Raw genomic sequence first — 144179 nt, forward strand, 5'->3', positions numbered from 1 at the left:
AGCAGGATGTGGTTCCACAGCGATTATCAATATATGTTGGGAAACTGCCATCATTCAACAAGCAAATGGGAAGGGTCTCAATTGCTGCCTCCAAAGAGCGACCAGTCATATTAGATCTGCCACGGCTGTCCCACAAGGGAGAATGAGCGTTATTTCACATTATTTCATCACTCCGCACTCTCTGGGTTGAATATTTTCTGAGATATAAGCGTTGAAGTAGTTAAACCGTACAAGGTCGTTTTGCGCTAAGCACTATTGGCGAGTGCTAAATGTTGTGGTCGAGTGCGGAGTGATTATTTACTGTGAATAAGTAATTGATTCACGTTATTTCATCACGCCGCACTTTCTGGGTTGAATATTTTCTGAGATATAAGCGTTGAAGTAGTTAAACCGTAAGAGGTTGTTTTGCGCTAAGCACTATTGGCGAGTGCTAAATGTTGTGGTCGAGTGCGGAGTGATTATTTATATTGAATAAGTAATTGATTCACCTTATTTCATCACTCCAAACTCTTTAGGTTGAAAAATCTCTGAGATATCAGCGTTGAACCTGTGAAACCTGAAGTGATCGTCAGGTTTCACTTGAAATGAAAGGTGATTAATCGTTTAACATGTTTAAACAGAGAACGGGTATATCTGCCTCAAACGCTATGGTTCAAGATTTTCGTTTCTTTTGACACCAGTGTTATACATATTATTGGTGATATGCTATTGCATTATCTGCCTCTAAAATTACAGAATCGCCCGATTCTCCGCCGCATTCCATCGATCCATTATTCGCCACATGTTCCGCACTTCAGCGTCTTCAGCTACTTCAGCGCCTTCAGCTTTCAAGTGTGACCCTGTGATGTACATGTTGCATTGAGTGATGATATCATAATTCATAAGTACAGCAGAGTAATATCAGTCTCTTCACTCTCTTGTAATGTTACATCATTTTGTTATCAAGTCAGTACATTTTAGAGCAAAAACCCTCCTACTCCTAGTGCGTAGTGACCTAGTTCAGCTTTTCAACTGGGAAAATCTGAATATGTGTCATAAAATGATAAATCAATTTCCGTATCTATTCAGCATTTCAGCTTTTGATTGATAGATCAGTCTAATTTATGGAAGTGATCTCATGGCCATATAATATCATATTGCCCAAATTGAGTCAGTGGGGAAACTCTTCAAGTGTTTATTTTAAGTACAGGTGCCTAATGTATGAAATTTCAACTTTCAAGTGAAACCTTACTTTCAGACATTCTTGATTCATTTTTAGCTAAATATATATTATATTCCATGAATTGCTGTAAGTACAAGCCAGGGGCCGCATTATCAAAACTTCGTAACTTTTTGTACTTCCGACAAAAAAGTTACGTGTTACGTAAGTATACCCTAATTTTGGCATTATCAAAACATTCGTACGTAAGACTTAGCTAAAAGCGTACTATCAAAACCATCTGGCCAACTGACCAATCAGAGGCTTTGGATTTGTTTACATTCTGTGAACTTCGATGGCGGGAATCGATGCCTTCTATGGTATCGACTATCGAATGCTGTCTGTCGGTATTGCTCCTTGTTGGCTCAGAAAAAGCCGTTCTAAAATAGTTGTGAACTCTTTTTAATTAACAGCGTGAGTTGAAGAAGAAGAAATCTGTGCACGGAGCTAAAAATTATGGTTGGCAAAGATATAAAGTACCGACTAGAAGGAATGAATGAATTGAATTTTTGAAAATGAATGAAAACATTTTTGAAAAAATGAATTGAAATTTTTCCCATTAGCACTGCTTAGCACGATCTCATATTTTGATCGTGCAAATGTTGCACAATCAAGTAGTGGAGCCATCACAAGTAGAGCCATCATTCTATGCGTGTATAATCCGCGCTGTCTGATTATTGACAAAATTCTATCACAAATCACGGTGTTGCTACTTGCTAGTAAATCAATAGTTTCCTATCGCTTCAGCAGACACTCTAAACTTGTGTGGAACTCCACTTACGACATCTCCGAGCAGGCGTACAGTTACGTTACGTAGGTTCACGCGCCAATGTTTTGATAATACCACCTCTAGAGTTACGTCATCAAGTCAGCACTTACACCTCTCGTAAGTCGATTTTGCGTTCTTACGAACTTTTGATAATACGGCCGGGGCCCGGCACCTGGCACCTGGGGCCGTAACGGCCCCAGGTGCTAGTATGGAATATATCTACTTGGCGAGCCGCAACTGAATTTTTCGAGCCGCGGTTTTATGGATTTGCCAGCCGTGATTCCATTTCTACACGCCGTGATTCTATTTCACCGAGCCGTGAATTCCATATCTCGGCCATGAAAAGCCATTTACGAGGTGCGAATGCGAATTTATTTACAAAGTTTATGCACGTGTTACCCCAAATCTCTAATTTTACCCTTAAACAGTCAAACGGCAACAATAAAATTTGTCTCTACTGTAAGTTCAGCACGTGTTAGTATACAGTCTGACCGCTTTGACATGACCGCAACTATGCGCGATCTTCAACAAATGTTTTGTTGATTTGTTTACATTACGATGTTTATGTTTTTTCTGCAAGATATTTTTGGCGGAAACGGTAAAGCAATGCGGATTGCGGAAGTTAAAAATTTTATGAAATGACATGTTTGCGAAGTGCAAACCGCGATTTTTTAATCAAAAAAAAATTTATGACATTCGAGCCACGAGATTTCATACCTACTGAAATTATATGATATTAGAGCCACAATATTTCAGACAAAAATAGGACTTTTCCAGACTAGCCCAGGTGAGGATTGTCATATGAATTTACTAGTTTCTTTTTACCACATATTGCAACTTCATTTGCAAGAAAAATTCATCTCTGTTCATATCAAGATATGTTTATTGCATGCATCATGCATGGCCATGATGCAGTAGGATGTAGTGCACAAAAATAGTTTCAATTTTCCCACTATGAATTATCTTAGGTACCTACTTCTGTAGTAGCTACTTCATCCCTAGAAGGGCGTAGGCTAGTACCTACCATTGTATTTTTTCAAGTTTGGCCAAAACTGCAAAAATACCTTATACCTAGCCTAAGATGACTGAAGCCTGAAGGTATTACACTGTACTTGATTCAGTTATGTCATTGTCATCATAATGTCATGTAACAGCCATTTAATGATTTATGCCATTATATGATTATAATGAAGTCTTCAAGTTTGAGGGAAGGTTTTACTGTTTTCAACCTTTCATGACATGAAGATTCATGGTTCCACAAAACCACGTCAAGTAAATTTATGTTTTACATGTATTTAAACACCATTGATTTATAATTGAAGCCAGAATCAATTCTGATGCCTACTGCCTTATTCAATAATAAGATCCAGATACCTTCCACTTCCAGCTATACGCGTACGCGGCATGACTGGACTCTGGAGTCGTCATAAACGCCAAGCAACTTTGATGTCCCCATCACAATCTCCCTGGGAGAACCACGCGCAGTCTGTCGCAGCAAAGACCACACGACGAACGCACTGAAGCACGAAGAGATGCTATCCGCCGTCCAAGGCTACCAACAGAAGCTCTTGGTCCCACACGCAAGGACGTATGAAATACCGCCACTGTTTCTTCCCGTCCGGGATCTGACTGTGGAACACTCTGGCTCAAGATGTCGACAGTCGAGCGTGGTCGCCTCCATCCTCATTGCCCTCGAAACATCAGTGAAGCTGCAAATGCAATAATATAGACGGTTTTGTGCTTCTAACAAGCCGAAACATATGATGTTCTTAAATCGTTTACTTTACACCATCCCAGAGCATGCACGCGTATTCTAGAAAGTTCACACGGAAGATTTTCCAGCAAGTCATCGGAGTTTCCACATCACCATGAAGAAGCTATTGCAAACAGTTTTTTGAGCAGTTTGGTCCTTCATGTCAGTGTTGCCAGGTGTTTTCTTGGCGAGAATACCAGATTGCCTAGCTCAAAATACCAGAAATTCTTTTGTTCAAAAGCAGACTAATACCTCCAAATTTAATGGAACTATTCGTCAGAAACGTTGGTTAGAAAAAGAAAAAAACTTACATATGTACTGTGTCTACTCTATGTCTATCTGGCTTAACGATAATTTGCCAAATTGAACGCGTTATATTTTTTCTCTCAGTTTGAAACATTTTGACACTTTTATTTCCCTGTGTTTGATTACATTGACACTTTTTCCTTTTTTTATCACAGTGTGGCACTTCCTCCCCTTCGCTCAACATGAGCAAGTCACTGAAACAGGTCATCTTCGTTTTGCTTATTTTGTACATGCTTGCATATTACATTAATCTAACATTTCGGGTTTGATCACTTGTTGCGGTTGAGCAGATAGCTTTTGGTCCGAATAAGGGACTCCAGTACCTCAGTTGAAATATTATTTCGTTGCTTTTTTCACATAGGTGACTTGTGAAAACACATTCTCCACAAATGCATTGGAGACAGGTCAAAGTAGAAGGGTGATGCAGTAGACAGCCAGTTCCATGAATGGATGATGATTTTCAAGATCAGTGAAATATTAAAATGGCACCCCAGAATTCAAATGGAACTCCAATAATTGGCTCTCTAGAATTCAAAACCACAAAACAAATGGTGGAGCTTGCGTCGCAGACTGCAGAGATCGGTTCGACAACCTTACTCGTCCTAGGCCATATCATCAATGATCAGTAATCAATCAAGGATCATCACTCTCGTGCTTATATTGCACTAAGCGCTATAGTTAAATGTTAACAATTCGATTTGGGTTATTTCATCAAGCGGTAATCTTGGGGTTCCAAAAATGGCGGGAAACCTTCTAGTCGCGCCGCTCTGAAGGTAATCTATATTAATCCACGCCTACGCTGGAGTAAGTTTGAACTTCAGAGATGGACCTTATTGCAGTAAATTTGCAGTAAGTCAGAAAATACTAGAAAAATACCAGATTCAGGCAAATATGCCAGATCTGGAATATTCACTACAGGCACCTTCTGAAAATACAAGATTTGCGAAATCTGGTATAGAAATATACCATCTGGCAACGCTGCTTCATGTGCACAACATATATACATGAAAACGAAACCTCTTCTTTTATGCGACTAACACGTTATTTATTGTGATTCAATGCAATTTAGTTAAAAGATGTTCATGTTACACAAGTTGTGTAGTAACATACCCTTTGGACCGTTATCTCCAAATTGGCATGACATAAAACTTACCAATAATTAAACCGACCAATTGTTGTAGTTCGCTTCAATACATTATGTGGTATGTTTTGTCGTCATAAAACGTTTTCATGCTACAGTGCGACAAATGTCTCAAGGTGGTTCATAATAAAAAGTACCAAGTTTAAGACTTTTTTTTCATAGAAGTATTTGTATTTCGTGAAAAATTAAAACTTATTCCAGCAGTTGCGTCAAAAAGCTGGGAAACACAACATAGGTAAAATACGAGTCAATTTGTCTTTACCAGTGGATGAAAAACCCTAACTTTAGGAAGTTGGCAAGATTTAAAACTATTCATTAAAACGTATCGATAATAAAACTATATAGCAACATGTACACTTGTACAGTGAATAGTAAATTTGAAAAACCAGAAGTTTCCTTACGCCCCCTACATTTTAATATCAATACCAATAGTATAATTCTATCGTCGCACATCCCACGATGTCTACAATAATGTGCTAGTTAACAAATACGGCCGTTCGCAGATACGTGTTAAGGTCTAAAAGTAATAAATCGGCTTACTGTATTTCTGAGGAAGTTTGGACTTGGGGCGACCCGTTCCAACCGCACTGACCAGCACATTGTGAACCTCCCACCGCACAGTATCTGAGAAGAGGGTAAACTGAAGAATCCTTTCAACTTTTCTCTAAAGTTATACTTCTGGATACGCTTATAAAATGATTTAGGCCAGAGTTTGCTTCAGAGCAATGTCGATATTATTAATTGGAAAACATTTTGGTGCGGAAAATTTTCTAAACAATTAGTATAGAGGCTAATGTAACTGGAATTGCAGCAAGTTCATTAACTGGCAGATTCGGCAGGTACTCACTGGAAACATGACAGGAAAAGGTCGAACAACAATTCCCTTTTTTTCTCTTCATTTCGGAAGATGTAGTTTGTCAGGACATCTATGTACCTGGATAGATGGATACTGCTTTTAGGATATTGAAAAATGATTCAATAAAAATGATCTGATTAAAGCTGACTTCAATTATCAGCTCCAAAAAAAAAAAAAAAAGATTTCAAAAAGAAAATTTTAATGTACAACAACTGGAGCATCATGACCAATAGAGCTTTTTCAAACAAGACCCAAAACTTGTTGCTCTGTGCCAGGTTTGAGGGAAACTCATGATTAATGTTTTTCAGTCCGATGAATTATCTCATATTCAGAGCTGGACTCACAGTTATTCAGATAAGCGAGTCAACTTTACTTATAGGAATGATTTAACAAGTGCCAAGCTCTATATGGGAAGCAGGACGAGGCAACATGGGAATTGATCACTAACCACAAATATGATCGATCTGTTTACACTTACTTCATCTTACAATTCCAGTCCTTAATTCCACCATTGTAAAAAATTCTGTTAAAGAATCTGGGTAGGTCGAGTTCTAATATAACAAAATTATTCAACAGGTAATATGAGCTTTCATGGTCCTGTTTATATATTGAAGTCTCGTACAGAAGATTTCCTGTGACAAACTCTCTGAAACAGAATCAAGAGAAAAAAATGAAGAACAAATTATTTATTAATGCAATGAAAGAATATGTTTAATTACATTGTGTTACACATACATATAACCTATTTTTCAACATATGATACACAGATTTGATTGCAAGCTGATGTGCTAAGCATTTAATTAGATGCAGCTGAACTCACGGTCCCAACTCGTGCACTGCCAACACCATCTTCTTCACTTGTGTTTTGGTAAATTCTCCTCCTCCAATCCAATCACTGATCTCCTCGTAGGAACAGCCACCTTTTAGAAGTCTTGCAAGTATTTCAACATTGTCCTGTAAATTAAAAGTAAAAGTCGCTCAGGCTCAAAATTCGTCAATTTAAAAACTGTTTCGGTAAATAAAAATAAAATGGCAAAATTTTCTCGTTGAACATGTTGCAGCATCACACGAATGTTATTGAGACAAATGTAAGATTAAGTGATCAGGAAAAGTTACATACAATGGATATTGTATGCATCATACAATATTCTATATATAGAATATTGTATGCATCTAGAGTAACATAGGGGTCAATTAACAAGAAATTTGCAAAGATAAGGATATAATGAATTAAAATACACTGGAGGCTCCAGTAAATGAGCCAGGTCATTGCTGTTCACACTTCCAAATTGTCTGCAAAGTAAAGGAACCAGCAGGAGTTGTGCACAATAGTATAAATGAATATTTCAAGGAAAAAGAAGCTTGAACCTTAGCAAAGAATGTAGCTGATCTGTTGTTGTGCTCTGCATCTGTTGCCTTAGCGTCTGCACCTGCATCCAGCAGCAGCTCAGCGCCCCGCCACCAACGCCTCTCCAACGCTGGAAAAAATGCATCAGTGAGGTACAAACTGCTTCTTCCTCTGCATCCTTTGCAAGCATACAAGTACTTTATTCACACATTCTTATCAAAATAATTCAAGCAGGACCTATTTATCAAATTTGTTACAACTTCCATATTGCTGCAGAAGCATATAGACTCTTGCAAATTATTTCATATTTTATAAACTTAATAAAAATTAACATTTCATTCCAAGAGGTTTAGTTGAAGTATCAAAAATAGACTTCTTTAAATTGTCCCAGAAAATATTTTATGAAAATCATAAACCACTCCAAAAATCTATGTAACCATTAGAAAAAGTCCACACCAAAACGCACCAGCAAATAGAGGTAAGGAAACTGGATCAGGTTGAGGCAGATTAGGATTTGCACCAGCAGCTAGGAGGCACACCAGAATTTCTTCCTAGAAAAATGTTAACAAGTAAAAGAATAAAGAAAAAGAAATTCATAATGATAGGATAAGCCAAAGCTTAGCTTAGCACTTAAAAATAATAAGCCAAAGCCTAGCTCTTAAAAAAAACTGCAAATTATCAGCATAAATAATAACATTTCTTCAACCAAAATATCATTAGATATTATTATTTTTATAAAACACAACCAGGGTCATTGTGTCTGCAAATAATTTGAATTATTTTACAACAAAAATATGATGCTGGATTGTAAAACAAAACAAAGTGGAAACAAACAGCTATATACCTATGCAATTTCAGCATATAAATGAAGTTTTTGTTCCTCTAGCATGTAGGTGTTAAGTTCTAACAAGGGACAGTTTAATGTAAAATAACAAAGGTATAATATTAAATGCACTAGATAGAAACCTCAGTTTGCAAGTCAGTCTGCGACTCAGGAGTGAATCTTTTACAGAGCAGAAGGAGCGCAGTGGACCGATCATGGCTCTCCATGTTGACGCACCTTTCATCTGCCATGAACATTGATGGAAAGTTACATATTGGCAGACTACGGTATATATCTTCATAACTAATTATTGAAGCAATGGATTGGTTTAATATCACTTCAATTCTCTGCTGCTAACAAATACCGTAGTACTAAAACTGAACCAAATAAATTAAATGTAAATGATAAACAGGAGCAGTACCGTAGCTCTCATCTGATTTCATGTTGAGCCTGCATCAGAAGCTGCCATGTAACAATTACCTACCAGAATCATTCATCATTATTGTGGAGAGTCTTGATAGCTGATAGTCCCATTTTCAAACCCGTATTTCAATCAGCTCCATCAATTGGCAAAATTTTTTTTAATGAGGTATGAGCAAGAGCAACAGACAAGACAATAACTAAACACGATGTTGCTTGCAAAGTTTGGCAATGGAAATTGCAGGACATTTTTTCTTGAGACCTGCTCTGTGCTGAGAAAATCTCTGTGCCGGTTGGAATGTTATTCACAAGGAAAAATGAACCTTGTGCAATTTCTGAGCAGCAACAGCAGCAGAGGCTTTGTGACAGTAGAAACAGTAGTATTGGCTAAAATTAAATGTTACGGTATTCACCTTCAAGGTATGGCCAGAATTTTTCTTAGTACATTAAAATTATCACAGTAAAACTTAAAAAAATCGTGATCTGGCTCATGATTTTTTCAATAAGTAGATGAAATTGGTTCATACAATTTTCACTTTAATTTTGTTATGATTAGGTCTACAGCCATTTTCATGGGGTTGTGTAGTAGTTGCTTTTGCCTGTCCTGAGAGAATTTCCTGCCCATGCAACCTAATATAGTCAAATGGGGTAAGACAGGATTGCAGCCTTCATGGGGTAAGAAAGGGCCAGCCCATGGCATGCATTCTAATTGCACTGAATTCAATTTGACAAAAGAATATGTTAGAACAATCATTGCCTGTCATTTCAGTGTTTGTGGCAACCCTCTTCTGCAAATAATGAATTTCTGGCTAATTTTTAAAGAAAACCTTTCTAAAGAAGGGTCACAAAATCGTTAACCCTGTTTAGGAAATAAGCTCTGTGAGCTAATGACAAAAAATTTTTTGGCAAGGTTTGTGGATGTAGGCAGGTAACCTCAGGTAATAGGCAACTTTTTAGGCATACTAGGCATTCTTACCTGCTACCATCTTTGCCTGACATGTATTCTAAAATGGGGTAAAAAAGGACCAGACATGGGGTAAGATGGGACCACTAAATGATCCTGTTTCACCCTGCAAGTGGTCCTATCTTACCCCACAAATGGTCCTGTCTTACCCCACAAATGGTCCTCTATTACTGTACAGTTCATCAAAAATAGTTTTTAAATGAATACCTATATTATTGTGTAGTACATGGAGTATTTTGGTCAAAATTTTTATCTTTTGCTCAAACTTCCTTATAACTTGTTAGCTTTTATAATTAGAAAAATTTAGTGCAGTATTTTAAATTGCATCAAAGGGATATAGAAAATAAGGATGTCTATTCCCATTAGTGAGCTGCAGAACTATGTGCAAGATTGGCTGGGAGAAAAATCACTGTGTGAAACATGAAAAATAATTATGATCACAACTCTGTGAGAGGGCATGAGCAATGTTTGAAGAAGTGCACCACAAATGCAGTTAGCAAGCAAACACATGACGTCTGACACAAGGTATTATCCATTGGTTTTATTACCAATTTGATAAATTTTTCAGACAATGGCACTAATGGAATATACATGAAGCATTTAGCAGTGCTCTACAATGAACCAAAGCCGACCCACTATTACTTGCTTAACAAAGTTTACTCTTGACAAAAACTTCAATGTGACTGATATTAGAGTTAACTTCCCGAAACACAAAGCAGTAACAAGTGGTTGTTTAATCAAATAATGTGTTTCTAGATGGATAATATTGAATATCAAATTTGTACTTTTATTAAAAACCTTGTAACATAAGAATTACCAGTTGGTCCTTTCTTACCCCAGCCTGGTCCCATCTCACCCCAATGGGGTAAGATGGGACCAGCTCACTTTTTTTAATTTGTACAGAAAACTATGTTAGATGCAAAATGTCTGAGTTGTAGCTTAGAATCCCATTACATCTACACCTTGTGATAGGTTTAGGGTTTTTTAGTTATTCATGGTATAGATGCTACAGGCTTGTTAGTGGTTTCGGTCCTGTCTTACCCCATCTGACTATATACCTAATTATGACATTGCTCTATTTCAGCTCTAAAATTGCTGTGAATAATTAAAAAATTATCATAAGCTATGGTATGGGAAGTATTTAAATGAAGAAGACGAGTAACTTGCTAGAAATGATCAAGGTTTAGTGAAGTGCTGTCATGCTGCAGGTGTAAGAACTCATTACTTGAAACATTTTGAAGAAGGTAGTAGTGACTAGATAAATAATTTCATTGAAAATTCTGTCAAGTTCATCTTATAGAGATGTCATAACTAACAACACTGGCATAAGCACAACCCAAAACAGTTCCACATAACTTTTCTTTAAAAATTAAAAGATTACTCTTTATAACATTGAAAACACATTTAAAACATTACTTTTAAATTACCTGCATATGTCAGAAGTTTCTTCAAAGTTGCAAGATCACTTGCCATTACTGCATGATGAAGAGCAGTGTAGCCTTGCTCATCAGTTGTCAATAGGCTTTGTTCAATATAATCATCACAAGCTTGAGAAGCCATTGCTTCTTGGAGCAGAATATTATGATTTTTTATATTTATTAGAAATGCTTTTCCACTGGTACCTAGCAAATAGAAAAATAATAGTGAAATGAAAAATGCTAGGGGGAAAAACAGGTAGAGATAAATTAGCAAGGATTCTGCATTTTTTTCACAGCATTGACAAGTAACTTCAAATTTATTAGCATAGCAAGGTCAGCCCAGATGTTGATTAAGTCAGTCAGGGCAACCCAACAGATAATCTTACTCACTCCAGCCATTACCAGGTACCTGCCACTGACACTCTGATCACACTCTTGGATTGAACCACCATGACTACTGCATCATATGATTGCCTCCTGATCTACACCAAGACGCAAGTCATCTACTGAGCTAACTGCAGCTCTGAAAATGCTATCATGAACTTTGCCAAAGCAAACTGGAATAATAACAGTGCCAAAACTAAAGCTACCTTCAATAACACTACCATAAAACGGGGTAGTGTTGTTTCCTTTGACATTTTGTACAAATGTAATAGCTAAACTAAGTAAAATATTGCAACACTAAAAATAGAGGGGAAAAGTTCAATATTTTTCCTATCTATCTAGCATAAAGCAAGTTTAGAAATCATACATTTACCATCTATACAAAATCCCTGAAAATAAGAGGGAGAAATGAGATTTTGGAAAAGTGCCTCTGCTCAAGTCTGAAGCAGAAAAAAATTTGTTGTACTGTATATAACAGCCAAATAAGTTCACTCCAAATGCTAAATACAGATACTCCAATGGCTAATGAGTAATGAGACAATGAGGACTACTTTCAGGAATATGCAAGTTTTTTGGGGGGGATTTTGCTGTTCAAAATGAGCTTTCCTAAGCCAATGACCTGCTGAGTTTATACAGGAATTCAGGAATTGCCCCATCTTTATGTAATCAATCTGTGCAGTCAGCTGTGTACAGCAGCAGTGTGGAATTCTAGAGGGATAATAAATTAACCAGTACACATAGCATATTGGAAAGCAGGACCTGAAAGCTTGGAAAGGCCAGGAACTTTACACTTTCAGTCCATTATTTACATATCCTATCCCTTTCCAGAATTCCATTTGTTATTGGTTTGTTATTTTAGCCACTTTCAGCTTTCCAGCTTTGATTGGATAATGGAATTGTACTATTATCTGCTTTCTAGCTGTGATTGGTTGATGGAAATGCTTTCAAGCAGTGATTGGCTGATGGGGATGCCTTGGCAGGCTGGCAGAGCACTGTAATCTGTATCCGAGGAAAGCTTTTTACCTTGGGTGGAAAGCTTTTTTATAAGTGAACTTCCATTCTTAGAATTCCAGCCTGTACAGCAGGCAGTGACATCTGCATGGCTGCAAGGTACAAGGATGCAATTGCATCATTGCACAGCCACAGACAATTAAGGTATGTCTGGTCACTAATAAACATAGTTAATAAATGCATTGTGAGAAGAAACAATCACATCTTCACACAGCTGTAGCTGCCACTTCCTTTGATAGCAACAGGCAAAGAAGATGCATATGGTCACTAATACATAGGTTATATTAATATGGGCTGTCATAATTTATTTCTTTATGCAGGTTTCATTCAAAACAGAAAATTGGTTCTATCAAAAATTTACTCATTAGTTTTTTCATTATATCCAACAATATTTTTTGTTTGCACTGGTGAATCCAAAAGAAGGGTATTGAAGGATGTTTTTATTGTGTTAACCCTTTCACGGGTAAGTTAGAGTTACCATATATGATCACTTGAAATCGCATCACAAAAAGCCTCACCACGGCTTCCTGTTTGTTTTTGAGGCATCCTTATAATGCCTCAGTCAATCACTAATTATCTGACCATCGATCTATCTATAGTATCACCAACTGCAAAGTCCACAAATTGAAATATGAGCATTTAAATGAAGGTTTTGACTCGGACAATGGAACTGACGCTCTTTCCGCATTTTCTTCAAAAGGTGGAAGTATCAATATATATATTTATTTATTTTGGCAACTTGATTAAATTTAATTAAATTAAATTTTATGTTTCTAATTTTTCATTTGCATAAACTGAATTTGAATTATAAATAAAAATTTTGTGTACTGATTGCATTTATTGAATTCTTCATGTGCGATTTAAACATTCAAAAGGCAAAATTCGCAAAAATTCATAGAAATAAATATATTGTATAATACTTCTTACTTTCTTGTAATGGTTTCTGAAATTTCAATTTCTGGATATTTCAATGCTTGCCCGCTAAAGGGTAATCACATTTTGAATGTATCCATCATTCATTAACAAGTTACTAGATGCATGCAGCACAGAAAAACACTTTTTTTCTTCATTTATTTGCAAATTCCATGACTTTCCATAAACTGAAATGACTTTATAATTGATTTTAAGACTTCGGGTATGAATATATCACACCTCCCAGCCTGAGCACAACTTTTTGTTGAAAACTTGTATTATCTTGCCACTTTTCTTTCAATTTGGGTTTCTGTCACTCACCAACCGATGATTATTGTGTAGAAGAGACAAGAGAATTAGGCACTGAGTGTTTTCAAAGGGTGTTCAAAGGGTGTTCACCATGCTGCATCTCAGCAGGTATTGTCCAAGATGACGTATTACAGCAGTTCTTCTTCGTTGTGGGATATCTCCCCCACCAAGAGCCGAGATGAGGGTCCAAGGTAATGATAAAGCTTCCAAACTTGAGCGAAACTCCCTCCTCTGGTCAGTGTAAAGCGCAAAGCTCAAGATGAAATGTCTGATTGTGCCTTCTGTGTTGCACTCGGGGCAGATGCTAGAATTAGCCATGTTGAAACGGGCCAGGTGGGCCTTCACCCCAGCATGTCCCAGTCGCAGCCGAGCTACTGCACGCTCAACTGAGCGAGGTAGCGATCCATAGTCCACGTAGTTTACCACCGCTCCCAGATCATGCCGAAAGGTTCCCTTCCCTGAGGACTGCACTTCTTCTGCCCACCAGAGTGCCCAGTGTTTCAAGAATTGGGACTTCAACAGTTCAACAAACACAGCCATTCCTCAAAACACAAAAGGGATCTTGCAGAACGATTGTTTGAGTGTGCAAGATTTGCCACCCTGTCAGCCACTTCATTTCCGTGGATGTTGCTATGGCCACAAACCCAGCACGTCACCACTCTATCAAGCCCCTTAGTTTGCATTAACTGATGAATTTTGACAACAATTGAGAGATATGAGCCACCAGACGCAGAAGATAAAAGCTGCAGTGCTGCTCTTGAATCTGGCAAGATCAACACCGGCTCACCTTGCAAAGATATGTCGGTGGTGGCAAGCTGCATTGCCTTGTATATTGCAAACAATTCGGCCTCCAATACAGTGTGCACCGGATTCAGCAACCACCCAGTGGCCAAGTGGTTGGATGGCACATATAGACCAGCAGACACCGATCCAGTGGCAGAACGAGATCCATCAGTGTAGATTTGCAGATGTTGAGGATAGCACAGTTTCCAGAAGTCTTGGAAGCACTTTTGTGCATGTTCAGGAGGCATTGAATTTACTGCAGAGCTCAGCAAGTCCACACATATACTGGAGGAAAGTTCAACATGAGGTGGAAATGTTGACATCAATGGCGTGGGAACTCGATGCAGGGGAGGAAGGTTCCACTTTTGGAAACTTTGACGAGCTTGCACAATGAAAGGCATGTCCAAGAGGATCTCTTGATCTAGGAACCCTAATGTAGATGCCACTTGATCTCCCACAGGCAAGTACATATACCTGAGAGCCCACTTTATGAATAAAAATTGGAATCTAAGTTGCAATGGAGGAATAAAGCTTTCAACTTGTAAAGATAGTACAGGTGTAGTGCGTCGAGCACCCAGTATGTATCTGAGTGCTGAGTTCTGAACAGTTTCAAGCTGGTTCAACAAAGACTTCGATATGTTCCCCAAAATTGTGGAGCCATACTCCATCTTGCTTCGTATGAATGCCACGTATATTCTACGCAACAACTTCTGTGATGCTCCCCACTTCACAGAACTCAGTGCTTGGAGCACTTGTAGCCTTTTGAGACAAGCTATGCGAGTTTGTCTCACATGTTCCTTAAAGGTTAGATGAGGAGAATCAAAATAAAATCTCAAAACTTCTGGTGAGCCACATATCGAATATTCTTGTTGCTAACTCAAAGTGACACAGCCGGAGCAATACGCTGAGATGTGAAGACCTGGTATGAACACTTAGCTGGGTTGAGCTTGAACTGCCAGCGAGTGCACCACTCACCAATCACATCAAGGTACTGCTGCATGTAGCCTTGTGCCTCAATGATGGACCGCCCATTCACAACAAGTGTGATGTCATCAGCATAACCAACCAGCTTCACATGAGGGGAAAGTGGGAGATCATGCAGCATCACGTTAAAAAGCGTTGGTGAGAGTACTGAACCTTGTGGGACTCCAACTTTCACAGGCTTTGGTGCAGACTTACTGACTCCCACCTGCACCTGAACAGTTCTATTTTGGAATTAGCTATACAACCAGGCCAACATCTGATCACCTACACCAATGCCATGTAGTTTGAAAAGTAGTCCATCGTGCCAAATGCTATCAAATGCACCCTCAATGTCCAGGTAAACCATCAGACAGCACTCACAAGCAAGACGTGCTGTACTGATAGCGTTCTTCACCAGATGCAGAGCATCAATTGTGCTCTTTCCCTTTCTAAAACCAAGCTGAAGTGAGGGAAACACATGGCGACTTTCTAGGGAATACTGCAGGCGGCGCAGAACCATGCGTTCCATAAGTTTTCCCATGCAAGGAAGGAGAGTGATGGGTTGGTACCCTGACACTTGCTCTGGAGGCTTTCCTGGTTTTAGAATAGGCGCAATAATTCAGTGCTTCCATGCATCTGGAACATATCCAGAAGCCCAGCTTGTGTTCAGAAGGGAAAACACCTCTTGCCTGCATTGTGGTGATGCCTTTGCAAAGAAAATATTCATAATTGAGTCATGGCCAGGTGCTGCGTTTTTCAGTGCCTTAAGTGCCAGAGAGAACTTATCAGCTGTAAAGGGAACGCCTTCATAGTATTTGAGCCTGGAGATCTCTTTCACTACTTCCTTGATGTCTGCTGCAGGGGGAGTGGTAGGTATAGCTGGTAAAAAGTAATCAGAAAATATTGAGGCTTTTCCATAGTCATCATCATGAGCAGCATCAAGCAAGGGATAAGAGGAATAGCTTACTGGCTTACCCTGTATGCTGCGAATCTTCTCCCAAGTCCCTCTGGTGGTAGTAGAAGAGGATATTGTGCCCACATACTGAATCCAGCTTTGTCGCTGCTTCTTGAGTTTGAGGTTTCGTGCTACTGCCTCACAACGCTTGTATTCTATTAAATTAGCTGGAGTGGGAGAGCGCCACAATCTTCCTTTAGCTCTACGTCTCAAAGCCACCGCTCTGGAGCATTCTCCGTCCCACCATGGCGTGGCAAACCTGCAGTGTCTTTTCCCTGAGCTTTGAGAGACTGATATTGAGGCAGCTTTCAGGATGGCATTAGACAGATAAGAACAACCACTATCAGCATCCCTTGGGCCACTCTCAGGAGAGATCAGAGCATCATCCAAGGCCTGTTGGTAGAGATTCCAGTTGGCTTTTTAGAGTTTCCATCGCACTGGGACATTTTCAGAAGACCGCACAAGGCTAGTTCCAACTTTGCAACAGATTGGGAAATGATCACTACCCAGATCTGGTCCCTGGGTTAAAGAAGCTCTAGTGAATAAATTAGGAGTAAGAATTACAAGATCCAAGCAGGATGTGGTTCCACAGCGATTATCAATATATGTTGGGACTGAGCTTTGAGAGACCGATATTGAGGCAGCTTTCAGGATGGCATTAGACAGATAAGAACAACCACTATCAGCATCCCTTGGGCCACTCTCAGGAGAGATCAGAGCATCATCCAAGGCCTGTTGGTAGAGATTCCAGTTTGCTTTATAGAATTTCCATCGCACTGGGACATTTTCAGAAGACCGCACAAGGCTAGTTCCAACTTTGCAACAGATTGGGAAATGATCACTACCCAGATCTGGTCCCTGGGTTAAAGTAGCTCTAGTGAATAAATTAGGAGTAAGAATTACAAGATCCAAGCAGGATGTGGTTCCACAGCGATTATCAATATATGTTGGGAAACTGCCATCATTCAACAAGCAAATGGGAAGGGTCTCAATTGCTGCCTCCAAAGAGCGACCAGTCATATTAGATCTGCCACGGCTGTCCCACAAGGGAGAATGAGCGTTAAAGTCCCCAACTGCCACAAATCTGTCTCCAAGCTGAGTCATATAATGAGTCACCTCATCACGTCCTACATTCCTGCCTGGGTTATAAAAATTGGCTATTGCAATCCATCCAAGAGCAATATTGATTTTAGTTGCTTGAAATTCTAAATTTGCAGCCCCAGGAAAGTGTGGAATATCAAATGGCTGTTTCTGAATGTCTCTGCGAATCAAAATTGCCATGCCACCCCTTAATGCATTTCTTCTATGAGACCATAAAACAGAATACCCAACAAAGGAAGGCTCATGAGATCTGACCCAAGTCTTGCAAAGGCACACCACATCTGGTGTGACCACTCTGTTGGAAAGGCCCGCCTCAGAGGAGCTGGTATCTGATATGACATCAACTGATGCTTGAGGGTGGGAAGCTCTATTCACTGCCTGATTAGGGATTTTCCACCGAGTGTTTGAGTTCACTTCCTTGACAGCTTGTGCATATGAGCGTCCCGTGGCCCGCAGTTTTTCCACAGCAGTTGCCTTGGAGATAAAGGGGCACATTATAGAATTTGCAGCGTGGGGTCCACTGCAATTTGCACAATGTTTTTCAGTTGAGGTGCACACAGTATGTTCATGCGGCCCAGCGCACAGTAAGCAACGTCTGGGAGCATTACAGCCTTCAGCAAGGTGGTTTAATCTTTGGCATCTGTAGCACCTCAGTGCGAGTGGTACAAATGGTCTCACTTGATAGGAAACATATCCAATTTTTACTCTTTTGGGCAGAGTTTGACCTTGAAAGGTAACCTTTAGTGTGGCTGATGGCTCACGATTTCCATTGTGAAACCTAGTCAGACGAATGATATCAGAGATGACAATATCTCCTGCACAGGCCAGTTCCATCACTTCTTCCACACTGACATTAGGTTCAATTGGTCCAAAAACACCATGCACACGTATATCAGAACCTGGCTGATAGCAGCAAACAGCCCACTTCCCAATTGCTGAAATAGTTAAATAATTAGCAATGTTTTGTCCACTGAATGAGGGAGACTCAAGTGCAACCAGCTGGTGACATGGGTTAGGACGCACAATCAAATCCTTTACTGTACAAAAAGGGGAGTTTTTTATTCCTTTGGCCAGGCCAATTGGATCTTTTAGAAAAGTCATGGCATTAGGACCTTGTGGTTTAACAAGGATGGTTCGCCCACTCCCTGCACTTTGCAGAGTGGCATTGACTGGTAGTTTCACATTTGCTAGATTGGTCTCAATGGCCTGACTGGAAGCACTATTAAACAAATTTTGCTGTCTGTGCACAGCTGGAGCTGGGCGCTTAGCCCTCCCACCACCAAGACTCTCAGTTGATCTGCTCCTTTCCCGATTTCTGCGTTTTTGACCAAAACTACAAGCCTCCATAGCCAAGGGCATTGGGTTCGGGGTTGCTGCAATCAGGCTTTCACAGTCAGATTCCTCCACAAAAATGGCATCACTGATTTGATCATCACCATCCACTTGCAAATTCACTTTCTCATGACCAGTACCATTGCCAGATTTACCATCTTTCAATTCTCCAGCTCCGGGCGTGATGGGCGGGCCAAAGCTTGAGCCAGTAAGGCAGCTGGACTCTTCCATGTCAGACAGTCAGACCAAGGACGGACAAGGTCGGCTTGTCAAAAGTTAACAAGTCAACAAGACAACAACCAACTACCAAGTACCAACAAATAAATTCAGAAAGAGAAAAAAAAAACAAAGAAATAAGTGCAAAAAGAAAAGAAACAAAAATTAAGAGAAGAAAAAAAAAATAAAAAAAAGGACTGACAAACCTCTGAGGGAGAAAACCAGTTGTGTTTTTCCAGGAGCAGACTAAATTCACTGAAAATTATATTTATTAGGTGTGGATATGATAAGTATTGAGTTTGGCTCACAATGAATCACCGGTTACTTTAGAGAACGCAATTTAACACACGTGCTTTCGCCGTGAACGCAACTGACTTTCCTTCGGTGTAATGTTGTCAACCTCAGCCTGTTACTAGTGTCAACATGTTAGTTGTTACTTGTTAAGTTGTTACCAGTTACCACTTACAGGTTTTTTCATCTTTCAGTTTGCTTCCAGTTATTTTTACACAGTTATTTTTATGTTTCACCTTCCCTACACGGATGTCTACTTTAATCTACCAATCTCAAAAATAATCCACATATATATACAAAAAAGACTGATTTTTATATGTACCGGTATATGTGGATAATTTCTTAGATTGGTTGATTAAAGTTCACATCCATGTAGGGAAGGTAAAACATAAAAATAACTGTAACTTTTATTTACTGTATCTAACCCTGGGGTAACCCATACTAGTTCAAAAAAAGGACTGACAAACCTCTGAGGGAGAAAGCCAGTTGAGTTTTTCCAGGAGCAGACTGAATTCACTGAAAATTATATTTATTAGGTGTCGATATGATAAGTATTAAGTTTGGCTCACAATGAATCACCGGTTACTTTAGAGAACGCAATTTAACACACGTGCTTTCGCCGTGAACGCAACTGACTTTCTCCATTACAGGGCAATGAGGGCAGGCCAAAAATTTCGCCCAATTGACAGCGATCGTGAATGCCTTTTGCTGCAGTCAATCCGCACTGTCGGACAGGCGCAAAAATCTGCTTAAAAACCACTCGCTCATGATTCAATGATTGTGCCTATGATAAGATAATAGCGGTTTCAGTGTTCATTAGACCGTATGCCTGTAGCTGATTCTTAACATCGCAGAACATCGAAAGCTAAATACAGCCTGGAACACTCTACTCGCTTTTCAAATTCTGCTGCATTAATTAACCGCCCATCCTCCTTGCCAATTCTGACCAAAAACTGGCGTACAGAGCTGGGATGGAAACCGCACCTCCCTGCTACAATCTTCTTACTCTAACTAAACTGTAACAACTGGGCCAAAATGATATGTATAAAAACAGAATGTATATTGTTATGTTCTTTTTGTCAAGTCGCTGGAGAGTCTGGCTAAGACGGCAGAAGGGCAGAAACGAGACGAATGACTTTCGAACTGTATTCAGTGGAATCTGGTACACGACTGAAATGCAAAGGCTTGTCAGGTTTTAAGGTTCTTATACATCGGGCCAGTATTCGCTCTGAATATTCGGTACGAATACTCGCACTTTCAAAATTGTGATTATTTATTCTTCGGATGCGAGTCGCTGATGCATTGGCGCCCATAGCAGTTCAAGTTGTTATGCGCGGTCTAGCCGGGCTGCGGCAGTCGCAGTGAGTGTATGTTTGCCGCTCTGTATCCTGCTTGGGCCGCTCTGTGCGCTCTAATGTTATGAACTGTGTCTTGTCCCAACGGAGACGGTTCTAAGAACGTCAAGAGGTTTTCAGCTGATATTGAACTTTTCGAATACATATTTCAAAAGTACGATCTACTGTGTCACGTCCAAAAGTACGTACATCACGATGAATGTTACTACACAAACTAATAACCAAAGAAATGTTGCTAATAGTTGTGCGACTTATAGTTACCACACAGCAAGAGTGGTAACTGCTTCCTCAAACTCGTCATCATCGTAGCGTTCCCTATTCCACCGTACGAAGACCTCACTCAACAGCTCACAACGACGCACTGACGCCTGCGGACTGTTAGCCAAATACAATCCACGTGTATAGGCTCTCAGCCGGCAAAACTGCACTTGCCGCGAATAATCGGAGCTAATAATAGCCCCGTGTACTAGCACCTTTACGCACGGACTCATGCCAACATGAGTACATAGTGCAAAACAACTGCTGTAACTGTAAGTAACACAACTGTAGCGCGCTGTGTGCAACTAATGTACGTTATGGCTAAATTTATGTGTTGAAAATGTTAAAGTCAAATTAAAAATACCTAGGTCGCCTAGTGGTTACATTTCAGAGTACCAGGATTGGTGGAGCAGAGAAGTGCGGGTACGATCCCAGCTCTGTGCGCCAGTTTCTGTTCGGAATTGGCAAGGAGGTCGGGCGGTTAAGCAAAACAGAATGGGAGCAGCGAGTTGAGAGTTCGAGATCGCAACAAACAGTGAATGTTCAGCTACGTTAGGAATTGGCGGAAGGCCTACGGCCTAATAAACCCTGATACCGCTATATATACCGGCATCAGTCTTTATATTTATTTAATATGCTTTCTCTGTATTATAGAGGAAACGGATTTTTCAAACGCTGACGTGTCAAGATAAACAATGAAGAAAAAGTGGGGGTAAAGATCCATTTACTAATTAAGACCATTCAAGTAGTCTTGTTTTGAATTCGGATGATTCAGCCAACCGTCGACCGATGTATCGTCAGACGATTTATTTAACCGTCGTTTCAACAAGTTATATAATTTAATTGAGAGATAATATATCATCAATTTGCCTTAATTAAAAACTGTTAATTTCAGCAAAGAATTTGTTAGACGTTTCTACAAACAAAATTAGTTGATGCTTGAATACCTCACGCTTAAAAATATGACAGTTCAAAATATGATAGTTACTAATTATAAATAATTCTACGTATTCCCTCAATTACACAAGAAATATTTGCGTTTGTTTTAGCCATAACAACCGTCATATTCTCTTAATCATATTTAATGTATTAAAGCAGACGTATTCGATTGTTTGGGGTTTTATGATATCAACGGATGGCTCAATTGCCCGTTATTTTATTTATATTCTCAATTTATTGCATTGTACAATTATAATGATTGTATCTTCCTTCAATGAAATCTATTCTCTTCCATTGTTATGACTAACTATCCAAATTCAACGCGTAGTTTAGAACAATAATTGTCTTCGCCCGTTAAAGTCAGATCATGGAGCACGTATCCCTAACTTTTAGCACAGCTAATGGCTAAGTGCCTGTCATGACCATAGGAAGACGTTCAACTGGGCGGGACAGCTCCCTTGGCATTGGCTGGGTTCCAACTGTAGGTTAAATACTTAAACACGTAAGCCTTTTAACTTACATTACTGATGTAGGGTAATGACTAAATTACACTGAACCCACTGCTGAGGTGCGTAACATCTTCACAGCTTTGACATAAGGTCGATTATTTTCATAATCTTTATATATTAGCAATGATCCTCAATCATGATCTCCAAGAGGTCATTGGTTAACTATTAATACAATTGTTTTTTAATTTATACATTTAGGTTCTCTTTTGCCAGGTAAGAACTAACTGAATCAACTGCCTCTCAGCGCTGCCTGCATGGCAAGCGTCAGTTCGATGAAGCTTATACCAAAATGGCCACCTGAGTTTAAGTAGCTCTAGAAGCTAAATTTTACTTATGGAAGTCAAATTCACGGTTAGTTGAATTATAATGTTAATTATTCCAGAATTTACTGACAACCACACCGTACTATAAATGAACAAAACACCGGTGCCCATAGTTGTCTCCATGACTCCCGCAGATTTAAATAGAATATCCGCCATATTTGTGGCTAATCCTTCATCATAATCCACCATATCCACCATATTTGTGGCTAATGTTTTCAAAGCCTTGTAGAGGCTACGAATGGCCGAATATTTCGTCAGGTATTTGCATGTCTATAAAATAATTCATCAATATTCGTAACTAATGCTTCGAAACGGACACTCCAAAGCTCATGACTCATGAGCGTGTATATAAAGTTCAGCCACAGCAGTAAAGATTTTATTGGTAATTCGCCTAGCATAAAATATTGAATGGCAATTTTAGTTTGAATAAAAGTTAAGAATGGAAAACGATTAGCGCCCGAGATACTGAAATATATGTTTTAAATTCCGTAGAATTGCATGAAAATGATCATTATGTCACAGGATCATTTCTATTACATGTCATTTTTTTTAAGAATTCAGCTCCATGCGGGTATAAATGTTGAATTTGTAATGCAAAGTATTTAAAAAAGATTTACAACTAACAGAATTTTGAAATTCCTAATGTTGACCAGGAAGGACTTTCTGATTTCATGTCATAGGAATTTTTAAATCTCGGGTACCGTCTAAAAAAATTGAGTGTTGTCATAAATGAAGGTCGGAGCAGCTGAAAATATTTCGATCATCAGTATAAACCAGCGTAATATCATGCATTAATAAACTTTATTCATTATATTCTCAGCGCGTCACCAAAATGTGTTCGTTGATTGCGAAAAGCCGCTAAGCATTGCGATAAAAATAATAATTACATTGTTTATGCCAGCAATTCTTAGATATCTCTTTCATTATGAACTGAATTATCGCAAAACCTGACCATCAATAAACTGAAACTAATCTCCGTCGCTTTATCCATCCTAAAAAGAAATAATGTAAATGGCCAAAATTCAAGATCTGAGCAGACGGCAAAGGCTCAAATGGAAGTAAAATCCTTGGCATAAATTGTTCTTATAGCGTGCAATTACAAACTTTTAAATCCTATATAATAGCTTCTTATGCTTTCATCCTGAAAGCAATGAACAATTTATCACATGTTGCGTTTAATTAAGCATCATAGGTTACGAAAATGCCCAATAATTATCGATCATAAATTGAGGTTTTAGAACAACATAAAATTCTGAAAACTTTTAAGCGGTCACATTATTTAGGTTATAAAAGACGGCGTCGTCCTCCCCAGACCACTTCAGTACTCAGGATGGCTTCTCACAATGGCCATCAGCGAGCGGGGCCGCTGTTGCTGTTAACGATAGTTACGCTGCTTGGAACGGCCGCAGACGCCGCGGTGTTTCAGACGATCATGATGAACGTGACCGTACTTCGTCCAGACCTAAACTTTACGGCATCAGCGGCGTGTGAGTCTATATAATACGAGATAATAATTATTACAATTGTAAAATCTAAGTTTATAACACCTATTTATATGATTTTCAATTGTAAATATGGAGCGGCAAAGTAATTTGAGTAATGAAGTCTAGAATAATGGCAATATTCAAGATATACGATGACCAGCATTCATACATGCGGGCAAAATTTTTTGTATTCCGCATTTTAGCAGGTAAATAATTTTTTGCCCGCTAATGAATATTTGTCAGCAATTAAATCGTAATGTAATGAGGATTTAAGTAGATAGCATACCGAGCTTATGGTGCCACTTTGCATAAACAGCTTAAATCATATGTTACCACAATCTTACCCCGAATCTCATCCAACAAAATTAACTAATTACCCCTGAATAAAACCTCCTACAATATTATTACAGCCAATTACCCCCGAATTTGCATAAAGAGCTCAATAGGGTACCGATCATTTACCCTGAATCTTGCCCAATAAAATTAAGCAATTACTTCCGAATGATGAGTTAACGACCATTTACCCCAATTGAGCACACTTTTTAACCGAGAATAACCTAGAGCCGTGGAGCGGCTGCCTGAAAAATATTTCTGTGGAATATACGTATAATAGATTTAAATTTTTGAAATACTTTCCAAAACCGGGGCGCTCATCTTTATTAATCAACACAAAACTATAAGGTACTTTATACGTTTCATTACACAGTTCTTGAAACTATGCAGAGGGCATATCACAAGCAATGTAATCACTATGAATATTTTTCATATCGTTTAAATGTAACTCAAATATAATTAATAAATTTGAATTCGTTCTAATGGTTTGTCTTGGTGATATGTGATAGTTTTGAGATAAGTAAATTGAAATACAGTTATTATGTCTTCCACGGGTGTAAAAAAAATAAATCAGCAGGATTTTTATTCTTTTCTGTAGCAATATCATCAAAAATGAACAAATTCTTCTTCATTGGATCTATATGACAGGGATCAGGCACAGAAACAGTATTCTCAAAATATTCGACTGCACATTTTTTTGACGTTTTTAGGTAGGTTTTCGAGATATTCATCAATATTGCCACAACCGTCAGAAAATAAATTGATAATTTCAGATTTATTATATCCCTTCTCGAAAGCGTCCTTCAACAACTTATATTCAGGCTGATGAGTTGACTTGCTATACAGGAAAAGATTCTTGAAATCAATAAAGTTCTCCAATAGCAACTTCAATAGCAATGACGTTTTTCCGCAGTTCGAACTTCCGATTATGAGACACCTCAAACTTGGAGAAGGAAATACAAAGTAGTTCTTCTGTTTATTTTTATTATCGTCTCTCAACGTGTAGAGCATTTCTTAGTGTTTTTTTTCTAAAATACTTCCCAATGTTTGTTCTAATATGTTCACTTGAATTATTATCTGATTTATTTCAGTGGAGAGATGCTGAATATCATAGCGCATATTATCAACATCAATCTGCAGCTGATTAATATTTCCTGAATTCAACATAACCTCTCTTTGAACATCTGTTATTACGTCTTCCATTTGTTTAAGAACTTTCATCAAGCTTTCTTCTTCTTACAGGCTGCCTTGAATGACAATAGCGTGTAAATGAACTTCCATCTACTAAGTTTAATTTAGTTCCATCATAAATCACTCTATGTTTTCGAATATTTTTAATCTGTTCATCAATCTTTCGTTTATCAATTATTTCACATGGTACATTAGCTCTCATTTTTATTAACCAAGTTTATAAAATCCATTTGACGATTTAATAAACTTAGAATGTTTCTCATTTAGCTGGAAATCAGTTTGAAGGTCTGCTACTCATTGAGGTTCAATTTTTCTTAGTCGTTCAAATAATTGATCTTGAATTCTTATTACTTCTGCTAGTTCGTTCTTATTTGAGGCTATATTTTCAACAGTACCATCAATATACGCATCAATATTTCAACAGTACCATCAAGTACCTTTTCTATCAAAAGTTTCCACTATTGATTTTACTGCAGGCAATTCTTCTGACCTGGGTCATATTAGCGTTTGTGACACAAGTAATTTATAATTAAAATTATACAATTTGAGCAAGTATTTGCGTTTTCAACGTAACTTATTTAGCTGTGCATATCACCCGATAAGCGCATCGTTCTTTGATACATCGTTTGTTGCAGGTCCAGATGATCTCATCAATTTCGTAACAATTAACGTGATTATTTCACAATCAACCTGACAATTGATTTATGGAGCCTGCAAGCTACAGATACACTAAATAAAGCTCAGTATTTTTGTGCTCAGTTTTTGTTATTCCTGACCTAAATTTACTTTCTCGATTTATCAATAGCTTTTAATGGCTGCACCACGTAAATAAATAAATAAATATGTAATAAATCTTCAAGCAGCTAATGAATGACAGCGACTGTTTTTATTTCGCTCTGTCCCGGGGCGAGCGGCCCGCCGAAGTGTTCCGTTCATCCATTCATAACATGGCATGGAGCTAAAAGAAAATCATATATTATATTTATTAACGAATACACACAATTAATTAAAGTTTGAAATTGTATTTAGATATTTAATGCGTGTAGCTGAAATTGCCGTGTAAGTTTTATCTTATTTTAACACATGTTCAATCTCTTTCTCGCTCTTCCATTTCATCTCTTTTTACAATGAATAAACTGCCCATAAATAATTAATTCATAAGGTTTTCTAATTATTTAAAGTTAGAAGAGTTACGAACCATCGCGTCACTGAAAATGGAATATTAGCCATGAAATCAGAACGAAGATAAACAGTTAGAAGCTAACTTTAAGAAAAGAATAGAAAGCCTTGTCATAGGTAAATATTAATTATTTTTATTAGGGATAGCTTTCTTCTATAAATTCATCTCCCACAGTATCATAATTTTGTACTTTCGACATCGGCAATCTACACTTTCATCAAAAAATTAATCGTAATGTAAGCATTTTAACCAAACGCATCAACCGCAGTCACGTCTTTCCTCGGCACTAAAAAATATGGAATATATACGTAATAATGTCACTCGTTTCTTGAATAGTTTGAAGAACGTTCTGAATATTTGATGATAGTAATATATACGTTCTGAATATTTGATGGCAGGAATACATCCGTTCCGAATATTTGATGACAGGAATATATCCTTTCTGAATATTTAATGATAGGAATATATCCGTTCTGATTATTTGATGATAGGAATATGTTCGTTCTGGATATTTGATGACAGGAATATATCCGTTCTGAATATTTGATGATCCAGGCTGTCTACCGTAACTCCCTTACTTGTGTTAGCAGTTAGTGCGTCATTTCCGTGACGTCACTATAGTACGCCTATATAAGCTCCCCGAGCAGACCTTCAGTCAGTCTTAGGCAGCCACAGGCGAGACGTAGTAAGCCATCATCATGTAGTCCGCAGGACCACGCCAGACTCCGGCGTCGAGTAGCCTCCATCTTTAGAGTAACCATCTAAAACCTACCTTGTGTACTAACCACCAAGCTTCCTTGTATTCCTATCTAGTTCGTAAATATATAACTAAGAAACTCGCCTCTCAATCAACCTGCCGCTTATTCGGACCCTAGATAAAATCCCTTGGACCCTCAACTCAAAACCTAAGAAGGGTGACCCAGTGGTTACAGTTCAGAGTACCAAGATTGGCGCAGAGAGGCGCGGGTTCGATCCCAGCTCTGTGCGCCAATTTCTGGTCAGAATCAGCGAGGAGGCCGGGCGGTTAACACAGCAGAATTGTACCAGTGAGTTGCGTGTTCGAGACCGCAAAATGCTGTGAATGTTCTGCGATGATAAGAATCGGCGACAAGCCTACGGCCTAATTAACGCTGAAACCGCTATTATTATTATTATTAACTGCCCGCGTTGGCTTACTTTATTCTCAATAACAATTTAGTTTCATTGAAAACCAGCCATCATATGCGGACACATGACACAAATTGTATATTTTGCTGACATAAAACACATTTCTATGCAAATCATTTATGACCTCGTGTTGTTGGATATAGATGTGCAAATTCGTGTCTAGTCAAAATATTTCACCAACCATTGCATGATAGATCTTCCAAATTGGAAATTTCTTCACTCCGCCAAAGTTTTCTACTGGCTTTTGTTTGTATTCGGGACAATTTTAATGGGTTTTCATTAAATAGGAATTAGCAGCTTCACATGCGTAATAAATAATGAAAGCGAACTGAATAAGGTGTTACCAAATAATGCAATTGTAGAAAAAACTCCAACATATCAATGTCCCAGAAGTCGACATCTTGGTCGAGATCATCCCTTTTTTAGAGAAAATCGATTTAGTCAAAATAACATTTGCATGTTCACTTCTAACTTTACAAAGATGAACAAACTTTGTGTCTCTTAAGGTCACTTTTACAGCAACACTGCGATTTTTGCTGGTAATTATGAAGACATATATTCATCAGCCGATTATTGTTATATATTTTCAGATAAATCTAAAAATACTCGAACTTTCAGTGATGCGGACCGAGAAATGACTGTTAGAAAATATGGCTCTAGTTGACAATAGGTTGAAAGAAAAAATTTATTTCACGATATATGTTCTTATATCAAATCAATAAACCGTAAGAAAAATTTAAGCTGTCTTTTATAAAAGATTTATAACTGTTAAACCACGTCTAATCGAATCGATTTATCGTTTAGAATCAATGTTACAAATTAGAATGGAACAATAATGAGAGTGCCTTTATTCAATAAGTTGCAGTTGCACTAAATGCGCGACATTTAAAAACAATGCAAACACAAAGAAAAATGCCGATAAAAAGAAATTCACGCGATCTTAGACGCCTATGATCTAAGGTGACACCAAAGATCTTCATCATAAATAAATTATGAAATTAGCGTTCGTGATATCAAAAAATGAGGCGAAACTGCAATTGAGGATTAATTAGAAGAACATCGCGTAACATATAAGCTTGCCAGCTGAACTTTTAGTGAAAATATTAGCGCGGATCTGCCAGGTCCTCCTGGTTGAAGAACCTGGTGACGATGGTGATGAGTGTGTTGAGCTGTGACAGGTGTGGATGAGCTGCAGAGTCCTGTGTAAGGGAAGGGAGTGAGATACTATAAAGACACTTTCTATACTTTACAGCTCTATGATGATTGACTCTCACAAGTGATATCTATAATTTGATGTGGGTTTCGTTTTTTGAATATTGATATTTTTAGGTGTGTCCCACTCCAGGGCAGAGAGTAATTAAGACGCCGCACGCATGTCTCGATGGGATACTATTATCAATACGTAAACGTGATGTAGAATAGTTCTCTAACCCAAGATACAGGGGTAATACTTTCAAAAGTCGCTAAGTGAACGTAAGTACTTACGCTCTATTTTCTTGTCTATGATTGGTGGATTTTGCTTGAAAGGCCGTCAATGATTCGCTGATGAACTTACGATCTCCTAACTTTTTTGAAAGTATAGGCCCATGAGTTCATTGGCAAGAAGTAAAACCGTTTATATTTGATACAGACATACGCCAAGGAGTAAATAGACATTAAAGAATATAATGCAAGTCACAGCTAATCTGCAGCAACCAACTAAATAATATCATCCAACCTACTACAGAATTTCGAGCAATCTTTGGGGTATTTTCTGAAGAATCTCGAGCAAACTTCTAGTGAATATTAAAGATTCTACTACAGAATCCGAGTATCTTTCTGAAGAATTCCAAGCAAACTTCTAATGAATATTGAAAAGTCTATAATAGAATCTGGGTATCTTTCTGAAGAATCTCAAGCAAACTTCTAGTGAATATTGAAGATTCTACTACAGAATTTCCGTATCTTTCTGAATAATCTCAAGCAAACTTCTAGTGAATATTGAAACAAGTTTCAACTTCATAACGTTCTTAGTTTTTTATTTATTAACAAATTAAAAGGGTTACTTAATTCTGGTTCACCCTGTACATATTGATGGGGGTTTCGTTTTTGGAATATTGATATTTTTAGAAGAGTCCCACTCCAGGGCAGGGAGTAATTAAGACGCCGCACGCATGTCTCGATGGGATACTATTATCAATACGTAAACGTGATGATACACCCAAGATACAGGGGCCATACTTTCAAAAGTCGCTAAGTGAACGTAAGTACTTACGCTCTATTTTCTTTTCTATGATTGGTGGATTTTGCTTGAAAGGCCGTCAATGATTGCCTGATGAACTTCAATCTCTTAACTTTTTTTGAAAGTATAGGCCCATGAGTTCATTTACAAGAAGTAAAACCGTTTATATTTGATACAGACATACGCCAAGGAGTAAATAGACATTAAAGAATCTAGTGCAACTCACAGCTAATCTGCAGCAACCAACTAAATAATATCATCCAACCTACTACAGAATTTCGAGCAATCTTTGGGGTATCTTTCTGAAGAATCTCGAGCAAACTTCTAATGGATATTGAAGAATCTACTACAGAATCTCGGTATCTTTCTGAAGAACATCAAGCAAACTTCAAATGGATATTGAAGAATCTACTACAGAATCTGGAGCAAATAGAATAATTTTTAAGCCAAGACAGATTGCCGCAGAGTTTAGACCCACGAGAGCAGCTCTGGCGGCGGCGCAGAGGAAGACCAGCTTCCTGAGGTTGTCCCCAAGCTCTGGGGTGAGGGGCGTCTCAAGGCAGCACACCAGCGAGTACAACCACCGCCCCTGGGGCTCGCTGAACCCACCCACCTCCACCCACCCCACGTGCCACTCCATCAGGCGCTGCAGGGTTGCCTGGGGTGCAAGTTGGGGTTCATAGTATAAACAATATAACTCAGTACTCACTGCAGTGAGTGACAGAGAGCGCATTTTCTCAGAATCGACGAAAACGTGAAGTCACGGACAGACGGACGGACGGACATGACGAGCACAATAGGGCATTTTTTCCATAAATGAGAAAATGCGCTAAAAACAAATTGTTTTCAATCACAACAAACTTTAAATGAGATTCATGGCAGGGTAAAGGATGGAGGGAGATCATAGAGAAGTAAGATAGGTATCTTAGTAACATGAATGGTTGCCATAATCTGAGGAATTTTGATAAATTATTCACCGATTTGTTATCAAGAACAAAGTATCCATACGCACCTGTCTAACGTTCAACAGTACAGACAGGAGAACACACGCACCTGTCTAACGTTCAACAGTACAGACAGGAGAACACACGCACCTGTCTAACGTTCAACAGTACAGACAGGAGAACACACGCACCTGTCTAACGTTCAACAGTACAGACAGGAGAACACACGCACCTGTCTACGTTCAACAGTACAGACAGGAGAGTAGACGCACCTGTCTAACGTTCAACAGTACAGACAGGAGAGGATCATGCCCGTCTGCGGGCTCAGGGACGGGGACGGCATCGCTCATTGCTGTCGTTGACGCTGAAGCTTGCCTGTCTTCTGATGCCTGCAATAATAATAAGTATTATATCATCATTATTATGCTTAATTATATAATAATTCATTGGAACAACATGGATTGTCAATACGTATTACCAAGGACAATGTATTATAAGGGTGATAAATGTTGTTATTTACGTACTTTTTAATAACTGGGTACAAAATCATTATAAAATAACAACTTTTTTGCCAATAACTATATAATTTTATAAATAACAAGGACAATAATAACTTTTTACAAGGAAGTATTCATATCAAACGATTATAGGAAGCATAAATTAAAAAAAAATCTTAATCGACCCCCAGCTGCACGAGAAAGAAAAGCAGATTTGTACTTATTTTTTTTTTCACACCTAAATATTTTCCAGCAGTAAAAATACGCAATTAAATTAGAAACGCTACCTACGTGTACTTAGGACGTTACATGCACTTAGGTCGTTACATGTACTTGGGCCGCTACGTGTACTTGGGCCGCTACGTGTACTTGGGCCGCTACGTGTACTTGGGCCACTGCGTGTACTTGGGATTGAAGCTTAAATTTGTCAGCGGTGAGAGCTGCATATCAACTTCTCTCGATTATCAGCTATCAACCCAGACAACCCTAATTCTTATTAACTAATATCAATGATTGATACAAATCTCTAGTGGGGATTTCAGGTCCGCTCATCACGTGCAATTTGATTAGTTGACACTTTATATGGATTTTAGTTTTGATAAAAATACGACACAGTGAAATATTGAAAATCGTCATTTAATTAGCATGAATTAATGGAACAAATTTGCCAAAATCCCATAAACAGGCAAGAATTTGAAGGCAGGAGCTTGAAGTCTCCTAAATACATTCGAAAAGTTTGAAGATTAAGACTTTAAATCCTTTAACTACATTAGAATGTATTACGAATATAACTACAAATCCAATAAATTAATATGAAATGTTTGATAACTAAAACTTTGAATCTCATAATAAAAAAATTTCTGTAGACTAGAAACGGCAATTCTGCAGTTTACGGCAACATTTGTAGTTTCGCAGAGGCCTGTTCAGTGCTGCGTACCTCTGCGTGAGTGTTGCGGCAGTTTGCTACTCGCAAAGTTTCTCTTCATAAACTGAATTTCAGGCCAGTCAATAGTCAGCTAGAGTGGGGCACTTTAGTAGAGTTTATTAACTAATCATGGATGAATCTGACTCACTCGACATGAAAGACTCAGACCTCTTGTCCCTTCGGGACGTGAAACTGGATTTCCTTCTTCGGAAAGATGAGGGATTTACTTCTTCGGCTAGACAAGATCAAGGAATTCGAATGAAAGATCAAGGAAGTCGAATGAAAGATCAAGGAAGTCGAATGAAAGATCAAGGAAGTCGAATGCAAGATCAAGGAAGTCGAATGAAAAGTGTAGGGAATGGATATGACGAAGGCGCTGTGGTAAAAGCGTGTCAATCTTATGCTTTTCCTAACCAGCTTGAAGACATTGAGGACGAGTCAGCGTTGCCTGGGGTTGTTCTCGAAGAAGGAAATCCCGAATATATTCCAGTGATGCATGAACGTGGCAGTAAGTACCTGTCAGTGATGCATGAACGTGGCAGTAACCAGTAAGTACCTGTCATTGGTGCATGAACGTGGCAGTAAATATCTATATAATGTGTACCTTGAATTACGTACGTTTCCCTGTGGCGCGTGAATTGTCCAGTAAAACCTCCTTGTTAGGCGCGTGATTGTCACAAAGAACCTTCTATTGCGCATGAATTTCGACGAGCCCCTCGTTTAATACCCAATGCCCAATATTTAATACCCGATGCCCAATATTTATTATCCAATGCCCAATAATACCCAATGCTTTCCAAGACTTGTTTCATGTACAGTATGAGTAACTATGTTCAGTTGGTCATGAATGTGGTGCGGAGAAATGGTTAATATAGTGTATTGACGTAGGTAGGCCTAGTTGATAGCACCTTTTCGAGTTGCAAGGACGTGTAGCCTACTCTGGCCGCTGCGTGTACTTGGGCCGCTACGGGTACTTGGGCCGCTACGGGTACTTGGGCCGCTACCGGCGCAGGGCGGCGCTACGTGTACTTGGGCCGCTACGTGTACTTGGGTCGCTACGTGTACTTGGGTCGCTACGTGTACTTGGGTCGCTACGTGTACTTGGGCCGCTACGTGTACTTGGGTCGCTACGTGTACTTGGGTCGCTACGTGTACTTGGGTCGCTACGTGTACTTGGGTCGCTACGTGTACTTGGGCCGCTGCGTATACTTGGGCCGCTGCGTGCACTTGGACGAGATTTAATAGTACGGAACCAGAAGCCGTCAAATCTCACGTGCGTCACTCGGAGTTGACCGAGCTAAGCTCGCCTGATGCGTTAGGCCGCATTTTAGGCCTGGGCAACTTATCTTTCCGTAAGGCTTAGTTTGCTGCATATTCCTCGTTACCGGAGAAACGCACGAAAAATTTGTGGGATAGGCTTATTTTAAGGCGGAATTTTATTTTTCTTTGTCAACTGACAGCGTTTAGAAATTAGAATGGACATGGTCTTCTCGAAGTTTCGAACTTAATGAGGTTAGGTAGAGGCAGGCAGCGGTTTAGTCCACATTCGAAATCGAACGCTGCATGAGCGCGCTGACATGCGTGCATTTTAGAATTTCGCAATTTCGAAAAAGTTCGTTGTCTAACTTGATCGAAATACCACCTTACAATTTTAATGTGACGAGTATTTCGGGGAATGCAACGCTTAAAAGAACATTTGTCTGAGGCATCTTCAATTGAAATTTTAGATATAAACAAACGCAACTTGTTCTTTCGCTGCCACTGATTCGACTTTTATAAAATAATGAATTTGCATCTTGTGTTATTTCTTGAGCAACTGCGTAACTGGCCTCCCACACTCACCATTCCAACAAAAAAAAAAGGAATTGATTTTATTAATTAAAAACAGGGAATGGTTTCATGTCAATGATCAGAGCCCCGAATGGCACGCCGCAAAAGAATAACGAGCACACTCAGTAGAAAGACGTGTCAATAATAAAATCGCCGCGTCAGCAAAAACGAGACGAGAGAATGGGAGCAACGCACGTGCAAGGCAACAGAGCAAACAACAAGCAATCGAGGAGCTCTTAGGCACCACACAACCTGCTCTCGTGGATGCTCAGTTAACACTGCGTAACTTGAAGGCTCCTCTGAATATTATTAAACAATTGTGAAACATAGTTAACCTAAATGTCTGTAATTTAAATAATGGTGCTAATTTAGCGGTATCTTCTTTACCAACAGCCAAGATGACCGACATGACCTCGGAAGCAGCCCCTACCGCCGCCCGTGACGCTAAGCCGCCACCGCCGCTGTTGCGGTGGTTCGGAGAAGCTGTCGACTGCCAGGAGACCTGCGACAAGCTCGGGGCCAACGTAGCGGCGGTCAGACGGCAACCCTGCTACTACATCCAGCTGTGAGTAGCCTGCTACTACATCCAGCTGTGAGTAGCCCTGCTACTACATCCAGCTGTGAGTAGCCCTGCTACTACATCCAGCTGTGAGTAGCCCTGCTACTACATCCAGCTGTGAGTAGCCCTGCTTACTACATCCAGCTGAGAGTAGCCTGCTACTACATCCAGCTGTGAGTAACCCTGCTACTACATCCAGCTGTGAGTAGCCCTGCTACTACATCCAGCTGTGAGTAACCCTGCTACTACATCCAGCTGTGAGTAGCCCTGCTACATCCAGCTGTGAGTAGCCCTGCTGCTAAATCCAGCTATGAGATGTAGTATATACAGTCGTATTCTAATAAATCTGCTCATGTTTGAACGGAAGTTTATCCTTTAACTTCCTGTTTATATTTCATTTGGTGGACCGCTTTAGGAGGAGAGAATACACGATACGTTTCTTTTAACAATGAATTCAGTATAAAATTCCTGTTAGCTGTAAAACGACTGAACGCGTAGCTCTTCGAAGCGCGGCGATCGTCCGTGTATAATCGAGGCCTGCCGAGACAAAAATGTTCGCCTAGGCTTTCTCTGTGAATTTATATCAATAGTTTGATGGGTCATTGCTTGAATGGTTCATTATATTGTTTCGAATTTTCCCAATTTTTTCGTAGTTCATCATGTCTGACATATTTCGCTTTATCCGTAAACTCAACTTACTTCAACTATAACCATGTCTCGTCACGTACTTAATTAAGAGTATTGTTGGCAGACTGATGGGTTTTTATGGTGCAATTTCAGTTTTCATATTTCGTTGCCTGTACAGTAAGTGGAAGGACCGCTTCCATCGGATGCCCCTGGTGTACCGTCAGCAGCAGGGCAAGACCTTCCTCAAGCAGCTGCTCGGCGAGGGCGCCGTAGGTTGCGAGGACTCCGTGGAGGCCACGGAGGACCTCCAAGTGGACCATCTCCTGCTGGAGCCTCTGTGCCCGAGGACGCAGTTCATCGTCGAGATCGGACCGAAGTAAGACCGTTTTGTCATATCGATCTGTAGTTGTATATTCCACTCTATCCAGATATAAATACCACTCTATCCAGTTGTAGATACCACCCTATAACCCATGACATATAGTGTAGTAATATTCGCCTGGATATTTCACTCCGTATATCGCGTTGAGTGCGACACGACTCACCGGTGCGCCGCATGCAGGGTTGCCAGATATATTTTTCCGGACAATAATCCACGATTTGGTTTTTCAAATGCGTCGGCAGGCAAAAATTTATATTATCGTTACTTCTTTATTTAATTTTAAAAAGTATAAAAAATTCAATTTTAGTACCAGAAACTATAAATTTACTGGTATATTTTGAATTCTGCGCTTTTTTTTTTTACCTGCGGACTTGGCCATTTTTAGGCCATCTGGCAACCCTGGTGGGTTTTATCGCACTCGACGTTTTATTATAACTTATTAAATCTTCAAATTCCAGGTCTTGTTTCTTATAAAAAAAATGCCTGTGTATTTTCAACTTAGTAATGAAACTGAAGGTTGCTTACGAATTGCTGGACCGAAACTTCATTGGCACTTCTTTAGAAGCCGAAAGCTTAGCCGTTCCTATATGAATTTCCCTTTATTTGTAACCGCTTTTATTGCTCATAAAGCCAAATATACTAACTTCACTGCAGAAATTAAATTGATTAATTATTTATTCGGTATAACTTGAAACCCCTAAATTCTGTCGAAGACGCTCTATATGTACTCGCAAAACAAATGTTTCATTCGACAGTGTCATTTATAATTAGAAGAAAATTTGTTAAAGATTTATTGTTTTTAATTCATTCGAGTGTCATTAATAATTAAAATAAAATTTGTTAGATTTATTGTTTTTAATTCATTCGAGTGTCATTTATAATTGAAATAAAATTTGTTAAAGATTTATTATTTTTAATTCGTTCGAGTGTCATTTATAATTAAAAGAAAATGTCTTAAAAATTTATTGTTTTTGATGGTCAGACTGCGGCACCGGACGCCGTGGTGCGTACAGGTGCTCAGTATCTGCGCTGCCGCGCGGGTGCCGGTGCAGCGCATCGAGCGCACTGTCCGCTACCTCGTCACCGCCGCGCATCCCGCGCCTGACATCGCCGCCCTCAGGCAGAAGGTGGGTCACTCAAGCAGAAGGTGGGTCACGTGGGGCGTTCGAGCAGAAGGTGGGTCACTCAAGCAGAAAATGGGTCACGTGGGGCGCTCAGCAGAAGGTGGGTCACGTGAGCGCTCGAGCTGAAGGTGGAGCACTCAAGCAGGTGGGTCACATAAGGCTCCTGTTGGGTTGCCTGCCTCTTGAGGTTGGGGGTATCAGCCAGCTAGGGGGGGGGCAGCCTGCTTGAAAACCGAATTACTACGCTATCAGTAGGAATCTAAAATATTACAAAAAGTAAAGCAAGTTCTGACGTAATTTAACGTTGTTGATATACTAACTTCAATTTTTGGGTAAAGAATAGAAATAGTCCCTAAGTCATATACCGTAATATTGCACGCAGTTTGTTTCCAAGAGTAGTATGTGCCTGTTAGCTCAGTGGTAGAGCGCTCGATTCGTATTCACGAGTGGTCGCAGGTTCGATCCCTGTACGGGCTAAACAATTACATTTTTTCTTTCATATACGTGGCAGTAAATTTGGCTGTAAGTAGAAAACGTGATCTATTTTCCACGCTTAATTTCGTACTCGATTTAATAGAATTGAAGCATAAACACTGTCTCTGCGTAACTTTACTGTATGAAACTTGACTTATACACTGATAAATGTGACGTTGAGAAAGATACATCAGAGTGCGTGTCTAGAAGCCGGTATGCTTAATCGAGCGGAATTCAGCGTTTCGCTTGAGCAAAAGGTTTAGGCCCGTATTCCCACCATATGATATGACTAACAAATGAATGCGAAATTCAAAAAATTTTCACGAGCTAAACACCATCGTTAGGTCCTAATGAATACGAATACCAAGTTTCATCGAGCTGCGTTCCTTAGTTTGGGAGATATTCCTTGATCATCTAACTTGGAACACCGGCCTCGAGTTTGGCCGTAATATTGTCAGAGACGTGTTCCTCCTGCCCGGCAGCCGGCACTAGTCTCGCCAGTTCAACCACACAAAACAGCAGTTTCAGGAACTTAGATTTAAACAAGATTCCACGCGTGACGTCTCCTTCTTTCATGTATCCTTGTAAGTTCATTGTGCTGTCAATACTTGTACTTCCAGAAATAACGCTTCATGATCTTATTATCTAAGCCTATTCTAAAACATTGCAATAAGTCCCAAAACTCCGTACATCAACTTGCGAGTGGAATGCAGTTTTTAAAGGGTGCCTTCATACCATCGTCGGTGCTGCGCCATATCATAACCAAGTAATCGAGTAAGATGACAAGTTTTTTTTTTAAATGCGTTCATCCCTTGAGTGCCGCATGCCTGTATACTTACGATTGACCGCATGCAACTGCTTTGAATTTGACGCGCGTGCGCAGTAGCGCAAACGTGGGAGACTAGCCGGGCCCGGGAACGTTCGTGACCACGCCGCGAGCTTCTAGTTGCCACAGGTGCGATGAGTTATCTCGTGCTTTGCTTCATTGATTTTACTTAAGCTTATAGCATGTTCATTTAAAAATTATGTATACTCAAAGAATTGGGTAAATTTTTAATAAGATATTTAGAAAAATAAATTTTTTGATATAATAGTTTGAATCGCGATCGGTTCATTTGGCTAAATAATTGACATAAAGAAAGAATCATTCATTTATTGCGCTATCAGTAGAAGCCTAAGAAATTTCAAAAATGAAATTAGTTCTGACGTAATTTCATGTCCTTGATATACTAATTTAATTTTTCTGTAAAGAAAGAAAGTGTTCCCAGAGTCATATACTGTAATATTGCACGCAGTTTATAAGTTACCGTGAGCATGTGCCTGTTAGCTCAGTGGTAGAGCGCTCGATTCGTATTCACGAGTGGTCGCAGGTTCGATCCCTGTACGGGCTAAACAATCCTTTTTTTGCCATTCATATATTTGTCGGCAGTAAATTTGGCTGTATTCATAGAACTCGAACTATTTTTACGCTGAATTTCGTAATTGATTACACAGAATTGATGATTTAGACTTGAAATCTCGAATAATTATTTGACTTTTTTGAGCAGCTAACTGCATAAATGATAAATCAAACTTAGTAGAAATGACATGTTCGCTATGTAGCCCGAAAGTGAACGATAAAAGCTTTGTCTCTGCGTAACTTTACTATGCAAAACCTTACTTGTACACTGATATACGTGACGTGTAGAAAGATATATCACAGTGCGTGCCTCGAATCAAGTATACGGCGACACGCGTCGTCGATCAATGCTCGTGACGGTCCTGCATTGTGCTGTGTGGGTGACTCGGCCGTAAGCACTACCGTCAATGTCACATAAGTCGCCAGTCAGGAATTACTGCACTTAACTCGCCGCTTGTCACCATAAACTGTATAATACAGGTTGAAAATGGTAGTAGAATACTAATTATAATACCGGTTGAAAATAATAAATATAGAATACCATTTATATGTCGGTTTTGATTGAACTAAACGCCGTTTCGATCTCTCTGAAAAGTTGTGGTAAAGTTTTGTTTACACAACAGATATTAATCTCCTAGAAAAGCGCGGAAACGATGTAAAATTATGAAAATTTTATATTATATTTTATATTATTTTGACCAATTTTTTGTAATTAATTTCTTCAAATAGAATATTTTCCCCCCAAGGTGACCGATCTGTTGCACGACCCCGTGCTGGAGGACGTCTACGAGGCGCCCCTGGAGAGCTTCTTCGACGAGAGCCCCTCGTGCGAGTACCTGTGGGAGGAGGTGCCTCTGCTGAGCGTCGGACGGACGCTGCTGAAGCAGATCAGCGACGAGCATGGTTGGTTGTTCCCAATGTAGTGGAAACAATCGCATTTTATACGTTTTTGTGACGAGATTATTATTTATTTATAGTTATTATTATAATAAATAATACGATGAGATTATTATTATTCCACGTACTATTATTTCGACAATACGTGGAGTTTGTACGTGGATTTGATACGCCTATACGAGTGGATTCGGTATTTTGAGAAAAAAAAACTTAAATTTTTGTCGAGTTCCGCGTGGCTTTTTCTTTTGTTTCGGCGTTGCCGACATGTCGGGTCAATGAGGCGACGCCTGGCTATTGTTGCCATGTGTGTACGCTCAAGGAAATAAGTGCTATCTGTCCAAATAGAGATGTAGTTTTCTCTTTGTGCGTCATTCTTACTCATTTTGGCTCGGCGAAAGTGGCGAATCTGTGGCACGTGCAGAAAGTCACTATTTGAACAACATGACCCATTCACGTTCCTGAGAGTGTCTTCTTATATTCATCTTCCGAATTGATTTTCTCTAGCACTTGGTTTTGATGAAGCTGACATCGACTTCTACTACAACTTGTACGAAAATGAACTTGGCCGCAACCCAACCATGCCAGAACTCTGCGACTTGGCTCAGTCGAACTCGGAGCACTCGAGACACTGGTTCTTCAAAGGCCGCTACCTGCTGGAGGATGGGAACCTCGAAGACTACTCGCTCATGGAGATGGTTATGGTCACCAACGGACCTACTACCACTAACCAGAATAACGTCATTAAATTCAACGATAACTCGAGGTAATAATTTAATGTCGTTTTGAACATCCAAATTCTGAAATGGGTAATCGAGTAAGACAGTAGAAATAAAAAAAATCATGCAAATCATAATTTGATACATGATAATGAACTGAACTTGCGAGATATTATGCTAGTTTTGGTATTACGGCAGAGATTAATCGCCGAGATGAATTGAAAATTTACGTTAATAAATTTTTATAATATATAAACATTTGCATGGTACATGTTCGTTCATAAGTATATTATTGAAATATTATTAAAAATTTTCCGTTATCCTCTCCCAACCAAAGATATTTTGTTTCGATCGTTGCCAAAAAAGATAATTCAGATAATTCAGTCAAAGCAATTTCCAAAATTTATTATTACTCGTGAACAAAATTATTGAATCGATTTAAATTAAATTCAATAATAAATAGATATATTGGAAAATATTTCACGCAAGCTCTTTTCCACAATAACAATCATTTTCAAATCGCATTTTTCTAAATATTCAGTAAATAATTATTAGGTATATTGTTTGTTTTTGATCTAACTCTGTAGCGTTATTCATTTGAACCGCACAATATTTATTTTGACCGCACTCGGCGCAGTGCCATCGCAGGATTCAGAGTGACGAGCGTGGCACCTCAAGACCCCCGGAAAATGTCGGCGTTCGAGTGCCACGACGCCGTCCGCCACTTGCTGCTTACGGCCGAAACCCACAACTTCCCGACCGGTGTCGCCCCCTTCAGGTACTGGGTCTTGGGTGTCGCCCCCTTCAGGTACTGGGTCTTGGGTGTGGCCCCCTTCAGGTACTGGGTCTTGGGTGTCGCCCCCTTCTGGTACTGGTCATGGACGTCATCACTTTTGAATATTTAGTTCTATATCGAAGTGAATGATGCATTTAGTGAGACGTTTTATAGTTTCAGCGTTCATCGGCATGTAGACAGACTAAATAGGTTCTCTCGAAAAGTATATTTGTTGTGAACTGATTTATTATTCTGTATGTTCTTCATCGGCAGTGGGTCGGCGACTGGAGCTGGTGGGCGTATCCGGGACGTGATGGCGGCTGGACGAGGCGGCTACGTTCTAGCCGCCACAGCCGGCTACTGCGTGGGTCAACTCAACCTACCTGGTAGGTCTGGTTGTGTGTGGGTCAACTCAACCTACATTTTGGGTCTGGTAGTGCGTGGGTCAACTCAACCTACCTGGTGAGTGCGGGGCCGGAAAAGCCCCGCGATCATGTATAATGACGGCTTGGGAGTTCGTAACATGCACAAGAATTTCCACACACCATTAATTAATTATTGCACAAAAGAAGACACGCCTTAGTTAATCTTTTTGTTAAAACTGAAAAACCTTCTCTCTCAATAGATTTATTTTTAAATTATGTGAAGTAAATACACTTTTTATTCAATATTTTCTGTGAACAATACATAATAAAGTTGAACTCCAGATAACAAGCTGCCATGGGAGGCGAACAAGGATCACGTAGGCTACTTCGAGCCCGCCCTCAAGATCATCATCGAGGCCTCGAATGGCGCCTCGGACTACGGCAACAAGTTCGGCGAGCCCGTGACCAGCGGCTTCTTCCGTGCCTTCGGTGAGTCCCTCAACGGCTGCTGGCCGGAATCTGGGTTGTGATAAGTAACCTGACCTGAATAGTTAACCAAAAATTTACAGGCGCGGCAGATTTGGATTAGCAGAAGCTGGGGCGACTCTACATTTTGTTATGGTATGAGGTGAGTATCTTTTCAACTTTGTACGCATGCTGCCAGCCGGCGCTGCACTCGTCGTGCGATTGAGTATTCGTTCTCTCTATGGACACTGCTAGTGGGAAGAATCTTCCCAGCATCTCGTCTGCTCAAGCTTCATTCTCCATCAATGATAAGTTAGATGGTTTTCAGATAATTAAAAAAAACAAAGTTATTTTTCTACCTTGCCACCAGAAAATAGAGACCGTGACCAACTGAGCTTGTGACCGTGCTTATTAAGAGGATGCATTTAAGCGCCCGGAGAAATCTTTGCAGAATATCTAAATTCCACACTTGAAAAGCCAAATTGAATTACATACGATCGATGAAAATTCGATTGCAGAGTGTGAATATTAACAAAAGGTTGCTTGCTAAATCATATCTTTAATTGTAGTTGAGAAACAACTTAAATATTTTCATCTCTAATTTCCTCTTGGTGATACTTTCCTCTTGCTGATAATTTCTTCTGAACGGCAGGAGGCGCGCTGGGCAATGAGTGGCGTGAGTGGTTGAAGCCCATCATGTTCTCCGCCGGTGTTGGGCTGCTGGATGAGCGGCATGTTCACAAATACAAGCCTTCTAACGATGGTGAGTTTTTTGTGATGCTTCCAGTATACAGAGACCTCTTGTATTTGCTAGTATTTGGAAATCCTATCACTAGTTCTTATTTACTAGAAATTTGAAAGCGTATAAAACTCCAAAGAAATGCAACATACCTACCTATATTGAAACGTTTCGGAGTCCAGCTCCATCGTCAGTTCTATAAATCTAGAACACAAATACACAAATAGTTCTTATCTACCATAGAATATGACAATATATTTTTGTATTTTTCTTGCTGCCATTTATAGACATGTTCACTGAGTAAATTTATTATTTATTCATTTTGAATGGAGCTTAATTTTCTCGTTTATTTTCTGATCTGTTGAAATTTCTTTTTGCCTCATGAATTCTCAACCATCGTGTAATTTTTATGTTGATGAAGGAGCGTCTGCTAATGTTGACCCACAATATAATCAACGCTTCTTTCTAAAGTTTCATTTATTTAGAAATGAAACTCATGAATGAAACTTTTAAACGAATGAAACTTTGCAGATGAATGCTGCATGGTGTAGATGTGTAATATCTTGACATAGTTCCTTCACTTTCACATAATCTGTTGAAGACAGCTTTCATAGCAGCTGACTGGCAAAGGCCATCTTTCCTTCTCTGTCGCGCAAATATTAATAATTGAAGAAATAAAATGTAATAATAATTGAATAACTATATAATCACGAGGACCATTTTCAAATTCCCGAAGTAAATCCTTTTTTCGCTAAATTTTTTAGGATATACAGCGAGTATTCGGATTTTTAAATGTATTCCATAACGCGTAAAATGCGTTATATGTGGTGATGCAGAGCAGTGCCTCACATCACCACAGTTAGGCGATCTCCGTAGTCTTTAAAGCTGAAGATTTTTGCTCCGAAGAGTAAAGTTCCAATTTTATCCCGTTTCATATAATATAGTTTAATTTTACCGTATTAATAACTTTTCGGATGCTTAAAATCAACGGCCTCCGCGTATCAGAGGATTAAGCCACAATGAAATCTAATGAAGGCCGAAATACTTCTTACATAGTAATAGGCTTGCTAAATCTAAACGATAAGATGAAGCTCGGTGTAGATTTGCTAGAAGTTACTGATTTCACTTATTGAAGTTTTTCACTTTTAGACTCGTCTTCGCACTCTCGCTATTCGCAGAACTGTCGTAGCGGATGCTAGCCGAGGTTTGGATAAAGATGAAGTTCAAAGCAGTTCAATTTCGGTAGTTGTGCATCCGCGCTGTATCAAAGCTGCTTTTAATTTGAGCCTCAACCACATTCTTAACCGTGCTTACGATATGTAAGCCCGTGTTCTATGGACATGATAGTCATATGCAGCTTGGGCAATATCCATAAATCAAAATGACGCACTGCTGCTGCATAGCTTTTTTGTCTCGTACTGCAATGTACGTAAAAAGTTCACTTCCTTCAAGATTCACTACAAACCTTGTGTTAAGAGATATTTTCCGCAGCTATTTCTGAAGATGCAAAATCAGGAACGAAAATAACGCGGTAAAGTTGAACTAATACAACGTGCGCCGTGCCAGCAAAAGTGGTGGCCAATCACTTATCATACTGCAAAAGTACGAGTTGAATAGCAACCATTATTATTTATTAATGATGACAATATGAAATCCCAACTCTCCTACAACATTGCACTGGATCCGATCTCAATGCATGTTTTTTCTTAAAGATATGCGATTTATCGAGTCCGTTGGAAATGAACCCATAAACAAGGAGGTATCGCTGTTACTTGCACACATCCTATCTGTGCTGGAGCACTCAAGCAACAACATAAAGCAAATTAACATTTAAATTATCACTTAATGTTAAATTATTACTATTTATAAATATAACTTGGAAGTATAATTTCTGAATTCTAACATAGGTTTTCTTACAATCATCAGATGATGATCCACCGCACATCGCTAAGATCGGGGGACCAGCATACAGGATCGGCATCGGCGGCGGGGCTGCGTCATCCGTGGAGGTGAGTTTCAACTCGTATATTTTGTGTCGTTTGTTTCATCATTTACTTGCTTTTCTTATAAATTATGTATTACAATTATTGGATTATTGAACTGAATCTATTATTTTATTCATTACTGTCCTCGTCTAGACAGTAATCCATTTAATTACTCGACTGTAATTCTATGAACTTGATCTAATATTTGTTTTTGATGTTCATTATGTTTTGTATTATCATAATGTATAGAATAAATTCAATGCCTGACTTTATAACATTAATCGATACACAATTTTAGCGAACTGAAGTCATCTTCCTGATGTGTAGTGCTGCCAGCCATGTCCAGATACCGCACTTGGCTGCCCCTCCAGGTCCATATATACATGGTTGTCCACCAGGTCCAGGGAGCGTCGGGCAACCGCACCAAGAACGCGGTGCAGCGCGGTGACCCTGAGATGGGCAACAAGCTGAACCGCTTCGTGCGCGCCTGCATCGAAATGGGCGACGACAACCCAATCCTGTCCATCCACGACCAGGGCGCCGGCGGCAATGGTGAGAAGTATTGTCCATCCACGACCAGGGCGCCGGCGGCAATGGTGAGAAGTATTGTCCATAAGTATTGGCCATCCACGACCAGGGCGCCGGCGGCAATGGTGAGAAGTATTGGCCATCCATGACCAGGGCGTGGGCGGCAATGGTGAGAAGTATTGGCCATCCACGACCAGGGCGCCGGCGGCAATGGTGAGAAGTATTGTCCATCCACGACCAGGCCGTGATGTGTGGAGGTTAATGTATTGAAAGTGTGCAATTAACCCTCGAACATTTTAGGCGAGATAACATTTAAGTCAAAGAACATTCCGACAACCTCAAATGTAAGTAATGTCACGACAGTCCATGCCTTATTGTCAGCGAGTCTAAACAGAATATTTTTCCAATTGCTAATCGAGGAACTGACTAATATTTCGACGCCCTCCAGCTAACGTCCTAAAGGAGATCGTCGAGGGGCAAGGAGCCGATATCCACGCCCCCGCCTTCAGCGTTGGAGACTCGACGCTGACGCTGGAGGAGCTTTGGTGCGCAGAGTACCAGGAGAGCAACGCTATTCTCTTCAGGACCTCCAGCCAGGGCGACCTCGGTGCTATCGCCATGCGTGAGAGGTGCAAGATAGACGACGTCGGCACCCTGCGCAATGATGGAAGGGTATGTTATCTGCATGATTTATTATTATATTTTGTATATTTCAAAAGAAATCTTTTGTTGGTAACTGAATGTTATCAATTTATTAATAGTGAGCTATTTATTTCTGTTTGAAATTGATTTCGAATTCACGAGGTGGACGAACTTTAAACAAGTGCAAGCTTTAATCGTAAGCGTTCTCTTAACTGACAGACAGATAAGGAAGATAAGATAGCGACTCAATAAATTAGACAAATTGCACGTATGAATATATTTTTCTACCTTAGTAAATAAAGAGCTCCAAGAAATAATTATTTTACCGATGTTTCTCTATAAAACGTAAGGAAGTTGAGATTATACTTAGTGTCTGGGTAAAAAAATGTACAATTGAAGCTCTTCAATTAAAGGAAGCATTATATTAGAAAGCTAAAAATTTCAATTTTTCAGGAGAGCTATATAAGAAACTGTATTTGGTTCAGAAAGAATGGAATGGTTAAAAAAAATTTTTGGTGCTCCCGGCTTCTAAAGTGCCAATTACTCGTGATTTGGGGAACATTAATCATTTGCATCCAGTTTTGCGTGAATAAAATATAATAACACGGTATTTTTCAAGGTATACATGTGCTGATTGTTAGAAAATGTACCTTTTTAAAATTTAGAAACGGCCTTACGTCCAAACCAATGCACGTAAGTACATAAAATTTACTCTATTTGAAGCGCTTTAGTCACTGTTACAAAATGATTTTTAAAAATGTCATTTTTTTTAATTTTAAATCAGACGTCACTTCATGTAATAAAATGTCAAAGTATTACCTTATTTTGAATCTCCTGTTCTCAGTTCCGACTGCTGCACACACAAAGCTACGAGATGCCAACCGGGGAGTCGCTCCCCGTAGACTTCCCGCTCCAGACCGTCATGCAAGGCCTGCCTCGCAAGGTATAATTAATGTTTGCCTATTAGAAAATAGCCCGCTTTACGTACAAAAAAATTTTACCATCGAAAATGATCATGTTCATGTAGAAAATTCTCATATAAAAAATCTTACCATCGAAAATGATCCTCTTCATATACAAAATTCACATACAAAATTCTTATAAATAAAAATGATTCAATTCATGTACAAAATTCACATACAAAAAATCTTATCGAAAATGATCCTCTTCATGTACAAAATTCACATACAAAAAAATTTTACCATCGAAATTGATCCTCTTCATATTCAAAAATTATTAGCGTTCAGGTCCGTAACAGTTTGTGAATAGTGAATCTTATTGTACACGACGCTCTGTAATTCCTTGGTTTGTATCTAGAGAAATTATACGTCTAACGTAGTCTAATCTTACCTTGGTATTAATTCATTATTTCGATTTTATGCAGTATTTTCAACACTACTTCGAAAGTTTGCTATGTACTGATACATTCAGCAACTTCTTTGACGACTTGATATGATTAAATTGTCTTTTAAGACTCGTACGCTCTAAAAGAAGGCATCCAGCATTAGAAACTGCCGATGATTATCATATAGATTAAATTTTAACATATAACCTGTGTTATAGTGTCGAGCAAAATTCTTACCTAGTACTGACATTGATTCTTTGAAAATGTTTGGAAAAAAATTTCGTTGTAATATAGGGATTTAAAGTTTCCAACATTTATTCAAAGTTCAAGACGGGGAACAAAGACTGCTCTCCATCGTGAATTTTAATATTGTTCGCCAAGAAAGGGGTGTTCTTGGTGTTCGTAAGAACTGTTCTTCATACTGCAATGTTGATTGTCTTAAAGGCGCGTCCGTTCTGGAAGTTTGCAAAGGACGAGTCTCCATTTAACAGACTTACATGCCTGCGGCCATACTTTCAAAACTCGCTAAGTGAACGTAAGTACTTACGCTCTAATTTCTTGTCTAGGATTGGTGGATTTTGCTTGACAGGCCATCAATGATTGGCTGATGAACTTACGATCTCTTAACTTTTTTTAAAAGAATAGGCCCTGTTTTTTTTCAGACGTACAAGTGGTCGGCGGAGCGGCAGGAGGCGGCGCCCCTAGAGCTGCCTGACGACCTCAGGGCCGAAGACGCAGTCGAGCGCGTCCTGAAGCTGCCCTCCGTCGCCAGCAAGAGGTTCCTCACCAGCAAGGTGGGTTAAATTCAGATTTTGAATATAATATTCAAATATGAATGGTGCTCATGTCATACTCGATTTTAATTGTTGACTACGGAATTCTAACCATATTGGCAAAATAATTTTCGAGAACACAACGGCTCCTATCCAGGTAGTTTGTTCTTCATGTATCCTCCAATTATCGTACTGCGCTAAACCTGCCGACGCAAACCCTGTATCATGCAGTGCTGCATGCAGCTCAATATATGGACTGTATATGATTAAACTAATACAATTCTATCGCGGCATTTTAAATGTTAGATTAGCAACTGATTCACATGTTGGATTACTTGTACACTTTTGTACATTTTAACTCTTATCTTGCCGTGGGCACATCTTTAATGTCACTGAAATCGCCTGCAGTATTTCCGACCCATCACAGCGCATCATAACTAGTAACATGTGCGTGCAGGTGGACCGCTCCGTGACGGGACAGGTGGCTCAGCAGCAGTGCGTGGGGCAGCACCAACTGCCGCTCGCTGACGTCGCTGTCACCGCCTGCTCTTTCTTCCAACACGTGCGTAACATTTAACAGTTTAGTTTAGTTTAAGATAGTTTAACACGTGCGTATTTCAGACTTACTATCTCCTATATCTATTTATATGTAGCATGAATGTATTATTACATATAAATTCTACATCATTATCTATTAACTTTAATTATATATTATTGTCTCGAGCCGGTAATGTCAGTATCGGGAAATATTTCATGTTAAAAAATGTATGAAATTATTTTCATCATGGGTTAAGTCCCTGGATGTGGAAGTTAATTGATTCAAGTTTTCGTAGGCTGCCAGCATATAATTTTATCAACGATACTGTGGCGAATTCGTTACTAATTCGCTTATAAATATAATAAGTGAACTATCAATTAGTCTCTTCACTTCGCTTCGAAATGGAACCTTACGGCAAGAAGTTTGATTTAAAAGTATTTAGAATTTTAAAATAAAAATGAAATGAAATAATGTTTTGAATAACTTGTTAATATATCTAATTTATTTTATTAAATAATCAATAAATTGAATATTAGAGTAAAAGAAATATGTTCTAAATAACTTGTTAATAGACCGTATTTATTTTTTATTCAATATAATAAATTGAATAGTTATTTCATTATCGAACCATACAATGAGCCTTGTTCCCCACACTCCGCCCCAACAGGAGGGCGTGGCGACTAGCACGGGGGAGCAGCCCGTCGTGACGACCGTGAACCCCGCTGCGGGGGCACGGCTCAGCCTCATGGAGGCCCTCGCCGGGCTCTGCATGGCGCCCATCACCACCTTCAAGGTGGGGGGGATTTCCTGATTATTTTATATATTTATTTCATTTATATCAGCTACGGAACGAACATAGCAGTAGTGACTGCTTCTTGATTCCCGGAAGGTTAAGCAGGCTGTTTTTATTAACAAATTATATGAAAAAATATGTATCAATATGGTCTGTATATCACATGGTCATCTTATGAATATTCTTACGTACTTGGTTAGAGAAAAGCATCTTCGCCTTGCCTACTTGGTTTTGTAGCACTTGGCTAGGTATCACTAAGCCTGAGTTCTCTGGCCCTGGCAGGACATAAAGTGCTCGGTGAACTGGATGTGGCCAGCTAAGCTGAAGGGTGAAGGCTACGCGATGTATGTGGCCTGCTCGTCGCTCTGCAGCCTCATGGTGCACCTCGGCGTGGCCGTGGACGGCGGCAAGGACTCGCTGGGCATGGCCGCCCAGACCTTGGACGACCACGGGCAAGCTAAGGAGGTGGTCAAGGCGCCCGGTACTGTCGTGGTCACGGCTTACGCGCCCTGCGTCGACATCACCAAGGTGAGTCACGAGGTGGACATTGAGGTGAGTCACGAGGTGGACATGAAGGTGAGTCACGAGGTGGACATAAAGGTGAGTCACGAGGTGGACATAAAGGTGAGTCACGAGGTGGACATAAAGGTGAGTCACGAGGTGGACATAAAGGTGAGTCACGAGGTGGACATAAAGGTGAGTCACGAGGTGGACATAAAGGTGAGTCACGAGGTGGACATAAAGGTGAGTCACGAGGTGGACATAAAGGTGAGTCACGAGGTGGACATAAAGGTGAGTCACGAGGTGGACATAAAGGTGAGTCACGAGGTGGACATAAAGGTGAGTCACGAGGTGGACATAAAGGTGAGTCACGAGGTGGACATAAAGGTGAGTCACGAGGTGGACATAAAGGTGAGTCACGAGGTGGACATAAAGGTGAGTCACGAGGTGGACATAAAGGTGAGTCACGAGGTGGACATAAAGGTGAGTCACGAGGTGGACATAAAGGTGAGTCACGAGGTGGACATAAAGGTGAGTCACGAGGTGGACANACTCGAAACACACGCCCTTCACTCGAAACACACGCCCTTCACTCGAAACACACGCCCTTCACTCGAAACACACGCCCTTCACCCGCCCTTCACGTCCCCAGGTGGTCACGCCGGACCTGAAGGGCTCCAAGCGGCGAGAAGAGACGCGCCTGTTGTGGGTGCGACCGACGCGGACGCTGCGGGCGCGGGTGGGCGGGTCTGCCCTGGCGCAGGTCTACGGAGGACTGGGCTGCGAGACCCCGGACTTCACTATTGAGGATGCGGCGGTCTTCGTGAAGGCTTTTGGTATCATCCAGGCCTTGATTGCAGGTGAGGAAATGCCTTCGAAACGATCAAGACTTCATTTAAATATGGAAGTTGTGGAATTTATAACAGCCTGTTAATCACAAGGATTGTAACGAAATCCGGAATTAACTGTGAGATGCAAAACAAAATAACATACGGAAGAAATATCTCGTGAGCTAAGAGTCAATTTGTCTTTAAAGGAAAAATTCCACATAACGACTGATTACGAGGCGAACATTCATAAGAATTCCCGTAAAGGACATAACTGTAATAATTGTCGAAGCAGTATTGTGTAAATTTGCTTAATTCGGAATAGAAAATTAAAATGTTCGTTTGCAGAGGGCTTGATTTTGTCGGGTCACGACGTGAGCGAGGGCGGCCTGGTGACCTGCCTGGCGGAGATGATGTTCGCCAGCACCTGTGGACTGGACATCCTCCTCCCGCCCACCCCCGAGCAGGACGCCTTCTGCTACAAGTCTCGTGACCACGTCCACCCAAACCTGGCTGCCCTCTTCGCCGAGGAGATCGGGTGACATATTAATTTTTGCTGGACGATTCCTTATTTGTCTTTGAATAGGCCATGGGTCTATTTCTTCAATGCCGACACTTTTATTCTATTCTATTTATCTTGCTGGAGACATCCTTATTTTACTGAACTCACCCTTATATTGCTGGACGCATCCTTATCTTGCTGGACGCATCCTTATCTTGCTGGACGCCTCCTTATCTTGCTGGACGCATCCTTATCTTGCTGGACGCATCCTTATCTTGCAAGACATGCCGTGTATCAAAGTCATGTACACGCTTTCTAATCTTTTCTCAATTATCCCAGAAATATCCTAATATTTTTCTAATCTTAACAATTGATCTTCACTGCTGCGCTATTCAATTTCATTCGCATACTAGGTTCATCGAATTCATCACATCCAAGTCATAACATTGCGGTGTTTTCACAGAGATTGTTTTAGGCATTTTATGTGAGTAAACTCTTATTAATTAGTTTTTTCTATCAGTCATTAGTTATTTATGAATAAAAAACTATTTGAATATTTATTTCCTTAGGTGGGTGCTGGAGGTTCACTACAACACGAGGTTAGAAGTCATCAAGAGGTTCGAAGACGTGCCTTGCTTCGAGATCGGAGGGCCCACGATAGCCCCCGGTGACCGCGACAGGGTGAGGTCGTTTTTTTTAAATTTATTATTGATGCTCCAATTAAACAATTCTTTGACCACATTTCTAGTTCACTGCGGCAAGAAAATGTAATTTTACCGCACGTATACTGGTACTCTCACAGCAATAGTCCATGTTTAAAGTTCCTTCCTGATGTTTAAAGTATATCGATTTTAAGAATGTTGTGAAATTTGTGACTTTGTTGGTAAGTCACAAAGGGTTTACCGCTGTGAACATTTGCCATTTCTCCCTCATCTGAATTTTTCCTTCATCTGAATTTTCCCTTCATCTGAATTTTTCCTTCATCTGAATTTTTCCTTCATCTGAATTTTTCCTTCATCTGAATTTTTCCTTCATCTGAATTTCTCCTTCATCTGAATTTCTCCTCTGAATTTCACCGTCAGTTTGTGATCCGTGGAGGCGCTGACAAGCGCGTGCTGCTGCTGACGGAGGTGTCCGTGCTGCGTGATGCGTGGGAGAGCACAAGTCTGGAGCTGGAGCTGTACCAGACCAACGCGGCCTGCGCCCGGCAGGAGTATGACGCCCTCAGCAACGAGCGCACCTTCGAACCTTATAAAATAAACTTCAACTACCGACCTCGCCTCAGTGGTGGGTAACTGTCTTGACTAATTACAAGTGATGGGTGACTGCCTTGGCCAGATTGTTGGGTGGGATTAAACTAATTTATGGGAAAGTTGTTCAATGGAAAATGTGGTGAGCTTGTCAGTGGCTTGTGTGTGTGTATGTGGGGGGGGGGGGGATGGCCAGTGGACCGTGCCGAGGGCAGTCACAAAATCACGTCATATTGAAAGATTTGTAACCAACGAATTCTCCATTCAATTTGTGCTAGAAAAGAGCGAAATCTGAAGAATGAGGATATAATTTTGTAAGACTCCAACTACAAGATATTCCTAAAATGCATCCACCAATAGTCCTTTTTTCATGTTTTTTCCTTTATAAACCCGTCGGTTTTAATTTCTCTTGAATGTTTCTAGCTTCATTCTCAAGTAGAAAATTAATGCCTGTCACGTGCACTGAACTCACGTGCACTGAACTCACGTGCACTGAACTCACGTGCACTGAACTCACGTGCACTGAACTCACGTGCACTGAACTCGCGTGCACTGAACTCACGTGCACTGAACTCACGTGCACTGAACTCGCCACTGACATCCCCCTTGCCCCAGTGGAGGCGATGCGGCGGGCGGCGGCGCTGGACGCGCGGACGCCGAAGGTGGCGGTAGTGAGGGAGGAAGGCTGCAACGGCGACCGCGAGATGGCGGCCGCCTTCATGATGGCGGGATTCCTCGTATTCGACGTCACCATGACCGACATCACCGCCTGCAACTTCGACTTGATGCAGTTCAGAGGCATAGCTTTCCCCGGCGGCTTCAGTTTCGGAGGTAATAGACCCATATTTTTTAAACGAAAAGGCTAAGAAATCGGCCACGATATTTTGAAATTTGTTAAAGCGTTTTTCAATGTTACAGTAACCGTTGTCAATGTTATTCGTACCTGAGAATATTGTGGTAATTCCTCTTATTTTAGATATTTACGCTAGGAATTGGTGCTCTCGAATTGTAGGGAGGCGAGTTGGTGGGGAAAAAGGAACCAAGGTTCAGATAGAACGTTCAGCCAGCATTAGGCTTGCAAAGCAAGTTAATATGTCAAGATTATTTTCAGAAACTTGATTTGTTATTTTTTTGATCACTTGATTTGATGGAGAGATCATTTCATTTATATCTTGAAGCTGTGCAATTCAGGAAAAAAAACTACAAAAATTGTACAAAAACTTTCTGGAGTACTCGTGTAGGGTTGCAATTGGCTTGGCAATTTGCCAAACTCGCCTGCCAATTTGGTTTCTTGAAAATATTTATTTCGTCCATGTGCTACGTTCTGTTTCGCGTTGCTGCGTAAAAAATAAGATTTCTAAAAAGCGTTTCCAGAACTCGTATAATTTTGAACTCTGGGTCGTATTTTAGTTCGTGGTCGACGCATTACCTGCTGGGCGTCAAGTACAAGCGTGTCAAATTCGCTAGCTTCGTTTAAAACTGGACTAGGTATAATTTCTTCCATTTCCAGACAACCTTTTGTGTGCCGCACGTCACTTGAAATAATTGTCACTTCAACCACTTCAAAATAGCTATAAATGTAAATATATAAATAAAAATGCTTCCTCACTTTTGAACACACTAATAAAAGTTCCCACACTTTTGAAACAATATCGTTCCTCTCGGTGCAGACGTGCTGGGCGCCGGGGTGCCAGCACGTCCAAACTCTTTATTTCACTCCTGCGTTACTAAAATGAAGTAACGCAGGTACTTCATTTTAGTTATTTATAAACAAACAATATCGTTACTCTCCGTACAGACGTGCTGGGTGCCGGGGTGGGGTGGGCGGCGTGTATCAAAGGTAACGAGGAGACGTGGGAGATGTTCCAGCACTGGCGTCATCATCCCAGGAACTTCTCGCTGGCAGTCTGCAACGGCTGCCAGCTCACTGCCCAGCTCGGCTGGCAGAACTCTAATGCAGGACACTCTCTAGTCGGTAATTTAAGAAGCGATCTCATTATATAAATTCTAAATGGTCGTTTCTGCAAACGCTGCATCGTCTTTTCGTTTCATCTTTGAGTCCACATGATTCTCGTATAACATTTAGTTTATCGAACCTTGGAGGAAGGGTTAGTTCACTAATATAACAAAATTGGATTTGAAATTGAGTCGGATGTTATATCTGATCGGATGTTATTTCTGACACTCGTTAAGCTAGATATTCTTGTTAATTGATGTAACCGTCCCTATTTACTAGTAATGCCTTGGATGGGAATTCTACCCGATTGAAGAAGTCTACTCTTTACTTTCATATATTCATCTAAATCTTATTTATTTACCTGAAAAAAAAAAATTGACATAATCAACATATTCCTCGTTAAGTCCAAGTCCTAAATACCTCAGCAGTGGGCGGTGCCGCTCGACCAGACCATCTCTTCAGGACGAATCTCTCCGGGCGCTTCGAGTCGCGTTGGTCGCGCGTCAGAATCGAGAAAACGAAAAACATCTTCCTGAAGGAAATGGAGGACTCGATCCTGGGAGTTTGGGTGGCCCATAAGGAGGGTGAGGCCACTATGGGGTGTAAAATTATTTTTTTTTAATTTAATGGGGAGTATCTTCGCGAGCAATGGAATAAAAGGTCCGTAATGACCGTTTGAAGGTCCAACACCTGATTTGAAAATAGAATGTTTCATCGTGTTGAGAGTCTTATTTGTTACCATGTAAGAAATTACAGTTTTCATTGGAATACACTAGGTGAGATACAAGACTATAAACTCTATTAATTAGGTTAATTATGTACAAGTTGAAATGATGAAAATATATGTTTTTTTTTTCAGGCCGCTTCGAGGCCCGTGGCGACGTCAAAGTAGAGGATTATTTCACCAAGAACCTCGTAGCCATAAGATACGTCGGCGACGACGACGAACCCACCGAGACCTACCCCATGAACCCCAATGGTTCTCCCAGTAAGTCGAGACTCGCTCCATAAACCTCAATGGTTCTCCCAGTAAGTCGAGACTCGCTCCATAGACCTCAATGGTTCACCCAGTAAGTCGAGGCTTGCCAAATGAGCCGCTCCATTGGTTCACTGGTTACGTGACCTCGACCGAAAGAATGCTGTATAGTATCACTCTAACTCGACATATTATTCAGTTCACAATTATCTTTCCTCTTCCTCTTCTTTTAATGCGATCTACAATAACAACACTTCAAACACTATTCATGAGCTCCATAGTAACTTATGAATATTTCACATGGAATATTTTCGAATTAATAACTCAAGAGCTGCCCAGTGGAAAGCCAATGAGGACTGTCACTACTTTACCTACCCCCTTACATTTTCCAGACAATTTCTAAGCTCCCTAAATGTGTAACGTGCCCTCGCAGTTCTCTTGTACCAGACGTCTCGATAATCTCTGTCGATTAATATTTCCACATGTATAGTCAAGGTAGTTTGCTAATCCCAATCGTTCCTCAGTGGGTATTGCTGGCATTAGCTCCCCGTGTGGGCGACATCTCGCCCTCATGCCCCACCCGGAGCGCTGCGTCCTGCCCTGGCAGTGGCCGTACAGAGGCCACTTCCCTGAGAAGACCATGACCAGCCAGCCTGAGGGGCCTGAACTCACCGACACCGCGCCTTGGGCCAAGATCTTCCAGAACGCCTTCGACTGGTGCACCAACGATCCCTCTTCCTACGACACCGACAGCAGTTAAACGTCCGTGTCGTCCTAAGATGGCTGTTAGTCATACACCACTGGTTACTAACGTCTATTGTTTGGCAAAAGATGACGGTGATGAGACATACCCCCCCACTGCTGTGTAACGTTTATTGTTTGGCTACTCCTTCGCGCTTGATGTGTTCAGTAGGCACGGCAATATTTGTGTTATTAACTAGGTTCTGCTTTGAACTCCAAGCCGGGTTTTTGAATTTGCGTCTCAAATTTAGCCTGCTTTTGAATTTAAAGTGAAACGTATTTTAAACATAGAATTCTATGCATGCTTTTTGTGGTTGAAAACGTTTTAGTTGTGTTATAAGATTTCCGAAAAATAAAATATCAAACTATTTATTTCTGTATACGCCTCCTGTTTTTTGATCCCATATTACGTCGGGAGAGCTCAGAGCTCCAGATAAGAGATTATTTTTTCGTTCATTGTGGCGGATCAATCGTGCCGAAAACGCAGAGAGCAAGGGAACGAAATAGCATCTGATGGAATACCTTACATTTGTAGAATGCTTACAGCAACGCTTGCATTCACATCAGTAAAATAACTTCTAGATACGTTCGTGCATTCGCTTAGCTCGCGACAACGCGTTAGTTATGTCAACGAGAACCATCTGGGCTGAAGACTTGACGCAATAATCACTAACAGACTAAGCAGTAACTTGGCCAAGTAAAAACAATCTCGCGTTTCTTCTAAAATTGCTCAATGGATAGGGTATTAACAGAGAAGCAGAATTGCAATTTATTCATCAATAAAACTTGTGTTACACAATACGCTTTGGTCGGGGAATGTTGTGGGGAAACATCGTACATGCTTAAATTCTACGCAGAGTAAGTCAGCACGGAATATGTACATCGTAACGAAGCAATAATTGCTAGGCCGCCAATCAGCGATTGGGATCTGGAATGCCAAATCATGGCCAACAAAACTTATAACCTTTATAAGTAGATGGTGGCAAAATCTTTAATTCTATAATCTGTAGCGAAGGCGCAGGCATTAAGCCAAAGAATTAAACAATGAATTGATAATATTCGTAGCTCAAAAATGCAACGCTCTTCCCTCAACTCTGAGATAACAGCGACGAAACATTTACAATGAAATATCAACAGATAAAGAAGTTAAGTAATCTCTGTATTTACAGAACTTTTACAATTTCTGGTAAACTTCCTTACGTGATGCCATGACGAAATAACCGTAATAAATGCTTTATCGTAAGCTATATATAAAAAATAACCAAAATATCGAGTTCAGTGTTTGTTTATCATGGTTCTGTGTAAAGAAATTTACATAATGTACAGACTTAAATGTAAAAACAGTCCTTGCAGTTGCGCTCGCACGTCCCAGACGAGTGCCTGAGACGACGCTCCTGCTCAGCGGAGTCTTCGCTGTTGCCTTCCTGTTCATCAGGAGGTCGTTGATTATTGGGGGCAGGAGGAGGCGGGACTGGCGGGGGAGCGCCCGAAAGTTCATCTTCTTTATTCTGCTCATTTGAGCTTTTCCGGGCAAGGTTCTGTTCAGGGTTCACTTGTGCGTCAGGTGTGCTAATAACGGACGACGGAGAAGGTGAAATTCGCCGCTGCAGGTTCCGTTTCGCCAAAATCTTTTCGGTTAAATTCTCTCGGACGAGCTTCTGTGTGGCGTACATCTTGGAGTGTTCGGTATTGTTAGGAATTAATGGAGTGGAGAGCGTTACTTTTCTTAGTGATGGAGACGATGGTGCGGACGAAGACCTCTGTTGGGTCTTGGGATATTTGATGCATGGTTTGATAACCCTAACCTGCTCTGGAGTTGACGGTGAGGGTGAGGTACCTGGAGTTGGCGGTGGGTCCACGCATACCTCATCGTTGAGGGTAACTCTTTTATGAGACCTCATCGGAGGTGTTAAAGGTGGAGGAGGAACGCTGGGTGGTGGTGGAGGAGATGAGGATTCTGAGGAAATGTCAGATTCTGGTGGAGGAGGAATCGCCGGAGGGCAGATTTTCGATAAATTTTTCTCGCCCTCCGTGGTGGGTGAGGGCACTTCGTATTGAAGTTCATCGGCAAAATTGACATGTTTCCTCCTCGATGGTCTCTCCCGAGGAGGCGTCAGGTCACGTATTGATTTGGAATAAATATCTTCCCGTTCAATAGGCTTAGAGGTACATGATAGGATAGTCTGGCAGCCCGTAGTGGTCCAGGTTTTTTCAATCCACGTAATTGTTTTCGGTGACCGCGATTGTCGTTCACTCTGTGAAGAAGGCAGGTCATATAAATCTATACTTGGTGCCACCGTGAGTCGAGGATCCAAAGGAAGTCTGCTGGCACTCAAGGATCGTCTCGGTCTCGATGCGGCACTTCCGATTTGCTTCATTACGGGCGTGGCGAACGTACAGTCGATGACCGTAGCGTCATTGTTAGGTAAATTTACCGCATCTGGGGGACGACCGAAATGGACATCATGTACATTGTAATTAATAGTGTTGCGAGTCATAATGCTTCTATGAAACTGAGTCGAAGATTCTCCCACAGCGTTTCTTTGCGAGTTGTAATAATGAGAAGTTGATCTCATTAGAGCGTCGTTCGTTACTACTTGTGCCGTGGAAAGTCCCACAGTTTCTTGGTGTAAGGCAGAATACTCCCCCGGTGCCCCATCCAAAAGGCTGCTATCCAGTAAACTCTGCTGGAAGTGACTGATGTTTTTCCTGCTCCTTGGAGGTGGGATTGGTACGCTCTGAAGTCGGGGCCGCTGCCGCCCCAGACTCTGACTCCGCCGCGGAGCATCGGGCTTGGGGGCTGAGGCACCTTGATGCGATGCATGTAGGGGCTCGACTGGGGCGCTCGTAATGTCGGACAACTGAAGGATAAATGCGTTGCTATGAAAATGCGCGAGCAGTGACACGCTCATTTTTATTCATTTGAAAAATCTGACCAAAATTTAAATCTCTCGGTGCATTTCTTGTAGATTGAGCCTAGAGGCTTTAGAAGCTGAATTAAAATAGAAACGAAAAATAATGCAAATCAGGCTTGCGTTTTGTTATTTCATTCAACGAAACTTGGATAGTCTTCAAAGATTGCAGAACTGCGGGATTAAAAATACAAACTGAAACGAAACGCTTCATGTTGTATTTCATCGTTTATGACCAATTGGCGTTAGTCACTCGCATTTCTGAGCAACAACACGTCACTCACGTTCACTCACCTTCGTAAGACACTACACGTCACTCATGTTCACTCACCTTCCTAAGCAACAACACGTCACTCATGTTCACTCACCTTCCTAAGCAACAACACGTCACTCATGTTCCCTCACCTTCCTAAGCGACAACACGTCACTCATGTTCCCTCACCTTCCTAAGCGACAACACGTCACTCATGTTCACTCACCTTCCTAAGCAACAACACGTCACTCATGTTCCTCACCTTCCTAAGCGACAATACGTCACTCATGTTCCCTCACCTTCCTAAGCGACAACACGTCACTCATGTTCCCTCACCTTCCTAAGCGACAACACGTCACTCATGTTACGTCGCAGGACGAAGACGTAGTCGTCGCGGCGGTCGAGCGGCCACGTCGCCTTCACCTCCAGCGGCCGCTCGTCGGGGCTCAGACGCACGTCGCTGTAGGAGGGCGACCGGCACACCTGTAGGGGGTGAAGGTATTAGGCATATATATTATAATATAATATGCATATATATATGCATATATGCATATATTATAATATAATATATGCATATATTATAATATATGTAGGTATATATTATAATATAATATATGCATAATTGTAATGATCTTTCGTGCCGAGGTTCAATAAAGATCTCACAATTAACACAATTACTTTAATTAAACGAAGAATGTTCAGCTCATAGCTGAATACTAAGCTAAGATCTCTACAATAATAATAGTATATTATTATAATATATAATACATTGGCTCTGACAAGACAGACAGATAAATATAAATCGGATACGAAGATTTGAATTCAATTGCGCCCGGTAAATTGAATTCAATTGCGCACACCACGCGTGTGGTGTGTGTAGAGCGGGTGTGGTGTGTGTAAAGCGCGTATAGGGTGTGTGTAGAGCGCGTAGGGTGTGTGTAGAGCGCGTAGGGTGTGTGTAGAGCGCGTAGGGTGTGTGTAGAGCGGGTGTGGTGTGTGTAAAGCGGGTGTGGTGTGTGTAAAGCGGGTGTGGTGTGTGTAGAGCTCGTATAGGGTGTGTGTAGAGTGAGTGGGGTCTGCAGAGCGCGTGGGGGTTGTGTAGTGCGTGTGCAGAGAGCCTGTAGAGTATGCGTAGAGCCTGTGCAGAACGTGTACAAAGGATGTGTAGAGCGTGTATAGAGCGTGTACAAAGGATGTGTAGAGCCTGTGCAGAAGGTGTACAAAGGATGTGTAGAGCCTGTGCAGAACGTGTACAAAGGATGTGTAGAGCGTGTGTAGAGCGTGTATAGAGCGTGTGTAGAGAGTGTGCAGAACGTGTACAAAGGATGTGTAGAGCGTGTGTAGAGAGTGTGCAGAACGTGTACAAAGGATGTGTAGAGTATGTGTAGAGCCTGTGCAGAACGTGTACAAAGGATGTGTAGAGCGTGTGTAGAGTATGTGTAGAGCCTGTGCAGAATGTGTACACAGGATGCGTAGAGCGTGCGTAGAGCAGGCCGCACCTGGTGCAGAGCGTAGAAGCAGCGAGCGTCGCTGCGGCCGCAGCAGTTGAGCATGAGCTGTACGACCTCCTCCGCCCGCGTGCGGTATGACACCAGCAGGCTCTTATACTGCGACTGTAATGGTCAGATGTACAGTTAATAAGTTTACGTCACTTTGTACTGCGACTGTAGCGCCAAAAATACGCCAAACCCCGGTACCGTGTCGTGTCAGTAACCAACCCCCGGNGGGACGATGTCAGTCAAGAGAGGGTGGTGACAAGGGACGATGTCAGTCAAGAGAGGGTGGTGACAAGGGACGATGTCAGTCAAGAGAGGGTGGTGACAAGGGACGATGTCAGTCAAGAGAGGGTGGTGACAAGGGACGATGTCAGTCTAGGGAGGGTGGTGACGAGGGACGATGTCAGTCTAGGGAGGGTGGTGACAAGGGACGACGTCAGTTAAGATAGGGTGGTGATACGGGAAGATGTCATTTAAGGGAGGGTGGTGACAAGGGACGATGTTGTCAAGCATACCATAGCCACACAAATGAAATGTATACAAAAGAATGGACATTTACATAAAAATGTGACCGTACATCCTATATTTACAACGGATTACGCGAAATTCGTTTAGTTTACAAGAGAGTGGATGAAGCGAGCGGCTCACGCGTGTCTCTCGCTCACCTCTTGACCGTTATTGTCATTAATAAGTACCTCACCTCTTGACCGTTACCCTCATTAATAAGTACCTCACCTCTTGACGGTGACCCTCATTAATAAGTACCTCACCTCTTAACCGCAACCCTCATTAATAAGTACCTCACCTCTTGACCATGACCCTCGATATTTATAAGTACCTCACCTCTTGACCGTGACCTCCATGGTGAGGTAGAAGAGGTTAGGGTCGCGATGCTTCATCCTGTACTTGGACAGCAGCGAGGCGACGAGCTCGCCACACGTGGTGCGGGGGCCCACGCTCACCGTCTTGTACTCGATGTCTGAACGCAGGCACTTGGCGAACACGCGGATGGTCGTCTGTAACATGGACACGTTTACTCAATTAGTCTGCAACCATGACACATATTACTCATTTAGTCTGTAAGAAGTTACACTAGCTGGTTACTCCATTAGTCTGTAACCAGGACACTTATTACTCATTAATTCTGTAACCAGGACACTTATTTCTCATTTAACCTGCGGCCAGGACACTTGTTACTCATTTGATCTGTAACCAGGACCCCTATTACTCATTTATTCTATAACCAAAACACTTATTACTCATTTATTCTGTAAACAGGAGACTTATTACTCATTTATTCTGTAACCAGTTACACTGGTTACTCATTTAGTTTGTAACCAGGTGCACTACTTACACCATATATATGGTCGTCTGCCACCAGCTATACTGGTCACTTCTTGGTGGTCTGCGACTAGTTACACCAGTAAAACCTCGATTGAACAAGTGTATCAATAAACAATTGCATGCGCCCACAATACCAGGAGTGAACGCTTCACTTGCCCTTGGCTCGTTTATAAATCCAAAGACCGCTTAGAGTTATAGCTTTTGATTGTGCTAAGTTTCTAATGTGTTTTACAACAATTTCCAAATTCATTGTTACAAATTTGATTCGATGTTGAAACCCGTGATTGTAATAATTTGAATCAGTATCAATTTGACTGTAACTCAGTTTTCTCCAGTAATGACTAGTGGTTTTCAATTCATTCAAATTTTGAATCAGTAGCATTTGGTATTTTGGTAATGTTTGTTTTCAGTGACATGTTTTCATCGGTCGTGCACGACTGACTATGTTAGGGCTAATTTGTAAGTGTTTAGCTTGGTGACTGTTAATAATTCTCAAGTTCTTATTTAACATTATTAGTAACCACCTTTGTCGCCTGGGATTAGTTTAGATGGTCATTCTTTAGGAACCGTTTCGTCATTTTTTATCACGTTCTTTATTATTTTATATGATTGTGTACCCCAAAGCGAATAATGACTACATAGGACGGCAAGCGATATTTTATATATTAGAAGTTCCTTGTGTAAATATTCAGTCAACATCTGAAGGAATTATTCATCAAACATATCCGAATCTTGATTAGGTATTTGGTCCTGATTTATTTGTATATACTTCCTCGACCTTTACCTAAAACAGGAATAAGTGGAACAATATGTGTAAATCTTAACTTTACGAAGGAATTATTCATCAAAAGTATCCGAATATTGATAAGTATTTGGTCCTAGCTTATTAGAAAGTACGTACTTCCTCGACCTGTACCTAAACCGGGAACAAATAGAACAAAATGTGTTAATCCTAACTTTATATTCTTCTTATTGGTTAGAATATAATCAAAACGAGCTTCATTAATGATGTAATATGTGGAAATCTTAACTTTATATTCTTCTTATTAGTTAGAATATAATCAAAACGAGCTTCATTAATGATTTTAATCCTCCTCGAGTTGTAATGCGCCCCGCAGTAGGAGGAGTAACCATCCGGTTTCCTGTTGGGGTTTTTGTGTCAGGCGCAGGAAGCGTAGACGATCGATGGCTTTCACGCTCGCGGCAACAAACCAACAAAGCTAAACACGGTAGCGAATATCTCGCAATAATTTGCATGATAATTGACACCATTTCTATAGCTGATGATCATTTATTTGTAGAGATACAATAATGATCAAATGGTTCTAAACCAACTAGGTATCAAACGTTGAAATAACGTTGATTTAATGTTGTTTCAACGAAATCAACTCGTGATCAACGTTTCTTTGACGTTAATTGTCTGGAGTGAAATAAAAATTGAGCTTTTTAAATAAATTTAACCGTATAGATGAACTATCTATTTGGAATGCAACCTTTCGAAATACTTGTAGTGCCCAACAAATGGTTTTTAAAAAGAATATAATAAAATTTCAGCAATAATTATGGACTGATGAATATAGTGATAATAAAATGGTAGCATAAAACATTAAGAAGTGTTGAGGAACTTAATGGAACGAAAACTTTGTACATTTCGGAATTTGCGTAGAGTAAACTTGATAAAGTTAAAATTCAGTCATGCACTGGATGAGTGTTACAAATAAATTTCAATTTTAACAGTTGTCAGACCAGCAAGCAGCTCGATAAAGCTGAAAACTTAATCTTAACAACGAAGTTTGCTGAGGTTGCAGTTACACCGTCCAAAAAATTGTTGAATTGAGAGAATACTCTAATTTTTTCTCAACTTGCACTTAATTGGATGACGGTGAGCAATACAGAAGCGAAGATCGCTTGCACTGCAGCGTTGAAGTCTCCGTAACTGAGTAGGCGTACTTTTTGAAATTTCGACCGCTGTCCAAATTTAGACAGCGGTTTTTTTGATAGATCAACAAGACAACTTATGATTATCACTGATACAAAAAAAAAAAATGCTTCCACGAGCTTTGCGGTGTAGAGAGGACGACCAGATTATGAAAGCCGGAACCAGATAGTAATCCAAATGACAAACAGTTAATTTAATAGATATTCAAGGACCATGTCTTATTTCGAGTTGATATTGACATGTAGATGATGGAATTCATTCATTCACGCTTGAAAAATTAATTGAAGAAAATTCTTAGATAATTCTTTCAATAGCGCCTCATCTGCTAAGCATCAAACAAAAAAGTTTCCAATGCTGGAAACGGCAACTCATTTTCACAACAAAAGAAAATACAGTCGAGGGCATGAAGAGAAAACCCTCTCCACGAGCCCTCGAGAACAGCAAAGTCACACCGGCAATCCGCAATCCTGCGGCAACTGGGAGGATTGACCCCAAACTTTCAGTTGTCGGCCGACAATGGGAAAATTTTGGCCGCCGTATCAATGGCTACTAAATACCGGACGATATAGAGTAGTTACATTCAAGGTAGCAGTATTATTACGGGAGACATCAATAATATCGCCTCATCGATACAAACGAACCCAAATCGAGTAGAGATGAGGAAGCATGAATTTACAATTTGCAACAGACATAACCAATAACCAAGTTATGTCTGGAATTTCCATAAAGATTATTATAAATTATTATGGAAAAGTGAGTTACGTTGGCAATAATTAGATAAGTATGCCAAGGAGACGCCACAACAATAGCCAGAATGTTCTTTTATTATTAAATGGCAGAAGCAACGAAACGCAAGCAATGAGCTGCATCCATAGGTGCACCGACGCCAGTTTTACACATACAGCACATCAAAAGCAAATGCAATAACGTCGGCGAGCAGAAAAAAGTTACGGCAGCAACAAATAATGAAGCAAAACGAGAATAATGAAGCCAGAAACAGCAACATATGGAAATAAATTGCCACAAAAATTATATGCTACTGACATCAAGTATATGTTATTGATATTTTTTTTTGAGCGCCAACACCAACAGCGCCAATATCACCTCCAAACACAGCAACAATCACAAAAATAAACAATAGCAGCAGAAAAAGCTTGGACAGCAACAGGATCAACAACATCAGCTACATCAGCAGCAAGAGCGACATGAGCATCAGCAGTAACAGTAGCAGCAGCATCAGTAACAGAAGCGACGTGGACAGCAGCAGCACCAGCGGCGGTAGCATCCACAACAGCGGCAACCTCTGCCACAGCAGCAGCAAGAACAGCAGATGCCTCTGCCACAGTAGCAGCAAAAACAACAGCAGATGCCTCTGCCACAGCAGCAACAACAGCAGCAGCAGCAACAGCAGCAGCAGCAGCCACTGAGCATCAGGTTATCCAGGCCTCGACTTCCGCCGCTGCGCTTGGCTGCTGTGTGCGGCCTTTGACCCTTTGCTCCTCGCTGAATTTCACATTCCAGGTAGGAATAACATTGCAAACAAGAGGAAATGTTAACTATCATTGTAGATTAATACTTAAATTCTGCTATTAACAACACTGCGAGCTAGACTAGTAATTCATCCGCATGGGTAGTTCAGGCTTAACCTATGCTACAGGTAGGATCGAGAAGCGAAACCGTAAACAGGGCTCACGTAGTAGAAGCGTGAACACCTACCTGCACTGCATCTATTCTAAATCACTACTAATGCAATTGTATGAACACATAGATATATTCCATCAAATCATACCAAATACAATAGTAATGACTTTTGCATATATTCCCTCAATACACAGCAAACGCAATAGTAATGACACCTGCATCTATTCCATCAAAATGCGACCACTCCTAATGCGAGACGGTTTTCAGCAGTGCCTGACCTCTGCATTGTAAACTCGTCAAGAAAATATGCAACGTGAATAGCGTGTGCAGGTCAATATAGTCAAAGATTTAGAGCTTCTTGTCTTTAGTAGAAAAACTGGAAAACTAACGAGTTACGTTACCCGCGGTGGTAAGATAACTCCGCCGGACGCTTAATTTAAGGGGCCAAACGGAACAAACCAAAGCGCGCTTTAAAAATCAAAAGGCGTGTTGGAACATCAAAAGGCATCTTGGAACATCAAAAGGCATCTTGAAGCATCGAAAGGCGTCTTGTAACATCAAATGCCAAACACCAAAGGGCGCCATAAGACACCACTGACACCACTAGACACCATGAAACCCCAAAGGGCGCCATAAGACACCACTAGACACCATGAAACAGCAAAGGGCGCCCTGGTACATGGAGGGCGGCGTGGGGCGTCACCTCACCGCCCTGAGGTCACGGAGGTCGACTGTTACACCAATTCGTTCGCTTTATTCGTGATTTTTGAAAATAGCAGACCTGCACTTGAGGGATGTAGCGTGACCTTTAACAGAGAGGTCAGCTTCAAGGTTAGCTGGCGTCGTTGTATATTGCACAACATCACATTAAGGAGATTAAAAGTACCGATTTAGACACTGAATTTGACACTTTATCTTCACACTTTAGTCTTCCCTGTACAAAAGTTTGTCTTCCAAAATCTACGCTTTTTAAGTATATTCTTATGAATAGGATTTTTTCAACGAGATCCAGTCCATTACGGCAATTATACTCAAGTCTCACTTAAATTAAACAAATTTGAGTTCAAGTCAATTGAGCAACTATAGATTATTCTCTACGAAAACTATTTTCTTTATATCAGCATCCTCGTCCTGGAATGTACATCACACCCATCCTCTCGCAGGGCTAGTCTGGCTGCCACAGACGCAAACATTCGCTCAGTTAAGGAGCTTCCTTATTAAGGCGACGGAACCCTTAAGGAGCAACCTTATTAAGACGGCGGAACCCTTACGGTGCAACCTTATTAAGGCGACGACAAACAAGTAAGCAGCGACGTAATTGGGGGCCAAAATATTGATCACATAATAATGCGTGCATTGAACCCCTTACTCGTAGCCGATAATGATTTATGTTCGTTCTTAAGACGATCGAATGATAATGCGTGCATTGAACCTCTTACTCGTAGCCAATAATGATTTTTATTCGTTCTTAAGACGATCGAATGATAATGCGTGCATTGAACCTCTTACTCGTAGCCGATAATGATTTACGTTTGTTCTTCACATAATTGAGCAATAATGCGTGCATTGAACCCCAAGTACTCGTCCCAGTACTCGACAAATTTTTATACATTTATGCAGTTCTCAAAAGATTGTCCTGGCATGGAAGCAGTTCGCCATAATAATATTTCCGGGGTTTTGCTTCCAGTTTCTTATGAAACATTCCGCGCGCTTGTACAATGCCGACATTGATGCAGCAGCGTACGCAACTGCAGGCAGCAGCAACAGGTGCTCCTGATAAGAACGATAAAAAGCGGCATCGAAAGATGAGAAAAAACAATAAACTTAAATAAAGCAAGCGGGCTGAACGAAGGAGCCTGGATTGGAGGGTGACTCCCCCATCCTTCACTCCCGCTGGGGGACAGAGGCGTTGTACAACGCATAGGTGGTGTATCGGTGGCGCATAGGTGGCCGACTGTAAGTAATTGTTATCAGCTCAAACAACCGAAGATGAGAAGCGTTGAAAAATTCACTGTGACACTGAACTCATACTTCCTTTCTTACAACTTTCCTTCCACTTTCGTCCGTGCAATAATTTAACTCACAGCCAAATCACACACAGTAGCGGGTAGCCAAATCTTTTAATATTGACAAAATAATTTAAATTTGAAAATAATCTCATGTGTCAATCAAATCACGGTTGATTACCTAAACTTTTTGAAACCATTAAAACGAAAAGACCTCATTTCCATCATGAGGTTTGTTTGCCAATCTCCAAATAACACAAGAAACAATAAATATCAGAACAGGTGTGCATGACCAACGATATTGGGGGTCGGGTTACCCCACCCCCAGCGCAGGGTGGGGACCAGCAAGGTGCATAGTACCGCCTCAAGGCGAGTACTAAAAAAACTTACGGGTTTGTCGACCAGTTGTTTTGTGCGTTTGAATTTACATGACTTGTGCTGCAAGCACTCGGGGAAAAAAGACGCTTGGCAGCAATGCAATTTCGGCGGCTGGGTTAGATGAACTGGTTTGTCGGCTACCGGTTCGCGCTACTTGTAACTCCAAATTCAAATCTCCAAGAGAACTCAGTAAATTAAATGATCGACTCTTTTTTAGAGTATATAAACAATATTTATATCATCGAGACAGATACTATTAAATTGATTTTGACGGTGCAAATTGTGATTAAATGATTTAAACGAGACATGGAAATACGATGAGACTGTTTGAAGACTATAATTGTTCTCGTAATCAATAAAAACTGAGTTCCATTAATAGAAAATCAGTTGTGCTGGTCGTCTTAAGTTATAAAAAGTGTTTGTCCGTCTTCGTTATAACTTATTTAGCAGCGATTCTGAGGGTAATGCAGCCAAAATAACGAGGACAATCGTAATTTTCTAGATTTTCCGTCATTTGATTTCCGGCTTCGATGGAAATGCGATCACCACAGGAGCTGTTATTTTTTTAATCGCGCTTCTTGTTGGACAGCACACAATACCTTACTAAAATGCTTAATTTTTATTTTCAGATTCAGCGATTTGGACTTTCGGTCGGACTTGGAAGTCCAAAGATAAGGTCATTAAGAGAAATTTTATTTCAGTAGCACACAATTCAAATATGTAAACTATTCTACATTTTAATTGAAACGCTGCAAGAATAGGCCACGGCATGGCGATGCTGGTGCAGGCTTGGGGCACCGCATGATGATGCTGGTGCAGGCTTGGAGCACCGCATGACGATGCTGGTGCAGGCTTGGGGCACCGCATTATGATGCTGGTGCAGGCTTGGAGCACCGCATTATGATGCTGGTGCAGGCTTGGAGCACCGCATGACGATGCTGGTGCAGGCTTGGGGCACCGCATTATGATGCTGGTGCAGGCTTGGGGCACCGCATGACGATGCTGGTGCAGGCTTGGGGCACCGCATGACGATGCTGGTGCAGGCTTGGGGCACCGCATGACGATATGACGAAGTCTACATCAGTCTCTACAGCAGAAATAAAATTATTAACGACATGTGAAGCTGTTTTTTTTCTATGTATCATTTTTCACGGCATCGTTTCTCAATTTTCTTGCATTTTTTGTAGATCAGGAGATTGATTCTGTCGTCTTCAGTTGCGCTTCTTATTTCATTGCACGATTTTAATGCACGACCTTACGTTAAATTATTTTACGTACATTCATCGAATATCTTGAAAATTTGAGGCCTGGCAATAGGCTCGGTTATGAATACCATTTGTTCGAAGCGTCGCATAAATCCAATAGAATGTCACAGGAAAATCAGAAGTTTAATCTTATAAATGAAAATAAAATTATCATACGCCACATTTAAAAAAAACGCAACAAGAAATTGCTAATCAGTCATTCTGAGCTTGTAACCAAATATACTCAAAACAGAGTAAAAACTTGAGAGTGCCAACACATGTTGCACCAAGAATAAGTTATAACCGTAAAAATCGAGTTGGTAGCATACTACCAGCATAGCGTGTATTGTACCGTCACACCATCATGAATATCGAGCAGGTTACAGGTATGAATACAAATAGCGGTTCTTAAGTTGAGCACCAGTTTTTCCAAAGCGTGGATTGAGGTCGGTCAGTTCGCTTGTTTTGAGTAGGGCAGATAACCGAAATTTCGTTAAAAAATTGGCCTAGTATGGCGAGCCGATCGCAGCGGTCATTCTATGGCCACGTGATAATGTCTCGTAATTTACAATTAGGTCTTCTGAAAAAATAAGCTTCTGACAGCATGCATAGCTAGTCGCTGCCATGAGCGTTATTCCCTTATACAACAAAACATTCAAATAACTTGACTTTTTAGTATGTAATTTCAGGAAAATTTAAGGACAACAGCCTTGATTTACGAATTTTAAATTTTATGACCAGGTTTTTGGTGGCCATTGAATACGACGAAGAGATGGTCGTTGAGATTTCAAACATAATACCAAAAATATAAAATTTTCACAAATAAATTGATGCAATTCTTAATTAAACGTCGGTTTATACTTACAGATACGGTATCTAACGAAATTTCTAAACCCTGCACGGAATCTTTCAAATTTAATTAATTTAAATCTAATTCTTATTTTCATCAACTATTAGTGATTAAAAGCAAAATATCGAAAACAAATATATATAAAACAAGATTAAACAGGCCTAAACTTCCACATGTGACTGCACAGACCAGGTAGTGTGAAGGCAGCATTGAATGAAGCGAGCTTTCTGCTTCATTTCTTGACAGGAATTTAAGGTTTGAAGCAACAATGCTGCTCCGTGACAGACTCCAGGTAGCAAAACTTGCTCCAGTTTAAGATCGTCTCGGTGCTTTCAATGCAGCAACACAAGACGAAGCCAAAATTAAACATAAACTTGCCGTGTTAAATTCTATTAATTCTGTTAATTATTTATTTATTAATTCTATTAAACAAATAATGTAATGATTACACATTAGCTGTGGAGCGATGCCACCCCTCCACCCCTCACTCCTGCACACCCGAGGGGGGTGCTATCGCCCCCCTCCTGGTCTGGCGGCGCCCCGCCGCCAGACCAGCGTGGCGGGTCTATAACAGCGACGCTGGGCTACCGGTCTGCATAATCGAGGCCCCCAGACACCTCCTCTAGACATAGCCTTCATTATTTAACCTATTTTTTCGTAACTGATGATATTCAAGTATATATATATACATATTTAAATATATCAAACACGGGTGGTTAATGGTTTTTTAAATATTTAAATTTAATGGTTTTCGATTTATATATAAATATTTCAAAATTATGAAATTTCTTCATTCTATTATTGCATAGAATGCAACGACAATTCTACACGTCTATCTACACGTCTTTCCAGAACCTGGAAAAGTTTTACAATCTTTCGCCAGCATTTTTTTTTTATTTACTATGGAACGGTTTCTTCGTTGCAAGTGTTTCGTCGACGCCTACAGACGGAACTATTTCGTAGAGCCTACTAATCACGTGCTTCATCATTTTTATCCGTTCTCATCCATTCTCGTGTCTATTTATTTTTCGCTTGCTATTAAACTTATGTGTGACGTGCCCTCGAAGTTCGTTTGTACCTGACGCCACGATAACAGCATCGTAGAAAGATAATAATTTTAATTATAATAATTTATAAGATCGTTTGAACGCAGGCAGGTTAGCCATGAGGCAGGATGGCTGACAGGAGGCAGGATGGCTGACAGGAGGCAGGATGGCTGGCAGGAGGCAGGATGGCTGACAGGAGGCAGGATGGCTGACAGAACAGGAGGAAGGATGGCTGACAGGTGGCAGGATGGCTGACAGGAGGCAGGATGGCTGACAGGAGGCAGGATGGCTGACAGGAGGCAGGATGGCTGCTAGGTTGTCCAGTTTAGTGTCCATTTTTTCGCTAAGGTTCGAGTTGCTGTCGCAGAGCTGAGGGATCGGTTCAAACTAGAGCGGTAGTCACATTTTTGGATATTGAGGCTGAGATCTTGTCAAGTTTTTCTAGTACAGTTCCACTAACCGAGAGCTTCTCACGGTAAATTCAAGTCCAGTTACCTCAACGATCAATAAAAACTTGATGGTCAGGACACTTAAATAAATCGCATTATCAGACGTCAAAAAGCTATGCAAGTTGATGATTTAAAGAGAAAACAAATTTTAGAATACGATGTATTTTTTTACGGACAGACTGTAAAACTTGGCATTAAAATTGATGTCAACTCTTAATCTAAACCTGCCAACGTAAATAGCCTAAGAATTTGGTTTATATTGAGGTTAGAAATTCCTGAGCCTCCCATTATAAGCGGAATGATCGTAACTTGATGGTTTAAAAATTAGTCTGCATTGGAAGCTATTTTAAAATAATCAGGGATCATGAACCAAAGTTATTAATCCCATAGTAAGAAACATATACATATATAATGTTTTTCAAATAACTTAGAAACTGTAGGAGTGTATGTGCATTAGCATCAAATTAGGACCCTGTTGCAAGTTTGCAATCGTGACTCGGTTTTCAGTTGAGGCAAGATAAATAAAGAATCATGAACAGGTTTGAAAAGCTCAAAAGAACTATATGAATAAAGTGCTTTGCTTTGCTCCTATACAAATATACCATATAGTATGCTTGAATTAAAAACAGACAGCGAGCTAACAAACACGATTGAAAATAAAAAGAGGAAGAACGAACACCAAGACTCTTACCGGGTGTCGAACACCCGCATCTTATCACGCTTGAGTTTTGATGCCGAATTTGCAGATCAATTTTCCTCTGTGAGTCATCAATAACTTACTTAAATATTTCCGACTTCATGCATTCAACAAATATTCATAGTCGCGTCTCACTTCTTATAATTTCCATAATTTTCTTCTATTTGTGGACTTTATTTCACACAACATAATTTTATAACAAATCAAAATATTTAATAATTCAATTCCTGATATTTTAGGATTCAATTAAACTTATCCCAGGAATTAATTTTTCACGATCCATTTTTCAGAATGAAGTATGGTTTATTTTAGTTTATTTTTCCCACACATTACAAAGGAAATTTGTTCAAGTTTTGAAGAAACGCTCAGCCCTCCAAAATTATTGATAGATTCAAACCTCCCAGCACGGTTTCATTTAATTGAAATTACCCCACAAAAGACACGATGCGAAGGAAGCACGGAAAATCGGTGGCCAGCCGTCTACGAGTAGGCGGCCTGCGATACGTCGGCCATTTAATTGCTAAAGACTTCTTCGACTTGACTGAAAAGTCCGAAATATTTCGACAAAAAATGCAACACAAAATATTGTTCCATTAATAACACATTGATGTCTTGGAAAATAAACTTCTTCGGACGTTAAAATAAATTGTTCCATACCATAGGAAGTTTCCATTTCATTCCGTCTCCATTGAATTACATGCCCGAAAATGAACTCTTCACAGTCGAAAGCATGGGAGTGTTTCGCGTGGCCGTGCAAGGGTGGCAGGTTGTGGGCAAACACTTTGTCGATAATTTTGTGTACCCAAATACAAAACCCACGACGTGTCGTGGACTGCCTTCTCCGGCATTAGGTTGGCCACCGAAGATCCTGCCATGACTTGTAATGAGCCAAACACTTGCGGTAGCCCGCTAGCTCTCACCGCAGCCCCCCACCAATTTGGGTTCCCAAGCTATCAACTGCATCAAGACTCCCAGGCGTGGCAAGTTGATCAACGCGTCTTGATTTTTCTCAACTAAAATAACAGGTGAAAGAGATCAACAGATCACCATAGTTTCTTAAGATAAATACTGCGATGATAAGTGTTTTTGCTGTTGAAAACAATAAGCGGATCTTTGGGGACCAACATGCACCGTTACAAGGCGTGACAAGTTGATCAACGCGTCCTGATTTTTCTCAGCTGAAATAACAGGTGAAACATCAACAGCTCACCATAGTTTCTTTGATGTTATCAACGCATCTTGATTTTTCTAAACTGAAATAACAGTTGAAACATCCAGAGCCCACAATAGTTTCTCAAGATAAATACTTCGATGATAAGTGTTTTTGTTGTTGAAAACCATAAGCGAATCTTTTTGGGTACCGACATACGACATTACAGTTACAAATTTCATTTTCCAACACCTGTCTGCCTGCCTATTAAAACATATACGAGCGCGTTCAGTGCGCTATGAAATAATGTTAATGAAATAAACTTATGCAAGGAAAACTCTATGGACGTCAAGTATATACAATAGAGCCGTACCGCATCACAGTGTCGCTGTGAGAACTACACTGCGCGCAACAAAGATGACATAAATCTTTATATTTATGTAACTGAGACGAACCGCAAGCCGCTTTTCTTCGCTGAAATCTTTTATGCTATAGTAAGAGAATACGAATGAATAGCTTTTGTTGATCGTGGCTACCTGAGTCTCTGAGACTGGCGAGACACAGAGACTGCGAGGCTGGCGAGACATTGGGACTGTGAGGCTGGCGAGACACTGGGACTGTGAGACTGGCGAGACACTAGGACTGTGAGACTGGCGAGACACTAGGACTGTGAGACTGGCGAGACACTAGGACTGTGAGACTGGCGAGACACTGCGGACTGCGAGGCTGGCGAGACACTGGGACTGGAATGCACTTCGAGACAGGGATACACTGATAGTAAAATGCGCACCGACACCAAGACTCACAATGAGAGTGAAATTATGATATTTACGATGATATATATTTATTACGATGATATATTTTTATTACGACGATATATATTTATTACGATGATATGTATTTATTACGACTATATATATTTATTACTATGATATTTACTGTGACGGAAATTAATGCACACTGAGAAAGAGACGTACAAGTTGACGTACATAGAGAGACGTACTTAGAAATGCTGAGACGACCAACGCTGAAAACAAGGTAAACTATGAGAAGAAGAAAAAAGTATAAAAATATGGTCACTAAAATACTTTTGGACTAGAAAATTACGCGACTAAGTCCAAACATGCAGAAATATGAACATGAACAGACGTTTCGACATTTTGGCTTTTAAAATTTGATTTATTTCATTCTTTGATCTTTTTATTACCTTACACAACTCCTACCCTACTGATAATCAGAATTTTTCAAGAAAAACTCATTAATTATATCGACAAATGACAGTCGAGGTTTCAATGATAAAAATCGTTCCAGCTCCCAGGGAGCTCGCCTCCCGAACTCCGTCTCTAAAACGTCAACCCGACCGCAACTGAAACGCGCGGGATGCTCAACCGCAGCACCGTTCAGCTGCAGCGTGCAGCTGCAGCACCTGCAGACGTACTGCTGCACTTGCAGCATGCAGCTGCAATACATGCTGCAGAGCTGCTGCGGTGCATGCTGCAGAGATACAGCAGCGGTGCATGCTGCAGAGATACAGCAGCGGTGCATGCTGCAGAGATACAGCAGCGGTGCATGCTGCAGAGATGCTGCTGCGGTGCATGCTGCAGAGATACAGCAGCGGTGCATGCTGCAGAGATACAGCAGCGGTGCATGCTGCAGAGCTGCAGCGGTGCATGCTGCAGAGACGCTACATGCTAGTTATGTTAGCAATAAGTATCGTGCAGACAGCCATTACAATCAGTCAACTGTAACTGTTCGATGTCAGAGTGAGATTATATAACGTAGAGCGGCCTAAACGTTACGTCTGACGTAACGGCTCTGCGCGCACGCAACGCTCATCACGGAGCGTTTAACGGCACCACGAATTCGTCTTCGTAAACGTCGAAACTACGTCACCAGATGAGACAAAGCTTAATATTTCCCTAACGCTTTAATTTGACGAGTAAAATAGTGTCTGTTCGTAGGCAAGAGGGCCTATACGAACGGCCTACAAAATTAAATTGAACTTAAAAAGCAGTACATTGTACGTTGGCAGTACATCAAATTGTAAAAGCACTACAGAACACTCCTTTGGAACGGACGAAAATTTAATAAAATATATACTGTTAATTGCTTAGTTATAGGGCGTATGATTAATTGATGCGTCTATAATATAACGAGCGTTTTTTTTTAATTCCAGTAGCAAAAGCTTAGCCGCGTTTAGGCTTCATGAAGATGTATTATGCCGAATTGTTCAGACTTTTGGGCACCAAGTAACACAAATTCAGCAGGAATACGTCAGTATACAAGTCACATCTTTGATTTATTGGTATACATCTCCTCCAACGAACCAACTTCACTGTAATACAATTTATTTCAAGTATTTGAACGTTTGCATTTTTCACGACGTTTTAAATGAACGTAATGATTTAAAATGAACAAATTTTTGCTAATTTAGATTGATTAGATTAATTTAAATAAATATTTCTGTTCTTTTCTACTGCTATCGATGCAACATTTGTAACAAATGCAGCAATTTGACGTATCAACGGAGCGAATTGGTGGCAACAGACTGGCTCGACCTCCCAAAAATTATTCTAGTAAAAGATTTGAACGCTCTTTTACAAAACGTTCGATATCAAATCTGTAACAATCTCAAAAGATTTCATATGGCTCAAAACTGCACAAAATTCTAAACGTAAACTATTGTTAGAATAATACTTTTAACTCGCGATGAAGTAAATCAGGGCCTCGATGATGGCGAGGGATCATTGGGTGTGATGATCATGATGATGATGATGATGATCATTGGGTGTGATGATACGAAGCACATCACAAGCAGGATGATATAGGACCGTTCCCCCATCCCGTGCCTCGGCAACCCCCCACCCCTATGAGATGGGCAGCCAAGAGGGGTGTGGTGGGTGGCGTGATGGATGGTGTGATACATGATAGGCCATGCAATGATTAGCGTGGTGTAACGCTATCCGCGTCACTCCATAACACCAATTGAACATAACGCCTGCCGTTATACGGGTTACGGCAGTTAACCGTGATTGCTGTGATGCAGCTCCAGAGCAACGATTACGACATGCAGCTGTTGCAGGCAACCACACCTGCTGGTTACATCTGCTGCTCGAGACAGTTGCTGCTATACGTATATCTGCTCTTTCAATTCAGATTTGGATGCAACTCTTTGTCGAAAAACATTACCGGTCGTAATTATAATTATAGATCAAAATAAAAATATTTAATGTCCTGCTCTTCAAAAGCTTTATCTATGGTTAATATTTTTAACTAATAAAATTTCCATGCGTGTGCTTTTTCACATAACATAATCAATATTCGTTCCGTACAAGTACGATTTTCACCAAGGCTGCTCGAAATGTTGTTGACAAACGAAACAAACTTGGCAAATTTCTAACGAACGAACGACGGAAAATTCGTTACACGCTTCAAGGACATTTGTTGGTATTTCTTTGTAGTTTTCATCAATCCAATCTAAGGGAACCCATAATATTGTTCCTTGGTCGATTTTACAGCCCAGGAAAGTCAGAAAGATCAAGGTCTAACGGTAGAATTCGACAGCACACCGAATATTCTTTCAATTTTTTTGGACGCCAAATTCCAAATAAATGTTGACCGATATTTTCAGATCACCTCAACATTTGTCATCATATAAAAGGCATTATTTTATAAAGAAAATTTGGAACAGATTTTCGGAATCATAAAAGGATTAATTCAGTTTCTTATTTACACCTTATTAATATTATGATATTATACTCTATCGAACTATAACTTCAATGATTCCAATCATGAAGGCTGTCAGTGGCATAATAAAAATATAAAAGGTTATTTCTTAAATAAACTTCACGCGTCTTTCATGTCATGATGCCCACCATAATGAAGCTTCAGGAGATAACGAGCTCTTTATTATAAGATAATAGAGTCAAAAGTTCACCTGGGCAATCGTGTGTGTAATTAACGTGAGTGTAGCCGTGAGTTGAGGGGCGAAATGTCGAACACCGTCTTGATATTTGCGAGGACTAAATGCCCACGACGCCATGCCCAGCACCGCTGCAGTGCCCAGCACCACTGCAGTGCCCAGCACCGCTGCAGTGCCCAGCACCACTGCAGTGCCCAGCACCGCTGCAGTGCCCAGCACCGCTGCAGTGCCCAGCACCGCTGCAGTGCCCAGCACCGCTGCAGTGCCCAGCACCGCTGCAGTGCCCAACACCGCTGCCCAGCAACACTACAATAACCTTCCAGCATTTTCATGGCTCAGTCAATAGTAAAAGCAGGTTATAGGCATCCACCTAAGGACAGATCAAGATTAGCTGATCATTTCGAATAAATTGAAACGAAAGGACCAAAAATCGTACGGTTCATAACGTTTGGTCAATGGCTTTGAATTTTAACTGCATCTTTTTGATACCTGGAATAATAAGTAATATCATAAATAGAGTTTTTAGCATCTAGATTGATTTAACCTCGACGTCTAAAACCCCTTAACCGCAAAAACTGCATGCGATTCCCGACCAATTCTCATAAGCTCAATGTAGAAAATTTCTCAATGTTGAAAAAAATTACCTTGAGTATTCTGCTTTTATTTTATGGCACAAAAATAAACATATCATAATACGTGTGCACCAACGGCATCTGCAGCTCCAAACCTCGCGCAGCAGAGCTCACTTGCATTTTAATTGGAATATTCGAACCCTCGTCGTCGTTATCTGTGTGCTTGCTCGTGTCTCGCGGAGCGTCAGATCTTCAAGGTCTCGCATAGATTTAAGATTTAAAGGGAGACTGTGTAAGGTGCATTCCTCAAGGTGTCGTAGAGATTTAAGATTTAAAGGGAGACTGTACGTGTAAGATACATTCCTCAAGGTCTCAGAGATTTAAGATTTAAAAGGACTGTAAGATACATTCCTCAAGGTCTCGCAGAGATTTAAGATTTAAAAGGAGACTGTGTAAGATGCATTCCTCAAGTTCTCGCAGAAATGTAAGATTTAAAAGCACTGTAAGATGCATTCCTCGAGTTCTCGCAGAGATTTAAGATTTAAAGGAAGACCGTAAGATATATTCCTCAAGGTCTCGCAGAGGTTTAAGATTTAAAGGGACTGTAAGATACATTCCTCGAGTTCTCGCAGAGATTTAAGATTTAAAGGGGGACTGTAAGATACCTTCCTCAAGTTCTCGCAGGGATTTAAGATTTAAAAGGACTGTAAGATACATTCCTCAAGGTCTCGCCGAGATTTAAGATTAAATGGGGGACTGTGAGACGCATTCCTCAAGTTTTGGCAGAGATTTATGATTTAAAGGGTGGACTGTGTAAGATACATTCCTTCTAAGTCTCGCCGAGATTAATGTTTAAGGGGGACTGTAAGATGCACTCCTCAAGGTCTCGCCGAGATTGAAGGTTTAAAGAGGGACTGTAGGATCCATCTCAAGGCCGGAGAGTCTAGTTTTAGGATCACGTCTTGATAAATCATGACTCCCCTTCTCTGCGAGCCATAGCCTTCCAACCTTTGATCGGGCGACTCCACGATATAATATTTATATGCTTCTATGTTAACACAATATGGCTGATATTTCCAATTATCTTTCAAGGATACAAAAGGAATGAATTAAGTTGCTATACAATTCTTTGTACGAGGAGAGAAACACTTCATTAAATGTAAAATAATAATCGTAATGTAAAATAATAATAAATAATAATAATATAAAGCATTTTAAGACATGCAGGAATTTTTTTACTGTTTCGAAGTTGCACCTTCTCCATGAGCAGGTAAATTTGGATTACGGATTTAGGTCACATCAACACGAATAAAAACATAATAATCAATTTTATAAATTAATCACATTTTCTGTAACGTATAAATGCTTTATTATGTTTTAATACTTTAATACGTCAGCATTCTTACGGGCATCACTCCAACATAAAATATATATATACCGTTTTTTGACACGGTCGCAATATCTGTGTTTTTACCTGGGATGAAATGTATCATATGATATCCTAGCTGCAATTAATGATTCTGCTCCGAGTTACAGGAGCAATTCCAAACGAAATAACCCTGCTCTTGCCAATCACTAACATGGTCTCCTGCAATGTTTTTACTCCAAGATACTGAAGCAATCCTAAACGAAATCGCCTCGCTCTTGACAATTATTAACATAGTCTCCTGCAACGCTTTTACTCCAAGATACTGCAGCAATCCCAAACGAAATCGTCCCAACCACGAAACTTTTTTTCTAACCACCGGCCGCGTCCGCAGTTTTGCGATGTCACGTCGGCGATTTTCATGCAGCAGCGCTTCCGGCCGTCGATTGAGCGCCGGGTTAAGAAGGACCTCCATTAAATATACGAGCGAAGATCCGTGCAAAACCGTCTTTAGAAATTTCAAACTCTAGCCAACAAAACTTTCTCCTAAAGGCAATCAAAACGCAAGAATATTATGTCCACAAGTTCTGACAGGTACTCCGAACCAGGTTAAATGTGATAACTTTCATCAGTTAAAAAAAACTCCAGAGAGTTAGAGATTATTATGAGCATTTGCCATGAAACTGATAGGTTGCTACATGGAAATCTTTTAATGTAGAACTCTTTCCATTTAAATTTTTGTCAACTCAAAGAGCACCGATGATGGACTACCGGTTTCGTATTCGTTGGCTGGTAGGATTGGTAGGATGAGGCTGCATAAATCCCGCATAGTCAAATCATCCCGCATAGTCAAAGCATCGAGCAATGCGTGTTATAGGTGTCAAACAAATATCTCGCATCCATTAACACGCATGAAAACCATCATCTCAACGACGAACAAGTCTGACAACAAAAACGTGCGCCACTATCCTCCCGTTGAACCGGAGAAAGAATACTAAACTATCATAGAAAAATAATATTCATCAATTGAATAACGTAGTCAAACTAAAATGAACTAGAAGTATCAAGACTGTGTTGAAGAACGCGTTGTATATAGGGCCAGCTATCGCACAGAGCGCCCCATTACGTGGATTATTAAACCCATGAGCAGACTCTCATTGTCGGGGTCGTGACCTAGGGACTGGAGTGGAGGGAGAAGAAGGTGTCACCTTTGATAAAGAATGAGAAACGCCTGGGTGGATGATAAGTTTAAAATATGAACTATTCGATGGTTACACTGACAAAATTACGAAAAATCTCAAGGAAATTGAAGTGGCTGCGGAGAATAATATCGTCGTATATATAATTATTCGTTATGAAAAACGCACGAAAATCTTTCCAGAACCGAGCAAATCAAAACGCTTTCTGTAGAAATATTTAGAATAAATGACAAGTGGTCAATATGCAATTCGGAATTTAATTTCAACGCTTCAATAAACCAAAAAACATAATGAAATATAAACCATATTTCATTAGTTGGTCGTACGTTTTCACACTTTGTTTAGTTTATGGAAAATTTTTCCTTCTCGTTAGGAGAAAAAAATTACCTCGCAACTAAGAGCGTGATATTAATTTATTAATTAATACAAATAATTATAGAATGAAATATCGTAAAATATCGGACTGTTATCGAATTTGAGAGTGGAGTAACAAAGCGTTTTAAATAAGTCATCTGAAGGCTCAATAATACATTCAAGGTGAGCGGGGTTGCAACCAACCTGCCTCAGCCCGAGCGGCCAAATTCGTGTTGGGATCTAAGGGATTCTTTTTATTCCTAATCCGCCGAATGAATTGATATAAAAAGTATGAAGCGATCTCATGCAAAAACTGAATAAGCGAATGCGGCGAACTGAATAAGCGAATGTGTCCATTAAGAGCATAAAATTGTCGTATTCCTAGTCATGGAATTTAATTGGCAAAGGAAATGAGTAGGAGTTCTTCCAGCCAAACCGAGAGTGGTCGGCAATCATTGCACCGGGACCGGGAACGTGCGGCCATCGTTCCGTCGGAACCAACGGCCCACCATGAACACCGGACGCAGTGGACCGGAAGCGCCCGGAGCCCGGGGCGACGGTGGACTCGATCGCGCGGCGATGAAACGGACGTGACACGCCTGCGTCCGGCGGCTGGGGAGGAGGTGAATCATGGGCGTATTATGGACGGCCAACGGCGTCTGGAAGGCGCGTGAATCATGCGAGTATTATGGGAAATCAATGGCAGTTGGGTGGCGCGTGAATCATGGGCGTATTATGGGAGATCAATGGTCGTTGGGTGGCGCGTGAATCATGCGTGTATTATGGGAGATCAATGGTCGTTGGGTGGCGCGTGAATCATGCGTGTATTATGGGAGATCAATGGCAGTTGGGTGGTGCGTGAATCATGGGCGTATTATGGGAGATTAACGGCAGTTGGGTGGCGTTTGAATCATAGGCGTATTGTGGACGGCCAACGGCGTCTGGGTGTCGTGTGAATCATGCGCGTATTATGGACGGCTAACGGCGGCTGTTGGCTCGTAAATCAGCGAGGTTTAGAACAGTCGAAGAAGAGCAGCAAAATCGGAGAAGCAATCCCGCGAGACCTATAGATACACGAGATATCATCCTTAAGAAAAGCAGTGTTTACATTTCAGCTGTGTAATCCAACATGAATACATTCGTAAATGCCCAATTTAACACGCCCTGCGATGTAATAAAATTCGCCAAATGGTAATCGGAGATCGCCGACGGGGAGTCGATTTCTATTTCGTCTTCAACAAGTTGAGTGCGATACGACCCAACGGTGGGTAGCAGGGTATTTTTTAGCAGAAATTCTGCGATTTCGTTTTTTTTTCAATTTAGTTGGTAGGCAAAAATTTATGATAGCGGCACTTTCTTATCAAGTTTTAAAAAGTATGACAATTAAATTTTGGCATAGGAACCTAAAAATTTATGAGTAGATATTGAATTATATATAGGCCTTTTTAGCCCGCGGACTTGGCCATTTATAGGCCATCTGGCACCAGTGGAGCGTCGTATCGCAATCAACGTGTTAAATTTCGGGCCATTAAGTCGGACGTGAATTTACCGGACTCCAGGCCGGCACGTACGCTAAGTTTAAAGATGACCCCAACTTCCGTGATTTTCGTCAACTCAAATTTCCCAAAATAGAAAATCAGTATTCAGAAAAATTTAACTCGGATTATAATATTAACGCTTATCACATTAGTCTCAATTCTATGCCTCTGAGGCTAGACTGTTCAACATTTAAGATGTCATATAGCGACACAATCCAATTAACATCTAATTTTAAAAACAGATCTTGTATTGGAAGCTTGAAATCATCGTAGAGCTTACGACCAACCCTTCCCTCTGCCATAATGAGAGTTCTTATGGAAGTTGCGGCTGCGGCGTCGTAGAGTTTACGACCAACCCTTCCCTCTGCCATAATGAGAGTTCTTATGGAAGTTATGGCTGCGGCGTCGTAGAGCTTACGACCAACCCTTCCCTCAGCCATAACAAGAGTTTTTATGGAAGTTGTGGCTGCGTCGAGGCAAAGTTGAATGTTCCGGGAAGTCGGGACATCTCAGGCGCACTTCGTGGAGATTGCGGCACGCGAGGCTCAAGCAAAAACGCTGCGATACGCACAGCGGCATCCTCCGCAGACGTGACTCGCGCGCTGCTCGTATTGCTGCTATCGCTGTCGGTGCTAATATTGCTGCTGCTGATTTCGCTATTGGTGCTAATATTGCTGCTGCTGCTGTTTTGATATCGCTGTTGGTGCTAATATTGCCGCTGCTGCTGTTTTTATATCGCTGTTGGTGCTAATATTGCTGCTGCTGTTGCTGATATCGCTGTTGGTGCTAATATTGCTGCTGCTGTTGCTGATATCGCTGTTGGTGCTAATATTGCTGCAGCTGCTGCTGCAGATCCTGTTGTCGATGCTGATTTGCTGCTACTGTTGATCTTGTTGTTGATACTAATATTACTGCAGCTTATATTTGCTGTTGGTGCTAATATTGCTGCTGCTGCTGATCGCGCTGCTGGCGCAAATATTGCTCCTGCTGCTGATCCTGTTGTTGTCGATCGGTGCTGATTTGCATATGATCTTGTGGTTGGTGCAAATATTGCTGCAGCTGATATTGCTGCTGATACTGCGGATATTGCTGCAGCTCATATTGCTGGTGGTGCAAACAATCTTGCTGCTAATTTTGATGCTGCTGTTATCGCTGAGTTTACTACTAAAATTGCAGCTTCTGCTGCTGGTGCTGCTGCTCCTGTTGATGATATTGACGTCTTTCCAGCAATTACTGCTGCTTATGGAACTGTTGCAGGTCTTGCAGTATATGTCTTTTAGCCACTTGTACGTGTCTTTTTTAGCCACTTGTAACGTGCCCTCGAAGTTCGATCTAAACGAGACGCCACGACAATCTCTTCGTGGAATAATAATAATAATATATGCTGTGCTGTTGGTGATTTGTAGAGATATTTTCGATGGTGGATGAGTGGTTGCTAGATTCTGGTTGTTGGCGTAGGGTGAGTGGTGATTGTAGCGAATGGGTGGTAAACGAGTGTAGGTGTTGGGTGGGTTGGGAGTGGCCAGAAGTGTTGCTGGATGTGTTACGCGAGTTGGGAGTGGATAGAAGTATTGTTATCGGTATACAATGTGTTTTTATGGGTGTGTTTTCGTCTTGTTCTTGTGATGACAGTCCAATATGACTTGAACGAGCCGCGCTCGTATAGTGCAGCGGCTGTTAAGGCAGCAGTAGCAGGTGGACGGCGGTGGCCGCATGGCGGGTGGCGCGGGCGTGAGAACAGCGCGCCAGCTGGCATAACTTACGCATCACTCAACTTTAATTTATTTAAACAATAAAACAAGAAACAAGAACAGAATGAACGGCAATGCCGGGATATATGTCTTTTTTTCAAAATTATTTCCCATCTTAATTGCTTTTAAAACTATCCAACTTAATTCAAGTTGGATAGTTTTAAAGAACCGTGTTCTGTAGGACGAGTTTTACTTCCGTCGACCTCGTAGAGCAACGAAGCTGCCACCTCAGTTTGCACACTTTATGCTCGCTGTACATAGCTTGAAATACATTTATTTCCCCGACAGTTGAAAAACATCTGGTAGAAGAAACATATTCTGAAATCTATTGTAATTCCACACAGGAGAAACAAAGAAGACGTCATTAAAATTCAACAAATTTCAAAACCAGATTTGCACAGAACGGTTCCTAATTTTGTGAGTCATTATAATCTTTCATGTCGAATATACACATTTCTATGCACTACATTAACGATTATTTTTAGTAGGTTACGGATCATATTCTGCACAATTAAGCAACACTTGCAAAAGCACACAAATTTAATGCAATAATTTTACTTGTGGTTCAAGCTGACGAAGTTCGAGTAGAAAGTCACCCAGAACAATGCTGGGTAAAACTTCAGCAAAACAATGTGACTTGCACTGGCGGCTCAATGCCAATCTCAGCAATTACGGTGCAGCTTCCACTCACTGCAATATGCCAATCATTGGCTACTCAACGCCACTCATGAGTCACAGTGCTGCCAGTCAATGCAATATGCCACTCATTTGCTACTTAACGCCACTCATGACAGTCAGGGTGCTGACAGTTACTGCAATATGCCACTTATTGGCTACTAAGCGTTACTCATGACAGTCAGGGTGCTGCCAGTCACTGCAATATGTCCTTTATTGGCTACTTAACGCCACTCATGACAGTCAAGGTGTTGCCAGTCACTCCAATATACCACTTATATTGGCTACTTAACGCCACTCCCGATCATAGATTCTCGGTTACTCTTGTCGTTTCGTTCTCAATCTTCCTATCGAAATGGGGATATTTTTTGGAAAACTACAGCAAATAATCTCAGGTAAACTAAAAAATTACTTAGTCAGCAATAAAATTCATAATAAACACGCAAACACATTACACTCACTGCAACACTCCACTCACTACACCCACTGCAACACTCCACTCAGGTACACACGATTGGGCTGGCAAAGGCCCTGTATTTCGCTATGGTTCTTTGGAAGCGCAATTTGGCGTGAGTGCGTCACTCGAAGAAATAAGCGTCGAAAGTCGTCAGCTTTCTCCCATTGTTAGGCGCACTGTTCGGCGCGCAGGTCGCATGCGCACTGCGCTTCTTCCACGCGCGGGTCGCAGTTGCGCGTAAATGTTCACTGCAGTGAGTGTCTACAATGGAAGGAATATACCTCGATTTATTCAACACCAATTGACTCATTGATTACTGAGTTCAGCTTTTCGGGTCTTGTAACTCACACGTTAGTGTGAATTATGAAGTGCGAATGCCACAGCTAGGCAAATTGTTTTCACTATGTACTTACTATCAATTCTAGAACAATACACCTCGATTTCCGTAATTTAGATCGTTTCGAAATAAATGCATGAAATATAGAGGTTGGTTTATATTGTTTTGTAGTGCATTAGTGGGGGCTGAGCCGACGCACCTCTCACATGTCGCCCCCGCCCGTCACTGTCGTCCATTTGTATCTTCAAATTTGTTCGCTTGTTTATCACCCGCCGCCCATGCAGTCGTGCTCTTAAGTACAGCGCGACTTATGAGTCGCCCACCGCCCACTCGTCACCCACCGACCACTCGTCACCCACCGCCCACTCGTCACCCACCGCCCACTCGTCACCCACCACCCACTCGTCGCCCACAGACACACAACAGTTTGGGCGTCGCCCCCAGTAACCGCGTAGCAACGAGCGTTGTAAATGAGGAGCGCAAAACACCGCGGAACAATCCCCGGAAGCCGGAACATCCGCGCCAAAACATGCGGAACAAAAAACTAAACATGAGGTAAAAATAGTGATAGTCGCGCTGAGTGTCATGGTGTGAACATTGCACGCTGTACTATACTTGCTGATATTGTACGCTCGGGGTCAGACGATTGTCGTGGTCTGAACAAATGGTCCAAAGTTCGTAATCATTGAAGTTTACGTCATCGTAAGATCTCAAACCATCGCAGTTGGTCCCAATTAATGAGCTCACCGAGTCGCAACGCTTAACCCAGACTGCTGACAGCGAAAGACGTTCTAATGCTTGTTAAATATACAATAATCAAAATTTTATTACAAATTCGCTGCAATCAAATAAATGAAAATTTTAAAAAAATCATTGCTTAAACTAATGTAAGGCAAGTTCTATTTAAGAAGCAACATAATAACTTTGTTGTGCGAAGTTCGGCCGCACTATTTGCGTTGCTAAACTGAACACATCTTACCACGAACTCTTGAGCTGTGCTAGGGAGCTAACAACACTCCTGTGCAGCTGTGCTAGGGAGCCAACAACACTCCTGTAAGGGAGCTAACAACACTCCTGTGCAGCTGTGCTAGGGAGCTAACAACACTGCTGTGCAGCTGTGCTAGGGAGCTAACAACACTGCTGTGCAGCTGTGCACAGGACGCAGCCTAGTCACGCTCACTAAGCTCAGTAGAGCAGCACAGCCGCGCATGGACCGACATGTCAGTAGTCGATCAGGTCAAGGCTGTGCAACAAATTACGTACATCAGCGACCATTTACAGTAATTCGCTTTCAAATTAAATGCATGAATCCAATCACTGGCTGCATGGCTGATCACTGGATAATTATGCGGTCACCCAACTACAGCAATAATGTTACCAGTTCATTTGTTAAAACACACATAAATAAAAAACGCACACTTCACTTCAATTTGAATACCGATTTCGTTGCTGAAAATCATTGGTGAGAAGTCAATTTGGCAAAAGTCCAATTGAATTCCGTGCCGAGTAAGAAACAACCTTTACGAAATTACTGTGAATAGAATTTGACTGAAATTGAATTTAAAACTCGACGCGAAATTTCTCTGGATTCGTTGCCGCTTGATTGAGAGAAAGCGTGAGTACTGCATCACGAAACTGCCTCCCTCATCACTCCCAGCCTGCGTCACGAAACTGCCTCCCTCATCACTCCCAGCCTGCGTCACGAAACTGGCTCCCTCATCACTCCCAGCCTGCGTCACGAAACTGCCTCTCTCATCACTCCCAGCCTGCGTCACGAAACTAAAAACTCACTCCCTCATCACTCAAACTAAATATCCCGCGGTTGTCGCATGAAAGCTTTTCGACATCGTAGCCTTCTTCTCTTCCAAGAAAACTGACGTACAAAAATTTCAACAGCTTAAAAAATGATCCTCAAAGTCACACTGTTAAAATAGCGCCATTGAAACAATTATTCAACATTTCTGAATAATTGTTTCAATAATGTAACATTACAACACAATAACATTTCAACATTCAACAAATTTCGACGGCTGCTCATGCAGCCGAGTCTCTAGAGGTGCTGCGTAGATCGACTCTTACTCTTTCTCGATTCCTGTCTCTACATCGAGATGCAGGGTCTCACAAGTCTCTGTACCGAGATATGAACGTCTCTGGTACTGCCAGAGGGTACACGTCTCTGTACCAGGAGGTACACGTCTCTTTATCAGGAGGTACACGTCTCTGTACCAGGAGGTACATGTCGCTGTACCAGGAGGTACATGCCTCTGTACCAGTAGATACACGTCTCTATACCAGAGGGAACATGTCTCTGTACCAGGAGGTACACGTCTCTGTACCAGGAGGTACATGTCTCTGTACCAGGAGGTACACGTCTCTGTACCAGGAGGTACATGTCTCTGAACCAGGAGGTACATGTCTCTGTACCAGGAGGTACACGTCTCTGTACCAGGAGGTGCACGTCTCTGTACCTGGAGGTACACGTCTCTGTACGAGGAGGTACACGTCTCTGTACCAGGAGTAAACGTCTCTGTACCAGGAGGTGCACGTCTCTGTACTAGGAGGTGCACGTCTCTGGACCAAGAGGTACACGTCTCTGTACCAGAGGTACACGTCTCTGTAACATGAGGTGCACGTCTCTGTACCAAGAGGTACACGTCTCTGTACCAAGAGCTGGAAGTCCCAGAGCGTGTGACGTCACAAGAAGGAAGTGACGCAGCGTCATGCGTCGTGGCGTTTAAGCTCAACTCAACTCACGTTACACGAAATAAAAACCTTCAACCTAAACTTAAAACAGAAATATAAACAAGACTAATAATTTCGGAAATGTGTTTAATCGTGTTAAATGATTACATTCATTGCACATGCATTCACTAATTTAACTATTTTATCAGAGCTTGGCTGCGCTCGTACAGGCAGAGGCGAGGGATTCGGTTCAGTCGTCCTGGTCATACACGAGTGCGTCGGGTAGGTGAGTCATGCTGGTGCTGCTGCGTCGCGTAGGTGAGTCATGCTGGTGCTGCTGCGTCGCGTAGGTGAGTCATGCTGGTGCCGCTGTGGCTAGTTATCTCACTATAGGTAATGATGCTGTACTCACCATTGTTATCTTATAGGTGCTATTACATCATTTAAAATTGCGGTCTATCAATTTAGCTGCTCTTCATTTTATTACATTAATAATAACTTAACTTGAACCATACATGTTTGTTACGTATGTGGTTGCAAATGTTTTATCGTAATAAATCTGCGGCTTCTCAATGTATAGAAAAAAAGTTCAATACATCACCGTTGCTCTTCCTATATTTAATTAATGCCGATGAATAGCTATTTAATAGATTTAATAGATTTGTTATTATCATAGTAGCGGAGATGCTGCAGCTGTTATATTGTATAACTATATTGTTGCTATAGCTATCTATTATTACCTAAGGCATGCTTCGCTGGCTCGAATGATGGCTAAATCCGCTATTACTTTCATTCATTCACGTATTTCACTATTGCTGCACATCGATTCAGCAAGCACTATTGCTGCAACAGACATGGTGGCTGCAATGGCTTCAAATCTAGCAGTTCCCCTTGCTGTCATCGCTGCTGGTTTGTATGGTGGTGAAAAAACTGCGATCGTGGCTATCGGAGTATTTTGCTATCGGAGTATTTTGGTCGTGGAAAGAAACGAAATCTTTATCGTTAAAAGTGAAGGAAGTGCTATTAAAAACAATACCAAATCTCGATCTAATTAAAAGAAGCTTCACATCAAACCAAAGCACCTAATTTCAGACATTCACGCATTTTGGCACGGTTCGCCGTTAGTTTAAGGACTGATGTATCGGTAGGAATTCGACGTTTATAGAAATTTCAAAGGAAACTATATTAAAAAAAAGAGGGAAAAGTTTCCTTGATTATATCTAGGCGGGCTCAAATAAAAGTTTAGATAGCAACTTAATTAAATGTTCATGTTTAACAAGTCATGAAAGACGAGATCGACCGATGTTTGAATTGTTAGCAAAATAAAGTCATAATTTGAGAATTAATTTTAACTTCATAGCAAATTAAGATTATCGTCAGTTGTAGAAGTTGAATTCACCCACACATACGTCACTTGGTCATTTTATATAATAAATTGGAGAAACGGAGCCGAGAAAATTACGTTAATAACTTAATATGCCTACGACTTATTGAAATAGGATATACAAATTTAGGGAACATGTAAAATAATGTATAAAAAGCATCTCTGGTGAAACATGTTGTAAAGCAAAATATATATCTACCTGTATCTCTACATTTGGAATAATTCATTATAATGCCAATTAAGGAAATAATAATATTAACATATAAATAATAAATATAATGATCATATTCTGTCATTGAACGAAGATCACTGAACGCAATATGGCTGAATATTAATGAAGAAATATTCAAATGCAAGATTGACTTAAATACGACGTCTGACCTGCAGATAAATAATAAGAAGATAGATAATACATAGATAATACGAAGTGAAGGCACGCTATTATGAGGAGCGTTCACGAACGAAGAGCTTTGCACACAGCGTGGTGACTACACAGGTCATCACACAGCTGACATCACACAGCAAGGTGACTACACAGGTCATCACACAGCTGACGTCACACAGCGGGATGACCACACAGATAATCACCTCAGTTGTGTAAGCGCTCAGGACGTCTCACTCATGTGTAACTACGACGCACGTCACGCTGCAGAAAATTCAAAGCTTCACACAGGAAGGGCGACGGCGCCAAGTATACAATGAGTTGTTCTGTGTATTGTGTATAGTTTTGTGTGCGCTTCATTAGCGAGGTGGGCGGCGTTCCCTGGACTTCATTGTAAGCCTTTCTGGCCACACAATCGCCTTAGCAAACCGCCTTCCTCCCACCCATGACAGAATTTGCAAACGGTTTCGCATTTTTGATGGAAGTGCTAAGCATAAAAATAAGGGTGGATAATTTCAATATTCACTGTAGCATTTCAACACGAAATGCATGACTTATGACAGATCAGTTCTGCATATTCTAGAAATCAGTTTTTCGACTAAAAATTTAAAATTTTGATACAATTAAGACGCGCTGTGGCCACTAGACTTTAATCCGAATCACCCTGGTCACGATTAAATAAGACCGACCTACTAGCTGGCCAAGAATATCTTCGAGTTCCAGATAAAACTTTTAGGCATATGGTGAAAAAAATATTGATATTGCATGAAATTTGCAGGCTCAATGAAGGCATTTTCTAGTTTTTAGGAAATGCTGCCGTTTATATGAGGCAAGAAAAGCAAAGTAAATGAAATTGTGAAGGTACTTGCATGGAAATTATACTCACAGAAGTGATTTCTGAGCCGCTGTTGCTGGAGGAGTTGGACGACGTGGAGGCTGCAGCTGACGAGCCCCAAGACCGCGACGATGTGCGACCGCTGCTCGACGTGGCGAGGCTGTCGGCCGACGTGAGGCTCATCGTGTCGGGATTTAAGATCGTCGGCGACGATGTCACGGCGGTGTCGGGAAGCCGAACTTCGGCGTGAATGCCAGGAAGCTGAAGCAGCGATCTGAGAGGGTCAGACGAGTCCATGGTCCTCCTGAGTTCGTGGAAGCCGTACTGTGAGTCCGCATGGTTCGGTAAAACTGAAGTCTCTGACGCAAGTTTTGGAGCCATATTCAAATTGGTTTCAGATGGATAACTATGTTTGGCAGGAATTTCCTTCTTCTCTTTCGAGGACAAAAGTTGTGTGAAAGGTTTTAACTCTTTCGGATTCGCTTTCTTGAGTTCACTTGGCAAAATTGGTTCGGTTATCATGTTTTTTGAAGAAGACGGAACTTGTCCTTCGCTTTTGACGGACCTGATGGAATTAACGTCAGGTTCTCTCCTGAGTGTAAACGACAAGCCACGTCGCACGATGGCCCGTCCGTGGGTGATGACGGGGCCGATGCCCCAGCCTGTGCAGGTCGGTGGGGCCTCCATCGATTGGCCCAACAAAGCCCTTTTCGGAGAAGGAGTCAGTCCCTCGCAGTCCACTCCGCGCTCATTAAACTTATCGCTTGTTGAAACCTGAGTGGATTGTGGACTCATACTCACCGTACCTAACTGTTCTTCCCGTTGATTGTTATTATCGGAATTTTTACGGTTCAGGACCGAATCTACGGAAATTTTCGATACAGATATACGGTTTTTTGACGCTCCAGAGGGATTTGTATCAGTGTCGCTAGCAATCGACAATGATGTGAGATCTGTGACCGAGTGATTCCAGATCTTTAAATGCGTATCGGAAATTTTAGAAATTCTACTTTGGAGACGCAATTTATCTTCCAAAATCGTCAATTTTTCGGCTCCAGGAGAAAGGCCGTCAATTGAACAGCAGGAGAGATCGACTTGACTGTTGAAGCAGCCGAAGCGCGGAGACGAGGCGTGCGAGGAGCGTGTGGATGAGCTGCGAGTTGAAGGAAACCTTAGCGGACTGGCGTGCTTCAGCATGTTTGCCTGTGGTCAAAAGAATTGCATTTAAAATATCAGGAAGGAAATATTGCATCCAATAGCTCTTATAACATAAAGTATTATTCTGATATCAGCAACACGAATAAAATGAGTAACTGAGTTTTCCTGTGTTGAAACTAATAGCACTTAAAACGTCAAGAAATACTTAAATATTCCAAAAGTATAGAATATCCATCAAAAAAATTACATTTAATCTTATTTAAGAAGCTTAAAACCATCAAGAATACATTAAAAATAGTGAATTATATCAAAAATATAAACAGAGGCTATGATTCAACGGTCAGTTTTTAATAACAAGAGTCAAGGGTGTGACGCTACAACGCAACATCCGGCAGAGCGGATCACTCCTGATGACGCGTTGCAGTCTCTCATTAGGTGCTGGCATTCCGAGTTACGAAATTTGAAGAAGCTATATAGTAAAGCGCTTCTTAGGCGGAATTTTCTTATAGTAAAGCGTATCTTCTTATAGTAGAGCGCTTTCCATGTATCAGTCTTAGCGGAATATTTGGATAGTGGAGATTTGGAAGGAAGGTTTTTGAAGGAAAATATGTATAGCTGAAGAATTGGCAGTTGGCTGAGCAAGCTCATTCAGTAAGGCTGCTAGATGAGAAACTAAGTTTCGCTGCTGTTTTCAGTTCAAAGCAAAAGGTTCGTTCAAGACGAGTTGCAATTTACTCTTTTCGATTGTCGGACAAAATTAATATACTATCTCAAACTTTACTTGCCGCAGATATCCTATAATACCGTATATCTTTTTATTCCAGCGTTGCCTTGGTTCTCACATTAGGTTCACCAACGAAGCTACTTCTGACGCTCGTTGAGTTACTCTCGATCAAGTAACTAATGCTAACTTATATTATTATATTTGTTGTACATTGAATATTTATTCCTCTCGCAATATACGTGTCGCAATCAATATATACGTAACGGTCATCTACAAAATTTTTCATTTCTTTTACATCTTCCGACACTTCGTAAATGAACTTTTGGCGAACAATCTTTTAAAAATATCTTATTACTATTTTTAATATGAACATTTTTCGCATGCTGATTCCAAGAATATTTCATTGTATAATATGTTTGTGGGAAAATTACCCTAACAATAGTTTTTATGAGATTACTGAACATGAATTGAATATATTTTTCAATTGAATATATTTTTTTTTGCTGAGCTCGTTAATTATCCCACATAGCGTTAAACCGGTTGTGTTAAAACAATCCATTAAAAGCTTGTCAGCTCGTCGTAAGAATTTGAATTTTATTAATATGAATATTTAAAGATTAAATACTCGTAATTATCCAATGTAATTATACACACTCGTAATTATCCAAACATACTCGTAATTATTCTAAGTTATAATGCTCGTGTTAGCCACAATTTTTATTTTTCACAAAGCTGTGTTATTCAATTGTCCAAGTTTCTCAGGTATACTGCCCACCCTGTCATGCTTGGTCTCGACTGCTGCCCACCCAGTCATGCTTGGTCTCGACTGCTGCCCACCCAGTCATGCTTATTCTGCCCACCCAGTCATGCTTGGTCTCGACTGCTGCCCATCCAGTCATGATTGGTCTCGACTGCTGCCCACCCAGTCATGCTCTTCACTCGCCAGAAGTACAAAACAAAGGCGCAAACTCGTCACGCCTCTTCCACAAACTCAAAATGCTTCCGAAAGACAAAAAAATTTCGAAGAACCAGAGAAGAAAGAGGCTGAAAGAGGAAAGAATGCGGCAGGTAAGAGGCTTGGGTTGACGGCTAAATAGGGCTTAGGGTCGGAACTTGCCTTCTCCATCAGTCGAATAATTACTCAGCGAGAAATGAGGAACGAGAGTCCTGAGTAATTAAACGAAAGTTGCTGAGGAAATAAGGAATTTGGAAATAGGGATCAGGAATTAAGTGGAATGTGAGTTCGAGTTGAAGTTAACGTCTAATTTTAGAAGAGGCGACGAATGTTTGCAATTGTATATTGAATGTAATTATTGATCTTTTCAGAAATCCAGCAAGTTAAAGCCAGAAGTTGAGTTCTCTGAACACTCACCATAAAAACATTAGACATAAAAAGACCAATAATATCGGGTAATGGCTACCCGACAACTTCACGATAACGTACGTTGGTAAGGATTTTGAAATTATTTAACCGCGTGAATACCGCGTAGTTCGCGAAATACAATCGTCGTATATACACTGCCCACCAACTCAAAAAACTTCACTTGTGATCGTACAGTTTATGACGGGAATAACTATGAATTTTCTCACTAAAAACTAACCTACTAGTCACTATAGCGTCATGCTCGTTAGAACTAACATGGGTACTAGCGTCTTGCTGGTAAGAATTAACCGGGCTACTAGCGTCTTGCTAGTAAGAATTAACCGGGCTACTAGCGTCTTGCTGGTTAGAATTAACCTAACCACTAGCGTTGTTAGTAAAAACCTAACCTCCTGGATAAGTCATTTTAGTACACGAAACGCTTAGATTTTTCACCTCAAAAATATAAAAAAAAGAAAGAAACTTTGCTACACATGATCAACAAATATAAACGCATAATAGGTGATAACAAGTTAAATTATTAATCAGAAACAACTGTCATTGCGGCAGGGTAGAATTTAGGAGGGGTAAACGGGGTAATATATAAGCAACTATCAAGTGCATGGATCAACTTGGATTGAAGGACCCGAAACTTTCAATTTTATTATGCAGCTAATAATTTGAAGCTTGTTAAGTTACCTGATTAGGTTGTTCTTGAATATGTGAACCACTGTTCCTAGCATTCCGCCCTGTCATTGGGTTAGTATCTATATACGTAACACAGTCATGTTATGTACTGTAATATGTATTGATATATTTATATTATTCATATGTACAAAGTACATGAGTTGACGTACCCAGGGCGGCGCTGAGCCTGAGCTGTGGGCGCTCCGATTCGGCGAGACATTCAGGGTTCCGCCTCCCTACCACATTTCAAGCAACTTTACAATAAAGAATTATGCTATCAACTGAGATATGTGAATGTAACGTGTCACATTCGTAATTTTTTTTCAAAAGAACTATGTTATTCTACGAACACTCTACATCTATTAAGAGTAGAATTGAAGTGACACTAACACGCTAAAAAAATTAAAGTAAGTAAGACAGTAAAAGTTCAGATGATGGATCTTCTTGTCGAAGCGTGGAATAAATATTTAATTCAATTTAATTTAAATAATTAATTTAATTTAATTTAGTCATAGATCATTCATGGTTTCCTTTCATTCACTAGGTAGTATTTTCCATCTAAATAGTTTGGTGGAGACTGGAGAGATCACTATTATTAGCATGAGTAGTACAGTTTAGTACTTGATTATTAGTTTATACTTTATTAAACACTTCGCAGGAGTAGAGAAAGAACTATCGTAGCTAGGTTAGTAGACACTTCATTACCAAAGAACTAGCTAAATGGTGAGTAGTTTTCCTTCTTCGTGATAATTAAAGCAATAACAACGAGCTATTATCACCATTATTGATTTATTCACATTGTAACTTCGTAATGCACGGCGATTGGTAAACAGTTTCCACTTCGCGGTGATGTCAGTTTAACATCAATTCTGTCTTTTCGACACTGATGGTTCAAATAATTTAGGTTATGTTCGACTTTTTAAAAGATGAGAGTCGATTAACACAAACTCTGACAAAAATCTCTTCACTGGTCGTCTCAAGATCTTTAAAACCACAACTCGCAATTTTCGCGGTACCTTTAATCAGGTTTGCATCACTACAAGCTCACAGAAAACGCGTAGCATTAGGCGCCCCGCCCACGACATAACCTCTCACTCGTGACACCAGCGCGCGACTAACGCAGTCGCAGTCGCAGATACGCAGTACGCACTTCGCACGACTTGCCCGAATGCAGCGAGACGAGACACAATCTCTACACGTAGTAATATTCCTACCTAACATAAAAATCCATCGATGGCGTCGACGATATGAAAATGCATGGTAAGAATTAATAAGTCAGAAATTTCGTTAGAATATTCAAGGCAAGATAAACGCTGTACAGGAAACGTAAATCTAACTTTCAAACCGTACACACTATGGGCAACAGACGACAAGACGATGGGCTACTGAGCGGATGTGCGGATTGCCTCGAGCGTTTCGGCGCCGGAAAAGCCAAGTGCGGACGAAGGGTTCGACTCTGCCACCCTCCCAATTACAGGCTTTTGTTTTTGGCATGCAAAGTTGCCTTTGTGAGCTACCAAGTAACCTCGTTACTACCGAAGTCGTCGTGAGTTTAGGGACTATTCTTTGAATGGAATATCACGTTTTGTAAGGTTCGCGGTGGGAACTTATTTGTTCTGACGTTCGAAAATAATGCGCAGTGGGGTACCTACATTAAATCGTTCGTATCAACTTCTTTATCAACGATGTGAGTCCAGAATTCAACTTCAGATAGCCGATTGAGAAGTGAATAAAGCTATTATCTACGTTTAGCATATATTGTAGTATGAATGTCAGTCCAAAGCAGCTATCTATTTCCATTCATTTTACTTATTCGATTATTTAATATACCGGATGATTTCAGACGCATTTAAACTTTCTTCCTGTTTCTTGAGTAGAAAAATGTAGAGTAACATTTTCATTTGTCATATTCGTCATCATGGAAAATTAAATTAATAATGTCACTATTTTACGATAGTAAATAAAGTTTATTTGAAAGCAGAATTGGAACGCACGACGTCGTTACTTACTCGTTGGAATTGATTTGGAAAGACGAAACGTAGTCAGTAAGTTTTATTCACTTAATAGTTTTAACATCAAAAGACGTTGCCCTTTGGAAACGGGTGAATATATTTAAAAAAAAATTTACTTGGTTATCACATATGAAAGATTATATGTACAAGCAGGTGCTATAAAAAATTCAGTGATTAAATCAAAAATGTTCCCACACGTTCAAAACTTCCTTACATTACAAATATTACGTCGTTTAAAAAAAGTCATGAGGCGTCCAAATCATTGCTATGTAGATCATTTTTTATGCACGTTAAATTATTCAAAAATGAAAATTTGTTAAGAACCAATTTTCGTTCACGTTCGCGGTTACTGGGATGTAATATAATATTTTGTGTTTAGTAGAAATCAAATGCATTATTTTACCTATAACACATGACAATGATAAAATTAGATAACTTTAAACTAATATAAATTCATATCAGAATTCAACTGATATGAAAATATCAGAACTGGTATTAGAATCCGACAGGTTTAAATCGCAGAAAGTTAAACCTCTATAACTTAAGCGATACATAGCCATTAAATATTATAGCTAATATATTAATACTTGTTGCCTATACGCGGCTACTTAAAACTTTATTAATACTTTATAAAAAGAACAGTATTATCATTAGCGAAATTAGATCAATGTAAAAACATGTTTATACGCCTAACCAAGCGATAAACTCGCCTAAATCGAGACAAATCTTTTAACAAACTATTAATAAATTAAGATATTCAAACTCTCAACATAAAATATTGATCTTAGTGTTCGAGGCGAATAGTATGTTTTAGTTCACATACAATACGTCTTTACTGACAAAAAATACTTCTTGCTCGTCATAAAATTCGTTGTATTTGAAATAGAATGTTTTAATTTAATAAGCAATGCAAATGTTCACCCATACATAAGTATTTCAAACTGATCATAGTACATATTTAAACGGACATCCATATTAGCCCATGTTCTGAGCAAAAGCTGAACAGGGAGAGTGGGATGACGAGGAATGTGAGGGTTGGGATGATGAGGAATTTTTCCAATAATAACCCGACGCTTCATGGAGCCAGACAAGCTCGAGGTATAATGTAAAAGTTTATATGTTAGCCACGGAACGAAAACAGAAAAGAAGATCAACTTCTACATACTCGCTAGCCTCAAACATGTGAGTCACCCTGACTCACTCATCTCTCTACTTGCCCGTGTTATAATAACGTATAATAATACAGAGTCTCTGATTTGACTCATTAGCGTATCCCTAATGCTATTCTTACCAGGATAGCAACGTACAAGAGATAATAAATATCATAATCGCTACGTTATAGAACGCAATCCTTAATTAATTGTAAACCAACCTTTCACTGCCCGAAGTAACCGACAGGTCCATCAGTTGTAATGCTATTCCTACCAGAGTTGTCAGTTCCTTGGGCGGTGAAATGAAAAATTTACATGGCACTTATTCATAGCGTTCTCTATTATAATATTATTAAGTAGTTGAGGTTGCCCTCAAGGCTGCTTATTATTTATTTATTTATTTCAATTTATATAGAGCAATGGGGGCTGCATAGTATTTCATTATGTGCATGTTAAATTATTTTTGAAACGTCTACCATAATATCAAATATGTTCGTGAAAATTCGTTTATACTCAATAATTTCGATAATATTCTATTTTTAATATAACGTAAGTAATTAATCAATTAAATTAATTGTAAATCAATCCACACATGAATTAATGTAATCTTTTTGAATAAGATAATATTTTAAATAGACCATAATTTTTGCTCTGTAATTCCTAACTTGCATTCGCTCGGTAAACTAAGGCCCAATATATTTCTCTCTCAGGGAAATGAGTGAGGCTTTTCCAAATATTGCCCTTGTGTGGGTCATACTGACTCAGTGTAGCTCTGCTCTGCAAAAGGTCGTATTTGTGCGATGTTCGTACTAGTTTTGGACGAATAGACCCATTAATTGTTCAGAGAGCAGCACTCGTAAGAACAATTGAAAAAAATTCGTGTTTTAAGGTAGAAATTTTTTGATTACAAGTAAAATAGAAAAAGAAAAGTATTTACATAATAGTGCTGCACTCTGTTAATTTTTATTTATTTATTATAATTTTAAAATTAAACCTCCATTTTGTTAAGACATTAGCCATTGAAGCTACATGCCGTAATTCATTCATGAAAATGCATAAATTCGGCAGCAGCCGATCCTTCAACGAATATTACAATCGGTAAAAATACGATACAAAGCTACTAATAAACGAAAATACTAATTCATTAATTAGAAAGTAAATACTACCTTCCATAGATAACCGACATAAAGGAGGTGCGAAGAAAATTGTTTTATATCTGGCAAAATTAATCAGATCACGGCAACCTTTAAACATCATGCCGCCCTGGAATGAATTGTGTATGAATAATCTATACTGATAACGATGCCCATTTTTAAGATTAGCGAAACGCGATATTCAACAGAATGCATTGCTTCACGATGAATTGTTTCCCGATGAATTGCTTCTTGATGAATTGCTTCACGATGAATAGCTTCACGAAGATCTGTTTCGCGAGGAATTGCTTCACGATGAATTGCTCCACGATGAATTGCTTCCCGATGAATTGCTTCACGATGAATTGCTTCACGATGAATTGCTTCACGATGAATTGCTTCACGATGAATTGTTTCACGATGAATTGCTTCACGGTGAATTGCTTCACGATGAATTTCTTCACGATGAATTGCTTCACGATGAATTGCTTCACGATGAATTGCTTCACCATGAATACATCTTCACGCGGAATGCAGAGGCGGCGGAGCACAGCGAGCTAACACATATACTTTCATTTTACAAGTATTTGTCATTTCATTTGACTTCAATACTGTAATTCACTTAAGTTTATTCTATTAATTTTATTGTTAATTCAATATAAGTTATTGGCTCTAAAATCTGGCTGATTATTTTTTTTTCGAAAATGTCGTGAGTTTTTATCAACTTTTTCAATCAAGAATTGAATCATGAAATAACGTGATGATATATCACGTTATTTCATAAACGTTGATGTTTATGAATACGTTGTAATTATTGATGTCTTTCCTGCACGGCAAACTATAAATTCAATCATTATATTTGCTTATTAAAATCCAACTTCAAAGTTCGTAAATGTTTTTGTGTCCTGTGCAAATTTTTTTATTAAAAACATTGGGCCACTTTAATTCGGCTGACAATTTTCCTTTTGGTTGCCGCCGACATCAAAAACTATTCTTTTCTAATCGCAATTATTTATATAATATGAACTTAATAATTGATATAATTAGTTACTGGTGACAATTAATTGTATATATAATACAATTTGATTAACATACACGTTCACAGAACGCACTTTCATCACTTCAGATTCAAAGGTACATATAATCTCATTCTTCTTCTAATCCTGAAATACTTTTTAATTTTTTCACTTTTCAACGTACACACGCGTGAAAATGTTCTTCAATCATTAGGGTTATCCAAAATTCCATCCTTTTTACAAAACTTTTAACTTTGAACAAACAATTGAATGGATATCCCTTATAATAGGTAAAAATGATAAAAAAGTGAGTTTAAACTTTTCACGCAACACTTTGATTAATAAATAAAGGCAGATAAAAAAGAGGTTCCTAAAAATGACCAATTGTGATATTTTCTAATAATTAAATTATATTAAATTTATATTAAATTATATCAATTATAATTATATTAAATTATATATATAATATCAATACACAAGCCTTGTACAGATCCTTGTACAGTGTCAATATTGGTCCTAAATCTCGGAAATACGTAGATAGTTCACAAACTATGCGCATAAAAAATGTGATAAGCTGCAGAGTTTTGTACAATACTTTAGATCAACTAAAGCTAAGATAATGGAATTCTGTACAAGATAAGTCACACAAGAGGTTAAGTTTTCCGCAGTTTGGCAGGATTTAAGATCACTTCTTCGGACTCGTCTTCTCCGTCCAAGTCCGGAATTTCTGTCCGCATTTCCTGCCCAACAAAAATCCAATCATTATTGTTTTCGTGAAAATAAGGAAATTTGTTATAAAAATAAAAATAAAGCAATTTGACACGGTATGTTTTCATGAGAAAATGCGTCGGAATAAAAGTAATTAAATAATAACGAAGTACATTAAACTCATTTTTATTGCCCCATAAACACAAAAAAATGCGAATTAACCAAAATGTTCTGAAAATTTTTTCATAAGCTCCATTTAAAAAGATTACGGGAATAAAAAAATTTCCAGTCACGGTAGTTACTTTACTATAAAATTCTACATTATTATACAACGCATAATGAGCGGGGGGCACCTCACCTGGGCGGGGGGCACCTCAACTGGGCGGGGGGCACCTCACCTGGGCGGGGGGCACCTCAGACACGATGCGCACTGTGAACCCGGGCGGCGGGGGCGGCGGTTCCTCCTCTGCCACCGCCACGTCGTCCGCGTATGCGACCTGCGCATATAGGGAGCAGCTCAGAGCTAGGCTACATGCCCATACCCATACAAATACCCTTTTCTATACCCATACTTATACTAATATCGATACCTACAGAGTCCATTATGAAAGTAATAAGCATGATGTTATTGTGACGCGACGACAGATGGCAGCGCGGTCAAACCGGCTGGGGAATGTGCATCCGGTCCTCAGTTGAGTTTGACCAGTATGAGCGGAGAAACGAGCCTCATCGTAAAGTGTATTTTCGACTATTGTAAAATAGCGCGATGGAGCGTTCGCTGGAACAACGATACGCCATAAAGTTCTGCGTAAGGCTTCGAAGAAATGCAACCGAAACATTCCAGATGCTGCAAGAAGCCTTCAAGGACGACTGCATTTCAAAATCACAATCTGGGAAGTGGCACAAGGCGTTCAAGGAGGGCCGGGAGGAGGTCGCCGACGAACCCCGTTCTGGACGCCCAACAACAACCCGAACTGAAGAGAACGTGGATCGTGTGCGCGAAGTTTTGCGATCAAAACAATGATCATTGTCTTCTTTGACATCCGATGAATAGTCCATTGTGAGTTTGTATACCACAAGGACAAACTGTAAACTCAGCCTTTTTCCACATCCAACACCATGTTACAACGTTATTGAGAGGCATTCCCGTCGAGGAGTTTCAGGGTGCCTTTCAGGCCTGGCGAGCACGTCTCCGCAAGTGTACTGATGCAGGAAGAATGTATTTTGAAGAATATTGAACATTTGTACAAATTACGATCAATAAATGTTTTTTGCCAGAAAATACTTATTACTTTCATAATACACCCTGTGTGCATCCAATACCCACGTCTATACCTTAAACCATATCATATACCCATCCTAGATGCAGAAGCGATGAAGCAGTTGTTTGTTGCTGTCGTGCGCCCGAATCTAGAGTTTGGAAACGTTGTGTGGACACCGAGATTTGAAAAGGACAGAAATTTAATAGAAAAATTTCCAGTCACGGTAGTTACTTTACTATAAAATTCTACATTATTATACAACGCATAATGAGCGGGGGGCACCTCACCTGGGCGGGGGGCACCTCAACTGGGCGGGGGGCACCTCACCTGGGCGGGGGGCACCTCAGACACGATGCGCACTGTGAACCCGGGCGGCGGGGGCGGCGGTTCCTCCTCTGCCACCGCCACGTCGTCCGCGTATGCGACCTGCGCATATAGGGAGCAGCTCAGAGCTAGGCTACATGCCCATACCCATACAAATACCCTTTTCTATACCCATACTTATACTAATATCGATACCTACAGAGTCCATTATGAAAGTAATAAGCATGATGTTATTGTGACGCGACGACAGATGGCAGCGCGGTCAAACCGGCTGGGGAATGTGCATCCGGTCCTCAGTTGAGTTTGACCAGTATGAGCGGAGAAACGAGCCTCATCGTAAAGTGTATTTTCGACTATTGTAAAATAGCGCGATGGAGCGTTCGCTGGAACAACGATACGCCATAAAGTTCTGCGTAAGGCTTGAAAGAAATGCAACCGAAACATTCCAGATGCTGCAAGAAGCCTTCAAGGACGACTGCATTTCAAAATCACAATCTGGGAAGTGGCACAAGGCGTTCAAGGAGGGCCGGGAGGAGGTCGCCGACGAACCCCGTTCTGGACGCCCAACAACAACCCGAACTGAAGAGAACGTGGATCGTGTGCGCGAAGTTTTGCGATCAAAACAATGATCATTGTCTTCTTTGACATCCGATGAATAGTCCATTGTGAGTTTGTATACCACAAGGACAAACTGTAAACTCAGCCTTTTTCCATATCCAACACCATGTTACAACGTTATTGAGAGGCATTCCCGTCGAGGAGTTTCAGGGTGCCTTTCAGGCGTGGCGAGCACGTCTCCGCAAGTGTACTGATGCAGGAAGAATGTATTTTGAAGAATATTGAACATTTGTACAAATTACGATCAATAAATGTTTTTTGCCAGAAAATACTTATTACTTTCATAATACACCCTGTGTGCATCCAATACCCACGTCTATACCTTAAACCATATCATATACCCATCCTAGATGCAGAAGCGATGAAGCAGTTGTTTGTTGCTGTCGTGCGCCCGAATCTAGAGTTTGGAAACGTTGTGTGGACACCGAGATTTGAAAAGGACAGAAATTTAATAGAGAATGTTCAAAGACGTGCAACAAGGATAATTCCAGGCTTGAAGGGCAAGTCCTATGAAGAAAGAAAGATTGAAGATTATGAAGCTTACAAGCCTCAGTTATCGACGTCTGCGTGGGGACCTCATTGAAGTATACAAGTATACTCATGGTCTATACAAGGTCCCTGAAGGATAACTAGAATTTGAAACAAGAACCAACACCAGGGGCCACGGCTATAAACTAAAAAAAAACTGCGCTGCAACTTCTCCCCGCGGCAAAATTTCTTCCCGCTTCGAATCACCGACATGTGGAACAGCCTCCCCAATGACGTCGTTGGCGCTCCAAGTATGAACGCGTTCAAGAACAGACTAGATAAAGCTATGGAAAAATATATGTCCAAATTTGAAATGCTTAGCACCATATCGAACCCGGTGGAAGTCTAGTAGCTACTTCAAACTATCGTCAGTCATGAAAAGATCCGGTCAAAAGAAACGACATTAGATTTTCTGTGAACAAGTCACGAAAAGGAAAAGAATCGGCGACAGGCCACATCAGGCCTACACTTCAGCGCCGAGATCAATATGTTATGTTATGTTATACCCTTACAAATATCCATTTCTATACCTTAAATCATACCAATATCGATAGCTACATATCAATACCCATACCCTTATCACAATCCATGCCCATGCTAGCTGGTTAGCCAGGCGTTGCCCGGACTCAATAGCCCTTGTAACTTTAGACCCCCGCTATGCCCAATCCCATAATAATAACAAATCGAATACATTATAATTAATATAGAGAACCGTCCAAATCCAACTTTTACACAGTACGAACTTCCATTTGAGTCTCCTTATGAAGTACGAAAAAATTCCTGCTTCCAAAAATTAATTTATAAATGCAATTCTAAAATAAAATTTTAAATTTTGATGCATTCCAAATTTCATTTTCCTTCAATATTTTTCTATTCTACCACTAAGAATAAATTCTCAGGTATCCGGACGCGATAAGTTTAGTACTGGATACGCACCTAAATATCCATTACATATTTGGGGTGCCAAATTTCACACGCACAAAGACAAACTTTAACAAATAATATAAAAAATTTTTTAAATTCTTACGTCGAGGCCTAGCGCCATGTCCTCCTCCACTTCGTCCTCCAGCTGCGAAGGTGGCGCCGGGTCTCTGGCGGACGCTGGGTCGGTGGACAGAGAAGGTTCGAGGGGCGATAACCTGTCGTTGGAAGGCCCGACTATGCGCGGCGCTCCCTGGACATGTCTCAGCGGGGGGAGTCTTGGGACATCGTGATCGCCCTGGAAACAGGAGAGCAAAGCCCGTGGATATTTGGTTCAAAATCGGACGTTTGGGCAGAGACATCATCACATGGAGAGGGCGGGTTGTGGAAGAGTAAATTTAAATGAGCAGAAAATTAAATTTTAATTTAAACGGAAACCGTGGATATTTGGTTCAAAATCGTACGTTTTGAGCAGAGACCTCATCCCATGGAGAGGACTGGTGGTAGAAGAGTGAATTTAAATGAGCAAAAAAATTAAATTTAAGTTTAAACAGAAACCGTAGATATTTGGTTCTGAGTCAAGGCAAGTTTTAAGCAGGGATGAAACTTTATGAGTAAATTTAAATGAGCAGAACATTAAATTAAAATTTAAAAAGAAACCGTAAATATTTGGTTCCGAATCAAGTCAAGTTTTAAGTAGGGATAAGACCATATCACTACAGAAAGGAGGATGTGGAACATAAAATTGATATTATACAGTAAATTAAATCAAACACTAAACAGTAAATTAAGCTTGTCAAGAGCGCACATAAGCCATTAGCTAACAAAACCATTTGCGTTAAAAATATTCATAAAAATCTGAGCTCAGTGACTCCATCAATACAAGAGGGGACAGGGGCTTTGGTGCCAAAGGCTAGAGAAAAAATTATCTAACAGAAATTCCCTTCCGTGGCATTTAAACCAAATTTTCGTAGCTACTCATGAACTAAAGGTAAACATTTCGCAACTAGTTCATATTGTACGTTTGTTCAAGTGGAAATGATTTACAATATTTAGGTTAAACTTCCCAGGTGACTGAATATTTCCAAGAATATTTAGGAGACGATAACGGAAGAATTCCAACAAATAAAAATCTAAATAAAATGTGGATTGAAATAGTAACATAATACGCAGTGCAGACTTCAACGCAAGGAAGCCATCACGAGAAAGCATTGTACTGAACTATGTAAATATAAAGTAAAATATGTCGACTTCTGTTGTCAATTCTGGCAGTTTCCGGCATTTTTTTACGGAAAATAGTCAATATTGTAGTAATTTTCCAGTATGTAGTTTGAAACAATGAAAATCATCGAATCTAATTTATAATATTAGTTGTTTGTGCAAAATTTTGTTCTTGAAACAAACAAAACAACTAGAGAGCTAGAAATTAACTCGTCATATCATGCAGTCTGCCAAAGATGGACACGTCGAATCATGTAGTGAAACAGAAATAAAACAATCGAAAAGTTTAGGGCCAGAAATGGACACGACGAAAAATTTTGTGCCAGAAATGGACCGTTGAATCCTGCGGTGAACCAGAAATAGACACTTCGAAAAATTTAGTGCCAGAAATGGACACGTCGAATCCTGCGGTGAACCAAAATTGAACACGTCGAAAAATTTAGTGACAGAAATAGACACTTCGAATCCTGCATTGAGCCAGAAATAGACACGTCAAATCTAGCAGTGAACCTAAAATGACCCGTCGAAAAGTTTATGTCAGAAATGGATACGTCGAACACTGAAGTGAATCAGAAAGGGACACTTCGAATCATGCATGCTTTGATCCAGGTATAGACACGTCGAGCAATGAACCATCATAAATACACTGGACTTCTGGACTACCTGGAAGGCCGGGTTGCTGGTACCGGCGCCGTCCAAGGTGTCGGAGGAAGGCGAGAGGAGCGTCTTCTCGTCAGAAGGTTTGGGTCTGCAATATTCAATATTTAATTTACTACAAACTCATAATTAGCGTGTGTGTTTGTGGAGAAACTTTAATAGTGTTTATCAAGAAAGTAGACCCTTAGCTTCTCAACGAGACAACCACTAAGCTTATAAGTATTGAAAACGATTAAAGTATTACAAGATTGTCTGCGTGCAAATTAAGTCAAGAGGATAAACTGTAGGAGTCATACTCGCGTGTGACAAGCTCCTTCGAGTGTGACAAAGTTCTTCACGTATGGCAAGCTTCGTCACATGTGACTAGCTCGGCCAGGTGTGGCAAGCATAACCACGTGTGACAAGCTATGACGTGTTGCAGTCACCACCCACTTGTTGCAAGCACCACCCACTTGTTGCACGTGTTGCAAGCACCACCCACTTGTTGCACGTGTTGCAAGCATCACCCACTTGTTGCACGTGTTGCAAGCACCACCCACTTGTTGCACGTGTTGCAAGCACCACCCACTTGTTGCACGTGTTGCAAGCACCACCCACTTGTTGCACGTGTTGCACGAGCAGAAGAGTACGCGCAACAAGCTGAATACGACGCCGCTGATGATGAGCGTCGGTCCGATCAGCTTGAGCTCCTCAGACTTGAAGCCGCGCTGGCCCTGACCGACCAGCGTCAGGATGAGGCCTGCGTGATCGGAACGTGTTAGGAACGTGTTAGGAACGTCTTAGGAACGTGTTAGGAACGTGTTAGGAACGTGTTAGGAACGTGTTAGGAACGATATTAGAAATGTATTAGAAACGTGTTAAGAACGTGTTAGGAACGTGTTAGGAACGTGTTAGGAACGTGTTAGGAACATGTTAGGAACGTATTAGAAATGTATTAGAAACCTGTTAAGAACGTGTTAGGAACGTGATAGGAACGTGTTAGGAGCCTGTTAGGAATGTGTTAGGAACATGTCACGAACGTGTCAGAAACGTGTTAGGAACGTGTCAGGAACAAGTCAGGAACGTGTTAGGGACGTGTTAGGAACGTAATTAGTGCATGATCTTCAAATAATTACAAATATTACATGATTTATATACGTTGGGTAACTAATTTAGAATAAAGTTCATGTTATATGTTATGAAAAATGGTGGTTTATGTTATTTAGATGTTGCAGAACATATAAAGAGCATGTGTTGAGCTCGCTACTCACCTACAGAGATAAACAAGAAGCCCAGGTAGAGTAAAATATTCACCACCCCGCCTTGTTTGTTGTTCGGGTTGGTGCTTTTGTTCGATTGAGTCATGGGCTGCGACACTCCATTCTAAGAAATATTGAAATATTAGTGGTTAAAACAGTTGTAATTAATATTTAGCTAATGAAAATCTGAATATTAGCGGTTCTGCATTAAAGGAAGAAGGCCCAGACGTGTTGAAGTTGTTGCGTATCGAGGGTTATCTATCACCATAGAGCGCAAGCATCTTTGTACGTTGTCCCATACAGAAAATTGGGACACCAAAGCTATGCCTCTGTTGTTGTCTGATTGAGAGAGTACGATTGTAGTTTTTTTATTAAATGATCTTGCACTGAACTCATCAATGGAAGTTAGTATCCGCGTGATTCTTCTTGATAAAATTTGTGGAAGTATTTAAGTGACACCATCGCTATAGTTATGGCCTCAACTATCACTTTGGTCTGTGATCGTTGTTGTCACGAAGTCTGGACCACGGCACGAAATTTAGCTCAGGCCTCCACTGAATTGCTGGACCACGAAGGCTGGAAAATGGAACGATATTTATTTGTCTCGAACCTCCACGAAATTTCTTGATCACGTGTGCTGGAGCCTGGATGACATCATGATATATAACTCACGCTTCAAGGAAATTGGAGGAACGCGGGCATGCTAACTTCTATTCCGTGCAACATGCGCGTAACGTACGCTTTAGCAGTGTATGCTGTACACTATTAACTGTATATGCTTTAATATTTCGTACTGCTAACTGCGTAAGCTTCTACAGAGCGCTCTGTTAACTGCATACGATTGTGCAGCTCACGATGTTACGCCGTAAACTTTTACGTTGTGCTTCGTTTTCTGTCATTGTTTACTAGTGACGCAGTATACTGAGCGTGCAGTGTACTGCGCGCGTGGTCTACTGCGTATTGACAATGCATAATTTTGAAGGCTGCGTGACTCTGAAGCTGAGCTGCGATCGATGGTTTCACAGCAGTGTGGCAGAGCGAGGGCATGAGGTGTGACTCAGAGCATTTCGGTGAAACGCATGTTGCAGCGTTACAGATTGACGCATGAAGCGTTACAGTGTGTCGCATGAAGCGTTAAAGTGTGTCGCAGTCAACAGCGTTACACAGTGTGTCGCAGTCAACAGCGTTACAGTGTGTCGCAGTCAACAGCGTTATACAGTGTGCCGCAGTCAACAGCGTTACAGTGTGCCGCAGTCAACAGCGTTACAGTGTGCCGCAGTCAACAGCGTTACAGTGTGCCGCAGTCAACAGCGTAACAGTGTGCCGCAGTCAACAGCGTTACAGTGTGACACTGCAGAGCCAATCAGCTTCACAGAGCTAAGTCTCTAACAAAAAGGATGACGCGGAGTGACGTCCATTGTTTTGAATGCACTTTGAATTTAATAATTTTATTTCTTGGATGAAGAATTTATAATTTTCGCATGAATGTTTTTCGCCCGATTTGATTTTATTCTCCTTGTGACATGATATTAGCATCATATTTCGGAAAATAGATTGAAAATGTTCAACTAAATTTTAATTGCGTTGATATTCCATGCATGGACCAAAATTTTTATCGAGACTCAGTTATCTTTCACATTAATCTTTTGAGATGGAGTCATCAACATTCTGTAGAATGTTAGAATGAAAGACAACGTTAGCCTTATCTATTGAAAAATGTTGCTAGACTTTCTTAATAGAATTTTGCTGTGATCAACTATACTGAAACGCAGTAACTCGCAAGTAATACACGAATAACTGAAACATAAAACCATTAAAACGATATTACACGAAGATTAATAGCTTAACCAAACTCACTGGAGCTTCCCATCCAGTTTGTCATTTAGAAACTCACTCAAGCCCCTTAAAAATATTTAAATAACTCTAAACAAAAGCTTCATCTGCGCCAACGAAAATCTGCATCTGCAAAAAATAGTGCACATTCTAACGAGTGAGTGATCAAATAAACGTGCAAGTTTTTAACGTAAATTAATTCACACGCTACTCTAATGAACGCTATTCAAGATGTGAATAGCGCTATTTATTACTGATGAACGCTATCGTACCATCAAACTCGCCTAAGTGTACGTAGCGCCCGATTTCTGATCTGTGATTGGTAGGTTTAGCTTGGTAAGCCGTCAGTAATTGGTTGATGAAGTTAAGAACTCGTATAAATATTTGTTATAGAACGGCCCCTAGCTGGAGTGTCACTGTACGAGGTCCTGGGGCCATACTTTCAAAACTCGCAAAGTGAACGTAAGAACTTACGCTCTATTTTCTTGTCTATTATTGGTGAATTTTGCTTGAAAGGCCGTCAATGATTGGCTGATGAACTTACGATCTCTTAACTTTTTTGAAAGTATAGGCCCTGGAACTGCACGTGGCATGGTACGGTGAACTGTGCGTGGCGATTCTTGCGAGCGACGCCAAAGCTATTAAGACTCTGCATTCGGTGTATTTCTTTTATTTAAAAAACTACAAATTAGAATTACAACTTATGTTTAAAGAAACTTGCTTTTCCAAATGAAAAGTTTAAGCTGAACTCTGGTGAGATATTCGCGCTTTCTTCTGGAGATATTTTTAAAACATCCAATCTATCGTTTCACAGTTGCTGTATATGTATTTGTCCGCAGGAAATAACACTAGAAAAATGTAAAAGGAGGAGTTTCATGAAGTCATCGATCAAGTGAACAGTTACAATAATTTTAAATAATTATGATGAATAATATTTCGAAAAATAGGTTCCGAATATAGTTATTTAATGCACGCAGTTTTTATACATTTTTGATTAAATATAGTCCAACTCTTTCCATTACGACATTTATTTTAGGTGCAATCATAAATATTTTCATACTTTTCTACGACCTTTACCGAGTACCGACACGGATAAAATGTTTTAAATGTCATAAATAAAAATGTATTAAACTTCTAAGGCTTTAAAAATGCATTCGCTACGGCGTTTGCCTTTTCGATACACTAGCAACGTATTAAATATATAATGGAGTCCGAACGATACGGCTGAATAACTGGACACGTGCAAAAAAAGTTAAGATACTTGGTACATGCAATTAAAAGTTCAAGAATCGATAAACAAACATGTTAGGTCAGGCAACAATGCTCAGTTATAACTAGAAATAATATTTCCTTGATAGTTCACACTTGATATGAGTGAGTCAACAACAGAAACGGAAGGCTGCAGCACTCATAACGCAGCTGTTTAAACAGTACTGTACTAATAGTTTTATTTCAAGGAATAACACTGTTCGAAAAAGCGCCTTAAAACAGTCGTACAGGCTTTTCAGAGTCCCAGCGGCACGTGAAATAAAACACAGTGTCGCCGTTTTTCCCATTTAACATGATAAACCCGTACCACAGTTAGAAAAAAACGGCGAAACGATTTACTTTCACGGGGCGGCCGGCCACTGGAAAGCCGGTCAGACCGTTTTTTCACCGTTATTTTGAACACTGAAGTTCCTCTCACACACATACGTGCCCAAACCTCGTAGCGGCCGTCATACTCGGTGCTCAAGTTTTCTGATTCGTTTAGCACAAATATTGAGACTTCTTATGTCGATTAAGGATTTACTTTCAATGAAATTTTAGGACTCGACACATTAATCGATGCTGGCAACTGCTGAAAATTTTAGAAGAGAGTGGAAAATGTTCAGTAATTGTTGAGGATCGTTTCTGAACACGAGAAAACGAGGATGAATTTTGTAATATATCATTAACATTCAAATTTTGCATTATCGTGACCTCATTGTTAGTTTTACAAATTATTATTATGATTTTCCATTTCTACAATTAACTTATTCCTTTTCTAAATAGGAACGAATTGTGCGTAACATGGAATTTATTTGTTGTTATTGCATTGTCCGAGTTGGAACTTTTAGCATGAGTAACTGAGGTGAATGTGCCAATTTAACATTATTATTAAACTCATTCAATTTCTAGGATTTGCTTTTTATTCTAGTTCTCCGATTTGAAACTTTTAGATGAGTAATTTAAGTGAACGTGCCAATTTAATAAAGAATTCATCCATTTTATAGGATTTGGTTCATATTTTAGTTCTCCGATTTGAAACTTTCAGATGAGTAATTTAAGTGAATGTGCCAATTTAATAAAGAATTCATCCATTTTATAGGGTTTGGTTCATATTTTAGGTTCTCGTTGGCTGGTGGTTGCCCGCCCTAAGATCACCGAGTATGGCGGTGGCGCCAGTCATCAACTCACACTAACATCCTCCTCGTCTGAATCTGTCGAATCGTCCTCAGCTGCCACCTAATAACCGGGTCAATATCATATTATTTTTCCTGCAAGTAATGCTTATTCTATTTGCAAAAATCTGCACAATTCTCGACGAGTATTAAACATACATATATTTTGTGGAATTATTTTATTCTCATGTGCATATATGTTGTCCCAGGGATAATGAAAGCTCTGAAAACAATTTTATATTGTGGAAAAATTTGGGTAATTGTGGCCTTATGGTTGAAAAATAATATGATAATAAATCAGATCTGAGCATGATTTACTTAAAGATTTTTGAATTGTTTGAGAATAAAAATTAACGACGATCTCGTGAAATGATAATTGCAATCATTGTATATACTTCAATGTTATGTCAGTGCATTCAAGAATTATGACATGTAATGTAAAAACAATAGTTGGATGCCTAAATATAATATAAAAATGATATTGAACGAATTTCAATACAAAGAAAAAATATAGGAGGCTCGCAATCATGGGTTCAGGAATTCACACTAGGAAATCATTCAAGATTCACAATGAATTAGCACGAACTAATACATGATTAATGCTCTCATAGCATTAAATTCATTATAAATCAACTGCTCAGAACAGAACTTCTGACTATATTGACTAAAGTTTGATCGTGTTGACTTAACGTTTCATTGAACCTAAGTTTGAATTCGATGGCACCTCATCTGATTCAAACATTTCATACATTAACATCCATTCCTTTATATTTTTGCTTTTTCAATTTTATGCATGATTAAAAATTGCTGAAAATTCATATAGAATGAATGAAAAATTGTCGAAAAAATGTATCATTTTGGCTTCAACTTTAGCGGTGATTTTTCATTTAGATTAATGAATTTTCTTGTTTACTCTTAAATAAGTAAATTATTTAAATTGAATACAACTAAACTGTTAATATACTTGTATACACATGCTATAACTTAGCCAACTGACGATAGGGAAAATATTTGAAGGTCAGAACTTCAGTAATAATAAATTATTATAATTTGATTGTCGCATTAAATAGCCTGTAACTATTCATCATTTAGCCACGATACAGTTAACTTACCAAAAAACACACGAACAACCAAACTGTAATTTTAACTGACCTTGATTCTGCGATTCGGATTTCTCGTCCGACTTTTCTTCTCGTCTGTTCTCCATGCATTCTTCCCGTTCGGTAACTGGCGAGGGAAAGGAACAAAATTAGATTAAATTCAGGAAGAGGGCGGGTGTGTTTGGGGGGAGTTGATCAATACCAAGATTATGGTTTGCTCACAAATAAAAATTTTCGATAAATTTGAAAAATGGTAAGGGTCTATTGAGAAGCTATTCTAAGAAAACATTTCATCAAACGGTATTGCGTTGAAGAAGCACAGCTGTGGTCCATTGCGGGGGTGCCGTGGTAGGAAGCGATATATATTCTTTAGGAACAAGATGGTGATCTACAACTACGACCGTGACCTAAACGTACATAAAAGTGCGTTAAGTCGTTTAAAGAGATATCCTTTGATTTATACAGCTTGTGTGCGCCATCGCTAGCTACTGCAGTGGTTTTAAAGTAATAAGTCTACGATAACTCGTGAGGTCGAACTGGCGTGCGAGTCTCGATAGCGAGGCAGTCGATGATCACTCGCAGTCATGCGGGCCAGTTTATCGGTGCCCATTAACAGGTCATTGGTCGGCCTCCAATGCAACGCCTTCAGTGACCTTGCGTCACGCCGGTAGGTGTTGCCGGTATCAGTACTGACACGATCAAATAAAATTCTAAATTAAAATTGTATGATTAAAAATATTGAAATTATCACGTTGGCCCACGATCGATGAAATTATCCCGTTGGCCCACGATATGTTTTGGCCCACTCGGTAAACCATATAACGTATGTATAGCCGATGCTTAGTTTCTCAACGTAAACACGTGTGGCTACAGATTATATAGTAGTGCACGCTACAGCAATCGGTGCAATTTACGTACGTTATTACTATTGCCATTGACAAGTCATAGGTCGGCATCCAATACGACATCTTACGTCATGCTGGCAGGTGTTGACGGTATCAGTAGTGACACGATCAGATAAACTCTAGTAAAAATATATGGTTAAAAACTTCGAGCATTTGCCGGATGCCCACGTGATGCTGGCGACCAGCCTGCGATAACGCTGGGGTATATACAACCGAATTTTTCCGGCGGCATGTGAGTGGCCACCGAAGGTCCGTCGATTACTCGCTCGTAGACATAATTCTACCGACATTGTCGTAGACTTGAATGCCACTTCTATAAAGTTTCTTAAGCCTGAAGTCGATAGACTCTCGTGTCAATAAGTCTTTCGTTGCCTGCAGTTAAGTGAGGGTCACGGCACGCAAGCCAACATCGAAGGGCTTGCCAAACTTTTTCGTAGCACTTACGTTTAGTACGGAATTATCGGGAGGCCGTACATCGTATAGAAAGCTTATGCTTAGCTGCTCCAAGTAAACATGTATGGGTACAGATTAGTAGTGCAGGCTCCAATCGTGCAATTTTCTTACGTTATTGGTGAAATTTCGCCTCAAAACGATGGCCTCGATGTTTCTTACAGTTTATTTTTCGCTCCCAATTGTTATTTGTTCAATTTATTGCAGTGTTTGATGTGTATCTAGCATATAATTTTGCAAAATTATTTATGCAGGCCAATTCTTGAATAATAATAAACTTCTAAGCTCAATTTTATTATTGCGTTCATAGGCAAGTAACATTCAGTTTAATTCAAAATATCGTTTTTGTGCTACCGAAAAATTTGCGGAGCGATAAACAGTGGCAGGAAACTCGTCTTCACTTCCCTAATTATTAAAAAATTCCGGAAATATAAGATCATTAATAAGAAGATAATTAACTTTGCAAGCCGGTTGGAATTACGTTCGAGATTAGATAAAATAATGGACTTGGTGCAGCGCCAAGCCGTACGAATTGTTAAAAATCAGAAAATCTAAAATTAACTTAGGAATTCTGTAGATATAGAATAAGGAGAAGCGGAGTAGTAAACTGACAGTAATGAATAACTAGCGCCTTTAATGCACATACAACTGATCAAAATTGAGAGGTATTCACACAATCGAAAGGGTGTCAAAGTAAAGAAATAATCAAGGAAGCTTTTATTTTAATTTATCAAACAAAATCTTGAGTTTGAATTCGAATGATTCGTCTTCATAATAATGGCGAAAATATTCAGTCAATGAGCACCGAATCCAAAAGTGCAATCTTCAGTATATGGGAACGTGAAGGTGAAGATGGCTGGTTGGTCACTCGATGAAAGAAAGTGGTGACGAATGCGTGACGTACAAAAAAATTAAGGCCAGCCAGTCTCGGGATCGGATTAAGGTATACTGTAAAGAAATGAATTCGAATTATAAATCTTGCGAAAATTACGAGGTAGCAAATTATAGCCAAAATAAATCATAAAAATGTGAATTTATTTGTACAGAAAAAAACAAACCTGAGGTTTAAATGTCCAGTGTGGTGATCACTTTTTGAAGGTCGAATAATACAGGAAAATAGCGGAAATCAGTTTAAGGGGTTGGAAGTTGGACGAGAAAAATAGCTAGAAAAGTAGAAGGTTTTGATGCTTGAGAAATTTTAGGTAAAGACTTAAAACTAAGATTTAACTAGTGATCTTTGCAAGTGACGTCACAACGAAACGTCCTTCTTGAGCAAAGACTGCTAAAAAAGTTTGAATAGGTTGATTTGAATAAATCATGAATTTATAACATGAAAGATTGAATATGAATTAATTTGAATTGTAACACTTAAACTAAGTCCAACTTCCCAACAGATTGAATAAATGACTTTAATAGAGCAAAAGAAATAAATAAAACGAAATTCAAACGACATTCATACAAACCAAGGGATAGAGAAACAGGTTTAAAGGAAGATGGTAGATACTTGAACGTTGATGCAGGTAAGTTGACAATCAGTTGAATGGCTGATAGAACTGGCAATCGGCAATGATAACTGCAGAAATATTAATCTTTTGAATCTAGATTGGATTTAACACTTTGAATTGGATTTGATTTAACACAGATTTAGTCACCGGCGGCACGTATAATGTGAGACAATCGATAACTGATGCTGATGAGGACCTTTAAGATCCGCGGCAGAACCCCTGATTTAGACTACTGGTAATACTTATTCTTCGGCTGAAGTTAGAGAATCGGATTCTAGAAGTATGATAATTCGGTTAATATTAGATCTTATAAACAAACCCTAGCATATATACTAATTAACGGTGGGAAATGAGGAATTCTCACAAAATAAGTAAGGCTAGCCGAACTTTTTAGCATGGGAATAAAGCGAAATTTCGATCTCAGTATGCGAGCATTTAATTGTGCGGCTACACTTGAATATTGTCCACAAACGATCCGGAAATGCAACACTGATAACGTGGCTCTGAGTTTTTTCTCCTGTACGAGATTATACTTCGTTTACTGACCTAGAGCTAAGTTATCGACCAAAACCAAACCCCAAAAAGTTCCGCTATTGCAAACTGTATTATTCCTGTAACCGCGATCGGAATGATTAACAACATTGCAATGGAACAATATTATTCCCCGACATTTTTTCCTGGGTTTTCCTGAACATACAAATTCAATTCAAAAAAGCCAGATTGATTAAAAGTCCGTGAAAAAAAGCACCTTCCTACGAAACTCACCTCCCCAACCGACAAAACAAGGATCACCGACAAGGAGGTTCTGAGGGCGCACGAAACATAACCACCGTACAGCTCCATGGCGGCGGCCCTCAGTACCGTTCTTCTTGAACGACGGAAGAGAGATGGACAAACTACGCACTGATTATTTTCTGTGTGTTCTTCACTGTGTGTTTGCTTGCGAAACTTTTTTTCAAAATTAAGAGCAGAATTTCCTTCATGGGAAATGACGGTTTGTGCAACTTAATGAGCACCAAGGCATCTAAGGCCCAGAACACGAGACTACAAATTCAGCTCATTCGTTGCAGTTTAAGGCAATTATCTTTCAGTAACAGCAATTGTCATCCCGCTTGATCTTAAAATTGTAATACTTTCCTTACAGGAATACTGTTCAAGTTTCATTAACTACCGATCACAGTCTTCATAAATGAAATAATGTCCCGTCTAATAGCGGGGTTGCGGGAAACCATCGAGGTTCATTTCAGGTTGGTGTTTATCAAATTCTTCAGCGTACAAGGAACTGATGGATGTCACTACATAATCTACGCTGTTACGAGGCACTGTAGCAAGAGTTTTCTGTCCCTTATGCCAGAACAATAACGTGTTATCGTGAGTCTCTTCGCACAGTGACAGCAAATCATTGTCTGTAGGAGTGAAAAATTCTTTGATACTTTCCCACATTTCTATAAGACATCCTCTAGTTTCGATCTGTTTTTTCTCTTCTTCTGTAACTTCTTCCAAAGTGTCAGCGATTATACCAACTTTCTTCATGAAGCTTGGATACAAAATTTCATCACGTCTTGGTCTCGAAGCTTTTGGACGACTTTTCATGATGAAACTTTGATCATAACTTGAAGCAGTTTGTTGATTGTAATTTGAAGCGATGTCTTCAAGATGCACAAAATGTTTCTCGTTGATACGTTCCACGGGAGTATCTTTAGTTGGATGATTGACTCCTGGAAGAGTAGAAGGCCGTGTTTTTGTGGAGGTTCCCAGTACAAGATTTTCGTCAAAAGTCTTCGTATCCTCGGCCGAGTTCTCTCTGCTCGCCACCGAAATCTTCTTCTTCTTTTTCACGGACAACTCGAATGTTTCACACGCACCGAACGCCTCCACGACGTCAGTGTTGCTTGTGGATGTACTCTGCGACGTGGACGAGGAGCTCGGCAGTGGAACAAAGTGGAGCATTGCGAGATCTGGAGACTGTGGAGTTAGTGGAGCATGGCGGCGCAATGCCGCCTCCAGGCGACGTTTTTGGGTGTACATCACCGCTAGGAAGGCCCGCCCATTGCCTAGTTTTGTTGTGTATGCCTAAGGTCTTCATTGCCAGCGGGCTTATAGTGTCACATTAGCGCCCTACTTAGCAGAGTCAAAGGTCTGTCTCCTCAAAATTCACACAATATTCAAACATTCACGTTTTCAGCACAATACTTATTAAGAAAACTGCAGAATTTACTTCTGTGGCACGTTTTTGCGCCGACTTTCTTAGGATGAAGCATGAAAATATGAAATTGTCAACCATATGGCAAAAGTTTGACTCCGGTGTTTGATAAACCAGAAGAGGTTAGTTCAACTTTACTGAATAAGTCGTAGCGACAAATCACTTGCTAAGACTGCGGTATGATCACATTTGACTGAGTTATAACGAATGAGGTATGTCAGAGTGTTTGTCTGAGGTATGTCAGAGCGTTTTGTCTGAGGTATGTCAGAGCGTTTAGCTATCTTGGTATTGAATGTTATCATCATTCCCTGCCTAGTGCTAGCAGACGGATAATATTCCCGCCTAAATATATTAATAGTTATTAACTGATGAATATTTCTGAGCAGTATGCGACACAGCAACGATGCCGTAAGTGACTCGCGTAGCGATTTTCCATTGTTGACACGTAATGTTTCTGAACCGTAATACCGTTGCTGCTGTTGATATTTCTGACAAAGTTACTGTTATTGCTGATAATGCGAAACTTTTTTAATGTTATTGTTGGACCTAGTAGTAATCTTCCGACCAATTATCACTTTTAAACGTGTTTCGATGTATTCGATCGTCATGGGAAATGACTTTGCGAAGTAGAAAAAAAACACTTGTACTTTAGTTTAGGTCTAAGATGTTATTTTGAGTCCTCGGCTCATAAATCCACGGAAGATGCTCGTTGTGTTCTATTTACAGGCAATGATTTTTTATTAGCTAACACTTGAGCCTCAATAAATGTTGATCACGAATTGCCAGCACCAAGATTTCCTTTTAGTAATAATGGTTGTTTAAATTGAGCTCTCACAGTACAAGTTTATTGCAGCGCAAACAGGAGAAAGATTCATGCCGTAAAAAATCGTTTGAAACCCGACCTGTAGGACTAAAATGTATTTTATGGACAGAATATTTGTTGAATTTTAACTAAATGTGTTCTCATTATTTGCAATATAGAAACATGAAACATTCAACGTATGTCTTGTTCTACGAAAAATTTATTCCCATTAGAGACGCAGAACACTGGATGATGTTGGAACGACGTAACTTTAGTTTGAGTGACGTCATTGAAGACACGATGCGATCGCATAGAACGCTAACGCTAACAAGAGTTACGATCGTTTGAATTTATTATGATGCCGTCCGTTTCGTTTAAAGCGCAACATCGGAGTTTGAAAAATATAAACGTATCATAAATATATTCATTTTTTCAGTTTCTTGCTTTTAAGTACAACATCATAAAGTAACTCAAGTGAATTAATGTCATTATGATGTTATGTACTGAACATCGTCATTATTAGAATGGACAACATTTTCCCCGATGACAGTTAAGCAAAGATTTAAACATGTTACAATCAAACCAATGAATTCGCTTCTAAAGTTGATGAGAATAAAAGAAAATAAAATACTTTTTTCCTCCATGATAGCTTCGTTGACGCTCCGAGTATGAACGCGTTCAAGAACAGACTAGACGAAGCTATGCAGGAGCATATGTTCAGTCTTAAAATGCCTAGCAAATTACGGACCAGGCAATAAGTCCAGCAGCTATCTCAATCAATCGTCAGCTATGGAAAGATCGGGTTCCAAAGGCCGGATCCCTTGTGAATCAAGTCACGAAAAGTTCAAGAATCGGCAACAGGCCATGGGCCTATTTCTTCAGTGCCGACACTTCTATTCGATTCTATTACGCTTACAGAGGTCAACATATCTGCATAAATTTATTGAGATTAGGAAATTAGTTAGAAAATAATTTAATAATAAAAAATAATAATATCTGAATGGTGTCTAAAATTCTGATTTTTTGCAAGCCCCTCTGGCGGTCGCAGCAAACGAAAACCTATTACAGTTGCGTATTATTTTTTGCGCAAGATTATTCTGAGAAAATATTCCAGGTTCTTCCTCTTCTGAATCTGCATTATTCGAACTATCGCTTTGGAAAATTCCTTATCAATGATTAGAGTTTATTTCAAAGCCACAAAAAGAACTACAAGTATTTTTTGTGACGCAGCGGTGGTTTCAAGCACTTGATGAGCGAACCGCTGCGCCAATTTAATTATGTTACTGCACTTTAATGAATGGACAAACAATAAATCAATATGATTATTAATGTGTAGCTCTGCAGTATTTCAAATGCACACAAGCGAGGCATCGCGTTTCTTTGATAAAGTTTACAAGATCTCGTGACACAGCTAAGGCCTCCAATTATTACCTTCCAAATATTAAATTATTCATACCAAAATTTCTTCTCGCTTTGAGTCACCGACATGTGGAACAGCCTCCCTGATAGCATCGTTGACGCTTCGAGTATGAACATCTTCAAAAACAGACTAGATAAAGCTACAGAGAAATATCTGTTCAGACTTGCAATGCCTAGCACCATAATTAAACCGGTGGATGTTTAGTATCTATTTTAACTATCGACAGTTTGGAAAAAATCCGATCAAAGGACCCGTTTTTAGACCTCCTGTGGACAAGTAGCGAAAAGTACACGAATCGGCGACAGGCCACATCTGGCCTACTCTTCAGCGCCGACTATGCTATGCATCTGGATCATATGTTCTGTCTTGAAATGCCTAGCATCTTACGGACCTGACAATAGTCCAATCAAAAATCTCAAACAATCGTCAGTTAATGAAAGATCGTATTCAAAAGGCCGGATCCCTTGTGTAATCAAGTTACGAAAAGTACAAGAATCGGCATCAGGCCATGAGCCTATTTCTTCAGAGCCAACACTTCTATTCTATAATAATTGATTTTGGGTGGGACTATGTGAATCTGTGCAGTCAGGGTGATATAGCTCCGTTTTTTGTTAACGAATATGCATAGAAAATATTGGATAGAACGTTTCTTAGGTATAACTACTATAAAGATTAGCCACGTTGCCCAGAGAGACACGCCACTGGTCATCAATAGTCGATAAACAAGTTGACCTAGATTAGCCAGCCCTTAAGCATGGCCTGGAATCCGTTATTTAGTTTTCTGGATTATCTATCATTATTAACAATGCATTGTTTAACTATCATTATTTACCCTGCATGTTTATCTATCATTATTAACAATGATTTTAAAAAAATCATAATAACACATTTCAATTGCCAACAACTGCAAGATTAATCAATGAGGATCCGCGATACTGTCAAATTCAAATCATGAAAATTTTAATCTCTCCACATTCCAAAAATCATCAGTTCAATATTTCAGAATAACAATCAGTATAACATAATTCATACTAATATAATTGTCTGTAATTAAATATTTAACCAATCTATTTTCGTAGTTATGCAGCCATTAAATCGTCATCTAGCCCCTATGCTTTCAATTCCTTAGGGTAGGTAATAATAAACCACATGATATAATGCTGATTAATGCATAATAATATAACATAAGGGATTTATTCCTAATTATATAAGCACTTCTTGCGTAAATAACACTTTTCATAGGCTCCTGATATAACAGAGACGGTTATTAATTTAAAATCGTAGAAATTAAGGAGAGAATTGTGAATTTTTTTATTCGCTGTGAGTATTTGTCACGAAAATTCTCACGACTTTTTTCATCTCACCAATAAACACGGAAGAGAAAATTTGCCTTCAATATTTACCCTAGGTCGCGCTTTTTACCCTATAGGACGCTGTGACCTCGAGGCGCTAATTAAGTCATTTACTGTGGGTTGTTTTATCGAGAATAAGGTCAGGTTAGGGAAAGTCGTATTACATTTTAAAGGTAATATGCCTTAAAAGTTATACGCTACGCTTTAAAAGTTAAACGTCTTAAAAGGTTCAAGTTTACGTTTTAAAGCTAAACGTTTTAAAAGTGGCACATACATATAAAGTTATACATGCGTATTGAAAGTAATACGTCTTAAAAGTTACACGCCTAAAGGCTATACAGGCGACCAGATTTGTTGTTTTGTGCAGAAATTTTTACAATTAAAGCTTGCAGATTGTTCATTTTTAACGAGCTTTGCCTTTTAACGAGCAGACATTTTTAACGAGATTTGCTTGCCTTACGCGCGTCTGTTAATAATTGAGTTTTTGTTATACTTCACAAAATGCAAACAGTTTGGGATTGTCAAGTGGTCTTTCTGAACGCAAGAATTATTCTGAAATTATATTCAAAGCTCAAATTAGATCAAAAATTATTTAAAACATACCAATAGAATTCCAAATAAAGTCGAATTTAAGTTTTCAACTGAAATCTAGCTAAAGCTGAAGTAGAGACGGAGAAGCGTGCTAAGGTATAAGCTGGCCCCAGGTGACGTATCGGCCGTGGCAGGACACTAGATAAACAGCGGCTATATTTGTGTCGAGGGCGGCGCCGCGCAGGCCTAAAAGGCCTAAAATACAGCCTGCCACGGCCCCCCCCGCGGCCACACTCACCAGATCCTCTGGCTTAAGTGCGCCCTCACTCACAGGTGAGGTGCAGGGTGGGGCGAGGGGTAGGTGTGGCACTCAGGTGGCACCGGAAGAGGTCAAGAGTTTGATCTCATCAATGCCACGGTGGCCATCGCAGACGTCACAGATAATGCGAGGCATAGCCGATTTCCACGGTATGATAGGTGTCCAAGTTAATAACGCGGCACAGTGGCAGTGGCGAAGATCAGTTTAATTATTGTGTTAGATATAAATCCATGCATTATTATAATAATTACTTATTATATTATTACTTTCTTGCTATTCAACTACGTACATATTATTAATAACAACGTATTTGTTATTATTACGCACGTAAAGCGTACTATTTTTATTATATTGTATTTTTTCCTCACAAACTTTGTGTAGACGTGAGTTGTTTTCAATCACTGTTATCACTAGCAAGAATTTATCTGACCGCGTTTCTTACCCGTACATTCATAAAGGAGCTTTGAATCCAACGAGGAAGCATTCAATGGACCCCGGCAATTATATAGCACAAAGCCAGGCGGTCGCAGCAGAGCAGAAGATTGAGTTTAGGTCCAGCGAGGTGGCTCGTCATGACGACCAATGGGTTAGTGATTGCGGTGCCACACGTCATGGTGTCACGTCAGTCATGCTGTGCCTACCGTGTGATCAATCTTTGTTGATGAGAGTAATAATTAATTCAGGAACTGCTCAGTTGAGTTCAATGGTTAATTAATGTTTCAGTTGCCCTGGTGCTCTAGTTCACATCGATTGGTGAAAACTGGTTGTGAATTCCCTTCATTAAACATTAACATTAAGGTAACTTTTACAAATGCCGCACTGGCGAAAATACAATGCGTGTACTGTATCATAAAATTCCATCATATATTCAAAGCTGCCCTGAGCTTTTTGTACGAATTGCTCCAGACAGAGCAATACCATCTCTAGGAGAAAGCAGCAGGCGAGAAACTAAAGACTATGGAACTGATCACGATTTTCCTTATGAGCAGATGAGAAACAGTGTACCAGTACCAGATGCGAAACAGTGTACCAGTACCAGAAACGAAACAGTGATGCCAATGATCTAATAAGTGTATTTGGTCACAACAAGTCCAAAGCCGAGCTTCTGACATCAAGAATCGAGCAATTGAATTTAATAGATGGATGCGTTCAAGTCGCCGAACAGAGGCAGCGTCACCAAGTTTTCTACCCCACAGTTCTGGAAACTAACAACAACAAAAAACTGACAACTATGACGAAAAAAAACTGATTTCTTCAATAATGTAACCGATCTATTCGAAGCAACAGAGATCACCTGTAACCTAAATCACTGGCGTCATCTTCATAGACAATAATTCATGAATATAATGAAAGTTAGGATACTGCACAATAGGGGGCAAATAATTCACAGTATAACTCACTTTTCGGTGCCTCTGCAAGATCAAGGAATATACCGGGTTCTGATGTTGGTAGGTGCCTTGAATTATGATTAGTACTCCTAGGGCGGCATTGGAGATATCAAAATGGTATCATTCCTGATGAACCTCAAAGTCGGTTATAATAAATATCCTTGTATTATTTGCTTTGTGGAAATCAGAGATATTAAAAAGCACTATCACAGCGAGCCTGGCCTCAGCGGACGGTGTTCAATCTAGAGAAAAACAATGTAAGGGAGAAACCATTGATGAACCCACGCAAGGTGCTGTTGGATCAATCACACATATAGAAAGGGCTCATGAAATAATTTGTCGGGCTTTAGATAAGGACCCGACAGGTTTTAATTACCTCCAACACCTTATCCTTGAGCCCTGCAACGAAGAAAAAAGTTGGTGTAGTCGTTAGATCATAAATCAAGAAGATCGCAGAGTGCAGTAATTTTCCCGAAAAGCTGAATAGGAATGAGGAAGAAACTTGGCACTTCATTCCACTTGGCAGTCATAACGCTAAAAACTAAATGAAATGTACGACTTGTCCAAACTTTGATACAGAACTGGAGCCGCTCCATAAAAATAGTTACAAACTCCCTCAGGGAATCAATGACAACTTTTCAAGCTGAACCCACCAATCAAGGACGAGACAAACGCCCAGTCCGACCCCTGACGACCTTGACACTATGGCTTAATAAACGCAACACTGACACTTTTAATTAGCTCATTAGAGCCACAGTTTGGCCCTGGGGGCAAAATGAGCTTAATGAGCTTTATTATACATCAAAAGCGCTTTTATATGATACGCTTTAATGTTCTAAAAAGCTTTAGTAAACCATACTTAATGGGTCTTAAACTGTTTGGACGCCTTAATTCAGCGCGCTTATATATTACAACCTTTGTGAAGGCATGCAGTTGTTTAATAGGATTGAAGTGGTTTTTAATCCTATCCAATTTTGTTTCTTAGTGAAGTTAGTTGGTTGTTCAGAAGAAGATTAATCCGCAATTTAATTTCTTGTATCTCGATTTATTTATTATACTGTTACATCAATTTCTACTGAAAACTCATTCATATGTTGGGATTGTCGGCACGAAAGACTTGATTCTGGCAGAAATTATTCCACGTAAACATCTCATTCTATAACTTCCCTTTGATCTCATGGACCGTACAAATCACTGTGGCTGTCTCAATTATTTGACGCTGCCTCTTGTGCAAAAGCCTGCGCAAATTGCAGGCTTTGCCCGCTCATGACATAAGCACTATAATTTCATAACTAGAGCTTGTTATTTTCCGTTGAAATGGTGGAGCTTTGAAATGTTAAAGGTCACGGTCAAGGATACGAGTCTAGCCTCTAACTGCCAGCCTTCAGCAGTGCAACGAACTTGGTAATTGCTACGAAGAGACAGAATGGCGGCCTATCAGTGTATCTTGGCCGAGAGTTAGGCTCGAGGTCGCCGAGTGTTAAAATCATTAGGAATGAGTTGCAAGTTTAAAACCCGCAGCTAGTTGTGAAATTTCTTGTTGGAATAGGATAGGTGGCCGGTTGGTTAAGAATATTAAGTTTGAAACACCGAGTTGCGGGTTCAAAACCGGCTGCTAGAAGTGAAATTACTTGTCAAGATCGGTGCTGCGACCGATTGTGAATACGACTACAAAGATTGTTGTGGTGAATTGAGGGTTCAGAAGCCGCAGGTAGTTATGAAAATTTTAGTTTACATCGGTGCGGGAGCCCGGAGCTTAAGAGCTATAGCAAAAAAGAAACAGTGAGTCGCAGGTTCAAACTGTGAAAATCATCTGATGTCAAGAAACGGTAACACCTGTTGCCGAGTTTTCAACTCCGATAGCCAGTCACTGACTGCATTTCAAGCTAGACCCACCAATCAGAGGCGAGAGTTTCGCCGATACGTGTATATTTGGCTGCTACTTGTACTGAGACCGCTACGTGTACTAAAGCCGCTAAGTGTACTCAAACGAATATTTGCAGTTTGGCCACTGGAAATAGCAAAAACTGGCTCGAGGCACCTAAAGGGCAGAAGAAACAGAAGACGCCTATGACGTACAAGAGGACGTGAGCAGTAACGCGTTTTTGACATGAGTTCCATTTTATAACGTACTCGTACGGGACGAAATCAACTGCCAATTTTTTATGATCAACGGAAAGCTGATGGTAGACGAACCAAATTCAACCTTACCAGTAATTTAAAAGTAAAGAAAATAGCCAAAAAGTTCACCATTTTTTATAAGAGAAAACATTTCGACGTCCAGCTCCATCGTCAGTTCAAAACCTAGAACACAGGTACAAACAATTAGTAGCCTAAAATTCACATTCAAACAATTCACCTAAATTTGAGGACATTAGAACTAAAATCGAAGATAACAGAAATAAAAATGAGATAACATGAGGAGAAGGTACTATCTATTTACGATTTGAAGAGGATAGGAACTGAATGCAGCATTTAAACTGGGTTTCTGTTTGAAAATATATAATGATTCTAAAATTCGTAGGTCAGAAACTCCGGTTGTAGAGGCTAAAACTCTAAAATCACTATTGAACACCGGGACGTTGCACTGCTCGGCATGAATACGTACGGCTGAATGAGGGGGATGCGCAAGTATGTTCCCTGTTCTATAACTCCTGCCCCTATGCTCTGCAAGCCTAGTATAAAAATTGCGCGATGTCATACCGACATAACGCAGATGCGCACTGCACACAACTATATTGATAAACTAGGGATGATCGCATAAGAACAGGGAGAGGATCTTTGTACATGAAAAACGAGCTAATTTTAAAATTGTTCACTAGCAATACATTAAGATTTACATTCGGGCGGTTTCTGACCTACGAATTTTAGAATCATTATATATTTTCAACAGAAACCTAGTTTAAATGCTGCATTCAGTTCTTATCCTCTTCAAATCGTAAATAGATAGAACCTTCTCCTCATGTTATCTCATTTTTATTTCTGTTATCTTCGATTTTAGTTCTAATGTCCTCAAGTTTAAGTGAATTGTTTGCATGTGAATTTTAGGCTACTAATTGTTTGTACCTGTGTTCTAGGTTTTGAACCGACGATGGAGCTGGACTCCGAAACATTTTCTCTTATAAGAAATGATGAACTTTTTGGCTATTTTCTTTACTTTTAAATTCCTGGTAAATTGGCGACTTAAGCAGCCAAGTGATTTTAATACTTAATTCAACCTTTCATGCATTTCGCTATAAAGGAATTATAAATTATAGATCACGTTGAGACAAGGGATGGTTGATTGTCAGCTTCCTTGGTTCCGCATTGATTTTCAATAAATGCTCAATAAGCGAGGCACGTGTAGATGTTGTCAGATGGTTTACTCACAGCTGTTATTTTCCCGTCACTTCAATTAATGCGAAATTTGCCGTTACTTAGTAACCAGAGTTACTTGCTTATTAGACAGGTCGTTAGGCCAAACCCTCTACCCGTTATTTAAGTGGATAGTGGTCACGTTAGGTAGATCGAACCCACGCAGTCATCATACGATTTCGTTGTGTTGAAACCGATTACGCAAATCGCAAATTCCAAGATTGAGTTTGAAGGATTAATTCTTTAAAATATAACTCGTCATTCAAGGGCTAACAATCACTTGATGAATTTTCAAGAATTTAACGACTACTGGGTCATTTTTTCATAAACATATAAATTTGCTTTCACTACGCCGACGATTTGTAATGATCAGATGCGATCGCCTGATCGCCACGCTATGAAAGATTTGTTTGAAGGAAGGTCACGGAAACTGCGGATTGTACGCGTGATGATAGTTTAACATTCATGTTAAAAAACGCTTCCTGAAGCATGTACTAAGCTTAAGATCACGCTCACTCCGTATCGGTTGAAGCTAGAGTCATTTTACTGCAAATGTCCGCTGAGTAGTGTGTGGTTACAATCGATTATTCCTAGATGATGCTAAATGGAGTAAAAAAATATAATTCAGATGATAGGTGGTACGTCAGTAACAACGATGGCATTGTCCACATTTGGCCAACAACGATACTATGAAGATGCCCGGGGTCAGGAAAGTATGTCAGAGTTCGATTTCCGCGCACCCGTCATCCGTCAAACTCAGAGCTTCAAAGGCCTCCGAAGCTTCTTCCTATATTGGACGTTCTCCAGACGTCCTAGGAAGAAACGCTGTGAAATCGTTTAACCCAGACGAGGATCATGATGCAAGCTGTTTCTTATAACACAACCATTTAACCAAATTCCTAGAATATACCATCGGAAAATTTTGTACTGAAACTTTACGCTACCTGAAATGTAGTGCTTTAGTAACCTAATGACAGACGGTAGTTTCTAGAATAGCATGTCTTGTGTGGTAGTAACTAAAATTTTGCGTTCAAAAACCTTCGAGCAGACAAATTAACCCCATAAATATCTTCATTCGAACGTTAGCTATCTACATGATTTTTATATTCACAATATTTGGATACACTTCATGAAGTTAGTGAAGAAATTCTTGAGGCTGAAATGTTGGTCTCCTAGACGGGCTGGTATTAGGTGCCAATAAATCAATTAAATTGTTGCCCTTTCCCGGCCAATCTTCAGCGCACCACCAGCGGTAAGCATGGCACTGTCACTTAAATTCTGCGTTTGTGTGAAGTATAATTTGTCGCTTTCGAGTTTGAATAAATAAATATATTTCGCCATTTACAATGCACAAATCGATTAACTTTCAAACCTTAATATTCGTCTAGCAATCAAATGAAAGTTTTACCCTTTTATCATAAGTCAACCGTAATGATTTTTGCAAATTCGATGACATTTTGCCGAATAAAATTAAATTCGGGATGTAAATAAGGACAGACGAATTCTACAAGAGACTCTTAAAATATCACAGAAAACCTAACACAAACGGGAGCGCTGCCGTAGCCCAAAAATTTAACTCTTAAATCAGCCCAAAAGCCAATGCCAACCCTCTACATGCAATAGAAATAGTCAGTCTCATACCTATGCAGCTGTTCTTACTTGCCTCATCTCGCCACACCAGCTTGAAACAAGCAATGCCTCATCCCACAAACTGATACTACAAACGGATTACGCCCAATAGCTCCTACACCAATGATTTAAGCCCATACCATCACTTCTTACAAATGCCGTAAGCCACAGGGTCCGCAGACCGCATGGGGAAGGGGCTAGGCTGCATGGAATAGAAATATTTTGGGGTTTAGCGTGCGACCATTGTTTTGGCGGCTTGCAGGTCATTGGCTTGCTGGTTTACATCCATGAAGGAATTTAGTCCCTGTGGCTTTCAGCAAGTAATCATGTTGGCTAATTGGCTCAGCAGCACACTTGCGCACGGGGTGAAGTATGAAAATTATGCTGGTATTGGGCAATGCTGGGTTATTTCAGTCGTCCCACACAAACGGCATACGCTAATTTCATAATTATTATAATCTTATATAAGTTCGGTGCTCATCAATTTACTAAGGAATTTACATAAGGTCGGTCGGTAAGACTGAGAAAATTTTATAACGCAAGAAGTATGTAAACTAAAGGATAAATCAGTGGTTCCCAAACTTTTTCAGGCTGGCGCCCCCTTTGGCTCCCTAGTGAATTTCTAGCGCCCCCCACAGACACATATAAAAACATACGCCTCTTTCTTGAAATTTAGTACGCTGCAATTTTAAAAGATAAAGGTTAAACACAAATCTGTATTTCACAAATAGAACCCCATTTAGTGAACCAATATGTTTTTAAGCTGTTTTAACAGTTTCAGCACTAGAAACCTAGGACGTCTCGGGCAAATTTACGGCCCGATTCGTGGCCGGTCGCACGACCAATCTCCAAATTCAATTATCAAGTAATATCTCCCAAACTAATGAACGCAGTTCAATGAAACTTTGAACATGTATTCATCAAAGCCTAACGGTGATTTTTAGCTCGTAAAAATTTTTTAATTTCACCTTCATTCGTGAGTTATATTGCGATAAAGGCCGAAATTCGCAGTGATCAAAGAATTTCTTCCAAACTACTGAACAGATTTGAACGAAATTTTGAATATACATTCCTAACTACCAAACGGTGATTTTTTAGCTTATAAAAAATTTCGATTTTACCTTCGTTTGCGAGTTTTATTTCATTCCACCGTCATTCTTGATTTCACACTTCCTTATTATTCGGCCCGTATCACCGTATAATTTGTCGCTTAAATTCGCGGCGATCAAGAAATTTCTTCTAAACTACTGAACAGATTTCAACGAAACTTTGTATATAAATACCTAACTCCCAACGGTGATGTTTAGCTCGTGACAACTTTTCTATTTTGCTTTCGTTCGCGAGTTATACAGATATAGGAGGACGACCGGCTTTTCTACCAGCCGGTTTAACCAAGAGTCATTTACGATTATCCGAATACGTATAGCCATATAACTCGCAAACTAAGGCAAAACGAAAAATTGTAGTGAGCTAAACATCACCGTTGCTGAGCTTAGGTATTTAAATACTAAATTTCGTTCAAATCTATTCAGTAGTTTTGGAAGAATTTTCTTGATTCCTGCGAATTTAAGCACGTCTTGCTGTTTAAATCACGAATGAAGATGGAATGAAAAAAAAAAACTCGCGAACAAAGGCACAATCGAACAAATTTTCACGAGCTAAACATTACCGTTCCGTAGTTAGGACTGTAAATTCAAAATTTCGTTCGAAAATCACTATGAATTTCGGCCCGTATTGCCATAAAACTATGGCAAAAACAAATGAAGAAAAATGTAAAAAAATTTCGCAAGCTAAACATAACCGTTAGGCCCTAATGAATACGTGTACCAATTTTCATCGAGTAAAGTTCATTATTTTGAGAGAAATTCCTTGATCATTGAATTTGGAAATTGGCCGCGAGACCGGCCGCGAGTCCGGCCGTTAATTTGTACGAGACGTACACCCAGGAGAGGTTAAATAAACAGATCTGTGTGAAAAAACCATCGCTGGGAGTCATGATGTGCTGCACGTGTTGTGTACAAATCGTCAAACAAACGTTGGAATTTCTGACTTTGACTTCGGACTGCCGCCCCCCTATCGCCCCCCAAACACCATCTTCTTCCTTATCGCCCCCCAAAATCTTTCCACCGCCCCTAGGGGGGCGATATCGCCCACTTTGGGAACCACTGGGATAAATGATCTGACATGTATACAAAATAACTTCCATACAAAGTTTATGGTCACGGTACGAAAGCATGGGCGTTGAGAGAAGAGTGAACACATTGACAACAGATTTGGCTTACGGCATATTTTTACGGGTTTACAAAAGTTGACGAGTTAACTAAGTCATTAATTCGTTCTCCTACCTAAAATTTATTACAAGTCATGTAAGCACTGCATGACTTGCAAACCGGCCATCGTTTACCCAGGGTAAACAATGAGAAACAAATGCATTATAAGGACATTAATATATTATATGGATTTTATTTCCAGTCATAAGAGGTGGATAAAAGTATATATAAGTCTAATATGAAATTATGAAATTTTTTCCTCATTTGACCATACTTAAAACTTGGTTACATTTTTGAACTTTGTAGTGCGTTGTCGCAACGTACAGTAAATGTACTCACCCCTTGTGAAGCGATGTGCTCGGTCTGCAGAGTACAATATCGCTTACATCAAATAAATCACTTACATCACTTACCTTGCCAGTATTTAATGCATTATTCGCAAGCATTCACTGCAGTTAATATCATGCAGTGGGAGCAATTATTTTAATAAGAAGCAACGAACAATGTGCAAAAATAAACATTAGAGTGTATGTAACGAATAATGTGTTTTGGAGAAACGTATGAATAAATTGACGGCTTGAATCACAAATAAATACAATTAGAGTTATAAAAAGTTTACACGAAAAAATAATTTCATTCTTCCATGCATTCGTTTTACTGCTGTTTTGTTGTAACGGAAGTTACAGGCAATCCACTCGAATTTTTATTTGAATTAATGCGTAACTTATTTAATTTTATTTTGTTGTTTCTATGTTATATTTAATGCCATGTTGAGGGATTGATTTGCTCGTTATGCTTTCATAACCTTTCTGAACACATATTTTTTATATTATTCCGAAATGATATCATATCACGCTATCATCAGTAAATTCAAGTGTCGCAAAAAACACGATTTAGCAACATCAGAAACTTCAACTTTCGAGCGCCCCGCACAACTGCCGATGAGTTTTCTCACATTATTTTCGCTTTGCCTACAAATTATTCACAAATTAAACCAAAGTGCAAATCATAATTCAGTTCTTGGGGAGTTATAGTGAGGGAGGAATAGTGACTGTAACTGTGGCCTTCAGTCAAGCGGCAGTTGCTCAACAGTGACTGTGGCAGTGGCATTCAGTCAAGATGCAGCTTACACAGCTTTAGGTGTAGCAGTGTAAGCTACACCTAAATTGTTATCACGTATGACTGGCTAACAGTATATTGTTATCACCACTCAGTTTTTACTCTATAGCGAATAAGTTAATTTGATTTTAATGTAGCGATAATGAAGCCATTTATTTCTAATTACTAGTTTAATTTTATTAATGAAATAATTGATCAGAACATGCAGTCAAAATTTCAATTGAAAAGATGGTAACGTATTGAATAAAAAAATGATTTACGAAAATCGATAATGCAATCAAGAAAAAGTCAGTATTTAAATAAATAAAAAGCTTTAAAACATGCATGTGAGCGCAGAATGCGCATGACGCGTGTTTGAAAGTTTTTATGAATAAGCAAGCAATGTGGCCATTCATCACACGAAGTGAATGGTCTTGCATCGCTGTGTATGCCACGCATTCATGCGTCTCATAAATGCGCATGACATGCGTCCCGTATTTTCCCTTCACGCAATCACAGATAAAAACTTAAAAATAATTTATAATAATAAATTGGGAAAAGCGCATTTTTTGAGTACTTGCTAAAAGAAAAACTCTAACAACGAAAAACATATTAAGAATTTTTATAAAACAAATAAAATGAACTAAAAACACATGCAAAATATTAAAATATAAAAAAAGATTGAGTACATGGACATTTACAGGAGTGTAAATGAATGAATACTGAATTGAAGTATTCAGAGTGTAAAAAACGGGGCCCCAAACGCCGGAGAAAATAGCCTGCAAGAAATTTTGGGCTTCCTTAAAAAAACAATTTTGTAGTTATCTTGTGTCACTAATAAGCGTGCTCGAAAAAATCTCCGTTATACCGGACATTATCTAATTACAGTTAATTATCATGCATTTAGTGACTTGCTAGTCTTCATGTCCCAGTTAGCATTTAGTATTCACGAACCACTGAGCGGTAACTAACCACTGAGCGGTAACTAACCACTGAGCGGTAACTATCCACTGAGCGGTAACTGACCACTGAGCGGTAACTAACCACTAAGCGGTAACTACCACTGAGCGGTAACTAACCACTGAGCGGTAACTAACCACTGAGCGGTAACTAGCCACTGAGCGGTAACTGACCACTGAGCGGTAACTAGCAACGCATATCGACACAAGGAGATACTCTGACCAAGGCAATGCGTGCATTGGAGGAACCATGAGTCTGTGCATTACGTTACATTACACTCTATTTTATATAATAAATAGTATACATAATATACGGAGTTATTGTAAATAATGTACCTAATTTAATAAATTCGCATTTATTTAGGTAAGAATTTAAAATGAATAATTCAAAAATCAATGGAAAGAGAAAGACCTAATATTTTTATGTTTATAAATATATAATATGTCCCCTTGTGCTGCACGGCAAACATCTAAAACTGCAGCCAAACTCGTCCCACACACGAGAAAGCATTTCTAATGTTACTGAGTGCACCGTAGCAGTGATACGGTTCTTCAGATCAACCAGAGTTGCTGGTAGAGGCGAGACGTAAACAGAGTTGCTGGTAGAGGCGGGACGTAAACAGAGCTGAAAACAGAGCTGCTGGTAGAGGTGGGACGTAAACAGAGTTGCTGGTAGAGGCGGGACGTAAACAGAGTTGCTGGTAGAGGCGGGACGTAATTAAACAGCTTCCTTGACGTAACGCCTTAAGAAATAGTCACATGGGGTGAGATCAGGTGATCTCGGTGGTCAGAAATGCAGAGACAGATCTTTATTTCCTATGCGTCCTGCCCAACGCTTAGCAAGTGGCTGATTAAAAAAATTCGGATCAAGATGCCAATGGGGACATATTGAAAGATAATAAATATGTAATAAAAGAACTTTGAATCTTTTCCTTCCATTGGTGTATAAGTTATTCTTATATAGAGTTTCAACAGTTTTTCAAGTTTTCTAAAAACTTCCTTTTCAATTACACTTAGGCGTCGAATAATGATTCTGGATAAAAAAGAAACGACCGCAGTTCTGCGATCGTTTCGTGTGCCCCATTGATGGCTGTAATGCCTCATATCTCGGATACACCGCTTGTACTTTGGAACGAAGAAGTAAACAGCACCGTTATAGTAGCAGCAGTATCCACAAGCACTTCGTTGAAGACCATAACAGCCCTGTTCCCAACAACATATCCGACTGTTTCTCTATAATTCATTCTTTTCCTGAAGTATTAGACCTTAGAATAGCGGAGGCAATAGCTATTAGACAAAATAATCCGTTCATCAATGTAAAATACCATGAGATGTCAAATTTCCTTAATTTGTATAGATAAAATCTTATCTGATATTTTAGTTAACTGTATTTTTATCTGAATTTCTATTCTTTCCAGATTATCATCTCATTCACTCTGATGATGGCTAAAGTGTAGATAGCCGAAACGTTAGAATATATGGATTTTTATTTCAGAACTGCGATCGTTTCTTTTTTATCCAGAATCATTATTCGACGCCTAAGTGTAATTGAAAAGGAAGTTTTTAGAAAACTTGAAAAACTGTTGAAACTCTATATAAAAATAAAGTCCGATTTGTTATTTCCGTATAAGTTATTCATTTTGAAATTATACCTAAATAAATACGAATTAATTAAATTATGTCCATCATTTAGAATAACTCCCTGTCGGCAAATATGGGATCCAATATGTATAAATACCAGAATGTACAGTCACATGTACAAGTCTCTTACATGACAGTCGAAAACATCAGTAATAGGAGGCATGTAACAGTGACGTGTGAATGACGTCAAGCAGTGACGTGTGAATGACGTCATGCAGTGACGTTTAAATGCAAACGTTCAGAGGTGCTCACCATTCCATCAATATGTAAACTGCCTTGGTAAGAGTTCATCCTTGTCATCGATCTATGCATTGAAATCCTAGAAGCTTCACTAAAAAGTGCTAACTCTACATTGAGTGAAAAATGTTCAGGGACTTGCCTCGACCGCAGCTATGTTACTTATGGATGGCGCTTTTTGTTGTCGTTTGTTACGAATAGCAATGGCAGCCGCAGCCATCTTGGGTACAAACTCCACAAAGATCGATTTCACGGACTATTCGTCTTTCATACGATTTCACGGTTGCAGTAAATTATAATTTTCTGTTTTATCACTAGGCATTTTCAAGTATCGTTTCTTGCATGCTTAGATAGAACATTTAACGTACGGTTCATTGTTACTGTTTAGGTATACAAATAACTGATATTAGAAGGGAATAAGAGAGTATATATGAAAAAATTAGGACAGACACGATGAAGGATTCCAAACTTGCATGCAAACATCACAAAGAGTTTTAAAAAAGACATCGCAGTCAACATTGAAAGAGAATAACTTCTGACACGAAGCATATCACATCACATGTTTGATTGGTAGAGTTCAGAGGGAAGGTCACCATAGCAAACACCAATAAGCTTAGGAGTGAGGGCGGCCGCAGATAAGGTGAGGGTGGCCATCGATAAAGTGAGGGTGGTCGGCGGTAAACTGTTCTTCCAGACCCGGTAAAGTCGTCTCTTGTAAAGTCACATACGCAAATTTCAAATTATTTGAATACTATATTCTGCGAATTCCGTGACTAACGGTATTCCGCTTCTTACCTTTTTTTATGTTACATGCCAATCGTTAACGCCTTCAGTATTATTCAAAGAATATCGTATTTCATGAGCTCATATTGGTGTCTAGCTCAAATTAAATTAATATCCTGATTCATCCCCGTCGACCCCTTGTGCATTAATTACTCAATAAGAACAATCTTGAACAGAACTTGGTAATTGACATTTTTCATATACTCGTATATTAACAATTCTGATTTTCCATATGCTTTTAATAAAATTTGAATATTTAAATTACATATGTTGGTATTTTTTTACAATTATAATTTTATTGGAAAACTTTGGCAATTTAGAAAAGATTTATTGGGCTATAATAGTTTGTAACCGTATCGATTAGAATAACTAAAACTTGCTCTATGAGAAGTATAGCAGATCGATCAGTATTGCTTCGAAAATTTATAAATTCAAGTTTGAATTGCTGGGGAAATTGTATTAATTAAAAAATGAATATGACCGAGAATGAATACAAATGAATCTAAGTGTATATCTCTCAGAAACTGTGTCTGATATAGACTTTTAGGCATTTTTCTCTCAAATTTTGCGTAGAGATACCGTAAACACTTTGTAAATTCAGACGTAACCAGACCGGGTGTGGGAGAGCATTGACCTTTGAACCTCAAGTGATCATTGCAACAAGATTTCAGTGTCTTGATGTGCCCATCTAATTACTTGATGCATTTTATTAAAGTGTTTTCATTACAAAACAAGTCTCTCGATGAACAAATTACGTTGATCTACACAGCTACAAGAAGGGCATCAAAGAAAGATTTGAATTTGCAATCTACCTTTTATCGTAAATTATAGACGAATCTTAATTAGGTGTAGAATTATATTTCATTAATTCTGTGAATGACTGGAAACTTGTACCGATTTCTATCAGAGAAACTGATTGCTTTATCTTTTATTCCGTCAAACAAAAGAGGCAATTTCTAATGTTTCCAGAGGGCACGTAAGATGACGTCATTCACCTGAAATGACAATCATAATTGAATTCATGTCGAACATTGATGACAATTTCGATTATTTATCCACGTATTTGGATTAAGTAGTTCATAACGTCTTTGTCTATAACCGACCGGGGTTAAGCTAAGCTCGCAGTCGTCAGAGACAGGTGAGTAACGTCATTCAGTAGACCTCCACTTACAACAATGTCTTTGGTTGGACATTTTTACGTGTTTCGTTTTCACCGGTCTATTTCAACTGGCAAATTATACAAAATTTTTGTTCTGTCTTCCATCGAATATAGAAAATAGATGAAGGTAAGTAATTGATGGTCCACGGTTCGTCTATGACTTTGAACAACGAGCTCAAAGACTCGTCTGTGACTTTGAAAAACGAGCTCAATGATACGTCTGTGACTTTGAAAAACAAGCTCAACGAATTGTCTGTCACTTTGTAAAACAAGCTGAACAATTTGTCTATGATTTTGAAAAACAAGCTCAAAGATTCGTCTGTGACTTTGAAGAACGAGCTCAACGATTTACTTATGACTTTGAAAAACAAGCTCAACGATTCGTCTATGATTTTGAAAAACAAGCTCAACGATTCGTCTGAGACTTGAAGAACGAGCTCAACGATTCGTCTGTGATTTTGAACAACAAGCTCAACGATTCGTCTATGATTTTGAACAAGATTGCTGCATTTGTTCTCGCCATCCTCGCCCTACTGCCCACCGCCCTACCTTCTTGGGCTCATCTTCCCTGGGCTGTGCTAGCGGCACTTCAGCCAACCGAGGCAGTCGTCCGAAGGTGCGTTCTTGCCAGTGCCGCGTCACCTCTTCCACAGAATGGCTCTGATACCGCAAAACTGTCGGGTCCGACAGCCGTTGAAAACGTGCCAGAGCAGCGCTTTTATCCAAAGGACTTCTGAGGTCTTGGTCCAATATCGGGGCGCTGTTTACAGACACAAGAGAAGACCTACGAGATGGTCTCCGTACCCGCGGTGTGGAAGTGGACTGCGACGCCCGGCGAGTCTCGCCTCGGTTGCGGTTGTGCTTGATAGCTAGCGTGCCGCTCACGCCTGTGATGAAGCCTGGCATTTTGTTCGCTCGATGACTTCACGGCATCAAAGATTGTGAAGTAAGAAAGTAAATGTATCGAGAAATATTCTAGCCTCTATGGGCCTTTATTACTCCATTGATTACAAATTTTGGCATTGTGTGGATTTAACAATTCTGTAGTCTGAAAATAAATAAAAACATTCTCTAACGACCTACGACAATCGTTAACTGCGCTAAAACTGTTGGAATAATTTATTTTGAATTTGAGGCCTTCGAAAGTTTTCTACTCAAACTAACAAAAATTGCACCTTGGCCAATCGGCGTAGGTTTGTCTCATGCCAAAACAAGTTTGGCATCGCTGTATTACACAAGTTTTTTTGTTTAAACTCCTTCACAGGAAATATTACACTTATTTCTAAAATTTCAAAAATCAGTGAACAATTCTTTGATATTTTTTTAGTTAAGTTCAAAAGTTTTCGCCATTTTTTCGGAGGAATTTGAATACCATGGGAAACAAAAGCAAAGGAGCCGATTAATAAATAGAATTTATGTGCATCATTGGCTAGCATAAACAATAATTGGATTATTGGTCACATGCAGCTTCAGTGAGATAACACACATTGCTGAACAAGATAACGCGAGATAACGACGGCATGAATTAATAATAAATTGAGAAAAAAACTCTCTACATTTTCACTAGAAACCGTTTCATGAACTCGGAATTTTTTTAAAAGTTGTATCACTGTTAAATTTTCATAATTGATTAAGCGCCATAGATCAGGCCATTCAGGTTTGAATTCATATAACAAAAAATCTACGGTTTTGACAACAAGTATTTTAATATAAACTTGACGTACGTGGGCACTATTAAATTAATATATACAAACTTTCACTTACGGTCGGAGAGAGCAAAACAATTTCCATGCTATGTATATTAATTCGAATTATCGAATTTGTAAATGAATAATTGTCGTAAAATATTACGGTTCGATAATAAATATTACAAGAAATTGTATGTTGTATGAAGGTTTTAAATTATTAAGTCGATATAAGCCAATTTTCTTAAACCATCAAAAATATACGGAGCTTTGATTGTCAGTTTGAAGGTGAAAGTAAAAAAATGTCTTGTCTAGTAGCGGCAGTCACAATTCTAACTTCATGCTCCAATTTTCTCTAATATAATATTATTTGTGTGGGTTGCAACGGAACGCACTAGAATTAATATTTACAGAAATATTTACAGATTTAAAATTAATTATCTTCAGTATTGGCGTCTTCATTTTCTTTAAAAAACATACGGACCGCAAATTTTGTTACTTGCCATGGAACATAAGCTTAGTTCACTAAATCTAACTACTTTCAACGCAAATATTCTTTTATCATCTCAAATGAGGAATGATATGCGGAGCTTGAATATAGAAGATGAATTTATCACAAGTCATCATTGCTGTCCGGCCTCATAGCAGTCGCGTGGTGGAAGCGCATTTCCTTAATTGCGCACACATACAGAAGATCGAAGTCAACACGAAGCTATTAAACCTCAAACAGCCTTGAACAAAACGAGCTTTGAGTACGAGAGTATGACACAGGCACACACTTTTATCTATTCAACATGCATGCGAACGACTTCATCGATCCATTAGTTCTATTATGCACAGGACAGCAGAGAACACTGCAGCACATCCGCCCTCGACGCTGCCTCGACACTAACTGCTTCACTCACAGCAACGCAACAGCTAACTTTACCCTTTGCTGGACCCCTCACCGCGGCCCTCGTCTGCCCTTCGGCCCTCACCGCAGCCCTCGCCTGCCCTTCGGCCCTCGCTCGCAACTCAGCCCTCACCGTGATCCTCGAATGCACCTCGGCCCTCACCGTGGCCCTCACCAGCCTCCTCGGCCCTCACCGTGGCCCTCACCAGCCTCCTCGGCCCTCACCGCGACCCTCGCCTACCTCTCGGCCAACGCCTGCCTCCTCGGCCCTCATCGCGACCCTAGTCTGCCCCTCGGCCCTCACCGTGGCCCTCGTCTGCCCTTCGACCCTCACCTGTCCCCTCGGCCTTCACAGCGACCCTCACCTGTACCTCAGCCCTCACCTGTTCCCTCAGCCCTCACCGCGACCCTCGCCTGCATCTCGGCCTTCACCTGTCCCCTCAGCCCTAACAGCGACCCTCGCCTGCCCCTCAGCCCTCGCCTGCCCCTCGGCCCTCGCCTGCCCCTCGGCCCTCGCCTGCCCCTCGGTCCTCACAGCGGCCCTCGCTTGCTTCTCGACCCTCACCGTGACCCTATCTTGTCCCTCACCCCCCTGCCCCTACATTCATGATGCGTTTGCTGACTCCATAACCACCCTTACTTTGGCTGAGCGAAAGATATAATTAATCTCGTTCGTACAATTATTCCTCCCCGAATCATAACAATCCTAGCAATTCTTTAATTTTCTCTATTCTGCACACATTTATTTTCTCTCGTAAATATATTGTTATGATAATTTATCTATAATTAATTGAATAATTTTAATTTATCTATAATTAATCGAGTTACTTGAACTTTCCGAATACAGAAATACCATGAACACGCATATTATCCCCATGTAATTAATTTATGCAGTCTTGTGAAAAATGCGTGAGAGCGAAGAGGATACTCTTTTTTTAAATGAAATTATGTTTGATGAGAAAATACTAAAGATTACAGTTCTAATATTAGACCTAAATTACTTGAGCTAGGAATAAATTCAAGTGCATAATGTACGAAGAATACACGGATATTCGAAGACGTAATGGAATGTTTACTTATTTATAATGTTATTTGGCGGAGTAAAGGAAAGCTCATAGAGACTGGAAGAAAAGATGAAGAGGCTCACGGCAAAATTCATATAAATTCCTACACGCGACCTTGGGGGCACCGCACCCCTTCCCCCCGCCTGATCTGTCCCCCCACGGAAGGAAAGGCAAACTAAAGGAAAAAATAACAAGCGAATAGGCAGGAAAACACCAGTTTACCGCTGCATAAGTTACCCCCGTTTAGCTTCAAGGATTTGCCTGAAATCGAAAGTCATTTGCGAAATTTTAAATTGGCCATTGTTTTTTCGCGTAATTTTTCTGCAGTTAGATTTCAAATGTTGATTTCTACGAACGAACAACTGCGCTACCGATAGCAATTACGATAAGATTTAGGTCAATTAGTTAAAAGAGCTGTTAAAGTCATCGTTTTAATAAATTGATGTCTTAATAATTTGATTCCATAAAAAATATTCATTTTACTTGCGTTTTCAAACAATTTTCGTTGCAATTACATTCACAATGATACAAACTATATCCTATATAGGAGGGCGATCGAGTTAAATATATTGAAGCATGTGCGTCAAAAAAAACTTTTTATGTACGTACGGATCAGTTTGAAACTTCGTCCACATACATAAAATAGAAATCTATCTTTTTTGTTCCTGTAAATTTTTAGACAAAATAAAAAAACGTGAAATTCATCGAAAACTGCAAAAAGAGGAATACTGTGAAGAGAGGGCACTCCTCATTCAATTAACGTGCTACAACATCGAGAGATATATCATTCGATTCGTAAAGACCATATCTAGCGATCATTCTATCATTTCTTCCAATTTCCAATCATAGGTATAGGTTTTATCCATGGTTGTTTACATTTCATGAACGAACAAATAAACACACAAACCTGGCTTTGGGCTCTTTAAATGGATGAGTCTTGGACCTTTAAAATGAACCTAAAAACCGAAAAAGTCAATATTTTCAATTTTTGACGTAGATGCTCCTCTTGACCGAACGTGTAAATTTGACTGAAAATTTAAGGTGCAGCTATCTGACGCATACGTGTAAATTAGCACACGGTGGTTCTTGAGTGACATTCTCACAGCTGATTTAGGAAGAACTAAGCAAACTTAACGACAGAGTACGAAAAGTAGATAAGAGTATGAAAAGAAGACCCGAATGCGAAAAGAAGATAAGCGCACGAAAGGAAGACAAGAATTTCAAGCCGAAGCTCAATGGAAACAAATAAATATCTTGAATAGTCTTACCAAGTCAATTATGAGCCTAAGTTGTGCCCCTACATAATTATGATGATGACCGTGACCCTACATATTACGAGTCCTACGGGAGGTTAACAGCGCGCAGTATTAACTCAGTCGAGAAATCCTGCCGCAACAAGCTAATGAGCTGCCACCACGACACCAGGGTGTGCTGCCACCACGACACCAGGGTGTGCTGCCACCACAACACCGGGGCGTGAATTTCAAAGCTTCCATTCATTTCATTTGCATATTGCTCAGCAGACTTTAATCTCAACGATTTATTCCTTCATTTATCCTCAAATTTTATCAAGCAAGCCAAGTAGACACTCAGGGCTCAATATAACAGTCAGTGGATCATTGATGATAACAGACTATATCGACCAGCCTTCGGTCTCCCTCTAGCCACATTTTGAGACCAAAGTCTCTCTCACACTAGCCACATTTTGAGACCAAAGTCTCTCTCACACTAGCCACATTTTGAGACCAAAGTCTCTCTCACACTAGCCACATTTTGTGACCAAAGTCTCTCTCACACTAGCCACATTTTCTTTGGTCTCTCACACTAGCCACATACATGAGAGTGAGGGGCATGTTAATCGCTCCTTGGTGTGAGATACAAGTGAGTTTAATTGCCGTTGAAATAATCTACGCTAGCATTTATGTACAAGGATATCAAAGGAATTTATTGTGTCTATTTTATATTTTTATATTGATTAGGCAGCTCGAATTTCTTCTACAAAGTATTGAACATTTAGGAGCAGTTTCCTTGCGTTAGAAAACTTTCAGGAATAATGCATAATTTTATTATATAGTCTTATATAAAACAATGACAGTAATTATAGTGTTAATTTAGCGGGCCTTTTATCTGTATAAAGCCAAGCTCTGCACTGTAAGGCGCTGCACTATAAATAATGAGGGCCAAGTTCTCATTATTTGCATCTCATTAAAGAATTTCAGCCGTGCCTGTCTGAGGGCTCGCGGTTCTCAATCTGAGCCATAAGGCGCTGCACTATAAGGCGCTGCACTATAAGACGCTGCACTGTAAGGCGCTGCACTGTAAGGCGCTGCACTGTAAGACGCTGCACTATAAGGAGCTGCACTATAAGGCGCTGCACTGTAAGGCGCTGCACTATAAGGCGCTGCACTATAAGGCGCTGTACTGTAAGGCGCTGCAGTATGAGGCGCTGCACTGTAAGGAGCTGCACTGTAAGGCGCTGCACTGTAAGGCGCTGCACTATAAGACGCTGCACTATAAGGCGCTGCGCTGTAAGACGCTGCACTGTAAGGCGCTGCGCTGTAAGACGCTGCACTGTAAGGCGCTGCACTGTAAGGCGCTGCACTGTAAGGCGCTGCGCTGTAAGACGCTGCACTGTAGGGCGCTGCGCTGTAAGACGCTGCACTGTAAGACGCTGCACTGTAGGGCGCTGCGCTGTAAGACGCTGCACTGTAAGGCGCTGCACTGTAAGACGCTGCACTATAAGGCGCTGCACTGTAAGGCACTGCACTGTAAGGCGCTGCACTATAAGACGCTGCACTATAAGGCGCTGAGTAATTAACTCCAGAAGCTCGGGACTTTGCATGAACAAGTCTCGTTGTTATCGCAGCCACAGCTAGGATTTCTTATCCTTCTACTAGCGGAATAAATACATAACGTAGTCAATGCCTTTCTGCTCCATGAAGCTCTCATAGTACATTCGTCTTATCGAACTAACTGTGATAATAGGTCGAGTCTTATCAAAGTCTGCCTGGGTTCGCGCCACGTTTTGTCTGTACAGACCGTGATGGCTCCTTGCAATACAGCTTCTAAGAACTAAGCTTAACTGCGTTATGGCTTTAATATAACAGTGAGCTTTGTCGGTGCATAGTGCTCAGCTTGCAATGTATATGTGCCGGTGCGTCAATGTACATAATATTTCCCTAATAATTTTGATGAATTCGCTGACAAAAATGTTGATTGTTTGAATTTGTAGCCGGTAAGAGTGCCGAAAAAAATGTAACATCCGTTCCTGTTGAATAACCATCGGGTGACAAAGTATAACAGGTAACAGC

General features: G+C 40.0%; 5 protein-coding genes and 2 non-coding genes across 10 annotated transcripts in view; 3 read left to right on the forward strand and 4 right to left on the reverse strand.

Moving 5' to 3' along the window:
- Positions 1–5678: 5678 nt before the first annotated feature.
- On the reverse strand, positions 5679–11202 carry LOC108673752. The gene is made up of 8 exons (XM_018161624.2): positions 11006–11202; positions 8338–8438; positions 7838–7922; positions 7392–7501; positions 6844–6977; positions 6502–6669; positions 6015–6101; positions 5679–5791 (listed from the first exon to the last, which is right to left on the reverse strand). Exons 1-8 carry the CDS (start codon positions 11136–11138, stop codon positions 5704–5706), a joined length of 906 nt encoding a protein of 301 aa, XP_018017113.1. The 5' UTR covers positions 11139–11202; the 3' UTR covers positions 5679–5703.
- A 17805-nt stretch (positions 11203–29007) lies between these two features.
- Positions 29008–31544, reverse strand: LOC108673750 (gem-associated protein 2-like). Its single transcript, XM_018161622.2, has 3 exons — positions 31430–31544; positions 30692–30871; positions 29008–29191 (listed from the first exon to the last, which is right to left on the reverse strand). The coding sequence occupies exons 1-3, from the start codon at positions 31505–31507 to the stop codon at positions 29096–29098; spliced, it is 354 nt and encodes a 117-aa protein (XP_018017111.1). The 5' UTR covers positions 31508–31544; the 3' UTR covers positions 29008–29095.
- Positions 31545–32569: 1025 nt separating this feature from the next.
- Positions 32570–56669, forward strand: LOC108673753 (phosphoribosylformylglycinamidine synthase). Of its 4 annotated transcripts, none has more exons than XM_047883921.1 (27): positions 32570–33087; positions 34803–34974; positions 35774–35971; positions 36960–37104; positions 39721–39877; positions 40376–40634; positions 41225–41365; positions 41636–41748; positions 42070–42216; positions 42845–42955; positions 44858–44940; positions 45315–45468; positions 45893–46116; positions 46931–47029; positions 48094–48225; positions 48662–48766; positions 49410–49535; positions 49818–50063; positions 50689–50896; positions 51212–51401; positions 51935–52046; positions 52448–52652; positions 53231–53446; positions 54414–54590; positions 54998–55156; positions 55432–55560; positions 56073–56669. In XM_047883921.1, the coding sequence occupies exons 1-27, from the start codon at positions 32709–32711 to the stop codon at positions 56306–56308; spliced, it is 4623 nt and encodes a 1540-aa protein (XP_047739877.1). In that variant the 5' UTR covers positions 32570–32708; the 3' UTR covers positions 56309–56669. The 4 variants fall into 4 exon arrangements, with proteins under 4 accessions (XP_047739877.1, XP_018017115.1, XP_047739878.1 ...); XM_018161626.2 differs by having other exon boundaries at positions 55001–55156; XM_047883922.1 differs by lacking the exon at positions 32570–33087 and adding an exon at positions 33106–33120.
- Positions 37505–37579, forward strand: Trnat-cgu. Its single transcript has one exon. It is a non-coding gene; the product is annotated as a tRNA-Thr (tRNA).
- On the forward strand, positions 38893–38967 carry Trnat-cgu. Its single transcript has one exon. It is a non-coding gene; the product is annotated as a tRNA-Thr (tRNA).
- Positions 56670–57046: 377 nt separating the features above from the next.
- LOC108673746 lies at positions 57047–96180 on the reverse strand. The gene is made up of 6 exons (XM_018161619.2): positions 95248–96180; positions 91200–92351; positions 61794–61966; positions 60954–61074; positions 59791–59937; positions 57047–59150 (listed from the first exon to the last, which is right to left on the reverse strand). Exons 2-6 carry the CDS (start codon positions 92343–92345, stop codon positions 57618–57620), a joined length of 3120 nt encoding a protein of 1039 aa, XP_018017108.1. The 5' UTR covers positions 92346–92351; positions 95248–96180; the 3' UTR covers positions 57047–57617.
- Positions 96181–102008: 5828 nt separating this feature from the next.
- LOC108673747 overlaps positions 102009–144179 on the reverse strand; it is a 56622-nt gene continuing 14451 nt past the window's right edge. The window contains exons 2-9 of the mRNA XM_018161620.2: positions 113275–113349; positions 112139–112186; positions 107879–107990; positions 107226–107367; positions 106635–106719; positions 104857–105048; positions 102687–102785; positions 102009–102071 (exon numbers count right to left, since the gene is read on the reverse strand). Of these exons, the coding sequence (XP_018017109.1) occupies positions 102009–102071; positions 102687–102785; positions 104857–105048; positions 106635–106719; positions 107226–107367; positions 107879–107990; positions 112139–112186; positions 113275–113349 (816 nt within the window). The remainder of the gene's footprint in view (positions 102072–102686; positions 102786–104856; positions 105049–106634; positions 106720–107225; positions 107368–107878; positions 107991–112138; positions 112187–113274; positions 113350–144179) is intronic.

The sequence above is a fragment of the Hyalella azteca genome, unplaced genomic scaffold, assembly GCF_000764305.2.
Source record: "Hyalella azteca isolate HAZT.00-mixed unplaced genomic scaffold, Hazt_2.0.2 contig14042, whole genome shotgun sequence".
In the NCBI taxonomy this organism is placed as follows: Eukaryota; Metazoa; Arthropoda; class Malacostraca; order Amphipoda; family Hyalellidae; genus Hyalella; species Hyalella azteca.

What these genes read in the sequence shown, in the direction of transcription:
- LOC108673746 (XM_018161619.2), bottom strand. Translation starts at nt 92,345, where the DNA reads ATGCTGAAGCACGCCAGTCCGCTAAGGTTTCCTTCAACTCGCAGCTCA. An exon ending in GCTTCTACGCTCTGCACCAG is followed by an intron (nt 59,938 to 60,953) that starts GTGCGGCCTGCT and finishes CACCCCCTACAG; the next exon opens with GTGTGCCGGTCGCCCTCCTA. An exon ending in ACGTGTTGTCGCTTAGGAAG is followed by an intron (nt 59,151 to 59,790) that starts GTGAGGGAACAT and finishes TTTATCCTTCAG; the next exon opens with TTGTCCGACATTACGAGCGC.
- LOC108673753 (XM_047883921.1), top strand. Translation starts at nt 32,709, where the DNA reads ATGGATGAATCTGACTCACTCGACATGAAAGACTCAGACCTCTTGTCC. An exon ending in CCCCCGGTGACCGCGACAGG is followed by an intron (nt 52,047 to 52,447) that starts GTGAGGTCGTTT and finishes TTTCACCGTCAG; the next exon opens with TTTGTGATCCGTGGAGGCGC. An exon ending in TTGGGTGGCCCATAAGGAGG is followed by an intron (nt 55,157 to 55,431) that starts GTGAGGCCACTA and finishes TTTTTTTTTCAG; the next exon opens with GCCGCTTCGAGGCCCGTGGC.
- LOC108673752 (XM_018161624.2), bottom strand. Translation starts at nt 11,138, where the DNA reads ATGGCTTCTCAAGCTTGTGATGATTATATTGAACAAAGCCTATTGACA. An exon ending in GAAACTTCTGACATATGCAG is followed by an intron (nt 8,439 to 11,005) that starts GTAATTTAAAAG and finishes TGTTCATGGCAG; the next exon opens with ATGAAAGGTGCGTCAACATG. An exon ending in GCAGTGCACGAGTTGGGACC is followed by an intron (nt 6,670 to 6,843) that starts GTGAGTTCAGCT and finishes ATTCTGTTTCAG; the next exon opens with AGAGTTTGTCACAGGAAATC.
- LOC108673750 (XM_018161622.2), bottom strand. Translation starts at nt 31,507, where the DNA reads ATGAGCGATGCCGTCCCCGTCCCTGAGCCCGCAGACGGGCATGATCCT. An exon ending in TACTGTTGAACGTTAGACAG is followed by an intron (nt 30,872 to 31,429) that starts GTGCGTCTACTC and finishes CTTGCACCCCAG; the next exon opens with GCAACCCTGCAGCGCCTGAT. An exon ending in CCGCCGCCAGAGCTGCTCTC is followed by an intron (nt 29,192 to 30,691) that starts GTGGGTCTAAAC and finishes TCCCTTACACAG; the next exon opens with GACTCTGCAGCTCATCCACA.